Source organism: Ambystoma mexicanum, chromosome 3q, assembly GCF_040938575.1.
Source record: "Ambystoma mexicanum isolate Mex_15411 chromosome 3q, UKY_AmexF1_1, whole genome shotgun sequence".
NCBI lineage: Eukaryota > Metazoa > Chordata > Amphibia > Caudata > Ambystomatidae > Ambystoma > Ambystoma mexicanum.
In genome coordinates this window covers 134,268,389-134,412,567 of record NC_090926.1, presented here as the reverse complement: position 1 = coordinate 134,412,567, position 144,179 = coordinate 134,268,389, and positions in this window count along the sequence as shown.

Sequence of the window (144,179 nt, the reverse complement as noted above, 5' to 3'; positions counted from 1 at the left end):
AAGATGAGCATAAGAGAAAGAGCAAGGAGTGACAAGAACAGATGTATCAGGAGGAACAAGAGAAAAATCAAGACCGGGCAAAAGCACAAAGAAAGTATGAAAACAGGCAAAGAGCAATAGAAGATAGGGGAAAGAAGAGAAAGGAAGAGAGAAGAGGAGGAAGTGCAGAAATTAAGGGACAAAAGAATACAGAGACAAAGAGAAGAGGATGAAAGGAGTGCAGAAGCAAGGAGAGAAGAACGAAGGCAGGAGGAGGAGAGAATTAGAAGAGAGGTGAGAAAGCAAAGAGAATTAGATGAAGAGTTAGAACATAAGAGGAGACAATGGAAGCTTGATATTAACCTCTTTCAAAAGGAGCTAATGGAGCCAAGTCCAGCAATATGATGGGACAGAATGGAAGAGTTCTTCTGTTAAAGGGAGCAACATCAGGGGCATCTAGTGTAGCGCCTGATGAAAAGAACTTTGATATAGAGAGTAGTGGGGACAGGATCGATAAGGTCTATAAAAAATTTAAGGAAAGTAGCAAATCAGGAAGCCGAGGGAAGGGAGATCAATCACTAGTATTTCAATTATGAGGCGAAGAAGAACATCTGTTGAGCCTCGAACACAGAGCCGTATCCTTAAGTAGACTGAACTTAAATAAGGGTGAAGGGGACGAGAGTCACACTAGTTGGGGACTAGACATGTCAGACGAGGAGAGAGAATCCTTCTGTGGGGAAAAGGGAGGCAGCGCATGTGCACCCGAAGGAAGCCTGCAGGCGTACAAGGAAGTAAGGTGGTCTGATCTAGAGCAGCCTAAGGAAAGGACGGCAGATCCCATAAAATACCCAGAGCATCCTAGAAGATGATTGTATAGTGAGAAAGGAGAATCACTGCCATATGTGAGCAGGTTAAGGTCGCTAACAGCGAGGAGACAGTCAGGGACCATTGTCCCTAAGATGCATAGGCAGACGATGGGAGCTGATTGCGTGGCCACAGATTGATGAGGATAATTTTAGATGCTAAATCCCGAGTTTGACATCAGGTGCAGGAAAATGGATTTATGAATTTGAAAAAATGACAGGAGGAAATACGTTGGCCATTGGAGACTTTAAGGGTCTCTTGGCAGACATTCTTGGGGAAAGAGCTGATGACATATGGAGGAGAGCAGCCTATTCAAATGTGACAGCACAGAACACTGCGCACGATGGAGCGCTGTTTAATATTTGCAAAGCATGATTTGTTTTACTGACAAAGGGATAGTGTGTTCCACTCCTGGAATATATTATTTGAATGTGGGTGAATTTATACTGGCATTCACACAGCAAGTAGCTCTGCAAGGTGTACCAGAAGAGCCTGAGGTTTTTCTTTATGGGATGAGCATCCTATTGAAATGGCTACCTGGCTTAGTGGAAAGACTATGAGGATGCCTGATAATTTCTTGTTTAGACCACAGATACATATGAACGAAGAGGGAGGACAGACTATGGGCCTCATCACGAGTTGGGCAGTAACGCTGGCGCTATTAGCGCCGGTGTTAATAGCCCTACCGCCAAACCCCCTGGCGCTAATAGCGCGGGATCACGGGTTTGGCGGAACGGGCATTGCCCATTCCCCACTGAGCCCATTCGGGAATTCCCCATTCCCCATTGGGCTCAATGGGGAATTTTCGCGCTCTTACCGCCGATGGATTTCTCGCCGGCGGTAATAGTGCACATTTTCGGCAGATTTCCCCCCAGCTCAGAGCTGGGGAGAAATCCGCCAAAGCCCTGATTTGGTGGACCCTTAAATCCAGCGGTAATAGCGCTACCACCGGATTTAAGGGTTACAGCCAAACTCGTGATGAGGCCCTATATCGCTAGAATTAGAAGCAGCCATAGTACGAAGTGAAATGGCGATGCTTGAAGGAACGAATGATGAGGGTAGACCATGGAGAACAGTAATGACTCTCGAAGAAGGATGCCGGGTGACTGACATTACTGATGATGATATGTTTAGACAGGACCCAACAGACGATGAAGTAGTGTTCTTTAGGAGCATCACATACTGGATAAGAATAGAGAAAAGGGAAATCCCACAACAAATGGCAATAATGTGGCAGCGTCCAGCATTTTTTGACGAAGACTTGGAGAAGGTGCCAAGTGTCTTATGGACCACGGACCCTTAGCCAGGGGTGATTTTACCTCAAGCAAAACAGTACCCCATGTCTCGAGATGCCAATGAGGGTATATTCAAGACTATTTCAGCACTGATGATACAAGGTATTCTGGTGCCATAAGAATCACTGTGCAATACCACAGTGTATCCTGTGAAAAAATCAAAGGGAGGGTCCTGGAGATTCAAACAGGACACGAGACCGATTAACCAGATTATAGAGGCAGAGTTTCCTTTAGTTGCTAATATAGCGATGATACTATGCAGTATGCCAGTGGAAGCATGATATGTCACAGTGATTGATTTGAAAAATGCATTTTTCTCAATCCTGTTGCAAAAGGACTCACAAGACTTGACTTCATTTACATTCCACCAGACTCGCCTGAAACACACTTGTTTGCCCCAAGGGTACTGTGAGTCCCCATCGATCTTTAACAGGCTCCTACAGATAGACTTAGGCAATATTGATTTGAAAAGTTCTGTGATAGAGTACGTAGATTACATTTTAATTTGTAGCACTACAGAAGATGAGTGCAGACAGGACACGATTCAGTTGATGACTATTTTAGCAGACAGGGATACAGGGTAGACAAAGAGAAGCTACAGTGTTGTCAAGAAGAGGTGTTATACATAGGGCAATTGATTTCACATGAGGGCAAAAAAGTGACACCTCAAAGGGCTAAGGTGATTATGAAAACCACAAAATTACACACAGTGAAATAGATGCAACCATTTTTGGGACTGTGCAGTTATGTAAGAGCCTGGGTGTCCAATTACAGTTCATACACAAGACCCCTTTTTTTAGGCTTTAAAGAAACCACAGGTGAATGGTGTGACAATAGAATGGACTGAGGAAATCGAGGAAGGATTTGAGGAGTTGAAGAAAGCAATTTGCACAGTTCCTGTTGTGGGCACTCCCAATTATGCTGGGGATTTATTCCTGCACACGAATAGGACAGTCATGACAGACGTACTTGCACAGAGAACTACATTAGGGTACAAACCTCTAGCATATGACAGTGGGATTTTAGATCCAGTTATGAAGGGACACTTTCCGTGCGAACAGTCATTGGTAGCCGCCACGTTCGCAATTGAGAAGTCTATTGGGATTGTACTGGGTTGCTCTATTACGCTTTTTGTGGAACATGCTATGTTTGCAATTTTAGAGAAACCCATTGGTAAATTGACATCCCAGAGAGCTGCTGTTTATGAAGTAATAATATCGAATCCAATGATCAAAATGGTCAGATGTAAATTAGTGAATCGAGCCACATTTGTAGCTGAACCAGTGGCAGAGAGTGATCATGTGCATGACTGTGCAAAAACGGTTGAATTTCATGACGATATACCGCGCATAAAAGAGAACGCATTGTCAGGAGAAGAAATACTCTTTATTGATGGTTCTTTGAGAATTGATCAGTCAAGTGGAGAAAGATATTCTGGCGCAGCTGTAGTGAGGTATAAATCGAATGGGGAATTCGAGGCTGTAATGAGTATAAGGCTAGACCTCACTTTTCAGCACAAGCAGCAGAATTAGTGGCACTCAGTGTTGCGCTCGAGAAACACGAAGGGCAGGAAGTGACGGTGTACAGTGAATCCTCCTATATGATGTCAACCGTACATGCAGGGCTAGCATGTTGGAAAAGGAGGGGCTACCTCCGAGCGGACGGCACTCCAGTGCAGCACGCATCTTTATTGAACAGGTTTATTAAGGCACTTCAACTCCCAGTAGCCATAGCAATAGTTAAATGCGCAGCGCATACTAAGCAAACAGATTTTATCTCTTAAGGGAATGAAGTCACAGATGTAGAAGCCAAAATGGTTGCATGTTCTTCAGATATATCGAGTTTTGATGCTCCAAGTATAAGAAAGGGAGTAACCACGACTATGGTAATGAGAGATGGGTTTAATAATTTGCCAAAGACCCAATTAATAGAGATTCAGGGATGCGCACTGCAGGAAGAGCAGGAATAATCGAAACAAAGGGGGTGTTCTTTATCCCCCACAGAATCAGAATGGCAACAGGATAGCACTGGAAAGCCAGTAATGCCAGTAGAATTATTAAAGATTGCACTAGAACAACTTTATTACCTTGCGCATGTGGCTGGGAAGAGTCTTGCTGCAACAATTGCAGAAGACTGGTTTGTTCCAAATTTGTGAGAACACGTTGCAATCTATGTAGTGAATTGCGGCGTATGTCAGAAATGTACAGCTGGGCATAACCTAAGAACGATTATGGGAGTTATTCCTAGACCGAATGGGCCTTTTCCTCATTTACATATCGATTATGTATATATGCTGTAGGTGTGTAATGGATACAGGTATCTGATAGTGGTGGTGTGTCCCTTCTCTAGGTGGATTGAGGCAGGTCCGTGTGCACACCCTGATGCCACTTGCACAGCATGGTTTTTAGTACGCAAAGTCTTTCCAAGATTGGGTGTGTGTGAAGTGCTGCGATCTGAGAATAGGCCACATTTTGTCAATGAAGTGTTTGAACAGATAGGACTATTATTAAGCATTAAGCACACGTTTTCTTCTGCTTATTGCTCGTAAGCAAGTGGGATATGTGAGAGACTCAACTGACTCCTTAAAGAAAGGATTGCCAAGCTTAAGCTAATGTTGAAAAATGGATGGCTATATTGCTTGCGATTAGCTTTATATGCCCTAAGGAATCAGCCTGGCTTGGACCACCACCTCACACCCCATGAACTAGTAACAGGGAGGCGAATGAGAATGCCTCTCACATCTCCATCGAGGAGCCGAGATTTAATGGCCCCTTTTGAGTTGAATGTATCACTCCCTTAGCAGTAAAAGTCCTAGGCAGACGAGCTTGGATTCACTTAAACGACATGAAGCTATACACCAGCGAGACCACCCCTCTGACCCCCCCAGCTGTCGACTCATTTCTCACTGAGTTTCTATTTGGTTAAATGTATGCCAGACGGAGATGATCACAGACTTATTCTTGCTGTTTTTATATTTATCCTTCAAGTTTATCCTGCTCTTGTCAGAAGAGATGTTGTTTTTCACACTTTTTTACAGGATCCTAAGAATGGCCCTGTAATTAGAAGGCTGCTTGTAGCAATAGTAGAAGAAATACTGCAGTTTCCAGATTTATTGCAGTTGCCGGAGTAAAAGTGTTTTTTCCTTAACAATTGAAGTAAAAATGAGGAATGTTGAAGCTGGTAAAATTTTGGGGAATGAGTAAGCCCAACCAATTCCAGAATACCACAAGTGGTGGGGGTTAATATGTTGGTTTGTGATATACGTATGTGCAACTATACTCTGTGTCTTTCTGTTTCTCCTGTTTAACATTCCTCATTGTATTGATGCTCCTATTGAAATAGAGACGACCTTTATCCTCCCCACTCCAGGAATTATTGTTGATTTGCCCATTGCCGATGAGCCAAAACCCCTTGTGTTGTCTTCCCGTAGTAAAGCTGCTTTAGAATTGTTTCCATTGGCTGCAACCATTCTGTTAGGGAGACAAAAGAGAAATGTGGAGGAAGACAATGATGGGATAAACACTTATCTAGATAGTGCAGCACACCTGGGTAATAACATGTGGTACCAGAATATGAAAAAGGTGGGAGAGAGAACCTCTGAGGAGAGTTTGTACGTCTGCACTCGCATGCCCTATGCCAGGAACATTGCACAAAAATGTATCTCTAGAGAAATTTCAGAGCACGATGCCAGATGTCGCGTTCATCTTGCAACATGTATGACCAGAGGACAGTTTCAAGGAAGTTGGGCCACTCTGCGATGGGGAGCGAAATGGTCGTTTCCATTTCAGGATGATTACATTAAGACTTCACAGATGGAAAAAGAACCTGCATGGAAAAAGAAAATGCTTACGTATCCAGTGACAGGACAGGTAGAGGTAGTCGTTAAAGAAATGGAGAGACGGAATTGTCCTGACAAAACAGAAATACCTTTGATGCCTGGATATTGGGAACAATCTCAGCTGCTAGTCTATGAACAATTGAAATCCAAGAAGGGATGGGAAAAGGGCTGATGTCCTGTACAGCTCACTTACTGAAGAATGAATATATACGAGGAGACCAGAAAGTGAACGATGAATGTTTGAAGTCGCGGGCCAAGTATGCCAAACTACTAACGTGAGTTGAAGATGAATTAGGTCCGGTGGTTGTGATCCCATTGGCAAATGTGAGGTTATCCTTTAGAAGAGAAGGAAAGAATCATGTGGAAAATAACATATGCTGCAAAACTACAGTTGACGTAACTAAGATGGGAGCAGGGACAGTTGTTCTGATGCATCGATATTGGGCGTGTGGGTCCAGAGCCTATATGAATCTGCCCGAAGATTGGGGGAGAACCTGTTCCTTTATGCTTATCCATGTTCCAGCGTTAGTGATTCCACAGAGTGATCTGAACATTGGTGAATTTCCAAAAGCGAATGTCCATTTGAGAAGGAGAAGAGCACTCAAATTTCTCAATCGAACAAAGAGGGAGAACTATTTCTCAGCGAAATCAATAGAAGCTTTTGATGCTATTCCATATGAGCTCAGGTTGTTTAGCCAGACTGCTGCAGTACTCATGACTATCTTTATGCCAGGAATCCAGATGATGGTGAATGCTAAATGGTTACAAATAACCAGATGGGAGCTCCTGCAGACAATCAACACTACCATAAAGGGATTCAATGCGGTCAAAGAAGAATTGAGGGCCATACGACTGATGACCCATCAGAATAGGTATGTCCTTGACATGATCACGGCGATGGATGTAAGAGTTTGTGCCAAAATTGGGCCATCATGTTGCACGTTCATATCTTCGCACAACGGCGAGAATGGGACCTTGACAGAGGCAATAAAGTTGCTGACGAAACTGCACAATCAGATGGAAGATGAGACAGAGGCCATTTCAGATGACGGTTGGTTTGCGTCCATTTTCTCACGGGTTCTACAATGGATGGCGAACATCTTCAAGTTTCTTGGAGCAGTATTAGTGATGCTAATGTTTGAATTCTGTGTGATCAAGATAATTATTACACAGTGCAAGAAGACAGCAAAGAAGGCTGTAGGAATGAAGATCATGATCGATGTCCAATCAAGGTTTGGACCCAAGGAGTTGACAGATGAAGATATCAGAAAATATATAGAGGCCAGCATCGTAGCACCCGAGTTCCTGCATCCAAGGAATCACAAGAAGTATGTAGGATGATGGATATATTGCAATCTGAATGAACAGTGCTGCTACATGACCTGGAGTGTAGATGAACATGTAACATCAGCAGAATCCATGAAGGGAGTAGTAAAGATATGGACCCTGAAGAAGCACTTCTTCAAGAGAAGAAATCAGAATTGGGAGGTTAATGAAGGTGTGGCCAATAAATCAGCCAGAGGGGGGAGTGTGGAGGAGCAGCTGAATGCCTCTGCATGAAGTCACGCCCCCTACTGCCTATATGTTGTAAGTCAGAAAATGCACCATGCACGACACCAATGGTTATAACTATTCTGCAGAGAGTCTTTGAGAAAAGGTATCCACTAAGAAAACCTTATCTGATGTGTCCCCATAGAGAGGACAATCTCTTGGAAGAGGTCCCTGAAGCAAAATGAAGACGAAAGAAAGAGAAGTAGGTGACGTCACAAGAGATGAGCATGACGCACTGAGAAGAGTGGCTGAAGAAGAGGTTGTATAGACCTTAAAGAATCGAGTAAAATTTCATATACGAAGTGAAGATTGCACATGTGAAGAACACTGCAGAAAATGCAAGCCGTTTAATAACTGTACAGATGCAGCAACGCAAGTAGACTAAGTATTCTTAGAAGCTGGCTATATGTGGTGAATAGACTGCAGTCGGTGCCGCAATTCTATAGAATCTGGACTTCGTTGTCACAATTTTAGTAAGCTTAAGCCTATGGAGAAGACAGCTGAAAGTTGTGTCGCAGCAAGAAAGCAGCTGGAATCGAGGAAGGACCGAGAAAGGCTGTCTGGCCTGGTGTCAAAGACTGGAGCAGCCAAGAACTGGTTAACTGTCATTGAAGAACAGTGAATGTTGGAAGCTGAGTCATCCCTTGTTAAGGTGCAAGAAATAACACTATGAGTGACAGGTTTTATTCATTTAATATAATTGAAGCTATAAAATGAGCCGAATTGTGGTCTCCTGTCACGTGGGCTATGGATGTAAATAGAAGTTAGGCATGCAGCTCTAGACTTAAGATAGCGTGTGCTCACACTCCCATATATTCCTCGGAGCGAGAATACATTGCAAGGCCAAATTCAAAGGCAATCTCTGTGGCAGAAGGCATGGACCATGAGAGATGTTGGGCTAATTGGGTGGGGAGACATAGTCAACGTCCACCCACTGACACCTGGGGTACCAGTTTACATGCTAGTGAGTCGAATGTTCTGGAAGGTTATGAGTGTGCCAACCAATTATAGGAGGCCATGTAACGAAGAACCATATAGTTTAATAGCCAATGATGAGCTGTGTGTCAAATAACTGTTGAAGATGACTTGCACTAGGTGTGGGAATAAATTGTACACCTGACTGTAGAGACCCAATCACAACCCAATCCCTTATAGAAAGTATACTTAGATGTTTCCTTTGAGCCTTTTACAACTCCCCATAGGTTTTTCTTATTTTCCACGTGGTATTATATCGCATATGATGAGTTTTTACTATATAAATGTAATTTTTTATGAAATGCTTCGAGTGAGATTATGCTGTGCGAGGTCTGTTGATGTCCGTTGTAACTCCCTGTTTTAGACAATTGATAATAAAACAGTAAAACGACTTTGCCTTTTTCCTGAGTTGGTTTGATTATTGGTGTATGAGTTACTCTGCATCCTATCTTCTGCACAATATGTTACCTATTTAAGGGTCATATGTTCAGTCAATATCTGTGGACATGTCTTTTGGAGGTTTTGCATGGGGCTTGTCATTTGGCCTGCGTACATACACCCAGAGTGACAACTAATCCTGTGGCCTGTGGCCAAGCCAATTGGACACTTTGTCCCCAGTGCTGGTCTGCTAATTAATTAATTGATGTGTTTAATGCGCTTAATACCAGAGACATGTCTCTAAGTGTGGGGCTGGGACTCCAACGTGTGTTTCTCTGCGTTTTCTTGTTCCAAGACAGGCACTTTGCCCCTGAACTATCCTCCCAGCTAAACCAATGGCCAGTTTTGTTAGGCCTCACCATGTCGCCAAAACTGGCCACAAGTCTTCACCTGCGACTTTGCTCTGATAGTGGGTCCATGGGCACATACCATGTCTAGGGTACACCTGATTGGGGCATAGCCTTCAGCCATCCACTGTGCCTCACCATATAATCTGTTGTGGCCATTGGACATGACCTTTCACCCTGCCAGTGGATGAGCATCCACACGATTCTGGTGGGTACTTGAGCTACTACTACCCTCTGAACCCAATCTGCAGGTCTTAACCTGGTTTGCCGGGTCAAGTGAAACTCTGGCCAGGCCCCAGACCTGGCCTGCAGGCTTACCACTGGTCTCATAAACTGCCTTGCAGACCCACAGATTAGCCATAGGAAGACCATTTGGAAACATGTTCCGCCCCCAAAGCAATCAGTTTAGCAAATTTTGAAATACTCAGTGGTTGCCCTTTATAAAATGCCAATGAATTTTTAAAGGTCTCTGAGCATCTGGGGGGCATTCATGGTGTTGAAAGTGACACTGTGGGTCATCAAACAGTTTGCGTGAACCCAAAAGGCGATCACAGGTTTCTAGCCAATGTTGGCTGTATTTTAAACAAACCACTGGTTGGATTTATGCCAAAACACAAAAGGGATTGTGAGTCAGACCAGTTACACCATCTTCACCAAGTTTCTGGAGCAAAACCATACAGCAGTTTAGGCTACAAGTGAGAGCAAATGTTTGGGCAATGAGAAAAGTGTGAGTAACCTGAGCTTTGAGAATGACCCTATAGCATTGTCCCTCGTTGATGGTACCACACAAATGTTGTATATTTCTTTTGAAGGATTTGCCAAAGTTATAGACACCTCAAAAAGTGTTTTTCCTACAGGGAGTCAAACTTTACTATAACTACAGTGTTAGGGGCAGGCACAGTTGGTCCAGCTGAGCCACTCTGGTGTCCCGCAGGTGTGAGTCCGTGGAAGGCCTAACTCCTTCCCATTGCCCAATCAGGAACGTCAGGTCCACAAAGAGGCAAGGAATTTCTGTGGTTTATTGTGATAAACGCACCACAGGGATCACATACATGGAAGAACATCCACGCATCTCTCAATGGACCCTGGCTCGCAGGCTAGTTTTGTGGTTATCTGACGTCACAATTAGCGTCATCCCCGGGAACCGTCTCTAAAACCTATCCTAACTTGGGATAGGCTGTTGAGTAGTAGGTTCCATATGGAAACGTATAGAGGTACTAAGTTTTTGGCCCGTGTAGTGTCAGGTGGTAGGTTTAGCCATTCCCAAAAAGTTGTTACTTCAAAGTTGTTACAGTGAGTAAGCCCTGTGAATGGTTGGTGACCCCCACTGTCCACTCCGGGGGTCCTTGGCTATGATTCAATGAGCTGGCACTCCTGAGCCTGGGACTAACTCTGTTCCCAGCCGTGGAACACCTGTGAATAGTGCCTTGTGTAATTATGTATCAGCAATGTGCAGCTATGTGTCTGCATCATGACAGTGTGTAGCCCATAGCTGTAATGAGCATGCTCCGGTTCCCAACACAGTGCTGTAGTGCTGTAACTTGGCTGTAACAACTTTGTTGCAGCTGTTGGGCCTCATTACGACCCAGGCGGTAAGTTACCGCCTGGGTCGTACCTTTACCACCATGGCGTAAACTACGTTTACGCCATGGGGGTTGGCGGACTTACCGCCCCATTCCGAGGTTGGCGGGGCGGTAAGTCCCCAATCCCCATTTACCCTTCCCCATTCCCATTTTTGCCCCATAGGGCATAATGGGAGTGGGGAAGGCGTTAATTACGCCACCGTAAATTACGGTGGCGTAATTAACAACAAGGTCCCTTAGCGCCATGGATTTTAACACCTGCTAAAAGCAGGTGTTAAATCCTCCATGGCGCTAAGGGACCTCGGAATCAGGCGGTAAGGGTCGGCGCTGTTTACGCCGCCGTAAACCCCTTACCACCTGGGTCCTAATGAGGCCCGTTGTCTTGACGGCGCAACATGTTGTTCTTCTCAGGCCCCAATCTTGGCAGCCCCTCAGCTCGGCCAGATCACGTGCCTGGAGACCATGCCTGTAAGCCGGGGACCTGCGAATTGTTCTGTATTTTGTCGGAGAGCTTACCTCTCCGGCAGCCGGTGTTACTTAGGTTCAGAGTGAGGAATGTAATTTGCAACATTGCGACCTTGGTGGCAGATTTGCTCCTGCTACAGTAGTTCTGCTTGTGCATAATTCTGTGAGGCTTGGTGTCCCATTTCTAGACTTAACGCGGCCTGCTAGATTTCTTAAGCCATGGTCTAGCTTCTACTAAACACGTTTTCTAATAGTCTATAGGTAAGCGCGTTATGGCTGTCAGGTCCCTTGAGTGCTCCTGTCACACTATGGGGTTATTTGCACATGAGCGTCTGCAAGCATGTACACAAATTCTTCTTGCGTTACCACAGTGCTGTAGCAGGCCTAATGGCAAAATAATAAATGTGAAACCAGTATGTATATGTAACTGTCCTCTAACTATAGAGCTGTATACCTATGTTCTTCAGGTAGTTGAGTATGTGTGAGTGTCCAGGGTATGCGGATAGCACGTGTGCTTCATGTATAATGTAGCTGAGTCGTCATGGTGTCTCTACCGAGAAGGGGCTTGGTTTCTTGGTGCTTAGACGAGTCTGTACATGCAACCATCTCCTGCTCCGTCTAGCATCTCCTCATTCACTCTAGGTAAAATTTGCACTACTGCTGGATTGTAGGGTCTGCTGGGAGGGTATCTCTCGTGATAATCGTTCATCATGGGAGCAGTGGGAATGGGGGTGGGTTTGTTTGAATGATGGCCACTTTGTCGCAGATTGTTCTTCCTGTTGAAGGGTCTTCCGGGATAGAGGGCATGTTCTGATTCTCCCTCTTCAACAGGCAGACAGATTCACTCTGAAGCCTGTGTATGTACACACAGAGGCACATTGTGGGCTAGATTCTCAGATAATGCGCTTGTTTCATGTGCACTACCTTTAGAAATGCACAAGTCACCTTACTCTGAAAGGTGACCTGTGCAGGAGGGTCTGGACAGTGCCGCAAAGATGGGCTGTCCATACCCCTTGCATACATTAGTGTTGGAGCACGCTCCCAAATCTGATGTACGACAGGCTCCCAGCAAACACTTGGTTGATGGGAGTGCATAGGGTCCATCTGGGTGAAATGCTTGGAAAAGGTTTGTGGGATAGAAATGCTAGTGCGACCACTGCAATTTAAAACATGGCTGTCACACTTAAAAAAACATGACAGGGTTTGAAATGACCCTATCATGATTTGCACTTCCCCATGTGCCTGTTTCTACAGGCTCAGGGAAACAAAACAAAAATACAAAATACATTAAATTGGTTTCTTATATTGTGCCGTGCTGCTCAATGGAGCAGAGCTTTGCTCCAGCGCTATCCTTCCCGACATGATCCTCCTTTCTGTGCATTTAAAAGCGCATCCCATCCTTGAATTCAGGATGCGCTTTTAAATGCCCAGAAGCGCCACCTGATATTCGCAAATGCGCAAAGGGGCGAAAAGGGACATCTGAATGAGATGCGCATCTCTTCACTGGTGCCAAAGAATGTTTTGAGAATCTGGCCCTATTTTGCAGACATACAAGTGTCATAAGGAGGTGCAATTAATGCACACTCGCTATTCGGTTCCAAAAACAAAGGACACCATTTTGGAGCACTCTGGAAAGCGTTTTAAGAACACCTTCATTGAATCCTAAATGGAGACTGGTATATATAGCTGATAATGCTAACTGGTTTATTTACAATATATACAGCTTGATTTTTTAATGTACACCGAAAAAAGATGTTTGTGTGGCAACCACATATCAGCACCGGCTCAAGGGGCGTTCAGAGGGGGCGGTCGCACAAGGGCGCCCTTGCAGCGCAGCGCGCCTTGAATCCACCTGTGTCGTGTAAAGAGTGCCTATTTAAAAATCACGTCTTTAACTCTTTAATAGGCGCTGTTTGCATGACACTGAACTGGAGGCAAGGCGCCTTTTGAACACACTTTACAAGAACAGCAGGGGGCTCAGTTCTGTTGACCAGCTGATACTCAATATCAGCCAACAGCAAAACTGACCTCCCACCCCTGTTCTGCATTTGTGGTGGGTGGGACAGGGGGTGAGGGGGTGGGGCACACATATATCGCACACGGCGCTGGCAGACCTGGGGCCGAAATAGGCACATTAATTGCGGGTCCTTTGAAAATCAGCGTGTGCTGTGTGGATGCGCCAACCGCAGCAGGCCTTCATCAATGCAACCTTGAAGCAGCCACTGGGTGGCGCATGCAGACGGAGCCTGAGCAAAGCATTACTCTACAAGGCGCGTGCCACTATGGACGTAGCTTCTCCGAAACCAGTGTACGGGTATTCTGCCCACCTTTAAAATATGTATGAAGAATAGTGCATACTTGTAAACTATATTACATTAGTACGTCTACTCTCTCTTATAAAGAACTCAACGCGTCTTCTACCCACTTTTTAAAAGTTTGCTTTCAAAGAATTCTTCACAATTTTCCAAGCTACTGTTCAACTTTAACATGCATACTTTAAAAAGATAACATTTTAAAATAAAGCATTAAGGATCGTCTTCTTTAGCGTTCAACTGCGTGGTAGTTTTTAGTCAACAATCCTGCTGATTTTTAGCAGCACACCACCAACTATAAAGGACACGACACAACACCACCAACTATAAAGGACACGACACAACACAACACAACAGTACTTGTTTATACATTGACTGCAATAGTTCAAACCGTGCATCTGTCAAAGCACGATGGCTGCAGATGCGTCGAAGCGAGTGATTCTTTTGAGAATATAAAGCTGTACCATGTGAGTTTGCATGTACCTAGCACCTGTTCTTGCCCACGTGCAACATGTCCTATTTATTCGTCACAGAAGTTAAATTATCCATTCTTTAGCCAGACTGAGTAACCACCTTGTCCACAAGACGTCTCCGAGACTGTTAGGAACTTTTCATGCTTTATTCACAACACTACAATGACTACCTTGAAACACCACTGCCAGGGATGCCAGTTCACCAAAATGCCAGGGGTAGTGGAAGTGACATCACATAACGGATGACTGCACAGGAAGTGACATCATATGGCATTTGCTCCTGATGATATCACCGGAAGGGGTGTCATAGGCCTTGTGGCCTTGGTGAAATCCTAGCAAGTATCACCAAAGTAAAAAGAAAACGTGCAATAAGTGTGAGATTAATGAAGATTAACGAAATAACAAATAGTAGTAGAGCAGACAGACGGCTATTTCAGTTTTCAACAGTATGTTAACTATGGTGCTGCCTCTGTATGTAATGGGTGCAGCCATGATATGCCAAGGGCACACCCATCAGAACCATCAAAGGGCAGGAGCACTGCATCCTTATGCCAGCGCGCCCTGGTGTGGCCAGTTCCTGTCTCCTTAAATCTCGAGAAGAGTACGCAGACGCGCCATATTTAGATACAACGGCCACGCAAGCGCGACAGGCCATCTCACGCTTTCTGGGCTCGATGATGCTCTTCAATTGCTCCAGCTAGAGTCTCCACTCTGTGGCATAACTGGCTAGAATAAGGGCCTCCTGGTGCACATCAGGAGGGGGTAGAGTGATTGCAGGCACCAGGGGCTGAACTCTTCAACTTTTTCAGGTGGAGCTATCTCGGGCATCCTCTGGACCCCACAGGCAGGGTAGTGTACAGGTGGCCTGGCAGAATGTAGGAAGAACACACTCACACAGGCGCATCACAATGGAATCTGCAAGGGCGTCGCTCCTGCCCCACCATGATGATGCCCCTCATGCCAATAAATATCAAGGTGCCAGTAGCCCTGAAATGGGACACTCAGGTGAGGGCATCGCGGGTGGGGAGAGGGCGGCAGCTGCCCTGAAGCACCACCTCTCATGCGAACTCAGAACATTTTCATCAGCGAGCTAATGCCGGGTCTCCTGAACAGAAGATGTGGCCGGTTTTTTAATCTCAACTATCCTAGATTTGCACTCAAACAGGTGGTGCAGTATGAAGACCCAATGCCCAGCTTACCCTGTGCTGATTAACACAGGTGCACCAGTAAATGTGAAGAATTCTCCAAATCTTAGGGTTAGAACCCTTATTACAATAGTGCTGGGTGGGTGAGCAATTGATATCATCTTTGTCTAAATTCTAGTCAACAACCAAACACTGATAATTAAATTCAACAATCTTTAATTCTGTTCTCTTGTCAAAATGAATTTTTAGTGTCCAGTTGTTAACTAGAATTTAGATAACGATTAAATAAATGGCTTACTCAACCAGCGCTATTGTGATTTTAGCGGACATCTTTAGCCATGGGCACTCTGATCATCTGTCACATGGCGGAAGAATTGACTCAGATCCACTTTGCTTTCAGTGTCTCTTGTGATTGCATGGACGCTCTGCTGCAGGACTTTGGGGACCTTTTTGATGAAGAACCAGCAGGTGTGTCTTGACATTGATTTAACCATTCAGCCTGTGGCATTGAGGCACAGGTAACATCACTTAAATTCAGAAAGAGAGTGGTAGTTGAACTTGGCAAGCTAGAACGAGCAGACATAATTGAACAGGGGGCCGCGTGGACCCAATGGGTATCTCCCATCATGTTGAAAGTGAAACCTAAACAACAGGACTTTCAAGGATTCCAAGTCAGGCAAGTCACCCAAGAGGTGCACGAGAATCTGGACACTAACTATGCACTCCATTGACAGCTGTGCACAGATGATAAGGTGCGTGAGCAGCTGATGCCGCAGCCGCTGGTATTCTAAAGGATCCTGGTATATTCGTCTAGAAAACTCTAGAGCACGGACTGATGCATGATCTGATACAAGGCTTCAAAACAATAATCTCAACCCCAGTGTGAGAAAATGTTCTAAACCTGGTCTGAATGTTGTCTACCACCAGGCGCGGATACACCTTGACTCTGTACTTTACAACATCTTCACTTTGCATTAGTCTCTATCACTCCAAACAGCTGAGTTTTCAGTGATTGATGTGCTCCACCACATGAACAGAGGAGTCTTCGCAAGACTGCCTGCTGAGCTTAATGACACTGATGGCATACTTAGCAATGCCGCTTTCTGCACATCATGCCCATCTATTAGGGGTGCTGCGCAGACTCTGTGAACATGCGGACGTGCAACAAAGAAACGTGTGAATTCGTAGGGACCACATTGAAGTGTTTTGGCCATGTGTTCCAAGACATCTCAGCAGAATCCCAGAAAATGTCCGTCATCAAGTAATCATGCGCCCAAAAGTCAGAAGCTCCACACAGTGGTCAATTATTCACGCTACTTCATGTCTAATCAGGCCACACTAGCAGAAGCAGTGAAAGCATTAACCAAGAAAGATGCCACGTCAGTGTGCAATGATCAACAGGTGGCTTTTCAAGCTACGAAACATAACCTCACAGGTGAGACTGTTACTCCAGCTTCTTTCTTCACTTCTTTCAATCTGTTTCTCAGTCTCCTTGACTCATCAGGTATGGCTGTGGGCACTTTTATTCCTTTCCATTACTCTTTTTCTTCCCTCCCACCCTCTTCTATCCCTCCTTTCATGAGCATTTTGCACCTTTTGTAATGACTGTCCAACTACATTTCTCATCATCTATCGTCCCAACAAGCGCCTTATCCTCCTTCTGTGATGACGTTGACACTCTTCTTTCTTCTCTGCTTCCACTTCCTTTTGGATCTTTTCTTCTAAGAGATTTCAATCTTCATCTCTCTTCCACTCGTGCTTGCTGCTGTTTCCTTGCTCTGCTTCACTCTTATGCTATGCCCACTTTCTCCTCTCCCCAGGCCCACATCTAATCTCCCACTATTCTGCCCCGTCTTCCTCCATTCTTGCTACTCTTTTTCATTTGTCGGATCACGCCTGCCTTTCCTTCTCCTTCTGCTCCCTTCCACTTCCCATCCTTCGTATCCTTCTTCCAACTCCTTTCTGTACACGCATCGTGATCTTAAAAAGAAACATGGATGCTCCTTCCTTTAAATCTTCTGCTACCTCATTGCTACCCGTGTGCCTCTCTTCTCCTCTCTGGCTACCATTAAGGCCTTACCCCTTTTGAAATCTGCAATCACATCTACTTTGCACTCTTCCTTTGCTTTGTATGCCTTCATCCCTTCCTACACACCCTCTTGACCCTGGCTTTCCCCTTGATTTGACCCTCTCCAATCTTCTGTGCATCAATCCGACCGTCACTGGAGACAATCTCAGTCATCATCTGCTCTTTACTCATTATCTCCTCTTCACTCCTCATGTGACTCTGCTATTCGCTTGGCCACAAATCTGTACTTTTCTGACCTTATACAACTATGCTCCCCCCCTCGTTTGACTTTTCCATCTTGTTCTTTGCTCAATCTGTTCCCCTCTCTTGAGCCTGCTCTGGACCCTCCTTTCTCTTCACTAGATCTTGCTAATTACTTTTCATCTAAAGTCCAACAGTTGCATTCTATCTTTCATCCCCTTCACCTTCCCCTCCTATGCTTGTTCCTCCTCCCCCTTCTCTATCCCTTTCTTCTTTCTCACCTCTCACATACACTGACACCACTAACCTTCTCAGCAGAGCTCATCCTAGTGCCTCCCCTGATGGCCCTTTACTGCCGCCCCTTATTACTTAAGTCTTTCCTCTGATTGTTCCTTACCTAATGGCTTTTAGGAACTCTTCGCTTTCCTCATCTAACATTCCTTTTAATTTAAAACACACTATCATTCTTCCAATTCTAAAGAAACCTTCTCTCGAACCTTCTCTTCCATCTAACTATCACCCGGTCTCTCTTCTTCCCTTTGTTTCTAAATTAGTCAAGTGTGTGGTCCGCTCTCTAGTCTCTGTTTACGTCAACTAAAACTCTCTTCTTCTTCCTCTTCACCAATATGGTTTTTGCCCTATGAACTCTTTAGAGACTGCTCTGCTCTACATCACCAATTCCCTTTTTACTGCTCGTCATTCTAAACACTCATCAATGCTAATTCTTCTCCGCCTCTCGGTTACATTTGATGATGTACATCACCCCACTCTTCTCTCTACTTTTTCTTCCTTGTGTTCGTCTGACTCTGTTCTTTGCTGATTCTTGTCTTACCTTTCTAATTGTACTTCCTCTGTTTCTTGGGCTGGTTCTCGCTCTGCACTTTGGAGTCCCTCACGGCCTGGCCCTTGGATGTCTCCTCTTCTCTCTCTATACTACTTCTCTCTCCGAGATCATCACTTGATGATTTGCAAATCTTTGTGTCCTTCTCTAATTTCCCTGACAACCTTCACACCTCCCTTTCTGCCTGCTTAGTTGGCATCCAACAGTTGCTGAACTGGTTTCCTCCACCTGGACCCTTTGAAAACTGAAGTGCTCTTATTTCCATCTTCTTTAATGACCCATCTAATCCCCGTCCTTCTCTTTCATTCTCCCCGTTCTCGTACACTTCTCTGAAACTGCTCGCAATCTTGGTGTTCTTTTTGATTCCTCCCTCTCTTTTTCCTCTCATGCCAGCTCCATAGCTCGTAATTGCCACTTTCATCTTTTCAATATATGTAATATTCATCACCATCTTTCTTTTTTCGGCTGCTGCAACTCTCATCTCTTTCTTTCTTACACATTGGTCTGCCTGCCCAAGTAACTTTGTCCCTCTCACTCTGCCTGTCATCTTTCTATTCTCATTCTCTCTCTCCATGCTCGTTTTTTTATTTCTTTTTCTCTTCACTGTCACCTGGCTTTCCTTTGAAGCTCGTCCTATTTTCCACTTTCCCTGCATTGTCTTCATGGCCTGATTTCTCCATAACTAGCTCCTGGTGGTTCCTTCTATTCTTCTACTCATCCTCTCCACTCCCAAATCCTCTTCTTAACCGTGCCTGGGCCACTCTGTGCTCAATCTCGCTTTCCCTCATTTTCTCTTCTGGTGCCTAAACATTGGAATTCTCTTTCCCTACTAATTCGCTCATCCACTTCTCTGTCTTTATTCTATTCCAGACTTGAATCCTGCTGACTCTATTCCCCTTCGTAGAAATGCCTCCATTCAGCCATGGTTTCACATTATTGTACTCCTTTCATTTTGTTCAATGCTTAGGCGTCAGACCTTAACACAAATAACTGCCTTCAGTCTGTCTTTGCAGACTGAATTGATTGTGGATGCAAGCCTCTGGGGGTGCGGTGCAGCATTACTGCAAGTCATGGGGAATGCCAACACAGTCCCTATTGCATATGCCAGCAGAGCGCTGACAGCTACAGAACAATGTTATTCCCGGGACAGTAGGGAAGCAGAAGCTCTCATGGGCAGACCAATTTGAGGACTGATACTCTCTCTCCCATCTCGGCTTTTGCCGGGCATCAGTCTGTAAGCAATGTTGCATACTTTTCAAGCTTTCCAGCTATTGCCTCTTTTGTTTTGCGTAAATCACCCCGAGTGGGACAGGTATGCCCATATGTGGGTCCCATGCCTGCCGGGCCTAGAGACCCAAGGTACTCCTCACTGATGAGACCCAACAAGTTCGAAACATGTTTGGGGATGCTTGTGGTCTCGTGCAGATGAAATGTGACCAAGCAGTTTGTGCTGGACTGCCCCTTTTGGGGTGGGACCAAGCCTTATTTACGTATGGTCTTTCCCCTTTTGTAATGGCTTAGCAGGTGACGAACGATGGTCTGAAGGGGTGCCTAGAGCAATGCCAGATGTTAGGATTCATTCCAAACTTTCTAGCCATCACTCTTTTGTGTTGCATATGTGCCAAAATTATCTATTCCATTCGGGAGGCACTAGACCAGTTCTGGTTTTAACTTTGCATTTTGGGGCTTGTAGTCGTGTATTTAAAATGGGAAAATCCAGAACTACACGTCCCAGAATGGAAAGTTAAAACCAGGCCTGGACTAGCATCTCCCGAATAGAACAGATAATGTTAGCTTGTGTGATGTTGAGGTGAAAAGAAAATGGACATTTCAAACAGAAAATACAAAGTAACAGTCGGCCCAAGCCATGTCTGGTAGTGGAAAGGGTGCTGATCATAAGTCACTATCCAAGTTCGACCAGCACTTTCAGACTTGATTTTAAGCAGTGGTGGCTACAAAATGTATCACGATCAGTGACAGTGATGGTGCATTCTATGTCACTAGGAACGGAGGAAATTTCAAGATGTTGAAGAAAGACCACATTATACATGAGGACAAACTCTTGCCTGCATCAGCAGTGCTATGGAGCAACCCTCCTGAACCACAAACGGATGAAACGTAAGATGGCCTGCAGGGGGCAAGCCCATTGGTGAGAGAAACACCACTAAGGCCATCACCAAGATACTCTGTGCCACTGCACAAAACATTCTCAGATTTCTTTATGAATGAGTGAGTCAAGAACTGATCCTAAAGTTGACCGACCAGAAGATTGGGAGAAGAGTTTCTTATAATATTTTGGGCAGGGAGCATTTTTGTCACACACTGAACGGAGATCCACGGCTTAGTTTCCTCCAAACACACCTACATATGGATAGAAGCGCGTTGTAGTGAACAGCAACACCGTGGTGGAAAGTTTAAGATGGCCCACACCACGAGACCATCACAAAACCCATCTCCCACTATATGCTTGGCTGCATATTGAAGTAAAGGTGTAACATCGTAACAGGCGTACATGCCACCCCTGCACCTCCCTCCTTACTAAGTTCTTCCCACGTGCTGACGAACTGCGCATGCTTGAGTAAGCGTGGACATTGACCGAGTGACGAAAAGATACTCCATGCCTTCCCCGTGCATGCTGCGATTCTATTTGCATATGATTATATTATAAAGATTGATTCAAGTAAAGCCATAAATTCGATCCCACACATTGACGATGATCTGGAGTGATCCACTCATTATGCTCTACACACGGCACCCGCTCCTTCTGCTACTGCCGGCCTAGATCCTACATTGCTCAACACACCATTTTCTGTCATGCAGGGCGGGAGGGCAGGCCACAGTGCAAAGACAATGAAACCTATATTTTGGGCATGGATGGGCTGGAGATCGCCTCGGTCATCTGGGTGGCCTCCTTCGCTGCTCAGGCGCTGAAGGATAGCAGCTGCTTGGGCTTGCTCTGCCAGTGTCCACAATGATGGCACTGTGTATGAGGATGTTTTCAAAGAGGAAACACATATTTAGACTTGTTCCATGTACATGCGCTGGCATTTGCAAGATAACTGTTGTAGCATAAGAAAACTGATCACCATGTATATGTTTAAATGTCAATATTTATTCCATGGTCAATACTAACTATGCCGACATGTGTTTCGACCACATCAGTCTTTTTCAAGTCACAATATATGATCTGTGATCAAGATATTACATCAACATTGACAATTGTTCATATTGGTGTCAAATGAAACAAAGAATAAACAAAAGAAAAATACATTGCATAACCAAAAGTAAAATATGACCATGCTGCGTTCCAAATAGCCATCAGACGGTGGAAAAAGGGGTGGCCTAGAGTTCCATAGTCTGCAGCTGTCAACGGATTTGACACACTATTTCTCACTTAAGCTACAGCGCCCTTATACCTTGTTTCCCCAAACATACCTACCCCTGTTTTCAAAGAGGCCCTGGCACGCCTGGCCCAGTGCTTCGTGAAGCCGATCTCTATGATGAACAAAAGAAAATTCTTCAAAAGACTACAATTATCCCTGGAATCCATGAATGATTTTGTTACAGCACTCACAGAACTCCCGGCAGGTGTACTTTGGGCACCATGACTGACCAACGCATCAGAGACCAATTGTTACTCTATAGCTATGACACCAAGGTACAGGAAGCACTGTGGATGCATATGGAGCCCCCATTTGAAGAAGCGGTTACCACAGCCAAAACCATTGAGGATTCTCAAAGGAGCACGAGGGGGCGGGAAAACAGATGTGAAGAGTGACGCGTGCCCAGTTCATCATGGTGCTCCCTGGGACAAGTATGCTTGTTTGTTTGTTTGTTTATTTATTTATTGTGCGCGCCAGACCCAGGGGTATCAGGCGACGATGAGAAAAGGTTGCAGTCTCACCATCAGGATAGAGATGACTTTCACCCATCAAAAAGGCAAGTACATACTTATTTCTGAAGTAGCAACCTCACGCTGCGAATCACAGCACATACTCAGCTAGAAATGTTGAACGCCCCAAGTGCAACAAGATTGGACACTCTGCTAAAGTTTGCAGTTCCACACTGTCCAGAACAGTAACGACAGTTGATGATGAATGTGTCGACCAGGTGACTCAACTGCCACCTCTCCCTCCTTCCGCAAGAAGAAATCCTACAGCGAATTACAAATTGCTGAGAAGGCAGCAAAATTAAGTCTCTTGAACATCAAGTTGGATCCCTGCCTGATGGAGCAAGTCCTACTAGTGTCCCCACCCGATGACGACACCACGCTGATCATATATGCATCAGTCTCCAGTGAGCACCCTGGAACATTAAAATATGATGTGCACACAATAGTACTCAGGTACGCTGCCCATCCAACACAAATTGCGGCCAGTTCTCTTTACTGCAAAGTAAGAACAATCCAACCAGCTTAACGCATTGGTGGCAGACCGCCTAAATGAGTTGGTCGAGGGCACAGAATGGTTTAGTCCCATTGTTGTCTTTCTCAGTTTGAATAGTAAAGTGGTCACTGTCAATGTTTCCCTTCCACACAGCACTGGTCCTCCTTCTTCAAGTTGCAAATGTTTTCCCCAAACTTCATTTAAAAAGTCCATGACACAAATAACTTCTGCATCCAGACTCGAAAGCACTGACTGCATTTGTCAACCCGCATGGGGTGTTCCAGTACAAGAGTATGCCATTAAACTTCACCACCAGCGCTTCACTGATATTAATGATACATATGGTGATCCATTCTTGTATGAAATGTATATCACATCACAGTTATATCATAACCATATATTTCGTAGTGTACTTAGGAACAATGCTATGTGATGCCACTTCCTGTTTTGTCAAGAGGTGAAAGGTCATGTTCCAAAGCTTCCGTGATGTCACTTTGGGGTTGTGCTGCGTGGCCAAGGGTCGTGTTATGTCACTTTCGCTAACCCAGGCATTTTGGTGAAAGTATGTCCCTGTTTGAAATGCATTAGTTTGATGATCTAAGGACTTCATACCATCACCCCCGCCCCTTTGTGCGTCACTTCCTGTGGTGCGCTGCCTAACGTGCACCATCCACTGAGCAACTGTGCATATTGCTCACGGGCGCAGACATTAACACTGTGCGAACGACCAATGAAGACAAACAGAAGCGATTTACTGCGCCGCTGCGATTCCACTTACTCATAATAAAGATTATTTTCTGGAAACTCAATCCTAAAAGCATAATTTCAGTCACTAAAAAGGCGAGAGGAGCGGACTATCTTTTTTGCCATCTTTATTTGGTTTACATCAAGAAAACATTATATTAAACGTTAAAAAAGGCATGTGTACTAATGTATATGCCAATATCACATACATTGCGCCTTACACAGCAGTCCCATGTTTTTTAATCGATCTCGACTTTTTTGTCTTGATGACACGACAGTGAAATAGTGGCGATCTATTTGCAGTTATAGGCTGCTTTAATCGAAACTTCATTTCACAATGGTTTTCTCAGGGATTGTTGAAACCTTTGGAATATAAACAAGATTTCGATTTGACTGCTTATTCGAGCAGCGCCTCGAGTTCGAGCGGACCCTTTACGATACAGACAAGCTTTGACATTGTTTGCCACTGCCTATTACGTTTCCTTAGTGATTGTAAAACGTTTAGGATAAAGACAAGCTTTGACATTGCTTGCCCGCATGCGTATTACGTTTCCTCTGTGATTGTAAACGTTTAGGATAAAGGCAAGCTTCGACTATGTTTGTCAGCAGCGGCGTATTACGCTTTCTCTGGGATTTATAACACCATAGGATTTCCAGAGGCTGGTGTGCTGGCCTCAGGGACATTTTCTAGATTCCAATTCCGGCACCAGCATTTTTCTGGACCGGCAAAAAAGGTCCCTACCGGCAAAAAAATATCTTAATCACCGCCACCGGTATGGTGGCGGTGATTCTGGCAATCCCATCCCATGAAGTCGAATGAGAACTTAGCGGCGTCTCCGCCTCCTGTAGTATCCCAGCAATACCGGGATATCAGGCGGCCGAGATGGTAGGGCCAGTTTGCCGGTACCTCGACAGAATTACCGGCAAACTCCTAATGAGGGCCTATGTGTCGCTCAGTGGCGTACCGATGTACCGAGCCGGGGGTCGGGGGAAAGGGGAGAGAAGAAGCTTGTCCCTCCAGCATTTCTTTTAAGGCCGGGCTGCCTGCAAGAGGGTCTGCAGGATGCAGGACCCACCCTGTTGTTTCGGCCTTTCCAGGGCTCACACTTTTGTGTGAAAGTTCGAGCTCCGGCACCAGAGCCGCTCTCCCAGTGACCTGACACGTTTCTCTGTCTCTATTCTAAAGAAGCCTAGGAGCACTTCTATTATTCCTTAGTTTTTTGGAGTTTTAAAAATAAGTAGGGGAGGTGCAAAGGAGTTTAATCAACCTTGACACTAGGTGGTGTTCAAAGTCAAAAAGCAACTGATGTCCACCCACTTGTGGAACTCTCCCGTCCCTCGCACACCCAATATGTGTTGTATAACAACAACAAAAAAGTTTGATGTGTTATTCCTAATGTAAGAACAATACAAGGTTATTTCATGGTGTTCTTGTGTAATGATTCACATACGCATAATAGTACATCATATATTCAACACAAATTTCAGTTTGTTTGCATATATCAAAATTCATACAGATTTCTAATATACAAAAAGGAAAAAATCTGTTTATGCATGTATTGCTGTTTTTTCAACTCCAGAAAGAATGTAAACCACAGTAATGAGTCCAATACGTTCCCATCACATTCTACCCATTTGACTAAGATGATGAATTTGTGGTAACTATAGTATCCTATTATCTTGGATATCTGCTCAACGCGTTTCGGGAAATTTTTCCCTTCATCAGGTGCTCTTAGTTCAGTGTTATGCTATTCACTTTTCCTAATCTACAGATAATAATGTACAGTAGTCAACTATTTGTTTTCAACTTCATAATTTGTTAATTTCAATAATATTCTGTCACATGTCCTATTAATAATCACCTGGATGATGTTCTTAAATCATAAGTCTTTGCAAAAAGGATATCATAGATTTCCTAACTTCCTTATCTCTCAGTGTCCTTTACAGACCCCGCAACCTCCTGCAAGTAGGAGATGTGTAGTTACTTAAAAGTAAAAGAGGCTATATCTTATCAAATACTAAAATAGTGCAAATCTAGGCATCAAAATGGACCTTGTTATATCATATAATCAGAATGGTTAGAATAGCGTATACCTGTGCGTGCTTGTAGAGAGTGCACCGCTCTATGTTGGATCAAGTCAGCATAAGGGTTAACTCCTTCAGAACACACATCATTGGGTTTATTTCAGATCTCCTCTTGTGGATCTGGTAAGAAAAACGACTATTAGCCATATACTACATGCTTATTCCAATTAACATATTTATTTACCACTAAAGTGGACTCTTAACTATTCGATGTATAGTCACCACCGTCTATTTAGTTTTGGAGCTATGGAACTGGATCTGTGCCCTGTCGATACATATTCAGAACAAAGTCTTAGGGTACCGTTTAGACCCTTGGTAATTCAAAGATACAAAAAATAGTTTTCGACCATATGGTTCATATTAACTTAAGAATCCCTTGCTAAGAACAGTTGTAATGGATTCTTACCTAGTGGGTGCGCATTCATAAGGGTCTGTTGTGTGTTGGAGGTATCCTGATCTATGTCCTGTGAATATAGATCAAAAACCAAATGTAAGGGTACTACGTTGGGCCCTAATATATCAAATTCAGTCTTAGAGTGTCTGCAATCTATCATTATGTTTCAGGACTTACCGAGAGATTCAGGCCTGTGTATTTCACGTTCTTCCTGAGGAGTCGCGAGGAACGAGCTCCCAAACTGGCCGCCTTTTGTTTACATGCGTCATCACGGTGTAACGTGATGATGTCACATGCAGGGACGTCATTGCACCAAAATGCCAGTGGTAGCGGAAGTGACATCACACGACCCTTGACCCCCTAATGACATCACAGGAAGTGATGTCATTTGACCCCACCCTGAAGTGCTATCGCGGGAAGCGATGGAACACAACCTTTCACCCATTGACAAAACAGGAAGTATAGCATTGTACACTACGAAAAATATGGTTACGATATCACTATAATGTGATGTACATTTCATACAAGAATGGTTCGTCATATGTATCGTTAATATCAGAGTGTTTAGGCCCATATTACCAAATTACTGTGAATTCAAACAGACGTCCATTACCAAATGGTAATGACGCTTAAGCGCCTTAAGTAGAAAAAATATACACCCAATAGCATCCAACCTGTGTTGGTACTCATTTATCGACCTCAGAAGGATGAAAGGCTTTTAAGTGGAGGCATTTAAGAACAGAAATCAGGGACTCACCCCCTGAAGTGTGCCTGAAATAAACCTTTAATGAGTCTAGCAATTATTGTATAGAATTCCAGAAAGACACATTATTTGGTATTCCTATTCTTTCTTATTTAGGGTCAGTGCTGAAAGTGTTAGACTTGTGTCACTCCGGTTCTTATTTTTCTTATTTTTATTTAAGGGGCCTGAACAAGAAAGCCAGCCACTCCAGAACTAAAGGAGCTCGCATTACAAAAAAAAAAGAAAAAAAGATGTAATATTTTTTTTTAAGAGGTCGCAAGGGAGACCACAGAGGTCGCAAGGGTTGCGACCTCTGGCGACCCCTAAATGACGTCCCTGGTCACGCATCTTTTTACTTTTTGTAGATTCAGCAACGTTTTCTGGACGGATATCTGTAAACAGATTTCATCCTCATTCTAGGAAAGGTTTTAGGGTAAATATTATTAAGAGTCTGATCGAGCTCTGCTTGTGTATCTAGTGCAGATGGAAACTGCATAATGATTTAATTTGACGAACGTGTCTCAATTACTTCTCTTGGCAGTAGAAATAATCATGAATATTATGAATATTATTCCAAATGATCCCTAATAGTAATAGTGTGACTCAACTATATTTATCTGTCAAATGTAGTGGTAAACTCCATGATGATTTGGACATGTTCCTCAGGGACCCCTTTGGAGCGAGCACTGTGTCACCTCATGGGAAGGGGAACATACAAGGGAAGTGGAAGGTGCAGGACGCATGACAGGTTACAACCAGCAATGATGCAGAGACCAGCTCTGTGAGTTTCCTGTTAGCGGTAGGGACATTCTGGGACTAGGCATCAGCAGCACGCATGGGAAGGATAACCGGACACGTTGGATGACAAGCAGGAACGGCTTTATTCACGCGCGGTGAGTGCGCACATTAACTGTGGTCACATGACCTGTCTACAGGTTGGCGCGTCCCAGCCGGGCGACGACACACGACCCTACATCTCACCCCAAAATAAATACAGTCCTACCCATTTATTCAATTCATCTTTGAGGTCCTCTAACCCTGCGGTGTGGCCTTTTTTGTCGGGGCGACTCGTCATTTTCATCCGGACCTTCCTCTTCCTGGCTGCTCTCATCTCTGTTGGGTTCCTCTTCATCTTCAGAGTGCCCTGATCTTCCTTTTCTTTCTTCCTAGTCTTCTTCTTCATTCCATAGTCCATTTAGCTGCATTGCGTCCCCTCCTACTTTTCTGAAGAAGGAACTGATTCTCGTTATGGTCCAACCGTCTCTTTCCGCTGTGACCATAGACCGCTTTATGTGGGAGAATTTCAAGTGTCGTGGGTTGAACTGTGGCATGTCCTTGTGAGTTTGTGTTTGTCATACCAGTACTTGTTCTCCTACAGTCAGCTCTGCAGCTCGTGCACTTTTCCTTTTGTCTGTGTACTCTTTGATCTTCTCTTTCGCACAATGATCCTTTACCCTGGCCTCTGCCATTCTCCCGTTCTCTTCTGTTTCCTGGCCCCGCACCGTAATTCTCATCCTTACTGGACGTCTGAACATGAGTTCTGCCGGGCATGCTCCCATGGAGGCAAGCATGGTATTGCGGTAGTCCCTTAGGAGTTGGCAAAGCGCCTGTTCAATGGGCATGTCCTTGATTGTTGCAATGCGAACGGCCCTCTTGAAGTTGGCCATGAAACGTTCCACTATTCCGTTCACTTGAGGCCAGAGTGGTGTGACCGTGCAGTGATGGAAACCAAGGTAGTTGGAAAAGTCGCAAAAGTCTTTGCTGGTGAACGGTGGGCCATTGTCAGATTTGACCACCTTTGTCACCCCAAACGCTGAGAATATGCAGTCTAATGCTGGTATGAGTGTGGTGGCTTCCTTGGGGGGTAATAGTTCTAGCCCTGGGTAGCGTGAGTGCTCATCTAGTGATACCAGTACATATTCCCATGATTGTAGAGTTGCAAAAAAGTGTATTGCCACATTCTCCCAGACTCCTTTCGGGATGCTGGACATGTGTAGGGGTTCTGGTAACGTTGTGCTCTGTAGGCGTAGACAGATATGGCATGATTTCAGTGTCTCCTCTATTAGTTTGTCTGTGCCGGGGAACCATATCTTGCTTCTCAACATGCATTTAGTGGACTTGACCCCCCAGTGGCTTTCATGTGCTATCTCTATTATTCGTTGATGGGGTGCGGCTGGCATGATTATTTGGTCCCACTTTAATAGCAGGAACGATGGTGGGTGAGATTTACAGTTCATCTTTTGACCTTGCCAACGTCCTAAATAGTCTTTCGTCCAATGCTTGGTTTCCCCGGATTGCTTCTTCCGCCAATTTCCATCTTCCATTGTTGATGCAAGATGTTACCAGGGCGAGGGTGGCATCTTCAGCTGTATGTTTTACAATGTCCTTGATGGGAATGGCCAGTGGGATTGCCTCGTGTATTATGTAGTTTATATAGCCGTCTGCTCGGTCTTTTGATGTTATTGTTCCTGCGAGCGGATGTCTCAAAAAGACGTCACCAGAGTTTTCATCTTTCCCCGGTTTGTGCAGTATAGTGAATTTGTATTCTTGAAGGCGTAGCCCCCATCTTGCAATTCTTGGTGGCATTTGTGCTATAGGTTTGACATAGATTCTTACCAGTGCTTGATGGTCTGTTATTATTGTGAATGGTTTCCGGAACAAAAATAAATGAAAATGCTCTACTGCTCCTTCTTGGCCTGTGAATACCTCTGCTCTGTTTCTGTGAGACTTCTGCTGGAATATGAGACTATTTTCTGTTTAGCATGTTCACTTCCTGAATTCTGTGTGAGGCCTGCCCCCATTGGCGTCCACAATTAGTTCTGTCTGTAGATTTGGGTCAAAGTACAGTATGCACACTGCCATGGTCACGTCTCTCCAGATTGCGTCCAATATCCCTTGTTGCATTGGTACCCACTCAAACTTGGCATCTTGCTTTGTGAGCGCATGTAGGGATGAGCTTGTGGTAGCGAATTCTGGAAGGTATCGTGTGCAATAACTTGCCAGCCCCGGGAATGATCTTACTTGGGCCATGGTTTCAGTGTGTGGTGCCTCCGTCAGTGCTTTAGTTTTGTCGGGGTTGGGTTGAATCCCTTTCTGTGAGAAAATATGGCTGAAGAATTTTAGGGTGCTTTTGAACCCGTAGGTTCTTTAAAATGAGGTAACAGTATCTGGGATGGATGGGGATGCATATATTACTTATACATCAATAATCAGACCGAAAGTATGGCAAAATCACAGCTGTTTTATGAACAATTATCTAAAATAGGGACTACAACGGACATCAAAGGATGTTCGTTCAAGTCTCTCAACGATTTACATGAAAAAACACAACTTTATACTAAAAATGTGTCATACGTGACATCCTACTAGGTGGCAAAATAAGAAAACCTACCAGGGGATGTGATAGGGTTAAAGGGAGCATCTAAGTATACTTTTCCTTAGGGATGAGGATCGTGATTGGGTCTCCAAAGTCAGGTGGGCAACTAAGCCCACCCCACGTGCAAGTCATCTTCCGTATTAAACGAATGCACAATGTTCTATTGGCTTCTCAAGCTATAGGGCTCCTTGCTACGTGGCACTCTACAATTGGTTGGCACGTAAGCTGGTGCTGGGGGGTTGACCTGGTCATATCTCCTCACCCAATTAGCCCATCATCCATCATCACTCCTGCGGTCTGCCATTCATTTAATCTGTTTGATCTCGGTCTTGTGAATGCTCACTCTGCCTGAGAAAAAAAGGGAGTGAAGGCATGGCCTTGTCTTCTGGTCTCGGTGTAGCTCACCCAAAAGTCAGTTTTAATATGACCATGTGACTGGGGCCATATTTGAGCTCCTTTGTTGCATTTAAATCAAGAATACCTGGCACTTCTAGTGTTTTTCCATTGCACCTCAAACGGGAGCTCGGCTCACTTCTCACGTTCATTGTATCTTCTCGAGTAGATAACCAGGCTCTTGGTGGCCCAGACCCTTGACACTGGGCCAAGCAAGCCTTCTCGAATCTTCCTTGACCCTATTCTCCTGTGCCACACTTCCAGCCCTTTCATTCACGCGGTCCAAGTTTGCTAAAATGCGTTGTGGAACATCAGTCTACACATTCCTATATATAAATTGGTGGCACCGCCTGCAGTCTATTCCCTACGTAGCCAGCCTCATAATTACTTGCATTACTCCGTCTGGACATTTCTAAAATGGCTTTGCCTTTTTTTTAGTGCTTTTCCACATGTGCAATCTTCATTTCGCTCCCGAAATTTTGCTCACTTCTTTACTTCACCATCAGATTCTATAAGGTCTATATTCTTTCTTCATTGGCATCTCTTCTGGGTTTGTCATTTCTGCTTCATGTGACATCACCAGTCTTCTCTTTCATTCATCTTCACACTTCTTCCGGAATGTCATTTCTCTGTGGATACATATAGGGGTTTCTCAATGGATACCTTGTTTCAAGGACTCTTCGCCGTATAGGTACCAGTATTGGCTTTGCCCATGTCGCAATTTCCAGCTGCCAACATATAGGCAGAATGGGGGTGGGACTTCTGGTAGAGGTACTTGGTCCCTCCTCTAGAGTGGTTGATTTATCGACCACTCTCCCATCAGTCTTCACAACTAGACATCCTCATCTGAAGAAGTGCTTCTTTGAGTCCATATCTTTATTAATCCCTTCAGACATTGTAAATACTGGAGGGGGGTGTCTGTACTCTTGCTCTCTATATGGCAGAGTGGAAGCACAGGGCATCCCAGCCAAGATTCTCTACTCGGTAGCTGTGGGTGAGCAATCAAGGCTTAAGCTCTCAGGAGGCGAGACAGGCTGGTTCTTAACTACAGTGTAGTCCCCAAGCACCCACAAAGGAATGTCACACACTATGTTAGTGAAAACACTGCCTTTATATAAATAAGGCTTTGATTAGGTACACATATAACACACTTTGTGCTCTGACAATTCTAAAATGGTAAATATAGGCAGTCTCAATGTGGTACCACAATTACTCTTGATTCCATTAAAATGCATCAACTGTACTTAGTTCAAATGTCATACAAATCAGTTAATAAAGTGAACCAACAATAGACATATGAGGAAAGCAGGTGGGTTAAAACAATAGGCAGAATACTCAGCCCCTACCTCTAGGCACAGTTCTGTGTGAGGATACTCCCACCTGGGCAACCTGTGAATAAATATATAATACAAGCCCTGTCCATATATTGTTCAATATGAGTCATATATCCTTCTAAATAGTTCTACCACCCCAATGTACCTGGAATAGCAGAGTTCGACGTCGGGTCGTCAACGGATCCTTCTTGAGTGGCTTCCTTTAAGGCAGGAGCCATGGATCGTCGAGATCCCTCGAAGAAATGGTGAACAACGGCATACAGGCAGCAGCATCTGTCCTGGCAGTGCTCGTCGACGATCAGTCATGGATGTCCCGCAAAGATGAAGCGTGCGGTGCACCTCGACGATGATAGCTAGTTACTGCAAAGAGTCACTGAAGAACTTTGGGCCAGCAAGTGGGTCAAGTCATCAGCATCTCTGCGGTCTTCAGGTGGCGGGAAACCCACCAGCGGATGCTCCTTGGGGCGTCGGCGGCCTCAACTTTCTCCAGCGGGACAAAGCGGTTGGCGGTGCTGGCAAGCGCGTCATTGAATTGAAAGTGTCTTAATTGATGGAGCGTTGCGGCTCCGGTTGTCGGTGGCTCGGCGTCAAGTGATTCCTGCTTCTGGACAACACAGCTTCGATGGCCTCCAGCAGTTATAGCAAACCTGCAAACCCTGGTCGACGACAGTGGATGGCAGTCCGGTGCTTCTCTTCATTCTCCTCGGTGGTCCCCATCTCTGGTCGACAGTCTTTTGAATGCTGGCTTCCAGGGCGCTTTGGTGAAGGCTAGTGGTGCACGATGGTCCCTCGTAGCTCGGAGAGAGGTCTCCTAGCCAGGTCCTCTCTCGGATCAATCTCAACGTCACAGCGGCTTTCAGATTTTGGTGAAGGTAACAGCAGTCAACCTTTTTCTTAGGGCTCGGCGGTCGCGATCAAGCATCAGTTTCGACTTCAGCTTTTGAACGATTTCTAGCAGTGAGAGGCCCCCAGATATACTGTTCTGTCTCTCATTCACTCTGCTGGGTCACACTCAGGCAACCAATCACTCAGAAGGGCATTCAGGCAGCCAACCAGGCTCATAGTGCATTCAGGCCATTCTCCTCCCTCTCAGACACTCACAATAAGGAATGTGTATTGGGACAAGTACCCAGCCATAAAGCACTCCACACTGCATTCATACCAGTTTCGGGAAGGGCTGTCTCAGTCTTTATGTCACATATCAGAAACTAGACACCCATAACAAGAAGTGCATATTGGTCATACACTCTATTCACCCATTTCCCACCCCAAGGCTGTAACCACAGCATACAGTCACTGGGAAAGCTCCAGCCAGTTAATACCATATATGGAACTTCCACCCAACAGCCAGTCAGGGGGAAGGAACAGAGTCAGGACTTCCCAGGACTTTGGGGAAAACAAGGTAACAGGCAATAGAAAGCAAGAGGCCACAGGGGCCATCTTGTCTCCTATTGGGAATCAACTGATTCCAATGGAAGTGCCTGGGTATTCCAAAATGGAGGATACTCAGCACCTGTCAAATTCAGCATGGAGCTGCCACCAGCCCATACCCTGCTCTGTGGGCCACACCCAGGTGCCCAAAAACATACAATCGGGGTACAGGGTTGTACCCCCTCCCATGGGTGCCATAACGGTATCCCAAGGATCTGTACACCAAACCAAACAGAGGGAGAGCTGCACTGCCAGGAGTCCCACATGGACCTCGGGGCAGAAACCAATACAGAACACACATGAAAAAGGACTACAGAACAAAGACAGGGATACCCTGTCCCGCCCATGCATTTCCAGCATCACAGACATCCTGCTGAATTCACATGTTTATCAACAATCCAGGTCATAAGACTACATTGTCCATTCGGGCTGCGTAGATCCATTTTCCCACATACTTCTTGTGGTTTCTCGGACACAGGAACTTTGTTCCCTCACGTGCATGAATACTGGCCTTTACATAGTCTCTGATTTCTTCATCTGTCAGATCTTTGGGCCCAAACCCAGACTCGACATCAATCATGATCTTCATTCCTGTTTCTTTGCTGTCTTCTTGCACTGTGTGATTATTATTCTGATCACGCAGAATACAAACATGATCATCACTAACAAGGCTACAAGAAACTTGAAGATATTCGACATCCATTGTGGAACATGTGAGAAGATTGATGCAAACCAACTGTCATCAGCAATGTCTTCTACTTCATCTACCATCTTGACATGTAAGTTCGTGAGCATCGTTATGGCCTCTGTCAAGGTCCCATTCTCTTCATTGTGAGAATGTGCAACGCAATTCTCTGATTTTGGCACAAACACCAACATCTATAGCTATTTTTTTTATTTTTAAAACTGTTTTTATTGAGATTTGCATGTTACACCTTACAGTTCGCTCTTAATCATAGACATCATTACAATACAATCATGCAACATAATTTTAACAAGAAACAAAACAATAAACAATAACTGTCTTCTTCCTTCAAGATTAATCAACTTGTCCATTCAGTGTTTGTTGGGGTGTGGGTCCTAACAAGCTGCTTTTGGCGCTAGGGCAGCTACATCTAGTGGTTGGTGCCCTGCTCATACCTTTACACTAGCAAATATACATTCACTCATTTCCATGTGCTCAGGGGGGGCATGCAATTGGACGGAAGGAACATGTCTCTTATTATATCTTTCCACGCTTCAAATGTGACACTGGCTTCATCAACACATCCAGCAGTTCCCGCACCCCAAGCCTCTGTTTCAACCGCAGCCCACCTCTCCATTTCAGACTTCCACCTGTTGTATTGTGGGCCCGCTTTCGATTTCCATGCCATTGCTGTTGCCATTTTCGCTAGTATGCATACCATGCTCATAGTGTTCACCACATGCTTTATTTTACTGAGTTTGGAGTAGGTGCCAAAGAGGCACTCTTTCGGGGACCATTCATACCTGGTAATTCCAGCGTTTGTGCATGCCTGTTTAACTTTTGCCCAGAGGTTTGCAGCCTTCTTACATCTCCAGAACATGTGCATTAAGTCAGCGTCATCGCTTCCACACCAGGGACATGTCGGCGTGGTGTGCTTGTTAAAGCTTGTCACCCTTGTGTGGGTCATATATGTTCTATGCAAGACATTCATTTGTATCAGTCTGAACCTAGCATTCCTGGAGACGTCTTTTGGGTGCAATAGTGCCCTTTCCCATTCCTTATCTTTGATATCTGCCCCCAAGTCCTTTTCACATTTTGTGTTCAACGTGGCTGTGCGGGGGTTAGGCCTATCGTTTAGTTGGGTGTAAATTCTGGATACTGGCCGCCAGCTATCACTCAGGTTGTACAGCTGTCACCCAGGGGTTCTGCTCTGGTTCTTCTGGCCAATTGCCCCAGTTCGTTTAAGCCTCTTTTTTCAGCCTCAGGTACCATAGGAACTGCCCTTTTGGTAGCCCTTCTTTCTCAGATAATAATTTGGGTTCCCTGAATGCCCCATCTTCATAAATATCCCCCCAGGTGTACTGTGCCAGTCTCTTCCAGCATCTTATGATGTGGATGTCAGAGTGTGTTGCTCCTGACTCTGCCAGTAGTGGCATTTCAGGCGAGTAAGGATGTACTGTGTGTAGAACCTTTTTTGCCCTGTTCAACCTAGTGTCACCAGCATGGGGTCCGGGTCCTTGGGATTTTGCGGACACCATAATGTTTCTTTCAAGTATATTGGGGCACTCAGACCTCTCAGGAGCCTTGTTTTTGTGTTTGCATCATCAGACAGCCATTTGGTTGTACGGCTGAGTGGTGCCAAGTCCAGGAGTTGTATACCCCCTTCCCTGCAGGGCAGTCTTAGTGTAGTCTGTGCTAATTTGCGGCGTGTCGTTCCCCAGACGAAGTCCCTTATCATTGCTTCCAAGGTGTGGAAAAAAGGTGGTCTAATGTAGTAGCAGATGTTCTGGAAATAATACAGGAACCTAGGTAGTATGATAATTTTGGTGGTCGATGCCCTGCCCATCATTGAGAGCGGTAGCTTGGACCAAAACTTCATTGAGTTGCGCAGGCCCGGGATCACAGCCACGGTATTGGGTTTGTGTGTCAGTTCCAGTGTGTGCCAGATCCGCACCCCCAGGTACCTGAATGTGTCCAGCTGCCATTGTATTTCCACCTCTGGTAGTTCCCTGGTCCCCAAGTCTTTCAGGCCTGCAAGCGGAAACATACAGGACTTCTGTTTGCTGAAGGATATCCCGTAATAGCGTGCAAAATTGTCTAGTACTTCTAGTATTGTCGGGGCATTGTGTTGTGGGTCCCTCAAGTAGAGCAGGACATCATCAGCATAGAGGGATATGATGTGGTACACCCCGCCTATTTTTATCCCAGGGTCAAAGAAATGCTTTCTGATGTATATTGTTATAGGTTCCAAACCTAGGATGTACAGAATGGGTGACAGCGGGCACCCTTGCCTAGTTCCCCTATGGATGTCCCAGGCCTCAGAGATCGTCCTCCCTGTTTTGACTCTCACCACCCGGTCCCTGTATAGCACCTGAACCCACCTAACAAAGCTTTCCCCGAATCCGAATTTCCTCAGAACTTCAATTACCCATTCCCAGTATATGGAGTCAAAGGCCTTAATGGCATCAAGCGACATCACTGCAATGTGTTCTTCTTGTTGCATTTGCGCCATGATGTGTTGTAGTCTACGTAAGTTGGCAGTTGTGTTCCGACCCAGTAAGAAGCCACTCTGATCTTCATGTATTAGGCTCCCTATTACCCTATTCAGGGGTTTAGCCAGTATAGTGGTCATTATTTTGGCATCGTAATTCAACATAGCCAGAGGGCGGTACGAGTCACAGTCGTCCGCTGGTTTATTCGGTTTGGGTATCGGGAGGATCACTGTTTCCCTCATGCTTCTTGGTAGTGTGCCAACTACGTATGCCTCCCTGAACACCTTGTGAAGTATTGGAGTTAGTGTGGGTTCATAAGCCTTATAAAATTCTGGAGGCAGTCCGTTGCTGCCTGGGGTTTTACAAGTGGACAGTGATCTGATCGTGTCTGTTATGTCTTCCTTGGTGATATCCTCCTCTAGGGCTTCTCTTTGCGACTCGCCCTGTGTGGGGAGCCCGATTTCGTCTAGTGTATCACGTATGTCTGTCAGCGGCACAGGGGTATTGTGTGCATATAATTTAGTGTAGAAGGCAGTGAAAGTGTTGTTTAAGGACTGCTGTGTTTTGTGCAAGCTTCTGTTCTCATCCTTCAGTGTTGTCATTGGGTGTTTGGGGTGTTCTCGCCTGCACAGCCACGTCAGCAGTCTACCGGGCTTGTCCCCTTCCTTGTGTGATCTGGCAGTGCGTGTTATGTAATCAAACTTAGATAGTCTCCCCCCATGTTTCCAGACAGCCATTTCTTGCCTCTGCTAGCCTCGCCTCCTCTTCCCTAGTCCTCTGTGTGGTGGCTTCTGATTGTCTTATGCCCTCCTTGCGCTTCTCCAGCTCCTCTTTTAATAGCTTCCTAATACTGCCTGCGCCAGAGATCACCTCCCCCGCACAACCACTTTCAGGGCCTCCCATATTGTGCTCCAATGTGCCACACTGCCTTGATTTATCATGATGTACTCCTCAAGTTTGTCCCTGAGTTCTCCCCTAAAGGCCGGTCAGGGAGTGCCTTTGCAGGCATCCAGCACAATGGTATTGGTGGTCTGGGGTTCGTGATTGCCCATTGCATGTGTAGTGGGGAGTGGTCGGAGATTGATCTGCCCATGTACTGTATCAAATCCACGTATGCCAGGTGTGTCCTATAGATAAAGAAATAATCAATTTTTGTGTACTGGTTGAGTGGGGAGAAATAGTGTGAGAAAGCTCTCATATTGGGGTGGCGCTCTCTCCAGGCATCTACCAGGTCTAGTTGTTCTAGCATGGAGTTCAGTGCTATCGGGGCAGCCTCTGTTCGGTTTCGTGGTGGCATAGATCTATCCATGTCAATATCTTTCACACAGTTAAAGTCTCTGCCCCATATGTACAGGCCCATCCGGTGTTGGAGTATTTTGGCGTGTAGCATGTTTAGATGTGCAGGTATGCCAAAGTTGGGGAAGAGCAAGTTTACAATGCAGATCTCAGTTTGCTCAATTTCTCCCCATAGAACCAGGTATCTACCTTCCTTATCTGCTTCAACACCCAGCAACAGGAATGGCACCGCCGGGTTGACCCACGTGAACACCCCCTGGCATATTTGGAGTATGAAGCCCCGTGCCCCTGCCCCCCCCCAGCATTCTTTCAGTTTGACTGCGGCTTCAGCCGTGAGGTGGGTTTCTTGTAGTAATGCTATGTCCACCCTTTTTCTCTGCAAGTAGGATTTAATTCTATTCCTGCGTAGATAGATGCCCATCCCGCGCACATTCCACGTCAGTATTTTAAGTTGTGTTGTCGTGGCTAGCCCTTGATGGATCACACTTTTCGTACCCCTGCCCCCGCACACCCCCCTTGTTGGGTTACATAAGCTCGGACCACCTCCACCCACCATTTTTCATCATGAAGACATTTAAAGAACGTGATATAACAACAACAATTAACACAAACTAAACAGCTGCTCCCAGCAACTGCAGTGCGACTGCTGTGCTCAGGCACCCCCACGCTGTTGTGCCACTTCCATGGCATCCAGCGCGAGTGTTCGCGTGCCGAAAACTTGTCTGCACTGGTCGTTCCGTGTGGTAGGCTTCCTGGTGCGGATAGGCTAGTCAGGAGCACTGCCCAGCCATTCAAGTGAAAAATTCTTGAACAGTGTTCCCATGGAAATAGTTTGTCTCTTCAGGTCACGGTTTCCAAGGCTCATTCGTTTCTCAATAATGCCGCGCTTCTTGTGCCTATTCCTTTATCATCTGCCAAGTTATTGTGTTCTAACCACATGTTGGCCGCCGCTGGATTCTCCATGAATATGCCGCGCCCTTTGTGGATTATTTTCAGCCTGGAGGGGTATAGCAGCATGTATTTTAGGTTCAGCTGTCACAGTCTTGCCTTTATCAGGACGTAGGAGTTTCTCGCTCTTTGTACAGCTGGTGTGTAGTCGGGGTACATTGTTATCTTCGAGTCACCTCGCTCTATCACCCGCCTTCTCTGGAGTATTTGAGTATTACTTCCCTGTCTTGGAAGTTGAGTATCTTTGCGATCATCGTACGGGGGTAGGAACCAGGTGGGGGTTTCTTCTAGAGGGATCTGTGGGCTCTTTCCACAATGAAGCTCTGCGATAGCTTGCCTTCTCCCACCTCTTGCTGCGGTAGTGTCTCCACAAACCTGATCGGGTTTAGGCCCTCCATTCCCAAACGTTGCTGCATCGGGACCTCCCATCTGCATCTTCTGATCTTCCAGTGTGGTGACCTTTCTTTCTAGATCTGCTACCCTGGACTTCAGATCCATCACAGATTCTGTTGTTTCGAGCAGCCCAGCCTCAGCATTGGTCACCCTTTCCGTTAAGTTTCTGGCATCTTTTCTCATTAGTTGCATGTCTATTTTGACCTCATCAATTTTGGTGTCGATGAAGGTTCTTAGGGCTGCAATGGCCTCAAGGACTTGCCCATCTCGGTTTTTCTGATACCTACTCCTTGCCAGCTTCCAAAGGGGCTTTCCCTTCCTGATTTAAGGGACGTGCTTTTGCCGCCGCAAAGGAGTCCATGATGGTTGGCTTTTTCTTGTCCTTGTTGGAAGGCATATTGATCTGTGTGTTGTATTCCGCCCAGACTGGCTGTATCAGGCTCTGCAGCAGGGGCTGCACAACTGCAGCAGGTTCAGGGGTGTACAAGGGTGGTGACCCCTTTAGTGCCCATCACTGCACCTTGTTCGAGAGCGCTATTATGGCACTTGCGTTACTGTTGCGGTTTTAGCTCCAAGGTGCTATAGCTCGTCTCAGTTCTTTTCCAGTATTCTCACCCCAGTGCTCTGCTTACTCCATTTCCAGTGCTGTGACCAGGATTTGCCCGTGGGGCAACTGCTGCCTTGGGCCCCTACAGTCCAGTAGTTGGTTCCTTGCTTTGTGCTGCTCAGCCCCGAAGATTTGCAGCTGTGTTTGCAGTGTTTGTGCCAGCCTGTGTAGTCCTTTTGCTTCTCTGGTCGTTGCACCTAAGCGTGTGGGAGAGCACCATCCATAGCATTAATCATATCCAAAACACATCTGTTCTGAAGAGTCATAAGTCTTATGGCTCTCAACTCTTCCTTGATAGCATTGAATCCCTTTATGGTAGTGTTGATTGTCTGCAGGAGCTTTGTCTGGTTATCTGGTTATCAGTAACCATCTGGCATTTGCCATTGTCTGGATCCCTGGCATGAACAATGTCATGAATGTCTCTGAAGTCTGGCTGAACAACCTGTGTTCATATGGAATGCCACTGAAAGCTCATATCTTATTATCTGAGAAGTAGTTCTCCCTTCATGTTCGATTAAGAAATCCAACTGACCTCCTCTTACTCAAGTGAGCATCTGCCTGTGGAAATTCTCAAATGTTCAGGTTACTCTTCGGTATCACCAATGCTAGAACATGAACATGAAAAATCACCATAGAACATAGTCCTCCCCAATCTCTGGGCAGCTTCATGTATGCTTTGGATCAGCAGAACCAGCAGTGGTCCATTATCACTACTATTCCTTCCTTCATTCCCGGTACATCGAAGATTCGACTACACTGTTGATTCTCTCCAACTTTTCTTGTGCCATTATTTCTGAAGCATAACTCTGCACTAGCCAGAGGCACTATCTGCAATGGGCCTCCTTTGTCTTTGAACCATGTCAGCAACTTTGCAAGCTTCGGCTACAGAGGTTTGCATCCTCTTTCCACAATCCTCTTTCCACACAATCTATAACTGGTTTGTGATGTCCTGTTACTGCCACAGCTCTGCATATGACTATGCCTTCTCCTCATCCATCTGGAGAAAGTACTGTTCCCCAGATCTGCACCTGTCCTCTCTCCTTGCATCTTCATATTTCTTTATCAGTATTTCCTTGGCAATTGAGCTTCTTATTTATCTCCCATCTGATTCCTGCTCCTTTCATTCCAGGCTGCTCATATCTTATCACATGATCTCTGATGTGTGCTCTTGCTCTTGTCTTCAAATCTTGAACATAATCATCTTCTTCTGGAGCTGACCATTCCGTCACACATACCAAGGATGCTGTTCGACCCTGAAATTTACCTCTTGTATGGCAAAGTGCAAGGTGAGTCAGGCAATGAGCTGTTGGGATGTCTATTTCTATAGCTATGAATATCTTGGAATTCCCCATAGCATAAGGTAGGAGAGCACATACATAGAGATCCTCAGAGGTCCTCTTTCCCACCTCTTTCATGTGTTGATACCATATGTTGTTCCCCAAATTTGCTGTACTGTCTAGATAATTATTAAATTCATAATTATCTTCCCTTGCACTTCTCTTGGGTCTCATTCTTGCCAAAAGAATGCATGCATAATGCTCATGGAGTATATCAGTCATCATCCTTCCTATAGGGGGAATCAAAGGAACACTTGTCAGAGAAATAGGTGACCTTACATGTGTCACTGGTGTAGGGATAATCGCATATGGCCTCTCTCTTCTTGTAACATCTAACTCTGCATAGGCCACTGTCGTGGGAAGAATCAATGGGACTCCTATCTTTCTAGGACCAGCAAGGTAAGTATCATGTATTAGCAAAAACAGAAAAACAATGATAGATGCTGTACACACATATATTATGCACCAGTACATGAGACCCCACCACTGGTGTGTCTCCAAATGTTGTTGAGTCTGCCTACTTTCTGGAACTGCATTATTCTCACCGGACCACATTGTGCCTGTGCACTACTTTTAAGGAAGGAAACAACCTTTTTAATCAGGCAGCCTTATTAGATGCTCAGGTTGCTGCAGAATTTGCTCAATTATCACTGCAAGCAATCTTCTAATCGCAGAGCCATTCTTAGAATCCTGCACAAAAGTATGTGTGTCAGTGCTACGCCCAACAAGAGCAGTGTAAACTCGAAGTATAAAAACAAAGTCAACCAGAAGTAGTCTATGGATATCGACATCAGATGGGACCCTGAATCTAACCAAAGAGAAACTCAGTGAGGAACGAATGAGGGTCCTGCTCCCTTTCGTCGAATATTAAATCAAGATATGGCATTTTTTGCACACCAGCACTTTCTAAAAGTCCAAGTAAAAAGATTCCTATGGCTCAAGAACGTTGATTTTGCACTCCTGCTAAAATATCTATAAAGAGTGTCCGAGGCGAGCCACAGTCCAAATGCACACTTACATTTATTTAATCAGCAATTTTAGCATCCTTCTTCCTCATCATCGATCGAGTCTGCATGTGCTGAACTGCTTCTTCTTATCTTACTTCCAAATCAATGGGTGAGGGTGTATCGGTCTCACCAGCATACAACTAAAAAGGGGCTTGTGCCACTTCCTTGTGAAGTTGCATACTAAAACGGGGTCTCCAACAAATAACTTCAGTATAGATAATAGTTTCACACATCCGGTTGCTGAATGGTCTTCATCTGTTTCCTTCCTGAGACCGACACCCCTTACGCTTGAGTTGATCTGAAATAATAGAGATACTAGCGGTCATGCATGTTAAATAGGCACATAGCTCATTTCCTAACAATTCTCCAGTCATCTGGGCATCACTTCTACTCCTCGATGGAGGGGACAGGGAGTTCTCATTTGCCTTCCTGTCAATAACTCATGGGGTGTGAGATGGTGGACCGACCCAGACTGATTCCATAATGCATATAATGCAAGGTGCAGGCAATACAGTCATCCCTTCTTCAGGGTCAATTTGAGTTTAGCAGTTCTTTCTTTGAGAAGACCGTTGAGTCCCTCACATATTCCGCTCAATTGCGGGTGATACGCAGAAGAAAACGTATGTTTTATGCTAAGCAATAGGCTGATCTGTTTGAATACTTCATTAACAAAATGGGGCCCATTGTCGGATGTCAGCACCTCACATACTCTCCATCTAGGAAAGACTTCTCAGACTAAAAACCTTGCAGTGCAAGTGGCATCAGGGTGTGTACAAAGATCAGCTTTGATCCATCTAGAAAAGGGGGACACCACCACTATCATATACCTATATCCACTACAACATACTTGGAGCATGTCAACATAATCGATATGTAAATGCTGCGAAGGACTGTTCGGTCGAGGAATTACTCCTCTGATTGTTCGCAGTGTGTGCCCAGCAGTAAACCTTTGACATACGATGTAATTTACTACATAAAAGGCAACACGTTCTAATAGGTTTGGTACAAACCAGTCCTCTGCAATAGCTGCTGCAAAGCTTTCCCTAGTTACATGCGCCGGGTAGTGCAGCTGTTCAAGTGCTACCCTTAAAAAGGCTACAGTCATCACCAGTCTACCAGTACTGTCCTGCCACTACAATGCTTTAGAGGAGGATAAAGAACACCCCCTCTGTTACCACAATTCTTTCTTCTCCAGCGGAACACCACCTTGAACTTCCATCAACTGTGTTCTGGACAAATGATTAAACCCTTCATTTACAATCATAATCGTAACCACTTTTTCTTTTACATCTGGAGTATCAAAACTAGAAATATCTGGAGAATATGCAACCCTTTTGACCTCTTTGTCTGCGGCTTCGTTCCCGCATGAAATAAAATCAGTTCTCTTAGTATGTGCTGCGCATTTAACTATTGAGATGGCTACTGGGAGTTGTAGTGCTTTAATAAGCCTATCCAATAATGCAGCGTGTTGCACAGGAGTGCTGTCTGCTCGGAGGTAGCCTTTCCTTTTCCAACATGCTAGCCCTGCATGCACAGTTGACATCACATAGGCAAAGTCAGTGTACACTGTTATTTCCTGCCCTACGTGTTTCTTAAGCTCAACAATAAGCACCACCAATTCTGCACCCTGTGCTGAAAAGTGAGACGGTAGTCTTGCACTTGCTACTGCTTCAAATTCCCATTAGCTCTGTGCCTTACCACAGCTGAATCTGAATGCCTTTCCCCATCAGTTTGACCAATTTCTGAAGACCTGCCAATAAAGAGAACCTCCCCCCTGCTAGAGCATTCTCCTTCACTCTTAGGATCTCGTCATAGAACTCCTCATAGTTTGAGCAATCATGCACTTGCTCATCCGCTGCGACAGGTTCAGCTACACCTGACCATTTTGATCGCTGAATTCGATAACTATCTCATATGGAGAAGCCCTCTGAGATGCCAGTGTACCCTTACGTTTCTCCAGAACAGCAAACAAAGCATGCTCAACAAATTAAATCATGAAACACTCCATCACAATATGCAACCCTTTTGACCTCTTTGTCTGCGGCTTCGTTCCTGCATGAAATAAAATCAGTTCTCTTAGTATGTGCTGCGCATTTAACTATTGAGATGGCCACTGGGAGTTGTAGTGCTTTAATAAGCCTATCCAATAATGCAGCGTGTTTCACAGGAGTGCTATCTGCTCGGAGGTAGCCTCCACTTTTCCAACATGCTAGCCCTGCATGCACGGTTGACATCACATAGGCGAAGTCAGTGTACACTGTTATTTCCTGCCCTACGTGTTTCTTAAGTTCAACAATAAGCACCACCAATTCTGCACCCGGTGCTGAAAAGTGATATGGTAGTCTTGCACTTGCTACTACTTCAAATTCCCATTAGCTCTGTGCCTTACCACAGCTGAATCTGAATGCCTTTCCCCATCAGTATGATCAATTTCTGAAGACCTGCCAATAAAGAGAACCTCCCACCTGCTAGAGCATTCTCCTTCACTCTTAGGATCTCGTCATAGAACTCCTCATAGTTTGAGCAATCATGCACTTGCTCATCCGCCGCTACAGGTTCAGCTACACCTGACCATTTTGATCGCTGAATTCGATAACTATCTCATATGGAGAAGCCCTCTGAGATGCCAGTATACCCTTAAGTTTCTCCAAAACAGCAAACAAAGCATGCTCAACAAATTAAATCATGAAACACCCCATTGTATACATCTCAATGGCGAACACGGCTGCTTCCAGCAATTGTTCGCACGGAAAGTGTCCCCTCATAACTGGATCTAGAATCCCACTATAATATGCCAGAGGTGTGTACCCTAGTGTAGTCCTCTATGTACGCCCGCTGTCATAATTGTGGGAAACAGGAATAACTCCTCAGAATAATTGGGAATTCCTAAAACTGGAGCTGTACTAATAGCGTTTTTCAATTCTTCAAACCTTCCCTCCATTTCCTCAGTCCACTCTATTTTTCCCTTGTTCACTTGGGCTTTCTTTAAAGCCTGCACAAGAGGTCTCATGTATGAACTATAATCAAATACCCATGCTCTAACATAGTTGCACAATCCCAGAAACTGCTGCATTTTCTTTATCGTATGCAGTTTTGGTGTTTTCATAATCGCCTCAGCTCTTTCAGGTGTGACTTTCTTTCCCTCATGCGAGTTTAACTGGCCTATTTATAACACTTCTTCCTGGCAATATTGCAACTTCTCCTTGTCTACTTTATATCCTTTGTCTGCTAAAATAGTCATTAACTGAATCAAATCTTGTCTACACTCTTCTTCTGTTGTGCTACAAACTAAAATGTCATCTACGTATAAGTAGTGGGTCATTACGAGGTAGGAGGTAACCATGCCGCTATTAGCGGCATGGCTACCCCTTACCGGGTACCGGGTCCAGGTTCCTTGAATGAGGAATTACTGAGCCATTCTGACCTTGGAGGGCCCGGTAATGTCTCATTCAAGAAACCCAGACCCGGTACATCCCCATTCCCATTCGAGCCCCCGTAGGGATCAATGGAAATGGGGAGCATGCTAACAACGGGCCCGTTAATAACGGGCCCGTTGTTAGCATGCTGGGCTGCTCGCAGGACCCGCTAAGGCCGCCTGGTAAAACCAGGCATCCTTAGTGGGACCCGCGAGCAGAACTCGTAATGAGGTGGTAAGGGGTTGACGGCTCCGGCACCTTTACCAGTGCCGTTAACCCCTTACCACCAGGTTTTATGACCCCCATAGTCTTAAAAAACACCATCATTCGGTCTCGAGACATCGGGTACTGCCTTGCTCGAGGTAAAATTGCTCCTGGTTTAAGCTAAATCTTAACTTCTCCCACCCCCTTAATAGGCCTATGTCATAGAGACCTGTAGTCAATAAAGAGGTTGATACTTTTTCCATGTCCTCATCAAAAAAGTTTGGGTACTGCCGCACTATCACCATTCGTTGTGGGATTTCCCTCCTCTCTATTCTGATCCAATATGTAATACTCATTTCAGATACTACTTAATCAACTGATGGATCATCTCTAAACATATCTTCATCTGTGACATCAGTCAATCTATTCCCTTCCCAAATGGCAATCACTGTTCTCCATGGCCTGCCCTCATTATCGGTTCCTTCGAGCATGGCCAATTTCGCCCCACACTATGGCTGCCTGTAACCCTAGGGGAATAATCTGTCTCCCCTCTTCGTCCATAGGTACCTGTGGCCTTAACAAGAACTCATCAGGTATCCTCATAATGTTGCCCACTAAGCTGGGTAGCCATGTCAACAAAATGCGTACCCCATAAAGAAAGACTTCTGGCTCTGATGGCATCCCTCGCAGAGCTACTTGGCCTGTAAACGCCATTATGAATTCACCCACATTTAGATAATGTATCCCTGGAGTGGAACACACTGTGCCTTCATCAGTGAAGGAAATCATCTTATTTAGCCTTGTCATTAAATCTCTCCCCAAAATATTACTGGAGTCTGCCTTGAATACAATAATGGAACATACATAACACACTCTCCTATAGAGACTGGTAATTCATCATTAAAAGGAACTCTACTTGTAGCTCCAGAGAAGCCCTGAGCATTCATAGCATTTCCTGATAACGGATAATTTCCCTCTTGTATACATGAGGGAGTTGCCCGAGTGTCTACTAAAAAAGAAAAAGATTTGTCTCCTATGGTAACATCAACCCTTGGTTCCTCTTGGGGGTTTGGTGTCACTGTTAGTACTGAACACATGAAGTCACCCCGTGAGGTGTCCTATTGTGGGTACATGCTTATCCCCGTACCTGTGAAAGGACTTCCTCCCACAACAGTGACACCCCCTACTCTAGGTGTCAATAACTGTTCCGTATTTGTACTCTGCTGTATCTGCATGGGTGCATGCTGTGACTCTCCTTGCAGCAGATTCAGTGGTGCTTGCTGTGGTTGCAAAGCCTGTTGCATTTATGGCACTTGTACTTGATACACTGTCTGATCTTGGGAAAACCCATCCTTTTTTTGTGAGCTATATGCTGGAGGATAAGCTGTCACCCCTCTTGAGAATTGCCCAGTTTCTACATACCTCTGGCTCCCACATGTTCGCGCAATGTGCCCTGTCATGCCCCATTTCCAACCTATAGGAGGAGCTCTTCTGACTAGCCCCCCTTGATTAAAACCTCCTTTCACATTTTGGTTATCATTCTGCATATTCTGAAATCCACCTTGGTTATTTTGAAAACCACCCTGATTATTCAGGAAACCACCTCTTCCTCTGAAATCCATTCCTCTTCCTCGTGGCGTGAACCCATTCTCTCCTTGATCCGTCTGATGTTCTTTATTCACCAACAATGTAACCACTGCTTGCTGCGTTCCTAGCCCTTCTCTGCTTGTCAGTACCTCCCCTTCTATGGTGTACTTTGACAATTCTTTCGGAACTAGCTTAGCTTCCTCAAGGTTTCTAGCATCTTCCTTCCTCTTATTTTTCTCTTGTAGCAATCGGCAATGATGTGCGATAGTCAAGTGTATCCCCTCCCATGGCTTTGCTTCCATTCCCACTAGTTTCATGAGTTAAAGTATTGTTCGGGGTTTGTTCAGGGTTCAACTTCTTCTGTTAGCGACCATAATGTAACACCATTGGGGAGTGTTGCGTCGGTGTGGTGATTAGTGGAGGAACCAAAAACCCCTGCCTCCTTGGTTACCAAAAGAAAAAATGGTGGACCACACATTGACTGTGCCACACAAGATCCAATTTGAATTCAAAATGGTTTATCTGTTGTAAGCAATTCAAACAAAACAACTTTGCCCATTAATTGTTAACACGTGTTTCGGCCTCTCCAGGGCCCTTATAAAAAAAACTATTTGGGCAATTATATCATGTCCATGATCTGATCAAAGTTGCAAACATACATAAGAAAATATAACCACATGTAAAATAAATTTACCAACAGAGGAGATTATATAAGTTGATGATAGAAAAAATGCATAATAATAAAGTGTTCAACATTCAACAAAGGATAAACAAAATACACGAAAAAATGAAAAAGAGAAAAGAAAAATACATAAAGCTTAGTTAGAATATATGTTGCATGCCCTTTCATTTCATAGATAAAACACCCCATTTTTCAGTCAATTTGTATAGAATGTCTATCAATGCTGAAAATGTCTTTTATCAAGATCAATCTAGTGGTTTTAACTATTAACAATACTACTTAGCTATCTTATTTGCTTGGATGACACCTGGTGAACGTGCTGCAGCTGGTACAAATTGTCAAAATAATATGGACGTCTCCCATGGTAAATAATATATACCTAGATCACACCATTCCCCCCAGACAAAACACTATTTTTAAAATAATCAAAAGATGCACTTTACCACAATGGATTCAATAAAATTCCCAGGATAATCCCTAAAATGACAAAACACATTTGTCTGGAAGACGTTCAGGTTCATTTTCTGTGTGCTCCAGATACAGAATCAGATGTGCCATAGTTAAAGTAACATCCAAAATTGGTTTCTCAACCACCCCCCAGTTAATATACTATGCGTTCTGCTACGTAAGCTGATGTATCCGTCAACCATGTACTTTTTAAAGAGCTTTCCCATTCAATAAAAGAGTAACATATTCTAGGCTGTCTGTAGGCTGACAGCGCTTCGCATCATACTGGGTTTAACATATTCAAAAGGTCTCGGTCTCAACACGGGGTCGCGGACGTAAAATAATGTCCCCTCTTTCCCCCTCCCCCGCATCTTACCTTCTAAAACGGCACACAGTGTTCCTCGTGTCGGCAGTGCTGAAGGAAACAACGCCGCGCGAGTCCAGCTTCTTATGCCTGGTTATGCCGGGTTTCCCGGGCAACCAAAAAATTGTCCCATCTCACTTTCTGGGCCCTGCATAGTGGCAGCCATATTAGAATGGAGTCTTTGGTTCAACGATCTTCTCAGTGAATGTAAAAATGTGTGAATTGAATAATTTTAACTAACCCACTAAATCTAAAGATGATAATTAGCTAATAAATAAACATTGCCTGAGGTAAGCGTGCAATTTCAAAATGATATGAAATATTAATTCAATTGGCGCACGCTGTAAAATGGTCAAATACCCCACTGGTGATAATTAATGACAAATTATGTGTGGACTGCCCCCATGTGGAGCAATCTCCCTGTTTCCTATGGTGCACCTAATAGATGTTCAGTCCCCATTAATTGTCCATTCAAATTACATACTATTGCCAATGTTGCTTATATAGTACCAGTCTGTCTCTGTACCTGCTCCAGCAATCCCTGACACAAAATGTGGTAACATACTGTCACTGATTTCCCCCACAGTTCTTGTGTTTCCAAAGTCCAGCATTTCTCAATACTTTGAATGTCAGCAAGCGGATCTTCGTCATCTTTCATTTTACATGCCATAATTGCACCCATATCTGATGTATCAGGATAATGTACCCTGAGTGCTCTCCAAACGTCTGCTCTGAAATTATTAAATGGTGCTCCATTATGAGCTGTGTTCTGGCCGTGACACTTGAGTAACCTGCTCTTGTCCAAATGTCATCAGCCCTTTCCTCAATAATAGCTGCTAGGAGACCTTTAATGTCGCCTATTGCAAGAGTATTTCCCCCTGTCATCTTCTCTAGCTTTAAATCCATTTTCCTGAACCCGTCGTTAAACTAGGGAGTTTACATCTTACATTATCCTTGTCCATCTGAGGCCAAGGGATATACTGCGGTCTGGCCCCTCCTTTCTCCAATAAGGGGAACTGTGTGAACCCAAATCTGCAATCGACTCGCATCGGCTGCGTATCCAGAGTGGGGCCAATGGTTCCTGATTGCCTTCTACCTGGCAACGTCCTCAGATTTTTCACATATGGTGGCGATTCCCCCCTTCTCACTATGCGATCGTGCTTTAGGTCACTCTGGGTACGCCATGGGGTCTGGCGTCCTATCTTTAGGTTGCTCTAAATCCAACCATCTCACTTCCTTGTCTGCCAGCAAACATCCCTTGGAACCGCATGCACTTTCTCCCTCCTCCCCACGCAAGGTTTCTCTGTCTTCGTCTGACATATCCAGTCCCCAACTAGTATGGCTTTCATCCTTCTCAACCCTATTTAAAGTCAGCCTGTCTGAAGACAAGGCTCTATGCTCGAGACTAAGCGGGCTTCCTTCTCTGCCTTGTGACTGGGCAACTATAGAGCGATCTTTTCCTCTGCTTTCCGATTCACCTTTTGTCCTCATCTCCTGACAAGCTTTATCAAGCCTATCTTTGATGGTTCCTATCTTGAAGTTACCCATCTAGGTTTACTCTCGATGGTCCTGACATTACTTTTTACGACTGGAGAAACTCGTCTATTCTGCCCCATGATATTACTGTACTCAGTTCCATCAGCTCTTTCTCAATGCGATAAGTATCGCATGCCCCATGTCTCCTTTTTTGCTCAATTTCTTCATCTAATTCCCTTAGTTTCTTCACTTTCCATCTAACCCTTCTTGCCTTTTCTCTTCCCTTCTTTCGTTTGCTCTGCGCACTTCCGCTTCCCTTTGTTTTTGCATTCTTTTATCCCATAATCTCTGAGCCTCTGCCTCTTCTCTCTTCGTTTCTAACCTGTTTCGTTCTTCGATTGCCCTCTGCCTGTTGTCATACTTCCTTTGCTCCTCTGCTCTTTATTCCTTTCTTAGCTGCTCCTCCTGATACATCTGCTCTCGTCTTTGCCTACTCTTCATTTTATGCTCATCCTCTTTCACTCGTTTCTCTCATTCCCTGTCTTTTTTATCCTGTTTGTGTTGATCTTCCCCTTGCCTTACTTCCTCAATACTCTTCCCATTGAGCTTGAGCAATATCTGTCCACCCATCCATTCGTTCTGTACGAGCTCTATCTTTTTCTCCTTTCCATCTCTTAATCTCCCGTTCTATATTTAGGGTATATCTAGGATCACATTTGGTCATTCACTTTCTCCTCCTTGTCTTGTAAGACCTTAAAGGTCTTCTCTTTTCCTTAAGCCTTTTCTGAGTTATCATCACTGCTGTAAGCAGGCGGTTCATGTATCGGATTACTATATCCTGTCGCCGCTTTTAATTCCCTTAATGGATACAATCCTTCATCTTTTGTACTATCGCCATTTACTTCGGGCAAGGTAAAGGGAGCAGAAGGCTCAGCACCTTCCTCCCTACACTGATTAAGCATCCAGTTATCAGGTAGGCAGCTCTTCTCGTTCCTCCTGGTACATTTTCCAGAGCTCTAAGCTACCTGGACCTTTTTTCCAATTTCTTCCCTGTGTACGCAGCGTGCAAGTATGTGGTCATGTGTTGTAACTGGATCTCTCAGCGTATCGTCAAAGAGCGCAGCTCCAGGGACCTAATGCCCCTAGAACTCACACGGACATCTTCCCCTCCGAGGGGCAAGATATCTGCTCTTTACAAACTCTTGGAAAAGCCTAACCCAGAGACGAAAGAAAAATACATGTTGAACTGGGAGAGGGACCTGGGGCACCCCCTGGAGCCAGAGGCATGGAGCAGAATATGGTCCAGGCTTCACAAAAGCACCCAGTGGGCCTCATTACGACCCAGGCGGTAAGTTACCGCCTGGGTCGTACCCTTACCACCATGGTGTAAACTAGGTTTACACCATGGTGGATGGCGGATTTACCGCCCCATTCCAAGGTGAGTGGGGCGGTAAATCCCCATTTCCCATTTTACCCTTCCCCATTCCCATTTTTGCCCCATAGGGCATAATGGGAGTGGGGAAGGCGCTAATTACGCCACCGTAAATTACGGTGGCGTAATTAGCACCAAGGCGGTTTAGCGCCATGGATTTTAACGGCTGCTAGAAGCAGCCGATAAAATTGGAATCAGGCGTTAAGGGTTAACGACGGCGTTAACCCTTAACGCCTGAGTTGTAATGAGGCCTAGTGTGTTACCAACAGGGAAGGTGGATATAAGGTGTGCTACAGGTATTACATTATGCCAACCCAGCTGTTCAAATCTGGCGTAAGCTTATCACTGAATAGCTGGAGAGGCTGCCCGCAAGAGGGATCGCTATTCCATCTTCTATGGGACTGCCCTAAAGCAGCACACTACTGGAAAGGGGTGCTGAACCACGTCCAGGCAATCATGGGCCTCACCATTCCGTGGGAACCCGGAATCATCCTGCTGGGGGACACGGGGGATGGGGATTTGCCGCTATCAGGGAACGTGGCCCTCTTGTGCACACAGTTGTTAACAGCAGACAAGATAGCCCTCACCCAACTTTGGAAGCACCCTGAGGACCCCTCTATTCCACTATGGTGGACCAAGTGTTGGGACATTGTCATAGTGGAAAAGATTACAGCACTTCGCTCTGGCAACCTCAATCCCTTCCGAAACACCTGGGCCCCATTCATGGCCTACACAGAACGCTATCCAGCTCTCACGCAAAAGCCCCCAAACGCCCGTTGGCTAGAATTAACTATAAACTGGCGCACCTTCCCCAAACAGAGGTTTTCACCGCTGGTTTCCCGGTTCCACGGCCTAATAACGCAAAGAAAGAGCTATGTGATAATTTATGATTTTCTTAACACTGCTATGAACTGTGCCATTCTGAGCTTTTGCCAATACTGATGTCTACTGTCTAATTGTTGTTTCTTTTGTTGATAATAAATAAAATATCCATGTAGAAAAAAAACACATTTGACAGCGATCCCCATTGCGGCCATGGCATGAACATTTTATCTGCGGTACCCTTGGCCCATTCTGCAATATACTGTTTGAGCTTGGGTGCGTGTTTTGGCAGTTGCTTGCAAAGGTGCTTCAGTGGAGTAACATCCCCCATTGCGACAAGTCTCAATTGACTGCTGCTACTTACCGTTGCTTTATACAAAATACCTTTCAGAAATATAACAAATATGAGCGTGCACCACCATCGCCGCTCAAAGCCTCTATTTCTCAATTTGTTGCTCTTCGACACTTCACTTTTCAATACACAAAATACACAAGCAGACATATATCTTGTCATGACACTCCTTTTCTCTCAGCCCCTAAGATACTCTGACTGGAGTTTGAATCATTTCCTCTTATAGACCTGTCTATGTGCTGCCTAAGTACCCTTTGGGTTTTGAAATGACTCCTTCTAAAAGCTCCTTGAGCTTAGGACTCAGGACTCCTTTTCTGACGCTCCCGTCAAATATCTCTGATGCTCCTTGTGATATATTGACCAACCCCCCTGTTACCTCATACTTTTACCACAATCCCCATTCCCTTATTTTGCCAGCCCCCTCAATCTACTCACCATTCGCCTTTCAGCTCCTGACACTCGGGATCGTGTCCTCCTCCAACCAGCCACTGTCGCCTTCAGTCCGCTCAGCACCTATGGAAACCAGGAGGGATTTTGTGAAAGAGGGACCCGTCCCATCTGTATAATTTTTTTCTTGCAAGAGTTATATATAGGCTGCTCTCCACAGGAAGCCCCGCAATCCTCCAGATAAATGGCAGGGGACACCCGATGTTATGAAATTCTGGGTCGATGGGTCTTTAACCATCCTCTGCTACCAAGTGAACCCGTAGGTCCTTTAAGACGAGGTAACAGTATCTGAGATAGATGGGGATGCAGATCTTACTCATACATCAATAATCAGATGGACTCAGGACTTTTGGCAAAATCATAGCTGTTTTATTAACAATTAACTCAAACAGGGAGTACAACGGACATCAATGGACGTTCGCTCAAGTCTCTTAACGATTTACATGATAAAACACCACTTTATACTAATAATTTATCATAAGTGACGTCATACTACATGGCAAAATAAGAAACCCTACTAGGGGATGTGATAGGCTTAAAGGGAACATCTAAGTATACTTTCTGTAGGGACGAGGATCGTGATTGGGTCTCTAAAGTCAGGTGGACAACTAAACCCAACCCAAGTGCAAGACATCCTCTGTGTTAAACTGATACATGATGTTCTATTGGCTTCTTAAACTATAGGGCACATTGCCACGTCGCCCTCTATAATTGGTTCTGGAATATTTCACTCGCTAGCAGCATGTAAGCTGGTACCCCAGGTGCTCGAGCGGTGGCTGGTCATGCCTCCCCACCCAATTAGCCCAACAGCCATCATCACTCCTGCGGTCTGCCATTCAATTAATGCGTTTGAACTCGGCCTTGTGGAGGCTCACTGAGCCTGAGAAAAAAGGGAGTGAAGGCATGGTTTTATCGTCTGGTCCCATTGTAGCTCGCCCCAAAGTCTATTTTCATCTGACCATGTGACTAGAGACCATGTTTTGAGCTCCTTCATTGCATTTAATACTATTAAATGAAGAAAACCAGGACTTCTAGTGTATTTCCATTACACCTCAAAGAGGAGATCAGCTCCCTTCTCACGTACATTGTATCTTCTAGAGTAGATAACCAGGCTCTTGGTGGCCCAAATCCTGACACTGGGCAAGGCAAGCCTTCTAGAATCTTCCTTCGCCTTCATCTTGTTTTATTCTGCTGTGCCACACTTCCAGCCCTTTCATTAACGTGGTGCAAGTTTGCTAAAATGTGTTGTGCAACATCCAGATTCTATACATTCCTATATGTATAGTGGCGGCACCGGCTGCAGTTTATTCACTATACCGCCAGCCACATGATTGCTTCGTCTACTTGCGTTACTGTGTCTGTACATTTGTAAAATGGCTTTGCATTTTCTTCAGTGCTTCTCTGCAAGTGTAATCTTCATTTCGCTCCTGAAATGTTGCTCAATTTACTTCGCCATCAGATTCTATATAAGGTCTATAGTCTTTCTTCATTGGCATCTCTTCTGGGTGAGTCATTTCTGCTTCGTGTGACGTCACCAGTGTTCTATTTCAATCATCTTCACATTTCTTCCAGCACTTCCTTCAGAAGAACGTTATTTCTCGGCGGATACATATAGGGTTTTCTCAATGGATACCTTGTTTCAAGGACTCTTCGAGGTATAGGTACCATCATTGGCTTTGCGCATGTCACATTTTCCGGCTGCCAACATATAGGCAGAATAGGGGTGGGACTTCTGGTAGAGGTACTTGGATCCTCCTCTACACTTTTGTTGAAGTCACACTTGTCTTTGTTCAGGGTAAGGTTTGCTTCGCTGAGGGCTGCACATACTTTCATCAATGTGGCGTCGTGAGTTTCTTGTGATTTGCCCAATTTGAGAATGTCATCGCTGTAATTGATGCAGTGAGGTACGTGATGAATGATCTTTCTTATTTCCTGTTGGAAAATTTCAGCTGCTGACGAGATTCCGAAGCTTAAACGCTTATACCTGAACAACCCTAGGTGCGTGGTGAAGGTTGTTATGTAGCACAATTCCTCGCTGAGTTCAATCTGGTGGTATCTGGTGGTATCCCTTGTTCAGATCAAGGTGAGAAAACACTGTCGCAGATGCATCATATGCATGATGCGGGGCAATTGATGGTGTTCTCATAAGATTGCTTTATTCATGACCCTACATAGTCTAATTTGGCCTTCGGCACTCCTTTTGGGTATTGGGGTGAGGAGCGATATCCACAGTGTGGGCACCGAAGCGGGCTCTATGATATCTCCTTCCAACAGTGATAGTAGCTTTTTTTCAACTTGTTGCTGGATGTTGAACGGTATCCCTCTGAAATGTTGCGCGATGGGTTTTACCGCTTGGTCAATGTATAGATGTATTTGTGACTCCTCAGTTTTCCTATGCCTTTGAAGAGAATCGGGAACTGTGCTGCCACCTTGGCTGTTGGGTACATGTATTTGCCTGCCATGAGTTGATATAGGATGTGGATTAGTCCAATTTGGACCGCCGACTTGAAGCTCAGACGGCTTCTGTCATTAGGACATGCATGGTCAAATGATCTTTCTTGTCTTTGTGGCGGCCTGATTTTCTGAATGCCCCTAGGCACGGAAGGGGTTCTTTGGCTCTGTATGCTTATATGTCTACCTCTGCTTTGCATTTGAGTTTCAGGTACACCGACTTTGCGTTAATGATGGCTCTGGAGTCTACTAAAAAGTCAAATTCCTGATCTTGCAGTGTTAGGCACAGAGTGGGGCTGTGCTCGGAGGTGGTTGGATTTCTTAGAGCGTATAGATAACCCTTTTTTCGTCTGTTGGTGCTGGAGTGGGATTCCGACTCCCTGGTGGATGGTGTTGACGTGTCTAGTCTGTGTATTCTCTTTCGTCCCTTTCATCATCCTTCTGGGGACTGCAAGTGTTTGCTTCTGGTGTGTCGTCTCTCTTTGTAGTATCTCATTTCGCCCTGTCTTCCCTGGGGTACCTGGCCGGCGTCTTCTGTTGGTGCATTCCTCAGTTCGTGGAAGTGACTCTCATCGATTTAAGATTGAGATAGTGGACCTCGCCTCCGCATGCAAAGCATATCTGTCTGATGGTGGGGCATGAGCCATCATGTGGAAGATCGTGTCACACCGGAAGCATTGGTGCCTTTCTTGCTTGGTGTCTTGTGGCGCGAAGGTTTGGGACGCCATCTTGTTTATACACTCCTCTTTGATGGCTGGTGTTGTGATATATGTCTCGGTCAGTGTAGATATCTGTAAGTCCAGGGCGGACGATGTTCTAGCCAGCATGAGTATCTCCATGAAGGAGTGAGGCGCTTGCAGTAACTTCTTTTTGAGCGCCAGTGATTCACAGCCTGCGATCACCTGCGATTTTATGGCCTCTTTGTTGTTGTAGAGGTGGAACTCACAGTGCTTCACCCGTGCTCTCAGGTGCATGACAAATGTGTCCATGCTTTCCCCTTGGATCTGTTTGGTGGTATGAAACATGTGCCTCTCATAGTCAACATTACCATGTGTTGCAAAATGTTCCTTCAAGACTTTCTTTAGGTCCTCGTATTTGTATTCTACATCCTCGGGCAATTCAAAGATGATATCTCATACCCCTAGGCCTGCCATGACCTTGAGTAGGCCAACTATCCGCTTATCCTCTTGTAAGCCCACTGCGTCGAGGTATGCGTCAAATTCTTTCATCCATCTAGCCCATCGAGGACCCAGACTGGCGGTGTCCATTGTGTCAAACGGCAAAATTAAGGGTACAGGGAACGCATCTCTCCATTTTTGGCCTTGTGCATGGGTTGGCGCTGCAGGGCCTGGCTCCTGTTGTGACATGATCTCACAGGCGTGACCTGTGCCATGCCTGCCGTGGTCACCCAGGCTCTCCTGCTAGGTGGCTGTAGCCCTTCAGACTGGGTGTCTGTGTGGGTTCCCTCAAAAACTCTTTCTTTTGTCTTTGGTTGGGAAGAGAGAAAAAATGTTTTTTATCTCTTCAAACTGGGGGCTTTTGTGTGCCCCCCGCACGCCTGTGCACTCTGGGAGTTCTGGTGATTCTTTTTGGCCATGTGACTTGGTGCTTCCTGCACTCCCTGTTGAGGCCGCCAGGCCTTGCCGGTCACTTCTCCTCTCTGCAGCACGTCCGTGTGCTACTCGTGATACACATGTTGTTACAGCATGTGTGGGGAAGAGCTCCATTCCCCGGAGCATGTGTTCATCCCACTTCATTGCCAGTGTGAGCTCTGCTGAGAAGGAGCCTTTCATTTTGGAGACACAGAAGTCTGCATCCAGTTACCAGCTGCATCCAGCTATATTGGAACTGTTGTGCAGTGCGAGCCGGCAGAAACTCTCACCTACGAGCCGTTTGCTTCCTGGAGGAGTCAGCGATCACGTGACTGCTCACTTGACCCAACGGCAGTACTTAGAGACTGCCTAACCACCCTTGCGGCCTACGCCCTGGTGGCAGAAGGGCTGGTGCTGTTAGGCTGTTTGGCGGATTGGCAAGGAATATAACGCTGTTGTACTGATAATACAGCTTTACGTGTAAGAGTCTGCACCAAACATCATAAAGTGGAGACTGCGGGCCACGGGCCTTTGATCCACACATTCCACGTTATCGGGTGTGGAACTGAAAGGATTCTGCTAGCTATATTCCTGCACATTTGCATTTAATACCCAGAGAGGAGCTGCACGACAATGGGCCGTCTCAAAAGTGACACCTCGGACATGGTGGCGGCAGAAAGAATGAAAACCAGACATCAGGTAAGACAGCGCACAGCCTCCTATCCGGCTCTTGCCGAGGACCTGTCACCAGCCAGGGGAGGCTCTAACAAAGGCTTACTGCCTTTGAAACAAAGCCGCCTTGCCTTCTTGTTAAAAACCCAGGAAAAGGGATCACTCTCAGTATCTATGACAGATGTGGAAGAAAGTCCATCCACAGACCCACCAGGCAGGTGGGATGACCCAGAAGTAACATTCATACAGGTCTCATCTGGTCCAGAAAAAAACATATCAGTGGCTGCCACGACCCAGGGAGATACAAGCCCGCATACCCCACAGACAGAGGGAAGCCTGAACACGGCTGAGCCTCCTAGTCTGCTAAGTTTGGTAAGTGAGGCAAGCAAATGCCTCTCACTGGAGCTACACTTGGAGACTCCGAATATTGAATCTCCAACTAAAGAGGCCCCGTCAGTCTAGGATCCACTCGTGGTCTTTGAAATGGCGAGTGACCCAGCATGGTCAGATGAATCCCACATACAAGCAAAGGGAACGAGGGATAATCGCAATATTGACACTATTCAGAAGGGCTTGGTAAAAGAAGCATCAACCATAGTGAAAGCCCCCCAAGATAAATCCATCAGCCCGGCAGGACACCTGAATCCACAAGTGGGGCTGAAGAAGCCGGAGGAAAATCATGTTGGGAGCTTTACACCGGTACCGGGGGCCCGGCTGAGCTATTCAGGCACTCCCGACATCTTTAATAATATGGAGCTATATGGGGCCTACAGTAGGGAGAGGGGGAGCCGGTCCCAGCTGGACGCTGGCCCTCAAATCGGCGTCAGTGACAAGGCGTATGAAACTCCCAGCAACTCAAGCCTTGCCTCCAAACTAATTCAGGACATCTTAAACCTTACTGGAAAAATAGTTAGGGAAAAAAGGAGAAGTTTCTCTTTTATTAAGGAGAAATTGGCTGCGCTTGATGACGAGGATGACCCAATGGACGAACTGAAATTAATCCCCTCACGATTATGGGGCAACGGATACCAAAACCCTGGCCTGAGACAGATGGATCAAGGAGATCAACTCCCCCAGATGCCCCCCCCCACAAGACCAAGACAGTGGAGATCGATGACATCTCCCTGGGTAAAATAAGTGAGATGTGCTGTAAGGGGAAGATGGACGATCTTACACACACTCAGAGTGTGGTGATGGCAGCATTAAATATCACACTTGCCCCATTCCTGAAACTTTACGAATCCATGAATGAAACTTTGCAGTCACTCCATACCCAAATCTTGAAAACTGAGCAGGGAATGTGTGAAATAGTGTGTTTCACAAAACATTTGGACGAGAGACTTCAGAAGGAGTCAGATTTATCACATCAATGGCAAAATCGCCTATGTGACCTGGCGCGTCAAGAAACACATGACAAGCAACTTCTGATGGAAGCTATCCTGGAGGATCATAAATGGATAAGAAAGCTGAATCAGCAAGCCTCCCGGACGATCGATCTAAAACAACATCCCATAAGAGGACAAGAGGAGGATGACCGGAGAAGAAATCTCAGACTGTCTACTGATTGAGGACGAAGATGACATAAAAGCGAGCTACCCGATTTTTAAGGAAGTAGCACAGCAGCAGGAAAAAAAGAACGTCATCCCAGAAATCCCCCACAAAAAGAATCTAAAGGGCTAAACCATAAGAAAACCAAAAAACAGGCATCCAAGCGGAAAGCAAACGTCTCGAGAGCGTTTCTAAGAAATATCAATCTGCCTACAGAGGTGGGTGAAGAACCTTGGCCTAAGAAACCGAGGAGCGAATTAAACCTGGCAAGTGCATTAAAAGAGAATGCCATCCAAACCGAGGACCAGGACAAACAGAATGAAAATGGCATGGATACAAGTGGCTGCCTGAGTGACCTTATTGAAATCGCTGAAGAAAACAAAGAGGATGAACGATGGGACAACATTAGCTTATCTGAGTGGCAAGCAATAGACAAGCAGTTAGATTGTGCTCCAATAGTGAAAAAAAGAAGCACAGAGGAAGGCCGATATAAAAAAGAACTTGAGGAAAAACCAGTGGAAAATGAAGCGAGTACACTGGGAAAAGACCGCTCACGTCATCCGAAAAAAGATCAACGCGAGAATGATAAAAGGAGCGGAGGGGATAGGCACCGAGAAAACACACCCTAAAGGAGATCTACATCGGGAGACGCCCCGCAAAAAGATCTTAGAATGAAAAAGAACACTGCCAAGAACCAAGACCCTCGACCAACCTCTACAGAGGACAGAAGGAACACTCAAAGGAGTCGAGGAGATTACCATCGAGGAATTATACCCAAAGGGAGATCAAAATCACGAGACTACTTGTCAAGAGAGGATTGGAAAAAACAAACAGATGATAAGAAATCAAAGTATCGAACAACTTCCACGGATGATAGAAGAAGATCTATTAGTCCTACGAAGTCCCGTGATTTCCTAAGACAGATAGAAGCCAGACAAAGACTAAGAACCCAGAAGAGTGGTGGTAATCCACCGAACCCGAAAGGGCGAGAGAACTCAAGACAAAGGAACCCAGGAAAAAAACAGCAAGTGAGAAGCAGGGATGACAAGGGTCTCGCCGGCTCCCACCATATACTAAAAATGGAACGGATATGGAGGGATAAACGAAGGATGGTCTTGAATAGGAACAACCTGATGGCAATCTTTAATGACCTACCACATTCCTCAAAAATCATCAGTGATGTTGTAGTGATTGTAGAATTCACTGATGAACAAAAGCCCGACGTAATTGTATTACATCTAAGGACAAGTAAACTTAAAGAAAGATTGTGGGGTGCAAGAAGCAAATTGGAGGCATGGGGATACAGACTTACTGATCCCGAGAGCAAAAGGGACTGGCGAGATGCAAAGGCACCAAGATCAGTAGAAGAGAGGGCAGAATTAACAAGGGAAAAAACAGTAAGGAAACCCACTAAGACCCGGCTGGATGAAAGGCCAAACCAAAAGTCAAAAACTGAACAAAATCAAGAGGACACAGAAGATCGCAGCTTGGGGCAAGTAAACAAACCAAAAAGTGATTGGCGAATGACAGACACTGAGTTAACAAAGATGAGATACACGATTGACAACTCAAGTAAGAAGTCAAAAGGGGATGGAGGCAGGGAGAAAACACAGAAAAAAGAGGAAAAGTGACCACGCATCCCAAGTATGAGATTGGAAAAAAAGAGACAATAGATCGCCCCTTGCAGAGAGGGGAACAAACCTCCACTGGCCTCATGGAATACTCGGGGGATTGGCCATCTTTATGCAGGATGGAGTAACTTTCTAGGAAAATATGAACTAATATGCCTACAGGAGACCTGGATTAGAACAACAAGAAGGATACCAGGTCTATATAAATCCGGCCGAGAAAGGACCTCTAGGAAGACCACGTGCGGGGCATATAACACTGGTAAAAGACTCCCAATTTCAAGTCCTAAAAAATCGGACACCAAATCCTCTTGTACAGATCACAACAATAGTGAAAAACAGAGGACGGCATGAAAAGAGACTCCTTCTAATTAATACATACTGGAATACCCCCGAGTTAGAAACAGGAAAATACTTAGCAGATATCATGTTGGCCATTGATGCCTCAATGGTAGAGGATGAGGCACAATTAATCATTATATGTGGCGATCTGAACATTAAATTGTTGGATAAAAATGGCCTCTTGAAAAGGAGAGCTACTCTTGCATCGAACGAAAAGCGTTGGCTTGATGAAATGGTCCCCAGAGAGATGTCGATGCTGAATGGCTAAACAAAAGGTGACCTCCCAGGGGCCGATTCCTGGTCTGTGAATCTAGCAAGTGCCTGTCTGGTTTATTGCTTCGTTGCCAGAAATACCCTGCCATGGATCAATTCCTTGAAAGTAATCCCTCAGAGAGCTAGTGACCATGCACTATTAGAAATAGAACTCCTCTGGAAGACGGATGAGTTGACCTATCGTAATATACCTGAAATGGAAGTAACAGGGGGAAGGAACAGATTAAGATTAAAATCACGAGACATCCCCGAACTGGCAGAGCGACTCACCCATAAAATCAAAGACAATCATGAAACTGCAGAATATGGCTGGCTACTGAAGGAGTTCGAAGTCAAGAATGGAATAAAAAAGAATAAAGACCTGGTAAGGAAACACGCATACAATAAATCTTTGGTGGAAAGACGAAGGGAATATCGCACAGCACTTAGACGACTTCAGAAAGGCACCAACCCTAACAAAGAGGAACGTATAAGACACTGTAAACAGTCCTATAAGAACTGGCTAAAATCCTCAAGGGTATGGAGAGCACAGGGAGATGCGGAAAAAATGATGGCAGCAATAAGCACTTCCAACACAAGGTCTCTATGGGAGATAATTAACAATGGTGAAGATCTTCAGACAGCCTTAACATCAAGCAACGTATCAAAGGAGCACTGAGTAAAATTCTATCTGGTCCTCTTCCAAGAGAAAGAAGCAATGAACAGTAAAAATCTGGAATAGAGTGGTCGATCAATATTGATAGAGAAGACATACTATCGAGGATACAAAAGCTGAGCTCATCAAGAGCCGCCGGCCCGGACAGCATCTCGAATAGTATGTTGAAGGAAAATAAGGAAGAGTGGGCAGATTTTATTCTGGTATTATTCCAGCAGATGCTAAGAACAAGAACTAACCCACAGTCCTGGAAAGAGATCCTAATCGTGCCAGTATACAAAAAAAGAGACCGTAACAACCCGAGGAATTATAGACCTATTGCTCTCCTCGACTCCATAGGAAAACTGTTTTGCTCAATCTTGTTGAGAGACCTAAAGAAGTGGGCAATAAGATCGGGAATCCTAAATAAGCAACAAACAGCCTTCATGAGTGGTGTAGGAACATCTCTGAATCTATTCATCCTGAACATGCTAAAACTGCGGGCATTGAAGCAAAAAAGGAATATATACCTGGGTTTCATCGATCTCGAACAGGCCTTTGATGGGATCTGTCGTGATCAACTGTGGACCAAACTGAAAAAATGGAACTGCCCGGAAGATCTGCTTGAGGCCATCCAAGAACTATACACCAACATCTAGGTCCAAATATTGGTCTCTAAAGGTGGCGATCTGACAGAAAAAATCTTGATGTCAAAAGGCATAAAGCAAGGCTGTGCCCTGGCTCCTTTTCTGTTCATTCTGTATTTAGCAGATATGAAGGAATCCCAGGATCAAATAGGAGCATTCCCTCCAGCATTTCAGGATGAGGAACTCTCATGGATCTTGTATGCTGACGATGTTGTGTTTGTTGATCAAACTCCTATAGGACTCTATTAAGAACTAAGAACTATTTAGGCAAAAACCATCTTATCAACTTGAAAAAATCTATGGTCCTAATAATGCAGTCGGCTCGAGGTCCTAAATCAATATCAAAAAAAGGATTCACCTGGTCACTGGACAATCAACCGCTGGAAATAGTGGAGTCAACAGTCTACTTAGGAGTCCTAATCAACAAAAATATCAATGAGATGGCACAACAGAATTTTATTAAAGAAAAGTTAATAAAACTATCGAATCAAGCCCACGCCTTACATCGACGCTACAGAGCCTTTTCTATGATGCCACTGATTCTACTTTACAAGCAAAAGGTTGTGGCGAACTTGACCTATGGGGCTGAATCTCTGCTAAATCTTCATTGGAAGACCTGGGGCTTGCTTGAGGCACTCTTCTGGAGAAGGGTACTTAGGCTCCCTAATTGTCTCCCAGTGTCTACAATCAGGCACGAACTGAGACTACAATCGATGGAGTCGATAGTGTTGTGGAAGACACTCTCGTTATTTCGGAAGTGCATTCTAGATAAACCTCCTATCCAGTTTGAACTATTGGCAAATAAAGAGGCAAGGAATCCAGATCCTAACCTTATTACTTGGAAACAGAATTTGCTATAAATCATGGAGTTTCACAATATCAACCCTGATATGCTGAAAGAAAACCCGGACAAAGCAAAGAAAAGACTACGGGAAAAGGATTGGGAACTAACGGACAATCTAAAGAGGCAGAATACAAACTGTCATAATATCATTTGGGAACGAAAGGCACTGAATGACCCCCCGCCATATTTGCGAAGGTTCCCCTCTTTGAAATATAGGGATCTTTTGATGAGATGTAGGCTAAACATCCTGCCTTCTAGGGAGATCCAATACCTAAGGAAACAAATACCAGTGGAAGAGGCCAGTTGTCGATTCTGTAATGATGCAGAGAAGATGGAATCAATAAAACATTGGACGCTAGCCTGTCCCGTTCTGAACACCCAAAGGAACTCTTATTTAGGAGAATGGGTGGTCAATATAAGCACGTCAATGGACGATGAATATTGACGGTGCAAAAAATTGGCCCCACCCTGGAAGCCCTAAGATTTATAGAATCGATATTAAATGGACTAAAATAGGGCTCAGATGAACTCCGTGGGAGGGGTGAAGATACAGAAGGAGGGAGGGAAATGGGAAATGAAACTGACTGATTTGATATGTTAAAGGTTGATAATTATTTAACCAATAAAACGAAAAAAAAAAAGTGTGAGGTTACGGTAGCGGGAGGGACACGCTGTGCCTAGACTAGGGTGACCAGATTTTTAAAAAAAGAAACCCGGACGGGCCACCGAAATAGAAGTAGGACTAAGATAAATACACATACAACTTTAGTCCTACTTCTATGTCGGTGGCCTGTTGCGGGGGGCGCGGCGGGAGTGTGCTAACATGCACACTCCTCTCATTGGAGGAGAGCGCCAGGGAGGGGAAAGGGGAGGAGAAAGGGGAGGAAATGGGGGCGTGAAAAGCATTTCATGCACCGGGACCCGATTTCGCGATTTCGGAATCGCGTCCCGGCAAAAAAGTGACCATATCCAAAACCCCGGACAGGGTTTATAGAAGTAAAAAACTCCCGGTACCCCCAGACGTCGGGTGATTTCCTCGGACTGTCCCGGGAAAACCCGGACGTCTGGTCACCCTAGCCTAGACATCAGCAGCACGCATAGAAAGGATGACCGGACACGTTGGATGACAAGCTGGAACAGTTTTATTTGTGCGCTGTGCGCCTGCAGACATTAACTGTAGTCACATGACCAGTCTGCAGGTTGGCGCGTCCCAGCAGGGCAACGTCACGCGACCCTACAAGCCCTATGCATGCCTTTGAACCTTATGCCATGGAGTAAAAAGAACAATGAAATAGCACTTAGTGCTTATAACAATTCATCCTTGTCTCCGTTTAACGTCGTGTGACTGCAAGACGAGACTGACTTGAAAGATGTTCAGTATAAAAGCAAGGTTTGGCTGTGTAAGGCAGCAGTATGTTACGTTTTCATAGGGGTTATTGACACCTTTAGAAAAAAGGCTCAACTTAACTGCATATGACAGCAGCAGGTGTTGTTGAAAGCTTTAAAATAAAATTAAAGATACAGATGTGTGGTCCTGCAGACGAAAAGACTCAGAACAGTCGCTAGGCCCCACTTCTCATCGCCCAAGTTGTCACTCCCCAGTTTAATACAGTAGATGCCAGAGCCTAGAAAAAGCGCAGTCACAAGCATGAAACGTGTGGGGAAAATGGCAAGACTCGCCGTAAGAAACCTGTGTCAGCGGTCGAGGAAAATGTACAATCTACCGGCATTCATGAAATGAGGAAGTAAAAACGAGCACTTGAAAAATCAAATAGTGTGAGTCATACTTTTGTGACTCTTTTGTGATTCCGTCTGATGAAACCACAGAGGAAAATACCCAGTCACTCAACTCAATTCGCCATGCACAATATTATTTAGATGACCCCTTCGCCCCCACAAAAGGAGCATATTACTTTTTCTTAGGGATAGTGAAACCTTTAGAATGAAAATAACATTCGACTTTGTTAGCCAGTGTTAGGAAAGATTTCTCTTTGCTGCACCTTTCCTTCCATTTCTATGGAGCTCCAAAAATGTTTGTTTTATTTTTGTATCTGACCTGCTCTTTTTACAGTGCAGTGAAGCCTTGAGCTTCACTACAGTCTTTTGCTCATCTGTTGTGGGGAAACTGACATGTCCTTCAGGCTCTCAGTCCTGGGAAACATTGTTTCCTTTAGCCTTGATACTGTTATTACTACTTTGGTAACTTTGGTTTCACTTTTGTAACCGTTATCATAGTACAATGCATCTTGCAATGCAGTACAATGGGGTACACGTTTCGGAGGATTTTTGGTCACTCTAGGTGTGCTAAATGGCTAAGCTGGTGGCAGCAGTGACTTTTTACAATTTTTTTGTGCTTTTCATTTTAGCCTTACTGCGTTTACTGCGTTTGGCTACTAACTGTGGTTAGTGACCAAACATGGCCATGCCACAAGGTTTTTCATTTGTCCTTTGGCCATGTTGTCTTTTAGCCTTTTTCCTGGCCTATAAGGCCAGGAAAATCCTTATTTTGACTTCCAGTGCCTGGGAAAGCAGAGGATTTTGGCGGGCTACTGGAGAGCTATAAGTGTTTGCTGGCAGGATGTGGACTGGGACTGTCTGGTCCCAATCCACAAACTGGTTTCAGTGTGCCTGAGTGATATGCATGAGTGTTCCTGCCAGTGGTCCTGATTGGGCCATCTCTGGGGTGTGTGGGGGGGGGGTAGTTCTACTATTGGCTAGTGGGAGTTCCTGCTCTTATCTGGCTTTTGGCATAGGAAGGGGACCCCTGCATCCACTCTGGATATATCCTGGAGAAACCTGCAGGAGCCAAGACTTCTGTCCAGCTGTGAGACCCATGAGGAGACTGGTGATCCGTCTGAAGGAGGCCTGGCGACCACCTTCTGCTGCTGTCCTGGATGGGCCCTGTCTTGCTGTCGATCTCCAGCAGTCCTGGGAGGGAGCTGCAGCCCTTGGAGTGGAGGGAACATCCATTCCTGACGTCTGCTTGGTACCCTGCAAAGAAGAGCCTTTGGAAGTGCCCTGGGACCGCCATGTGCCTGACCAGCTGAGTTTGGGCTACCGTGCTGCTGACGTCGCTGTTCCGAGTTGAGGCCTGGAACTTGGGGATCCTCAGCTGGTTCTACAAGACTTACCTCAGCTATTTATTTTGTTTATTGAGTGCTTTTGTTACACGCTCAACCCCAAGGGTATCACATTGTTAGTTACTTAGAAATATTCACTGGTTGAAATCATTGAGAAAAGGTTACATACATACATAGGTTTCAACTTAATAAAGTCAATAGACGTATAGAGAATACTTAGATAATTACAATCAAAGGCACTGCTTACATACATACCTTGGGTATCAACATGATAATGAAATTAAGCAGTTTTAGAATTGGGCTACTTACAGTACATTCAGATTCAGTAAATTAGAGAGCTCGACAAGCTTGATTAGGATTAGTCAAATTTGTCGAAGAGCCAGGTTTTGATCCTTTTTTTTAAACGCTGGTGGGTCTGCTCATTTCTAATGTGGGCCGGCAACGTATTCCACAGTGATGGTGCAACTACTGTGAAGCTGGGGCCTCCCACTCTTTTGCTCTTGTAGCGGGGGACATTCAGGGCAATGCTGGTGCTTGATCTTAGGGAACGGGTGGATACCTTTTGGGTTACACTGTTATTCAGGGCGATGAGAGCATCATTAAGGATACATTTATAGGCTGTAATGAGGGCCTTAAAGAGGATTATTGCTTTGACAGGGAGCCAACAAGCTTCTTTTCTGATGTGGGACATGTGGTCATTCTGTTCTAAGCCAAGGGATGCACCTGGTGCTTTATTTTGAAGCAGTTGTAGTTTGGCAATGTTAGTGGTTGTGGTACCCAGTAACAGTTTGTTACAGTAGTCTAGTGTTGAGAGGATGAGGGCTCGAGCTAGGGTAAGGCAGTTCTGAGGAGTGAGGAATTGTCGGCAAAGTGAGATGAGTTTTGTGGTATAGGCAGTGGGTGAGTATAGGGCGTAATGTGCTTGGTCATGGTCAGGTTAGCATCTAGGTATACACCATTTCAGAGTCCTAACATCAAGGGGACCCGAGATAGGAGGGAAAGTCTGACTGCGACAAGTGTGTCACTTTGTGTGGCTGTGCTGCAGTGACCGCTGTCTGAAACAGCTCACCTGAGTCCAATCCAGTCCTGAGAGGGGTCCTGTATCGTATTTTGCTGAATTCTTCCTCCGAGGGTCCTTGCACCAGCCAAAGACATCAACCGGAGACATGGATCCTGCGACCCCCTCGAATCAGGAGCAGAGGCTGATGGTAGGAAAAGTGACATTAGTTTCCATTGACCTGCCAAGTCCTGAGAAGAATCAGAGTATGGAGGGTGAGTTACAGTGGTTCTTATCTGCCCCCTAAACTCCCTTTAAAAGTTTTGCTAACTTCTACAAACTTTTATACTACTTTGGCTTTGCCATTGCTTGCTTGCGCAAGCCTTCTGAAAGTTGGGGACACTTTGGTTTATCAGAATAACTTATCCCTTAACCCTTGGAATCTTTCACTGGACCCCAGAGACCCTACCTTCATTTTTCCCTAGTTCAAAATTGTGTCAGAACTTTTCCTGAATTTAGGGAAGGACATTTGAAGCTAGGGCTAATTCTCTGTAGACCTGTAGTCCATACTCTAATCTGTACTTTCCTTTACAGGGGTTTGATCTGTATTATGCCATATTATAGTGGCTGTATATATGTATTCTTTTATTAGTGTTGTGTGATACTTCTACCTGTTAGTAGTCATTTTTCAAAGTGTTGTTTGGCCATAAATAAATAACTGTATGTTCATACATATTGTCTAAGTGTAATTTGTGACTTCCATTGTGTACCCTTTACAAGCTCACCATCTCTTGAGACTTAGCCTAGACCACACGTCACTGCTACCTTGAACTGGTTTTGCTACAGCTCGCAGAGTTGTCCCTGTCACAATATAGGTTGGCCTTGTATACATCTGTCACCCAGGCCAGAGTATAGAAATGCAGTCCTAACAGCCAGCAGCATATGCCATTTGCTCAGGGGTTGTGAAACCATTAGGCTAAGGACAAGATGTTACGGGGTATACCAGCAGCGTATACCAGCAACGTGCCATGCTTTCCAGGGGTTAGTAACACTTTAGCAGCCATGTAGGGTTTTGCATGCATGTGTCGAGTTTCAGCCAAGAATTCTGGGTCGCTGTGATGTTGTTTGTTCCATCTTGTTCACCCATGTTATGTTTTGTATACTGTCCTTTTTATTGGGTGGGTGAATGCATCTCAGGTTATTCATTATAGAGGTGTGAGTTGTTGGGAAGTTAGACTTTGTACAAGGCTCTGGGTTGGTTGTGTGTTAGGTGTTGAATGTACCGATCAAATGAAGGGTACGTGGTTCAGTTGTGGGCGATTCTGTGTGTTGTTGATTGCATATCTCTCAACTCACCAGCATTTGGAAGGTGTCAACTGCCTTAGACATATTTTGGCCCTCCCAAAAAAAAAAACCACTTACGTCCATAGACTAGATGGTCTTTCCCACCCATCACTGTTTTTACCAACGTTCAAAATTGCATTAGTTCCCATTAACTTCAAGGGGACCACCCACCACCCGCCCGCCAAGCACATCTGATTTCACCCGCCTTGGAGGGTCAATAGGTTGAGAAGTATGCGCGTGCATTTTCTGTGAGCTTCTTTGGAGTTCTGATCCTTCCTGCATGCACTGGTCAAAGAGCTCAGAATGCTGATTGCATATTAAGCTCTCCCTAGAAAGAGGCCTTGTTCTGCATGGCTGTATGATGTGCAGGCTCGTGCATTCTCTGTGTTAGGATATAAGGTGTGGGAAATTGAATCCGGGAGGGGAGAAGTGGGAGATTGGCTAGCTACGTAACATGCGTTAGCTTCTGCACCCCCACAATGTTCTTGATGGGAAGAGCTTTCACTGTGAGAAGCACGTTGGACTCCCTAAGGTGCCCTGTGGCTCTGCTCGTGGTAATACAGGCGTTGCTGCAAAAGCCTTAACACCGTCAGAAGTGAGTGGGTGTGCAGAAGCCAACTGGCACTATTGGCTATGAAAAATAACTCATGGTGAAGGCAGGAGAACTTACAATAATGACAAAACTGCATTCACTAAATAGCTATACCTACGCATACAAATTAAAAGGTAAGTGACAAAGTGATGGATGCAAATAGTCTCTACACTGTTTTTTTGCAAAAGAAAGGAGGCACAGCACTTCAAATGTCGCCAGGCCTAGTATGACAGTCGCTTGTTTTTTTCCTCCCCTACCTTTCTGCACCCCTCTCTCTCACCTTTTGTTTTCTCCGGCTCTACCAGATGTCGTCAGGTCTAGTATGGTAGTCGCCTGTCTGTTTCCATTTCCTTCCCACTCTCCCCCTTCCTTCCTTTTCTATGTCTTAGCTCTTGCACTATCTGAAATGTCATCAGGACGAGTACGATAGTTAATTTCACATCCTTACTGTTCATGGCCTGTAAGAATGTCATTGTATTTCCCCTTGTTCCCTCCCTTGCCTTGAAGCGCTTTGAAACACATTGTGTATAGGCACTATATAAATAAGCTATCATATCATATCAAACCTCTCCCTTCCGAGGGCATAGGTTTTTATTGCCAAACTTTCAGTCATTGAGTCCTTCAAGGCTCAAATATCCTGTCAATATCTGAACCTCGTCCAGGCGATATCACAAGCTGAAGTCTTTGGGGACACACACAAACTATGCATCTGTAAATGTCATGTGACCCCGTTTAGGTGCATTTCATTAAATATAGGTCTATTTGATACCATTTTGAAACTTTAAAAAATTATTCTTTTACTGTAATGTCTGTCATTCTTAAGATGTAAATGTTCATCCTAACAGAAGGGATTTAGACTATATGCCTGTTCAGAATATCCCAGCTGCTCGCCTTGGTCCATAACTTGTTGGTGGGTCATTATGGCAGGAGAAAACGCCCCCTTCTGAGGTCTATGCGGCTACTAGCCCAGTGTGGTGCAGGCAAACCATGGTTTGGATATTTGGCGGTGAAGTAAAACACGTTAGTTTAATAAAGACAATGCAAATCTACAAACTCAGTAAATTAAATGTGGTTTTATTTGGTAGTATGTAAATAACATGGCTGCTTCATAGGTTTAGTATTTCAATTGCGAACTTGGTTAAGCTGGAGAGGGTGTAACATGAGCAGGCATTGGGAGGTCACGTAAAATTAATCCGATTCTCTATAAGAAAGCGAAAGCATTTCCCTGTTTTAGCTTTCTCTTTGGGAGTATGTTAAATAGGAGGTTGCAGTGAAAAAAGAAGTTCCCCCAAACGAGGAAGTGCATTGTTGTAAGACATCTTTCCTAGAATTGCATTGTTGTTTCCGTGTCTGCTTCTGAAGGCAGAATGCTCAGAATGCAGTAAATACCTGTAATTATTGACTACACTCTGCACATTCTGATTGGCTGAAGAGGTCGCTAAGAATCACCATGTGCTCATCTTAATTAATGTCCTATTTAGACAGGGACATCATTGTCTAACTTAATTCCATTCTTCACAATGTGGCTGCGCCTCAAAATCCACTTCAATTTCGCATATCCTCAGACCTGTGTACGCCCCCTCTCTCTGGTGAGGTGATTTGCTTTAGAATTCCATCCAATTGGGTGCTTCCCCAAAATGCACAGAGATTGCATATGTGATCATCACTTTTATGTGCTCGGTGAGTCTCTTGTTGTGGGGTCAACTTGTACTTGCAGCGGACAATGCATTGGGCAGACACATTACAATGCATGCGGTGCCTGCTGAAGTGATGCTAAAAGGGACCTCATTCAGAATGTGTACTTTGTCCCTTTGCTGTCAGGGCGTTTGCCTTCAAATGCACACGAACGCCTTCTGCAGACTCCACATTCCGTCTGTGGGGCTGATCTACAAAGCGTTTTTCAAAGGGAGTCCTATTGAACAACGCTTTGTAAATCAGGGCCCATGTGATTTTCCTGGTAACTATGTGCCTGATTACTTTTCATTTTAAATAAAGCCTGACATGTCATTTAGAGTGGAGGACTCTTTTCAGATGTATTTATGGTATATTATCGTGTTTTAAAGTCTTCCCTAAATATGTGGCAATTTTAATACATTACCCCCCCTGCTAGCTCTGTGTGCCTGCGTACATTCCTTAAGAATGTGTAATTCTTATTACTTCAGTGTCTTTCTATCGGACTTAAGTAACATATTGCGGTTCATATGTGTATCGCAGCATCTAATAATATGTTTTACAATACATGCAGGGCAATGAGGGGAGTGATTTCTTAAATGACCCCTCCTCTTTGCAGCTCATTTTTCATCCAGAGTTTAAACACGTCAGACATTTCTTGGGGGCCCGGCCACCTCATTATCCCAGTGGGTCAACAGTAATGCCCCATAGCTGCACCTCCAGTGCCAATGGCAGGGATTTTGTTCGCTGTTGGGGAGGTCCTCTCTACCCACTGTCTAATTCCGCCATGGCGATGGTTTGAGGGGTGCAGGGGCCATGTTCCTCTCTTGGCTTAAGGCTGCAGTTCCAGCTACCAGGGCTCCGATGTTGGGCTTTGTAGCACTTTGTGGCAGTCTCTGGCTACCAATTGATGGTCAATCACTGCACTAGTGATAGGAGTGTGGCATGGTACACAATCTTAAGTCTAGCAAGAAACGCTGGAAGTCTTATCATGGGCTCTCCTCCAATGATGGGATGCGTAGGTACTGGCACAGCTGCCATTCATGCTGGTTTGGGGCTACGCAGCTGATTCCCTAATTAGCCTCTCTAGCCAAATGTGTCTCTTTCCAAGCCTTGTGTATACTCTCTGTTACTGTAGGGCTGGTATCTAGTTTCTCCCTTATGACATGGTTTCATGTCACCAAATTCCCAAGGCCAATTTCCCTTTGTATAGTAAAGCACTACGTTGAGCCTTCCTAGAAAAAGGGTTCTCCTGCTGCTGCCTCCATTTCCTTCAAAGGAGACTTGCAGCCTTGACTGCAGGGCACCACCCTGAGATGGGGCAGAGAATCATTAGCCAGATGGTGGATACGATGTAGGCCACCCCCCTCCTTTCCAAGGGTCAAGGTTCACATCAGTTTGGAGGGGCATGGAGACAAAGGTGGGGACGAGAGGGTCTTGTGGAAGGTGTCGGAACCTGAACCTCTTCTCACAGGCAATTTCCAAAGGCATTCCATCGGGCAAAGGACAATACATGTCTGCTTCTCAGAACAGACATATATGTCTTGCTGTCACTTTTTGGTAGGGCTGTGAGCTTTTGATATGAGGGATTGCATGTAAACTACATGCTTAGCATGCCAGTCAGCAATTTGCTATGCTGCATACTCTCCCCATACCTATGAAAGTAGAGTGGGGAAAGGTGGCAGCATGGCTACAGGCCCTGGGTGTAGGAAACATTCATCTACGTGGCACAGGGCGGTTCCATTCGTGGGACTTTGCACAAGGCACTCTCTGCCATGGTGAGACAACCAGGCAGGTCGGAATCACATTCCCGTGCAGTCGGCAAGCCGGTGGGCAGCAAGATGCTTTGCAAAACTAGTGCACAAGCAGGCATAGTGAGTCAAGCAGACGGGCCAGTGCACTCAGCTGAGGTCCAGATGAAGCAAACAAAATACCCCTTGGGGCAGCCTGGGGCAGATGGAATTATTGCATAAGGTATCTGTGCACTATTACGGATACCTGTGCTGAAAATGTGAAGCTCTTCTGGAGCCGTTGTATTGGATTTGGTAGGCCTTGTGGATGAAGTCTTGAGAATGCGTGTTTTGAGTTTAGTCAATGGTCTGATCTTTTCTGGTGTGTTAATGGCTCTGTGTTAATGTCGTTGGTTATCCTTTGAGATGTTACAAGGCCTGTGCTGTGGGATTCAGGAGCACACATTCTGGTTTGGGAGCTTCATGTATTTTTGATTGGCCACTAAGCGTCCCTAGCATTAGCCAGTTACAGGCGCTTCTTATTTTTTTTTCTTATTTTGTCCATGGTCTATGTCCCACTTTGTTCACACCATCAGAAACCTGGCTCGCAGGGAATGCAGCCACCATCTGAAATGTACAGCCCTGTTCTTCAACTAAACCCAGGAGAGCTAGGTTATTGTGAAGTGTAATGCTCTCGTGCCGATTCGTGGAACTAGTGAACGGGTTGTGGACATAACCGAGGATGTAAGAGATTGGATCCCTCAATGAATATACCACATTAAACGTCCACAGATTGACTACCCTGAAAGAGCGCATCATTGACATGTGTCACTTGCTTCCTTTCTTCCTCCTCCAACCCCTGCTACAGGCGTAGGTGTCGGTGTCTCCGCTCATCAGTAAACATCTAAGTCAATGTGCCACTTTTCTTCCCCCAATCACTCGCATAAGCAGCCCCCTTCCAGCACATGTTGGGTTGCACGTGGGCAGGGAAGGCCTTGCGGTGTGCCGGCTTTCACCCCACAGGAGACATGGCAGCCAGCTGCAATCAACGACCCCAGGCTCCCGGTGCCCGTAGGCCATCCGAGGACCACGGGGACTCCCCTTCCGAGCCCCTCGCCTAACTGGGGCCTTGCCTTTCCCCGGTCTGTGGCTTCTTCCCCGGCTCCAGTTTCATCGTGGTCTTCTCCAAACAAACACGCGAGACGCTGCTCTCGCCTCCAGAGAGCAGCGCCACCTCACGCTCTGCCAGTAGAAAATGTCAACAACTGGAAACACAAACCCTCAAATCACAACCATCTGCCAGGGCTCCAGTGCAGATCGGATCTTTTTTATTTTTTAACAGCTTTTCCCTGCTTGTTCTCTCTTTTGCCTTCATCTTTATCCGTCTGAACTGTGTTACATAAGCAACGCTATGAATGGGACAAATCACAGCAAACAGAGGGACTCGGGGTGGTGTGCCTACACAACCAATTGCGAAGAGTCTAATATACACAGACACAGCCAACAGTGAAGAGGGTGTGATATACGCACACTGCCAGTTGTGAAGAGAACAGAGTGTGATGTGTAATAAATAGCATACCTCTCAACGTATGGACTCTCCAAAGTGGGTGAAATCAAATGAGTTTGTCAGGTGTGTGGCGGGCGACTACTTTACCGTCAATGGTAACCAATGCATGTTTGAATGTATTTGAAAGCTTTCCTGGGCAGGTGAGCTCTTTGAAGTCTATGCCAGTGATAAGTTGGGTGGGTGAAAACATGTCCAAGGCAGGTGACACTCTCCAAATGCGGGAGAGGTGGGAGGAATGCGGGCATTGAAAAACAAGGTGAAACACACAAGCTGAACGTGTCCAAAATCTCCCCCAGGAGGGCAGGAGCCCACTCCCCCACCACCCAGGCAGCTTCAGGAGAAGCAGGCCTCTCCAAGAACGACATCAACGAGATCGCCGTGTTCTGGTAATCAACACACATCCAACTGTGTGTGTCCCTGCAGCTCCCCTGCTTACCATTTACATCTGCTATATGTGCAAAACCATCCGATGCGCCTAAGAATCCGACTAGCAGCAGCCGAATTCCACGGGTTCAGCTCTTAAGCAACCCAAAAGAGTCTTGGGTCCTACCCTTGCTAAAAAACAAACACTGGACCCTTCCATCCCTACTAGTTATAGGCCCATCACAACAGTACCCTTCGTTCTCAAGATAATAGATAAAATATCATACCTGCAAATACAGAAATACCTCAAAAATAACCACCTCCTAGGCTCATGCCAATCTGGCTTTAGACCTCAACACGGTACGGAAATGGCCCTTATCGATTTAAAAACACAAATTGATGAGCTCAAGGAAAAAGGGCAAACTGCCATGCTATTGCTCCTCGACCTGTCAACTGCCTTCGACCTGGCTGACCACGAAGTTTTGTGCAAACACCTGGCGTTGGCTGCCCACTTCTCGAAGGACGCAATAGCTTGGATCCAATCGTTCTTAAACAACAGAACCATGAGAGTGTTTTCCCCATCAGCATCTGCAGACCCTATCCAGACCACATGCAGAGTTCCACAAGGATCTTGCGTATCGCCCACTATGTATAATATATTTACCAAGCCTCTGTTCGACAAATTGGACAGGCTGGGTGTCACCTACACTAACTATGCAGATGACACCCAGCTCCTCATACCCCTTTCGTGCAATTATTGTGAAGACACGGCTTTGGTAATTAAAATCTACCTTATCATTTAGGCCTGGATGGCAGCCCATGCCCTATGCCTGAATGATGACAAAACAGAGCTCCTAATTCTTGGAACAGCGGGCAACCTAAAAAAATGGAACCCTAACAATTCGGCCTTTAACATCGACGGAAACACAATTAAGGTAGTCAAAGAAATGAAAACCTTAGATTTTTACCTCGACTCTACCTTAACCCTAAACAAACAGGTAAACTCTATGGCATATGCCTTAGCCTACACATGTAAGCTAATCAGGGCCTGTAGGCCATTCCTATCTATTACCAGTTGTATCACCCTCGCCAATGCCCTGATACTATCAAAATTGGATTATTGTAATGCACTATACTTAGGCGCCAATAAATCCATCCTGGACAAAATCCAAATCTTACAGAATAACGCGCTAAGAACTGCTCTAAATATACCAATAGAGAACATGCATCACAACTTAGAAGCGAACACTATTGGCTGAAGATAAGTGACAGAATCCTGCTTAAAACAGTTTCCCTTACCTTAAAGTGGTTCAACAACGCAGCACCCCCATACTTATCTGAGAGAATAGTCCGAAAATCTTTCACTCACCCCTCTAGAGCAGCCAACTCCTTCAGCCTGAACATACCAAGATTCAAGCTAAAACAATCAGGTGGCAACAGCTTCCCAGTCAAAGCCGCTCAGTCTTGGAACGCACTACCACTGTCACTCAGAGAGGATCAATCCTTCCTCAGCTTTAGGCGCAATACCTTGAACTGGCTGCGTTCCAATGACATTTGATATTTTCTGTACACAATGTCCTGCGCATGTTTTACTTCCTGCTCTGTGTCACCTAGTGTATAATCTACGTATACTTTTGTGTATAACTCTGTGGCACTTATTGTATAAGCTATGTATACTTTTGTGTATAACTATGCTGCCTAACTGTCCTACTATGTAACCTAAGCTAAAAGTTTTCTTGTACTTGTTGTGCTCAGTTACCTCAGGGTTCGGTGCGCCTTATAAATTAATAAACAAACAAACAAACACACACACACACACACATGTGAAGGCTGTCCACGCCACTGGCAGCTCCCAAAAATGTGAAGAGGAATGTGAAGAGGGGCAGCAGAAAGGTCTGGGGTAAAATAAGTAGGGAAGTTACCTGCATCTTTTGGGGCCAGGATTAAATTGTGCCACATTCCTAATTTTAGTGGCTTATCGTCAATACATTGTCAATACATTTTTCAAACACATTTATAGTACCATGATGATTCCTGTAGAATTTCTCACGTTTGATTTTATTCAATTTTATTGAGATTGTATAACTGCGGGGGTATGGGGAGACCAACATCTGCTTCATGCCACCTCAGGGGGAAACAGATGCGTGACGGAACATGAGTATGGTGAGATTGCATGGGGAGGAAGGGAACCAGAAGATGAGACTCTCGCAAGCTAAGCTATTGTATGCCAAAGGCCTGACTGTAGAAGTGAGATTTACATTTTAGAGAAGTTGAGGTGAGAGAAGTTTATGAGATGTGGAATATTTCTCTAAATGGCCAGAAGTCACATTTGTGAGCTTCCTGGAGTATGTGTTTAATCGAGGAGGGTATCTGTGTGAAATCTTGAGTGACAATGGCTCTTGTAATGAGATGGCGGAGCATGCTAGGAAAAGAGGAATCAAATGGAAGTTTACATCAAATTACCATCCACAGGCCAACGGTCTTGTGGAGCGGTTCAACAGAGTCCTCGTAGGGGCAGTTGACAAGCTGTGAAGAACAGTAGCAGAGGCACCTTTTGATGCCAGGGGAGGCAGATAATAGGGAACCAGTGGAAGGCTGGGCGCACACTGGGCACCAGGTGGAAGGAAGGGGGTGGGGAGGCTGCCCCCACCCTGGTTCCACCACAGGTGAGGAATGGTATGGACAGAAGGGATATGTTAAAGAAATTATTGTGGAATACTAGAGTGGTGCCCAGTGTAGTTACAGGATGTTCCCCTTTTCCTTTTCAATTGATGAGCGGGAGAGAAGTGAACACCAGTCTTATTCCTAACGGGGTAAATAAAATGCTCCCAAAGAAGAGGGACCAACAGGCAATGGTGAGGAGTCATGAAACCCAGAGTTTCAAGAGACCAAGTAAAAGAATGATTGTTAGGCACTCAAATTAAATATAATTAGGGCTATCACAAAAGATTGGGGAAGGCAAATATGACAAAGGTGAAGTTGTTTCCAGGATCATGGATGAGGATTAAAAAGGGCATTAATGTTATGAAGGGAAGAGCAAAGTTTTCTGTAACCAAAGCATATGCTGAACAGACATGCAGAAAAGCATCAGAAAAAATAGGAATCGTCAGCTCTACTCCAAGAGAACCAGACTGAGGAATTAAATAAATAACCTCATTACAGAGCTGTGAGAGCAGATACATGTTCCATCATCCCAACTTGACTATGAGCTGAAAAAGAATGATAAAAAAGTGCTTTATTAATTTGTAAAAACAGGAAACTCCTCGATCTACAAGGTATGGTGCAAAGTCCTTTTTGTGGACAGGGAAGGTTCCAAGCACCCCCAAAAAGAGTACTCCACACTCCGAACAGAAGCAACACTGACAACCCAATGAGTGATCCTACCACCAATCAACTATCAGTTATCAACCTCTCCAGGCACAAACGTACACATGCGGAAGAAACTGTACTTTCCAAGGGACTGAAATTCCGCCCTAACCAGGAACTTGGTCAAATTCAACTTTGTGGGAAAATCGAAGACTACATACAGAGCTTATGTCTCAAGGAATATTTCCATGGGCAGAACAATGACCAAAGAGCTGGCCCTGATTATGATGGCACAAAGAAATTCTCAAATTGGTCACCTCCATATGGCTGCAGCACGAAACCTGAGGCATACATTGACTCTCTCAGAAAATGTGTAAGATCTGACATGCTTGAAAAACAAGATATAACTAAACAGCACCTTACTTCCTGAGAAAGAAGGACAATTAGACCACTCCAAACAAACAAGGAAATCATAATAAAACCTGCAGACAAGGGCAGAGCTGTTGTAGTTATGGATATCCAGAAATATAAAGCAGAGGCATACAGACAACCTCTTGACCTGGAGCATTACCAGGAACTGGGTGATGACCCAACCATGGAGTACAAAACATCTCTGGGACAAATCATGAAGTCCATGCCAAGCAGTGTGGAAGAACACCTCCAACACCTAATACCAAACAATTCAATTCCAGGGGCATTCTATATGCTCCCTGTGATCCATAAACCAGGAAATCTAGGCCGTTCAATCATCCCTGGGGTCAATACACTAACAGAAACCATATCTGGATACATTGATTCAATCCTAAAACCTCTGGTGATGGGCACAGACAGCTTTGTACAGGACACAACACATTTCCTCAGGAAGATTCAAGAGGTAGAACTTGTACCACCTTATGGGCCATTGGCCATGTTGGATGTTACCTCAATTTATTCCAACATTTCACATGAAGATGGAATAGCTGCATGCCAGAGTTTCCTCCAACATACAGCCCCTACGACAGACACCCCAATTGGAGCCATAACGGATATCAGGAGGTTCATACTTACACACAACTATCTCTTCTTCAATGGAAGACATTAAATTCAAAAGACTGGAACTGCCATGGGCACTTGAATAGCGCCCCAGTATGTTAACCTTTTCATGGCAGACCCTGAGCAGCGGTTTTTACAACAACAATTCCAGAAACCACTAACAGACATGCAGTGATGATATGTTCTTGATTTGGACTGAAGGCAAAGATTCCCTGAAACAATTCTACAGATCCCTATATAGCTTCCACCACTGCATTAAGTTAACCATGGAATACTCCAAAGTGAGCATACACTTCCTGGACACTACCAATTCTGTTGGAAGCAACAGCCTCCTAGAAATAGTGTTATAAAACCGCACCCCAAAGTGACATCACGGGAAACGATAGAACACAACGTTTCACCCCTTGACAAAACAGGAAGTTGCATCACATAGCATTGTTCCTAAGTACACTATGAAAAATATGGTTACGATTTCACTTTAATGTGATATACATTTCATACAAGAATGGATCACCATATGAATCGGTAATATCAGTGTGTATAGGCCCATATTACCAAATTACTGTGAATGCAACTAGACGTCCAAGGTAAAATGATAATTATGTGTTATTATATAGCACTTATGTCTTAGTGCTTTATATAGAAGAAAATATATATACAATATCACCCAACCTGTGTTGGTACTCATTTATCGACCTCAGAAGGATGTAAGGCTGAGTTGAGGTGTTTAAGAACAGACTAAATCAGTGACTCACCCCCTGAAGTGTGCCTGAAATTAACTTTTAATGAGTCTAGCAATTAGTGTATATAATTCCAGAAAGACACATTATTTGTTACTCCTATTCTTTCTTATTTAGGGTCACTGCTCAAAGTGTTACACTTGTGCACCCCCTGTTTTTTTTTAAGAAGCCTGAACAAGAAAGCCAGCCACTCCAGAAACAAAGAGCCACATGGCGCTGGCCACAGCCAAAGATTTAGGGGTAGCAAGGGAGACCACAGGAGTAGTAAGGGAGACCTCAGGGGTCGCAGCTCTGACCCCTCGCAACCCCCAAATCATGTCCCTGATTTCATGGAACATTTTCAGAAGAGATTCTTCTCCAAACCATGGGATTTACATATGAACATATAAGATATTCCAACAGTTCAGATGCCAGGTGTGGCAGTGAAGTGGCTGAGAAGAGCAAAGAGAAAGGAAAGCAATTCTGGTATGGCCCACTGTCAATGATGTCTGGATTAAAATACCACAGGGGCACTGACGCCAAAGAGTAGAAGATGTGTCTTTCTGTAAGGGTGCTACTAGTACTCACGCACGGCATTGAATTTTACTGGTACGGCACCACTTGACTTGATAAATGAACCTAACAATGAGCTTGGTGCCTCACGGCTCATCATTCAACTTCCAAATAAACCTTCCTCAGATGGAAATCTCTTGCTACTAAGCAATATCACAGTATCATTCAGACTACAGTTCCTGAAAACGACTTAAAAGTTAAATAGTCTCATCTCCAGCAAAGTTTACAAAATGTGCACGTATCTCAGAAACAGTCATTCAACCCACCGAGCTGTAATGGTATCCAGTCATTATGTCGAATGCAATAATTTCGAAAGACAAAATGTCGAAAATATTTAGTCGAAAACAAAAATGTCGAAAAACAAAAATGTCGACTTTTTTTCGACTTTTTTCGATTTTATATGTTAATAATAAATATTTTATTAAACTTTTTTTTTAAAAAATAATTAAAGGTATTTCCGTGGGGGGTGGGGGTGATGGGGAGGATGGGGGGGGGTTGGGGATAGGGGTCTGGGATGGTTTTTTTAATAATTAATTAATTATTTAATATTATATTAAAGATGTTTTTAAAACAATTAAAGGTATATCTATGGGGGGTGGGGGGGATGGGCAGGAGGGGGGGGGGTTGGGGTAGGGGTTTGGGATGGGGGGGTTGGGGGGGACCCCCCCCCATAATAAATGTTACTATCTGGGTAAAAAAAAAAAAAAAAAAGTGTTTTGGGTTTTCGAATTTTTTTTCGACATTTTTTTTTCGAAATTATGACTTTTCCTATTATATGTATGTATTTTCGACTTTTTTACATTCGACATTTTTTTTTCGACATTTTTGTATTTCGATATTATTTTTTCGACATTATGACTATGAACCGCTGTAATGATATACAGACTACCATTAACATGGGGAGTTCATTCTCCCCCCCAGTTTTTATTTATTCATTTTACTTATTTATTGGATATTTGTAAGGCGCCTATACAACAAATGGTGTTTCAAGGCGCTACATGACAAAAAAGGAGGGGTAACAAGGGAGAAGATAACAATAACAGTCCTTTTAGGCCTTGTGACATTCACAGAGTGCAAATGCAGTAACAAGAAGTGTGTGTGGGGGAGAGCAAGACAGCGCGAAATGTGAAATGTGAAGTGCTAGGGTGGGAAGGGAAGTGCAGGGTAAAAAGGAAGGAGTGCAAATGAAGGAGGGGAGCAAGAGTGGGGGTAACAGAGGCTAGGCGTGTGCTAAGGGAAGGCCAGGAGGGCAAGTGCCAGGGATTGCAGGGATGAGGGTCCTCATGCTAAGTGCGAGGAGTGGGAGTGGACCGGGTGGGGGTGGTATGGTGCCTTGTAGAACTCAGAGGGAATCAGGCAGCAAGTTACTGCAGCAGACGAGGTGACAAGCAGGGTAGGGAGAGAGGGAAGGAAGAAGAGTAAAGGAGGTTCTTGAGGAGCTTCCAGAACTTAAGGAGATCCGGCTCAAGCTTGAGAGGGGCAGGGAGATCATTTCAGAGGGAGGCTCCAGCAGAGGAGAAAGATCTACCCCCACTCTTTGCTTAGAGAAGTGTCTGATCTGCAGAGAGTTGGAGCTAGAATATTGAATGGATCTAGCAGGGAGGTGTTTAAGGAGAGGTTGGATGTAGCGGGGTATTAGGCACCAGAAAGCCCTGTGCATGATGCCGAGGGTATTGAACTGGGGGGTATAGGGCTGGAGAGATGCGATCCCTGGGCTTAAGGCCAAAGATAAGTCTTGCAGTCCTAGTCTGCATTAATTGAAGTGGGTGAAGGGAGGATAAAGGACGATTGAGGAAGAGGCTGTTGAAGTAGTCTAGTCTATAGAGGACCAGAGCTCTGGAGACATTGGGTCTCATTACGAGAATGGAGGTAATGAAAAAAGGAAGGCGGAATGATAATACCATCATCGTTAACGGGTCCGGGGCATTATGACCCGACAACCCACCAATACCGCCACTGCCTGTACATCGCCCCTTCATACCGGCACGCGCGCGTACATGCGCCCCTTCGCGGAGTAAATATCGGGATGCCGGTAATAGGAGGACATCACAACTCACGCGGGCATGTAATTACCGGCATCCCAAAGGCGGTAATTAGGGCCTGCACGATGGTGGCCATACAGGCATCGCGGACCACCCGTAAACAGCAATCTGCAATCAAGGCAACTGCCACAGGTGCACACAATCACCACAGGTGGAGTCAATGTAGCCTGTACCAGTATAAAAGGAGTACAACCACACCCCTTCCTACACCAAAATGATACCACTAGCTGTTGCAATCATGGGGCTGGAGGACATGCCTATACTGCTACAACTACAGCAACAACAGCAACTACAACAAGAGCCACAACAACAGCCAGCACAGAGGAGACGCAGGAGGAGAAGGAGGTTGAGACAGGGCCAGCAATTACCACCACTGCAGCCAGTAGTACCTCGTAGGCAGCCACCAATCCCTCGCATCAGACCCAGTCCATTCAATCTAACCCCTGAGCAGATCCACACCCTGTACCGGTTGGAACGGGACACCATCACCACCATAGTGGACATGATACACAACGACATCGTCAGCCTCATAGAAATACGCACTGCCATCACCCCGCTACTAAAGGTGGTGTCTGTGCTCCACTTCCTGGCCACAGGTACCTACCAGCACACAGTGGGCCAGCTGCATGGCATTTCACAACCACTATTTTCACGCATACGGACCCAAGTGCTGGATGCCCTCCTGAAGCACTTTAGCATCCACATATCCCTACCACGGACTGCCCAGGAGATAGCCGACACCAAAGTAGGCTTCCATGAACTGGCAGGCATGCCCAATTGTGTTGGTGCCCTCGACTGCACCTATGTAGAATTGGTAGTCCACCATGCCCTCGAGATGGTGTACCACAATCGCAAGCAATACCACTCCATCAATGTGCAGATGGTATGTGACTCCAGCAAGATCATCACACATTCCTGCGCCCGATATCCTGGATTGACACATGATGCCATGGTGCTGTGTAACTCCACGCTACCCCGTCACATGGAGCGACATGCTGGACCACATGGCTGGCTGCTTGGTGAGTTACCTGACAGGCCCATGGCAGTGCTTCAGCGTTGTGATGTGTTGGGTGTGAATGGGGGGGTGCATACTCCACCTGGATGTGAATGGGGAGGATGCGTACTCCACCTGGGTGTGAATGGGGGGGATGCATACTTCACCTGGGTGTGAATGGGGGGGTGCATACTCCACCTGGGTGTGAATGGGGGATGCATACTCCACCTGGGCGTGAATGGGGGGATGCATACTCCACCTGGGTGGGAATGAGGGGGATGCATACTCCACCTGGGTGTGAATGGGGGGGATGCATACTCCAGCTGGGTGGGAATGGGCGGTGAGTGGAGAATGCACACAGAGCTAAACACTCCTGACCTGAACCTCCCAACCCGAACATGACACATCACTGGCACACATTGGACCAATGCCGTATATCAATGACAACATGTAAGACACACAACCTGGCCACCATGGGTATGTCAAGCAATGCATGACTAAACATGATTGCAACTGTGCCAATGTGGCTAGTGTGACCATGCACAGTGTAGTATACACAGCAAATATGTGAGGCAAAACATTGGCCTGCAACCACAGTACATCAGCAACAGCATGCAAGAATTCACCCTGCATCATCTGTACAACACCATCCAGACTACCACACCATATTGCAGTATAGAATGCATCTAAATAATATTTGTGCATACGTACAGGGACATGTGCATGTCGACAGCAAATAGCTGCGGCCATGGCTGTGAATCCTGAAGGTGGCAGCTGAGAGTGACTCACATAGACCTATTCGTATTAACTTGCAGGTGATGGAGGATATCCCTTGAAGCCGTGGCTACTTACCCCTGTGCGGAACCTGCAGAACAGCCATGACGAAGAGTACAATGGGGTACATACCCGTACCCGTGTTGTGATTGAGCAGACCTTTGGCCTGTTGAAGGCGCGGTTCCGCTGCCTAAGCAGGTCTGCTGGAGCACTTATTAATAGGCCTGAGAAGGTGGCAAAGATCACCATGGCCTGTGTCATGCTGCACAACATGTGCGTCTGGAGAAATGTACCACTGCCACCTGACATTGCAATGGGTGAGGATGATGAAGATGAAGACGGAAGAGAAGCAGCACCCCTGCCAGTATGTGATGCACAAGATGGCCGTGCAGTATGCCAATCACTGATTGATGAATACTTCTGACCCACAGGGACGTCGATAGATATGTGTCAGTGACACATTGTACACTGGGTCCATGTGGACATTCACACAGGGAATGTGGGGAGTTGGGCACTGTGCACTGTAATAGATTCAATGGATACACACGAAATGAACAATGTCCAGGCATTGAATGATTTTTCACACAATGGGTGTATTGATATCAACTACAGAAATGTGCAACTCCCCACCCCCAACAACACCAAAACTCCCCATACCCCCCCAATGAAATCCCCATGCCCCCCAATGAACTCTCAAAACCCCCAATGAACTCCCAAACCCCCCAATGAAATACCCATGCCCCCAATGAACTCCCAAAACCCCCAATGAACTCCCAAAACCCTCAATGAAATCCCCATGCCCCCAATGAACTCCCAAAACCCCCCAATGAAATCCCCATACCCACCAATGAACTCCCAAAACCCCCCAATGAAATCCCCCTAATACATCCATACACCACCAACACTATCTGACCCACTCCCATTGTTGTCCCCCACTATTTCCTGTATTTCTTGTTGTCCGGGGGCAGCATTTCTGAGTGCCTCGCACTCCGTCTTGTTGGACGCACAGGGCTGGAGGGTGCAGAGGAAGTGGGTGCAGAGGAAGCGAGTGTGGTGGATGGGGTGGAAGCCGTGGTGATTTGCACGGCTGGTGCGGGTTGTGGCTGCTGCATGTGCAGCAGGATAGAGGTGAGGACCTGCGTGATGGCCCCCAGACTGTCTTGCATCATCAATGCAGAGGCATTGACGGCGGCTGTGTTCGCTGTTATGGCGGCTGTGTTCGCCGCTATGGCCTGGGCAATCTCACGCCTCATGTCTTCCCCATCCGCAACATATTGACAGAGAAGGTCCAACATAGAGTCCTGTCAGGCCTCCACCCTCGCTAGCCATGCCTCAAGGTTGGTGGTGGGAGCAGCAGTTGTAGAGGGTGCTGCGACTGGGCCTGCATTGGCAGTGCTGTCCTCGGGGATGCTGCTGAGGTCAGAATCGTGTAGCAGAGGATCCGCGCTGCTGGTGGGTGAGGGCTGAGTGTGGGGTTGGGGGGTGGACACAGGGCTTGGGGAGTGTGGACATGCCACATGGGTGAGTCCATCCTCGTCCACATACTCCTCCACTGCACTTTCTATGTTGCTCAGTGGGGCACTGGCCTCGCCTTCCACTGGTATTGCCATCTCCGTGCTCCCAGTGTCAGGCGTTGATGTGGGGCCCTCATGTGCGCCCATGGCCTGGCCACTCGCCCTGGCCTTCGGTGTGGCCTGCGAGGCTGCCCCAGAGGTGGTCTTGCCTGTGTGAGTGGTCTTGTGCCGGGACGTGGATGCCCTTGTGGCTGTCTCCTAACTGGCATCCCCTCCATCGGTGCCTGGGGGGTTAGAAGAGATGCAGGGCATCAGTGATGGTGTTACATGCAAGATGCATCATATGGTGCTGTGGAGAATTTCATTATTCATGCATTCATATCTTATAGGTGTGTCACACAGGGTAGTATGAAGGGGCCATTTTGGCATGTGCCGTGACGTCTCAGTGCAGGGATGCTGCAAGGCAGGTGACATGCCGTTGTATTGGGCTTTGTGTGATGTATTACATGGTCACGGTCCATGTGTGTTGGCTGTGTGTTGGTAATGGGATTGGCACTCAGCATGCATTTCAGTGTGGCAGGGTTTGGGCCTCCATCTGGACAAGGATATGTTGATGTGTGTGTTGGGACATGCATTGCCTTGCCTAGACTCTCTTCCACATCACTTGTGCTACATCATGGTTTCCCCTACAGGGATCTGCAGGGTCACTAACCTCCATCTGCAGATGTTGCGGCACCTGTCTCCATCTCCCCAAATCCCTCGATGGACTCCATCTGTATGAAGCTACTGCAAGTCTCCTCCCAGCGTGTAAGTTTTGTGGGTGAGTGGGGACCCCCGCCTGTGGCCATGGCCTCCCTCCTATTGCTGGCCAGGATGTTCCGTACCCTGAGGCGGAGGTCATCCCACCTTTTTTTACAGTTCTTGACTGTCCGTGGGATGGTGCCAACTGCCAAGATCTTGCGGGCTACCTCCTCCCAGATCTCCTTTTTGCACTGCTGCACCTCCCTTTTCAGGTTTTGCTGGTTGATCTCCTCAGCATGGGCAGCCAGGGTGTTCGCCAGCATGGTCAGTTCTTCGCCTGTTCAGGCGGGGGGTTGATTTCCTGGTAGCCTTAGACATGTTTAAGGGATTGGCACTGGTCTCTGCTGAACACAACTGGTGGTTTGGGAGGATTGCAATGGATTGTGTTTTTAAAGATGGCCACCGGCGCATTTCCCGTTACGACGTGATGACGTTTCTTCCGGGTCCGGTATTACGAGCCCGGTATTAGCATGTTGTTATTACTGGGTCGGTATTAAGGGGTGCCTCCTAGGCGGAGGCGCAATCGGCAGGTCCCGTGATGGCGCTATCGGGGGGTTGGAGGGCCTTTAGCGCCATGGTGGTATGGCCATTACCGGCATGGGGGTTCGTGCGTGCTCGCGCACTCGTAATCACCCGCTATTAGCTGCGCCATACGAGCACAGACCCGCTAGTTCCTCCATGCCGGTAATGACCCCGTTTTTACCGCACTCCTCGTAATGAGCCCCATTGAGTTTCTGGGGGAAGGTGAGTAAAGGGAGAATGCCTATAAGGAGGTGCAGCTGATAGTGGGCCTTCTTGTCAAGGCCTGAGATGAGAGGAGAGAAGGAGAAAGAGGAGTCAAAGATGACACCAGGGTTTTTTGCCTCATAAGAGGGTGAAGGGACCCATAGAGTGCGGCCAGAGGGTAGGAGGGAAGGAGAGAGCTGGGGTCCCAATAAGAAGGATCTCAGTCTTACTGGTATAAGGCAGAGATCATTGGTGGCACAACATGCCTGAATATCAGTCAGACAGTCAGGGATGAGAGAGGAGGAAGAGGAGGCAGAAGTGGGAAGCTTGAAGGAGAGCTGCGTGTCGTCTGCATAACACTGGAAGTGAGGAGAGAAAGAGAAGATTAGGTGGGCCAAAGGGGAAAAGTAGATGTTGAAGAGTCACGGGAAGAGGAAAGAGCCTTGAGGGATGCCACAGGTGGAGAGTGTGATAGGAGAGAGAAAAGGGTCCAGTTGAACCCGGGTGGGTCAGTCGGAGAGGAATGAGATCAACCAGTCCAATGGTTGATCTCAACCAGTTAAAGTGCCACACAGTATGTTATTTGTCTGATTCAGTCTAGCCCTGTCTATGACTCATAGAAAGTCACACAGATCCCTTCCCTTGTGCCACCAATAAGCCAAGAACCAGGCGGGGCTACAGAAAGAATATGTATGTATTCAATAAAAGATTCAATGAATATTTGACCAAATTATTACACCCACCACCATCTCTTTGGCACAAAACAAAGCTTCAAAACAAAACTTACTTTTTGGGACTTCACTTTCTGGTTTCATGTACATGAAACACGGGCCAAATAAACAGTTCAACCCTCCTGTCACAGAAAAACCCCTGAATGTCAAAATTAAACCATAGCTTGGAACATTAGAAGCTTGTGAGGATTAGCATTCCTTGATCAGATTTAGATTAAAGCCAACTGCAACCTTTATCTATTTTCAAAAGCAATTTTAAACATGCAGTGCTTTGTATATTTAATTTCCCTGTGCACTTGAAAATGCTAGCAGTTTTGAAAGCACAGCAGATTTTGATAACATTTTGGATTGTTAGAACCCTTCTTCCTTCTTCACCCTGAATCAATACAATCTTCTGTCAGGGTCACTTTCTCACCCTCAGGGGAGAGTGTTCATTTTTCGATTAGGAGCTATACTTTGTTTCATTTAGCACTTCTATACCCAGCACCAGAAATCCAGACATTCAGTTACATTCAGCACCCCTATGCTTAAAGGCCAGGTCTGAGGAATGTTGACAGTTAGACATTTCATTTTGAGTCAAGGATACCCTTTTCCTTTAGGGAATTCTGGGATTGACAAGGAAAATAGGTGCACACGATTACATTAAAACACTATAATTTCTATTCACACTTGGAGTGAGTTTTGTTAATTTTTAATGTTAACAAAATCACCCCGTGTTCTTTAGCTAGCGGGGAATTAATTGAATTATTATTTATAATATGGTAAGGACCTGCTTCCATACCCCCACCCATTAAGTAAGGGGAAGGTATTAAATCAAACAAATCCACACACTTGGTTCTGTTGGGCAAACTCCTTACATTGGATTTCTGGGTACGGTGCTCAGGAAAGACAGCGTTTCAGGATCCTCTCTTGGGGAAGCAAAGGGATCTGGTCAGGCACTTTAGTCATGGATAGCCACCAAAATTCATCCCTCTGTGTTTCTCTCCTTGCAAATATGACAGCCTCTTTAGTCTTTCCAAATTGTTGCCTCCCAGGCAATGTTAGGTTTGCAGCATTTATTTCAATAGTTGGACCCAGACGATTTTTAGGCAGCTCCACAGCAAGTTTAAATTAAAGTTCTCTATCTCCGATCTTGTTTAACATATATATCTGGGCCCTGATTTGTCTCATCCGTTCTTATGGGCTTAATTGCTACTCATATGCGGATGACACACAAATCCTAATTCGCTTGGATCAAGATCAATCTGAGGCTGCTGCTTGCCTCCATGACTGTCTTGGAGCAGTCGGGATATGGATGGATCAGAACTGGTTAAAGCTAAATGGGGACAAGACGGAGGTATTGGTGGTAGGACATCCTCCTACTCCCCTACTATGGACCCCTGCTTTCTGGCCATGCTCGCTCGGCCCTTTACCTAGCCCAGTTAGTAAGGTGAAGAATCTAGGGGTTATCCTCTCCGCTTCCTTATCTATGGCTAACCAGGTGGCGGCCGTCTGTCAGTCCACCCACCATCAGATCCGGGTACTTAAAAGGGTCATGCCTTTGATCCCTGAAGCCCTTCGTCCTCCCGTGGTGGCTGCGTTAGTGCTCTCACGGCTGGACTACTGTAATTCGCTATACCTGGCACAACCGATTGGCCTCATCCATCGTCTCTTGCGAATGCAGAACCTTGCAGCCAGGCTAGCCACTGGCTCCCCTTATGGGGCCCACATTACGCCAGTTCTACGCCAACTTCACTGGCTGCCGGTGAAGCAGCGAATCCATTTCAAGTCTCTGTGCATCGTTCACCGGGCTGTTCATGCCCAGGGTGCCGAATTTCTACAGGCTAAATTTACCAGATACTCACCAGGTCGGGAGCTCTGCTCCGCGAGCTCTAACCATCTGACCGTTCCGAGAGCTAATTGCGAAAGGCTCGGCAGCAGAGCATTCTCTATTGCCGCTTCTAAACTGTGGAACAGCCTCCACGTGCCACTGAAAGCCACCGCTGACCATCTTGGTTTTAGAAGAGCTCTGAAAACCTACCTGTTTTAATCCCTGGTCTTCCATCGGTTTATTCCTCGGCTGAGTAGCCCCTTTCTTTAGCGCCATGATGCCTCTGGGCGACCGTGCGCTTTACAAATTACAATACAATACAAATTGTGCAACCCCCTTTCAGTATTCGCCCAGATGATTGTAGGGAGTGCCCCCTAGCCCTGGCTTGTGCAACCACTTTTTCACCTCAAAGTCACACTGCTGAAATATTAAACTTAGGAGAGGTTCGCTTATTATCCCTAAATGATGGGAGGGATGAATCCACCCACTGGGGCTTTTATTTTACAATTGTCAATTTTTCACCTCAAAAGTCACTACATCATGGCAACGTTCTTAATTTTACACAACGTTTATATTTTATATTTTTTGCTTCCTTTAATCATGCCACCCGTAATTAACTAACTCCAATGTCGTCAGATTACAGGTGCGAACAGCAATTTTTCGATGTTTATACAAAAATTATAATAGTTAGGAATGTGAAATGATCTACCCAGATATTTTATTTATTAAATTATCACATCCCAAAATCTCTGCTTTGTGACATTTTTTGGGAGTCAAAAACACATTTTAGGTTGTAACTCTCGTCTCCAATGTTGACTTTTGATGGACGTTATGGCAACAGAACGGCCCTGGGATAATCTTTACAATGATAGTTGAGTTATTTTCTGCAGCTTACGCTTCCTGAGAAAACCAACAAAATATGATTCTTAATACAACTCTTTGGCAAAATAATCACATGCATATTTAAATTTTCACATTACATCTCTTCAAGCCTTAATAAGCGGTCTGGCCACCAACTTACTTTGTTAGTGTTGCTGCCATAAAGTCAATTGGCATTCTTTTAAGGTCAAAAATCAGGCCATGGTTCTGTTTATCTTGAAGAGCTTAGCAAATGGCCCCACATCCATGCTCAGGCAATATTCCCCTAGGAACAAGCCTGTGATCAGTATCTCTGAGCTGGCCACAAATCGGATTTAAATACATATATTTTTACGAGTTAAACCCAATTAATTTCAGTCTTTCTGTTGACCCAGCAAACCAATAAATTGCTCTGTCATGCATGACTACTGCTATTTTCTCTGGCCTTACACTTCAAAGCAATTGTCTTTCAGGTAGAGAGCCTGAGCAGAGCATGTTATGGGGGAAGGTCAATGTTTTTTTTAACTTTCTGGGGAAAAGTCTTTACACTGACACAAGCCTTCTCTGTTCTGAATAACAGAAATACTTGCTTTCTAATCTGCTGCATCTACTCTTCAAGTGAGGCCTTTTAATATCTTGCATCATGCTGACACTTGTTCATTTTCTCATCATAATATGTTTCTTTTGGCAAGGGAAATTTTAACTCCATCTTTTTATTATTTCAGCTGCAAAATGCACCAACTTCCATTGCCGCAATGTGTGTGTTTGCAGATGCTATGCTTTTCATGTAGAATAAGCCCTTAATGTTTCTTGTCTTTATCAATCACATGCAAGGCCCAATCATTAAGTGGATTTCTCTTTATTTGAAACAACATTATGAAATTTGGCAGATGCAAATGAAATACTGCCTTTTCAGTTTGGCATTCATATCAGCATGTTTTCAATGACCTGCAAGGTTTAGGCCCAATGTGGCTATGTGTAGTTTCCTTCTTTTTGTGGAAAATCTATCCAAAAGAGCTACCTTTTCAGCTTTGTGCCTCATGACTTATCATTGGACTTTGAAAGAATTAGGGATGTTAAAAGATGCAGGGCTGTATTATTTTAGACAAGAAGGAGCTGATGCTATATATAGCGTTTTGTGTTTTTTAGCAATGTGGTTTTGAAAGAGAGGGGGCTCTCAATGTCATATTCAATTGACTTGGCAGGGAGTGTGCAGGAGGGGGAGAATCCCTGCAGCGTTATGTTGAAAAGTCAGCATACGTGTGTGTCGTGATGCCTTGGTTAGCTGTGACTTCTCCATGGTGGATGCTACATGACACAGATTGCAGTGGTCATGGAGGATTCTATTGGGCTAAACTTAGGAATTCCATCTATGTGTGGCACATGCTAACATTTACAATTCTATCTAGATGCGACGCAGGCTAGGTTGAGTATTCCAAGTGTAGGACATGCTAGCATTCACAATTCTATCCAGATGCGATGCAATCAGGAAAATACCATATGCAATACAAAACCCTTAGTCCGGTTCACCCAGCAGTGTATTAACTACTGAGCAGACCAGGCTGTGGGGAAAGGGGAAGTGGATAAAATAATAAAAGTTCAGGTCGCCTTCTACTCCAGAACTCTCGGTTTTCTGGAAACCTGCAATAGATAAATCTAATGGTTAAACATCTTCAAATACAGTAATACTTCCCTTAATTTAATTCCTTCTTCCCAAGATTACCTAACTACCTCTGCCCCAAGCCTGGAGGCACTTCATGGATGATGAATGTACATTATTTTGACTCTGCTTGCTGCTACAGTTCTTATTCTTTGTTTCCTTACTTGTGTTTCTGAAAACACCTTGGTCACTTTACTTTAAACATGTGTCCTTATTCAATTGACTATTACTCTCACTGTTCTCCTTAGAGTTGGTAGAGGTCTTTTACATTAACTCATTCTCCTTTAGTCTCTTAATTTAAATGTTTAGTTCCTCAGATCATTTTCGTTGTATTTCTTGCATTCGCGAAAGAACATGGAAACCCTTAATGGTGCTGCTTCGATTTCTCGCCGCGCGTTAGGCAGCAAGCGTGAATATACTTTCACACTTGAAAATTCCCAGACACATATTCGTCCACCTCAGTATTCCCTGCTGCACAGCTTGCAATGGTAAAGCAGAACCTATGACGTGGCTCTTCTCTCAAATCTTTGAGGAAAGGCCCTAAAGACGTGTCAAACGCACGATCAACAAAATCTGTGCGCATGGAAAAATATATTTGTCAAAAGGTATTTATTTACATTAGCCAGCGGATAGCATGCGCATGGCTTTCACAACATGAACACATCTTTCAACCGCTGCTGGATGCGTGCTTGTTCAGTCTTGCGTTTCCTTATGCAAATGATGTTTTTCAATACAAGTTCAACTAGAATATATTAACTTAAACATTTAACTGTTTAAAGATTCTTAAATTCATTTACTGTCAGTCAGTTCCACAAGAAAAACAGTGCTTTTCGTTTTGTATTACTTGTAATTCCAAACATTACATTTTCTTTCCTATCTCGACAGTCAGATATCTGAGTTTTTCTCTCACTGGATCTCTCTGACAGTTGATTTCTTGAAACCAGTTACTGGGCCTCATTACGAGTTTGGCGGCAGCCATGGAGCCATTAGCTCCATGGCTGCTGCCAAACCGGGCTCCTTTACCGGGTTCCCAGAATGGGGAATTACCGGGCCATTCCGAGTTTGGAGGGCCCGGTAATTCCTCCCTCTGGGAACCTGGGCCCGGACCTTCCCCATTCCCATTGAGCCCCCATAGGGCTCAATGGGAATGGGAGAGGGAGCTAACAATGGGCCAATTACGACCGGCCCGTTGTAAGCTCCCTCTTCCCCTCACGGGACCCAGTAACGACACCTGATTTTACCAGGCGTCCTTACCGGGTCCCGCGAGGGGACCTCGTAATGAGGCAGAATGGTGTTAATGGGGCCGCCACCATTAGCGGAGCCCGTTAACCCATTCTGCTTCACTTGTAATGAGGCCCACTGACTTCTGCCAACTTCAGTTTTCTCAATATTTTCTCTGGAGCTTCATGTATCTGTGACCTTTCTTGGGCTTGAATTGAATGAAAGGCAATTTAGAACCTTTCCAGGGGTTCCAATCACCATCTTGTATTGGGACAAATCCTGCTGGTCGACAGTATTGTTAAGGAACATAACAGATTACTGCCAACACAACCCTACAAGAAATATAACTATGAACTTACATCTACCTTGATATGATAAGGCATTTGTAACGCGCCTATACACAAGTGTTTCAAGGCGCGACAACCTTGAGCCACAACACTTGTCCCATGCCCTTAGTCTTCTCTTAACTGAGATATGCAATGCGAACCTAACAGTATGTTATGTGTCACTTGTATAGTGCCTACTGCCATTGGTATGGCCTTGAAGTGCTGTGGGGTTGATCCCCCTCGGAAGACTATAGTTGGAGATGTAAGAGGCGAGGAAAGGAATTCAAAAATGTGTGCATTTTTAGCAGTCACAAAGGTGGGTAGGGGTGGCTAGGTCCCTTGCAGCAGCCCCTAATTATACAGTGAGAGAATGGGTGCAGTGACAAAATGCCAGGGGGGTGGTATAGTCAGAAGGGTTGGATTATGGGAAGGGTTGGTCTGATTTTTGTGTGGGTCTCAGCTGTAGTCTATAGGATGAGATGATGCGTGTTTTGGGTGTGTGCAATCAAGTAGAGTTTGATAGGTATGCGGTTGAGTGGGCCGGCCCATGTGGATATGGATATATCTATTGTGGAGGTGTGCTTTCCTTTTTTTGACGAATCAAGGGAATTCATCCATTCTCCCCAAGGGAGAACCCCACCTGTGAGGCTAGGGAGGTGGGCCTGCATCGCAACACCCTCTGTATGGGTTGAGGCAAGTCAGACCTACCTGGAGAGGCTCCCCCTTACGAGACAAGGAATCTTGTTCCTGTGAGGTACTCCCGAAACCATTTCTTATAATGGCACACATGGGACTCTATGAGTTCCGAGACTTGGCTGAAGAAAAGCAATTTATACCATTATCTAGAAGAAAGAGAACATGTCCCTTTTTAAATGCAAGTCTCTGATCAACTGAGACAAGTACATTGAATAGTTAGTACATGCTGAACAACGGGGGAACGAGAGGAACACATACATAGGCAAGGGAAGCCCCCTTCCTGCATAACACCTGAAGGAGGCGGAGCAGAAAGCTGCAACATTCAAGCTTGCGCTGAATTGAAAGGGGAGAAGCCAGAGACACAGCATATCCCAGATGCAAGAAGCAGAGCAGGCTGGAGCCCGAAACGAGGTGGTGGCATGACTATGAAGGATACATGGTGTGCGCGCAGCCTACAAATAAACGCTGATACCAACACGAGAATGAAGCAGCAACCTGTTCGGTTACCTGAAAGAACACTGGGACACCACAGGAGAGAATCCCAGAAAGAGGACGAGGCAACAGTGAGCCAACAGCAATGAGGAGTGAGAGAGAAGCTCCCCGACAGGCACAGAGCCTGGAAACGTTCCCCCACATTGTTGAAGGTAATGGGGAGAACGGAAAGACCGTGAGGCTGAAAAGGAATTGATATACAGTTCACATTTCTTTGTACTATTACTTGTACTGGGAACAGTTTCTTGAAAACAAAACGCATGAACTAAAGCGCTTTCATATAAGAAAGAGAATCATTGAACTCCTCGAGAGGGAGAGAAAGCCACCTTGGATTTAACTACCCTTGGAAAAGGGTAAAGTACCCAAAACCTTCAACCTTCAACCTTCAACACAGAACCAAGGGAACACAAGAAAAAGAATATTAGGAATGGAAATAAATAGAAACCTTTAGGAGTAATATTAAGGTCAGTAAGAAGCTCATAGAAATCCCTCAGAGGGAGAACACGAGAAGTTGGATATCCATATCCTGTTAAGGCTATTCAAATCAGGAAGAGAGGAGCCAAACAGAAAGCGGGTCTTATAAATTGAAGCTATGAGTTCCCAATTGTCTAAAAAACAAGAAGCCAGAACTACAGAAGAAATTAAACAACCGTTCTGAGTCCCCCAAAAAGGATCAAAGAAGGTATTAAAGTTCAAGGAAAGATATTCTTTAGGAGGAGGGAAAAGCTAACAACCTCATGAAACAACCGCATGAACGGATAGACCAGTAACTAGAGACTATATAAGATCACCTATTAACTAGAAATCCAAAGGCAGATACAAGAAGTATCTTCAGGAGAAGGGAGATGTTCTCCTGACCTTAGTTTATTTACAATAGTGGTAGGGCAGTTAGATTTGTTTTGGACAGCGGATCTATTCATCTGGACATTAATAGATGACTGATGAGCACCCTAGTTAGATATATATGTAGGAAATATCCCATTGCAATAGGGAAAGTTAAGCCTTATTCTTATTCTTCAATAAAAACATTTGCAACATGTTCTCAGATTGTCTGCCTCTTCCTGACCCTCCACAATGTCTTTATAGGAGAGACTGATACCTGTTTGGAGAAGGTCATGTTAAGCTTATCCTCATGGCTTGACTGTGGTCCCTTCTGGGGGGTTGCTGATTGGTGTCCCCTTTTTGACTCCTTAAGTGCCACCGCATTCTTTCAAGGGGTGAGAAACCACAAGATGTGCTGAGTTTGTCAGGCTGTTGACAGGAAGAGCCAGGTTTTGAGAGCCTTCCTATAGGCGAGGTGATCTATGCGACGGATGGTTAAAGGATCAACTTCCAGATGGTTGGTGCTAGGACTGAGAAGATGAACCCCCTATTCTTGTTAATTGCTTCACTGGTATGACGAGGGAAAGTGCTACGTCTGATCTCAGGTTTTTGTTGGGCCTGTATTGTGCAAGTTTGTGCTGCAAGTATTCCGGGCCTGTGTTGTGGAGTGCCCGTTGGGTGATAGACATTGCCTTGTAGCCCGATTGGCAGCCATTGAAGGATGCAGGGTTCGGGTGAGATGTGTTCTTTAGGGCCTAGGGTTAGGAGGATCCTGGCCGGAATGTTTGGTGCCCATTGGAGTTTTCTTAGCTATGATCTCGGGAAGATAGCTCAGGGGCAACGCACATGCCTTGGATGCAAGACAATGCAGAGCAACACAGGTTCGATCCCGTGGTCCGCGCTTTGAAACCTCTCGGTATTAAGGACGTTATAAATAACCAATTATTATTATGATGCTGTGGCTCCCAGGTGTAGGGCATTGGCATAGTCTAAGCCTGAAAGGCTAACAGCCATAACAGCTGAGACTCTATGAGGGAAGGTGAGGGAGGGAAAATGTACTTCTCTATGCTGCTAGAAAAAATGCCTATTCTGTTGCTTAGTGTTGTTATAAATGAATGTGTGCTGCCACAGGCTTTGATGTAAACCCGCCTGGGTTTTGAAAGGGTTTGTGAAGAATGTACCTTCCTAGGTATTGCACATTCTTCATGTATGCTGCTGCTGACGAAGTAACCAGCTCTGGGAATCAGCTTTGGAGGACATTAATGTGTGTTTTAACAGGTTTTAATGAAATCACACCAGCTTGAAGTAATACATTTGCAAAAGATTGAGAACCCTCATTTTGTGTTATAGGCCCACCTTCTTCTGTCTGAGTGAGTAACCAACCCGATAACAGACACATCCCCTTTGGAATTCCACATATTTCCATCCTTTTATTTTATTTGTATTGTATCTTCCAAATTTAATTTGTATGACCGGAGGCCATTTTTCACTTTTAAGGGAGTTTCGCTCATTATTTGATTTATCTACATATATATTTACTTATCCTCCACTCCCACACCTTACATTTTGGGGCATCGCAGTGGGTTAGTTGTCTGAACGCGTTTGATGCATCATATTGTGTCATGCTATGTTATTAAATGTTTTGTTCTGTCATATTCACAATGCAATGCCACTTTGTACAATGTGGTGTCAAATAGCACTCAGCAGTCTGCTAAATAATTAAATAAAACACATTCCCAGCACTCGGTTGGGGAAAAGGGTCACATCACCCAGTGTATACATGCAAATGCAAACTCTACAACCCTTCGCAACCAAAGATTACTCTGCTGCCCTCTAGTAACACGATGAGGTAATTGCAGCTCAGATTGGGAAGCACTGGCAAGTCTGGGTTATGCGGATGAGCTCCTACGAGAGCCCAGCCTCACACCAAAAGTAATACAATCTCCCACACCACCATTACCATCTCTATAGAGCTTCTAGCAAGCCTAAAAAACGTCCAGGTAGCCCGGCCCAGCATCTTGCCCCCAGTGGAGTCAACCAAACTAAAAGCTACGCTCATTTAAGAGTGCCACTAGTTGCTCTCTGCTTTCTTGCTTATGAAACCTGGCCGTTATTGGCCTAGGGAGAAAATAGTGTGCACTCTCTGTAATTGCAATGCCTTAACTACCATGTAACTGCCATTTGAACTCTGATACAATGTAACCACTATCTTGCTATCATACCTGTAACTTTATGTTCTGCTAACCCTGTACTCTTGCACATTTGGGCATTGCTTGACTACATCTAGAGCTCAAAGCGCATGTGCTTAGGGTGCCAGACAGCCACTGCATACGCGTTCTGATGGACAGTTGCCCTCCAAGAGCGCTGTCCTTAAGGTTGATTGCCTCCTTTGACATGGCTGGCCTGCAATGCAGCATTCTACAACCTTACTTCTCATTTTCTCTCATATTGTGTTCCAGTGGCTTGTTTACCAGTTCACTGCATACAAGGGCAACACGTGTTCCCTCTTCTCCACCCGAAGCCAATTTGGTAAGGCTCAGGGTAGGGGTGATCTTTTCGTCAAAATCTTCTTATATGACTACCAGTACTCTCTCTGCACAGAGCTAATTTCTAGATCTGATACCTCAAACAGCAGGATCAGCCTTACCCGACCCTCCTCGGCTATTACTAGCAGTGAATTCAATATGGTTTTCTGTCAAATAGACCTCAAACTGCTAGGAACACTTGAGCACACCTCAAGGCCATCACCAAACTAGTAATGGCCTCCATGACAGCTCTGCGTGTCAATAAGGGAAGCGCTGGTCTCTTCTTTTGATTGCATTTTCTTCTGGTCAAAACACTGAAAATCATACGTTCATCCCAACAACCATTAAGCATAGCATATCTGAAATGTTCTCATTGTGAGTGGTAATTTCTTCCGAAAATGTACATTCAATAGTCACATTCACAGCACTTAGAAGCAAGAGATCCCCTGATATGAAGCACAGCACCTGAGCATGGTTTTATTGCATTGTTTTGCATATGTCAAATTGCATGCATGTGGGGTTAATGCCATTCATCATCCCTTTGAAAGTTATATAGGTCTAGCCTTTCTCAAATATGGTATGACAAGTGTACATGCATTGAGTGTACCTTTATCATATCTGACAAATTTGCATGTCATTTGCATACGATTACATGTTAGGCCTCATTATAAGTTGGCTGCCGCGGTAATAATGTGCCAGTATTAATGTATACCGGCATGTTACCCCACCGGCCAATTACGAGTTTGCCGGTGAGGTGGCTGGATTGAACTCCAACTAACAGCTAAAAGCTGAAGGACTTTCCACCGTATTACCGGCAGAAATCGCTGGTGTTACAGACACTGGTCATTCCGGCGCCTGTGATACTGGCAAACTCCCCCATGGAGTCCAATCGTACTCAATGAAATGGAGAGTTACACTACCAGCACTCGTAATCTGGTAGACATTCCACTGGGTCGAGTGCCGGTAACAGTAATGCAGTTTGCCGGCATTCTGGCGGATTTACAGTCAGAATGCCGGCAAACTTATAATGAGTTTGTGTATGTGCTCTGCATATAAAGTGTAGCAGAGCCCTCACCTGTAGGCAATTGCTAACAGCCTGATTTATCCTACACCCTTTTCACATTCAGTGCTTTGCTCCATAGAATGCGACTGAATTACACAAACAATTGGGCCCAGTTGCCGCATAGTCACTGACATAGCAATCTATGCTGTGCCTGAACACACTTCATACTATGTGTTTCATAATGTCACTGCACTAGTCATCTCTGCTAATAACTGAACAGTTGCTTGAAATTCAAAATACATTGTGCATGCACTGTAATACACTTCTTATTTCATGTCCGTTCAGACTTTGGTCTGCTGAAAAGTAATTCATCCCACAGCACTTCAAAGCCATGACAACATCAGCAAACAAATATAAAGTAACATAACGTAACACAATGTAATGTAAAATAATGTAATCCACTGGCACTTGTCCTCATGGTGCACTGGTGATCTGCTCCTTGCACGTGATGCAATGCTGGCAGACAGCTCCACACACTACTCTAGGCCTCTCTGTTCCTCAACAGTGGTAGAATACCAGCCCTGTTCAGGAGGGAAGTGAATCAGAGCAGGGTGCTTCCCTTCACCCCTCTCTTACCCTAATTATGCCTAGGCTGGGGGTCAGTAATCTCAATTCACTTCAGCCTGCTTGAAGGACAGACTAGGAGGAGGGATCAAGACCTTGCTTTGGCTCGCTGCTGCTTCAGTTTTAGCACCACTATGTTACCATTTGCCCCATGCATGGGACACACCTGTACTGCACATGTAAACAGTGGATGGCATGAAAAGCCATCCCCATGTTGCATCCACAGTACTACGGAGAGTCAATGTCCATGAGGGGGGAGGCTGTACTAGGCCTCATGTCACCCATGGACAGTCTCTCTTGGGCTGTGCAGTGGTGGTTGGAAGGCGGTTAGATGCCGCCCTCTCCTCCCTAATGAGCCAGCTATCCTGAGGGTGTAATAAGCAGTAACTGAGACAATATTCCTTTTGGCTAAGAGATAATCTAGTGTTTTGGTCAGATGTTTTGTCTTGGGACTTCTAAACCTGAGATTACTTGTCTGATACGGTTTCCTAAAGCATCAGTCACCACTGTAGATGGGACTTTAAAACTATCCCATTAGAATGAATAGTGCATCCTTTGCCTTGTACTAATTGGTTTTGAAGGATTTGGAAATTAAAGGTTCTAAAGGAGGTCTGTTCAACGCAGAAAGGTCGGATCAGAGAAGATTCCAGGATCTGTGTTGATTAACTGCAGGCTGATTTCATCGAATCCCGTTTGATCGGGTCAGAAAACAGATCTGATGAGAATCTTTATTCCATTGCGGCACCCCCTGCCCTAGAGTGTCCTAATGCAGGAGACACCCCAACAACCCGTGTTCCCTCCTCGCCACTCCTGCCCCATTCCCCAATGTCTATCTGGCAGGGACAATCCCGCCACGCCCAACCCCCGTTTGGGCACTATCCTGACACACCCCCATTCGTGAACACATACACGCAGAAACATACACACCACACACACACAACTCCCACCCCTTCCCAAACCACCTCCTTACCTCACACTGCGCCACTTCGGAGACCCCTTCTTCCTGATTACGATACGCATAGTAAATGTATTTGCAGTCCCACATAGGCCGCTGTTCGAGGTAATCGGCCTGTCTGGGAATTCTTTTCGATTAAATCGGTCCCTTCGAGATTCCATACCCAAGAAAAGCATAGAAGTCTGAGAAGAGCTCAGGCTCAAATATATGCCTGATAAAACTGGCATTGAATGGGGTTTTAAATATGGGTATTTAATTGCCTTGGCCAATACTATATTTGAAGGTCTTGTCTGGTGAAGAGACCCTCTCTCGTTTATGTCAGCATCATGTAAGTATTTTGGACTAGGCTATGGAACTGGTACTGAATGCGGTGCATTATATGGAGTCGAGAGGGAAACACAGGAACGGCATTCTGAGGAAGGGGTCGCTTGTTTAGAAACATAAAATGGTGTCTCAATCTGATGAGCTAGCAGATTATGACCAATATAAGAGATTCTGGATTGCCTGACTGCAAATATATTGTATCATTATCCATGGAAGAAACCAGCTCAGATGAACATGGTGCAGGTTCTTCTATCAAGGTCATTGTAGCTGTGGGTGACCTAACATTTGGTCAATCAAAATGGCAATACCACTAGAAGGTGTCAAACATTTAGATTGTTAACTTGTATTCACTCCGTTTGTTTTTTTGTTTTCTTGTACCTAGCGACAAAATCATTAATAGGTACAACACTGTGCCTGGTTACAACATCACTGTCCGTTTCCATTGTGCACATCATTAATCATTTACAGAGGTTTACCCTAGAGTGTTCCCATGCAGCGAGGAGCTCGTTTTTCAGATTTAAGAGAAGAGAAGTACCCTGTAGGAGGGCATAACTTAGATTTCAATATCTGCGGCAGCTGCTAACGCCACAGGCTGATATTTCAATGCTGGTGGATCGACATTATTAGTAACAAAGAAGGGAGCTTGGGGAAAAGGAAACGCAAAGTTCAACAAAAACTCAGAAGAGATTTTCTTAAAAGAAGGAAGTGATAATGATGTTGAATCTGATGTAGAATTGAATGCCGCAGACTGAAAGTCCAAAGCAGAAGGATATGAAAATGGAGCAACATAACCATCAGTCCAATCCATAAGAAATGAATGGCGATTGCGCAATAGGGTGGAGGTATTGGAAGCGTTCAACAAATCCAAAAGGTTACAAGACCTATGGGTAGCCAAAGGTACAAGTTGGTGAAGATTTAAGGTGACAAGTGTGGATGCCAGAGGATGCGGTAAAGAGACCATGGAATCACCCAGAAAGATATTGCTGGAGTCATGAGATCGGAGCGAAGTCAATAGTAGAGCTGGTTACAGGAGGAGGAACATGAAACAAGTGACAATAGCCTAGCGAGCAGTGCACTTGGAAAGAAATGATAGGAGGCAAAGCCAGCTTCACATAGTTGGCAGCGCCAAAAGAATTTGTTTCAAACAAATTTGCATTTTGAGAAAGTATATTTTATATGCCCTTTTGTGAGACACGTGTTTCGGCAACTTCTTTGCCTTTTTCAATCAGGGCTTAAATAAATAGATAATGAAATACTTAGTTAAATAACCATTAAATAAACAATGGCGTAAGGTAACAACATAAATAATCAAGTACAAACCATATGCAAATCAGGTAGTGCGTCAAAAACATATCATGTATACATTTTATATGAACTATGTGAAGCTGGCTTTGCCTCCTATCATTTGAGTATTTGAAACGGACCCAGGGGTAGTCTCCGTACCTTCACACGGCAGACGACAACTAGATAGGAGGCGCAGGGCACTCAATGTTGATATCCCAAGACCCCATTTGTTTACTTCACTTGGAAAGAAAGATAGACACTTAAAAGAGGAGAAAATAAGGGAACTTCCCAGCAAATGTGATACTTATTTTTGAAAATTCCAGCAAGCCCTGCACCAGGACATAAAAACAATCCGAATGGATGATCAAATAATTGGAGGGTATTAACAGGACAAAAGCAGGGTCGAAGGAGGGGTTTATCCAGCATTTGGACAATCATGAGCTATGAAAAGGTTGCAACTAGTAAGAGCATGAGAAACAGCAGAGCCAACGTTCAACAGTAAAGAGTTTAATGTGAACCATCAATTTCTGCGGTAATAAAAGTTATAGGGAAATATGGGGAACAATACTACTTGTCTGAACAGGAATTTGTGGGCCAAAGCAACGCTTATATGGTAGGCAAGAGGACACATGCACAACCTTTGGAAACTGACAACTAACCCCCAGTTGCCATTAGATCTAGTTAGTACATCGTGACAGGCTTCACTTTACCTACCTAGCACATGACTGCTCGTTTAGTTAATGCCCAGCCACTTTGCACATAACTTTCCATTTCTATGACGCCCCAGATCATGTCACGTTGCCATTATTCTCTCAGCCGGTCGGTTGGAACTTTTTCTGATAGAAAGGATGCAGGCTGATGCTCCACGGGTAGTGTAGGTCATGGATGGCTACTAGCACTTGACAGAGCACTAAAGACTGGGCCCTACAGGAAGTGTCTTGCTCCTGCTTTGCAGGTTCACTGGACAGAACTGCCCTAGTTATTCTTCAATCAGATTGGTCTAGGTGGCACGTTTAACAGTGCACCCCTCTGGGACATTACTCAGCGTATCACTGGGGCAAGCGCCCGCTTTGCATTGATCTTAATGCTAGAGCAGGCACTGTGTTTGTGCTACTTATGGTGTCAGTGAAATTACTGAATATGGGGATTTGTATTGTTGGAAGCCCTAGGAAACGCCATCACAATTACTGTTTTCCGCGACTGCTGAGCCAGCACAAATTGTGCCATTGCAAGTGCTTTTTAGCCCCAGCACAAAGAGCAAATATGGCTGCTTTAGTCCAGGTGCAATGACAACATATCCACCACCCGTACCACTGGAACTAAAACCAGAGCAAATGTGGTCATTGGGCCACCCCAAAAACTCGTCCACACTTTCTTATTGGACCAGTGCTAAGGCCAGAGTAATTCTGTTCATTATTCTGTCCCTACCACTAGCAATTCATAGCTGCCATAAACGTAGTTGTAGGTGCAAAATCCCGAACAAACTACTAACCTAGGCAAGACAGATCATCATACCTCATGATCTTTCCTGCTGTTATATGTCATGATATGTTGTTGTTATGAGTTTGCATATTGCACGAGTAACACCAAAATGGTCTAACAGTATCGAGGCTTGTGTCTCCAGATGGCATGATATGTTGTCATGTCATGATATGTGATATTATGGCATGATGTCATGATAAGGTATTAGCCATAACTTGATGTGACCCATTATATATGTCATGATGTGGTCAATCAAATGATGTTGCCATGATATATCACATGATGTCAGGATATGTCATGATACATATAATCATATGTCATATCCTGGCATATTATGGTATTTCATGATAACATGATATGATATATGGCATTTATAACACACCTAAGTGTTTCAAGGCATGATATGTTGTGAAATATAATGTCATGATATGCCATGACATGATGCCATGTTGTGGTATGTTATGCCATTTTATGTTACACACCATATCATGATATTGCATGATATGTATATGGCTTGTCTTCATATACCATGTAATGTCATGCTGTGTCATGATATGCCGTGATATAGCATGAGATTTATCATGTCACACAATCACTTATCATGGCATAACTGTAACCATGAGCAAAGTAATCTTCCTGTAACTAAGACACTCTCTTGCAACAGCGCCTCAATGCCCATGGGCTTTTAGTGCGCTTTACAAATCCCAAAAAATAAAATAAATAACAAATTAGGGCATGACATCATGTGAAAATGAAGGCTCCTGGTGCTATCACGTTTATTTTTTCAGCATTTTTGTGTGTATATATCCATTTTCATTTTGTTTATTTCCATGGTATTTATACACATTTGCTTTATCTTATGTGAAAAAATAAGTTGCAAACAGTATGTGGGTGTGTGAAGCGAGACGTACACAGAGACCGGCCCCTGCAAATCATAGCAAGTTTTTACCCTGAAAACACACGGGGGACTTATTACCTTAAGAAGCACGTGGGACGGGTGTGGCTGAGGCCGGCAAATCAAGGAGGACTTGATGGACATCTTTAATGCCAACAGCAGGTTTCACAGAGATGGCATTACTGTTTCTGTTTGAATCTCCATACAGGGCACACATGATCAACTACATTCCAAAGGCTTGCCCTTCAACACCCACATAGATGTATTTGTTGACATCACACACACAAACTCACAGATGGGCATATATGGGTCATGTCGGACGGGCTTCCTGCACATTAAGCCAAGTTCATTTATCAACTGTAAAATAAGTCTGCACGTGATCGATGATGACCTGAGTCCTAGCACATAATCAAATCAAACAACCTTAACAGGAAATGGCCGACATCTTGCATATATGCCATGCTGCCTGTCCTGGCAGCCAGAGGCCTCCAAAGCATGACTGCCAGAATGGGGAGTACATAGCCAGACCCACATTTCCGTTTGCTGATTGGTTTTTACAAATAAATAAAGACAGGAAACTGATTGATGTCAGTCTTATATATGTATTTTAAAAAAAAGAGTAAAAACGGAAACCCGGAAGCCCTAGTCATAATATATCATGTTGTGGTATTTTATGTCATAATAAGTCATGTCATGGTACGCCAAGATATATTTCATGTGTCATGCCCTAGCATGCCATTTCATATGTCATGATGGTATATGGCATGCTTTGTCACGATAAATCCCACGATAATGAATGCAATGTTACGTCATGAAGGATCATAACATAATTCAATATATTATGTCTGACATAAATTCAGAGTAGGCTTCTATTTTGACATTCCCAAAAAGCTGGACATCCCCCTCATTCTCCCAGTAGCAAGAAGCTTCAAGTTTGGCATTTGCAGTAGGCCCGACATTCCCAGTTAACTCCCAGTTTAACAATCCAAGTAGGACTGAAATTCAAGCTACTAAATTGACTTTCCGATTGATCTACCAATTTTGCATTCTGAGTAGACTTGACATTCCCAGTATGCCACTGGTTTGACATTCCCAGTAAGCATTCAGTTTGACCTTCCTAAACTGTTTGACATTCACAGTAAACTTGCCATTCCTTGCAAGCTCCTGCATTGACCTTCCCAGAAAGCTCCCAATTTGTCTCAGTATACTTGACTTTCCAAGCTAGCTCACAGTTTGACATTTTTACTAAGCACCTTGTTTGATTTTCCCAGTAAGTTTGCAGTTTGACATTCCAAGTGTTTAAAATTCGCATTAATCTCCCACTAAGCTTCATATTGCCAGTAAATTTGACATTCCAAGTAACTTCTCAATTTCACATTCCTATTAAGTATGACATTTCCAGTGAGCTTCCAGTGTAACATTCCCTGAATACTTGACATTCCCAGTAAACTCTTACGGCCTGATTCATGGAAGTGTTTTATAATGGCACAATCCCATAGGAAAAGGTTCCATGAATCAGGCCCTAGGTCTGGCTATCCCAGTAAGCTATGTAGACCGTTTATCTTATTATAGTTTCTCCCATCATTAAATGCGAATTTGCATTCATTTCATTAAACCATCAGGTGTTAAATTAACCCAGACAACATGTCTTGGGCATCATCTCAGTATAGTTGGCAGTCCTTTTCTATGTTTATTATGCTACTGAATATAGGTGATCATTACCAGTTTAGCAGTAAATATGGCAGTAATTCTTCCATACGGAATTACCATTACCGCCATTGAGCCCAATGGAATTACCGCCATGTTAAGAGCCCATGGTCATGTAACAATCCGCGTAGCAGACACAGTAATTCTGCCTGGAGGATTTACCACCAAAATCCACTATCGCAAGCTAATTCTGACAATATTTAAAGGAATTACTGTTACTGCAATTAGTAACTGGAGGAATTACCAAACAGGAATTCTGCCAAAAATGTCCATAATTAGCACCAGGAGGAAATTGCGTCACTATGAAAATGCGAAGCTTCATGGCGCCCATCTTTACAAATCCAATATCACATTTTCTAGAAGCCATCCAAGAGAGACAGAAAGTGCAAGCATGCCCGGAGATAAACCAAGGAGAATTTGCCAGGAAGGAGTCTGCACAAGCCTAAATTCATAGAGACGGAGCTCACCGTACTTGCCGAAGCGGTTGTGGCTCACAATGACCAGCTTTTTTGGGGCGGGTAGCTGCAGGGGCTGAGCGCAGCATTGTCCTTTTAGCTTCCAGCTCGTGGAAGGGATGCATCCATCCTGTACGGTAAGCCCCCTTGCTTTCGTTTGTCTGTGCCCATCAGGACATTCTATGGCCTTTTCTCCCTTACCCCGTTCTCCCAAGTCCCCTCCCAGACCCTCTACCCAGCCTGCTCTATTCCCTGCCGGATTGGTTAGTGCTCAGAGCATGTGTCTGGTAGTTGTTGCAGAGGCCCAGCACAGCGTTGTCAAGGAGCCCTTTTAGTTTCCGGCTTGTGGAAGGGGAGCATCCACCCTGTGCTGTAATCCCCTTACTTTTTTATTTATGCCTGTGACCCTCGGGACTTTCTATGACCTTGTTCTCCCTTTCCCCATTCTCCCACGCCCCCTTCCAGAGCCTTCCCCCAGACTGCTCTCTCCCCTGTCGGATTTGTTAGTGCTGAAAACCCCACAGGGCAGCCTGCCCGGGCAGCCGACAAAGGGCTAGAGGCAAAGGGCAACTACCTTCTTGACAGCTCCCTCCCTGTTGCCCCTGCTCGCCCATGGATGCTTAACAAAGCACCCTACAGCAACAACTAAGGTAAGGTGGCACAGGAGGTGAGCACAGCCATCACTGTGCTCAATTTAAACTCTGTCACTTCTTCATTACTACCATGAAATCAGAGCATTGTGCTTATTACCTGCTGCGCTCCTTAGACAGCCTGATAGGTGTATTTTGGGGGCAGGCAATGTGTTGCACTTAGATGTATGGTGTTGGCAGGAAGCGTGTTGCAATAGACAGAATTATGAAGATTAGCCATGCGCCACATTTAGATAGTACTGTGAAGATTAGTCATGCGTCACACCTAGAAAGAATTGTGAAGACTACCCATGCGTCACATTCAGAAAGAATTGTGAAGATTAGCCATGCATAACACCTATGCAGAATTGTGAAGACTACCCATGCATCACATTTAGAAAGAAGTGTGAAGACTAGCCATGCATCACATTTAGAAAGAATTGTAAAGATTAGCCATGCGTCAGATTAGCTGCTTAATCTTGTTGCACTCAGAAGCACACTATGGTAACTCTTGCTACGCACAGAGGTGCGTGTGTGAGTAGCCAATGTATTTCACTTAGAGGATACCATTGAGTTGCAGCTGTATGGGCTCTGAGGACATACTTGGAAGAACTTTGAGAGTAGCCAATGCACTAACCACTGTGATCCTGCTTCCCTCCAACATACCTCCCAAGTACCATATATGCCCTATTGGCCAGCCAAACTACACACAAACACACATCCAACATAACAAACACCTGTATTAAACAAAAAACCCAGACACCGGGCCTTACCCTCACGGATACAACAAGCCAGTACCTGTAATGAACTCACCAGCAAGCCAACACACACGGATGCCAGTTTCTCCTGGTTCTGAATCTATCCTATCACTCTTGCCTGGATCGGGGGTTGAAAGCCAAGATGGAAATGTTCAAGGGAGAAAAGACCGAAGATTATTTTTCTGAAATAACCTTTGGTGTTTTCTCCCGTGATTATTTCTGACTTGGACCCTGCCGCCACCCACATCCCCAACCGCCTACTTACTTTGCTGCCGACTCAGTGTGTCCCTGCAACGCCTGTTCCCTTTCACTTCCGTGATCGGTAACCGGTGCCGCTGGGTCCTTTCCTTTTTGTTTTTTTTCAGGACCAGGACCGGCTGTGGAGGACACCCTTGCAAACCCCACTCACAACATAGTGAGCGAGGGTGCGGGGAACACCCCTGCAGCCCAGGGACATCTCTATGGGGGGGCAAACGAGGCACGTGCCCTGGGCCCCCCATCCTGGTGGCCCTGGAGGGGGCCCCCAGAAGCAAGTTGAGTTGTGTGTGTGTTTATTTTTGCAGCCCGCAAGTTGAGTTGTGTGTGTATTTTATTTTCACCCCGGCCCCTGTTCCTGGCTGAATCTTGACTCTGATCTGTGACTGTGAAGCAGGCCACAGGCCCGCGCCAGGCCGTGGTTTTGATTCCCATGACCTGATTCAATCTTTCTGAACAACAACAACAGTGGGGAGGGGGAGGAGAACGACGCAGGACCATGAGCAAGAGTTGTTGACAACAACTGTTGCTTGTGCGTTGTGTTCCCCTCCCCCATCCCCAGGAGAATACGGCACGTGCCAGCCCACTGGGCTGGAGAGCGCAGTGCACTGTTGCGAAGCTTGCAGCCTCCTCATCACCTTCAGAACAAGCCAGCCCAGCAGCAGCAGGCAGTGCGTGCTGTAGGCTTCCGGCTCAGGACGACGGTGAGTGAGAGTATGAGTATCGTGCTGAAAGAGAGTCCTTTATTGCAGACTAAAATGCTGCTGTTTTTTGTGCTTTTGGGAAAACGCTATTCTCCTGCTTACTGCTCAAGCTATCCCTCCTGGGTGGCCCCCAAACGCTGCTTGTGTTATGGACCGGCTGGTGGATCCGATGGGCGCTCCAAACAGTCACGGGTCCATGCACGATGCAAAGTCACTACCAGGAAGATGTCACTCTCAACACCTCATCCACCATATACACAATGCAATGTTACTATCAGCCAGATACCAGAACGGCTCACCCACCATGCACGATGCACCGTCACTAAGATGCCTCAATGCCTCATCCACCATACACAATGCACCGTCACTATTAGCGAGCTACTTGAATGCCTCATTCACCATGAAAGACACACTCTCACTACAAGCGAGATACCTGAACGCATAGGAACTGCTGACACTCGGCAGTCGCTCTGCTTTGCTCTAGTTATATACCCCCAGATTCTCAAACACCCCAGGCCAGTCACCCTTATTTGCTTGAATGTTGGTGAGAAATGTGAATCCAATCCTGAAACCTGGAAGCAGAATGCTACGTGCACACGTGCTGCACTTCCCACTGGAACTTTTAAAGTGACCGTCATTGCGGCACAGGGCCTTGCAAGCAGACTGGATGTTAACTCTCACGTGCCATGTGCAGGCTAATACTTCCCAAAGGGGGGGTACACATCCCTATCAGCCCTCGGGTCTGCTCCCCAGTAATTATTGCTAACTTTTTCTTAAGTTCTTCCACACCTTCTCCTGTCAACATCACAGCAAAGAGGGTAAAATAGCAATTCTGATGCTTGAAAGTCAGACCATTGTAGAGGAGGTCCCGGATATAGCCTGCACCCCATCCCTTCAGCTCGAGGTACCAGGAGCATACTCGCCAAGGTATGTGACGTTTGAGGAGCAAATGAACCAACAAAGAGCTGCCCTGGGACTCTGCCCAGTATACATCAGAAGATCCATACCTGTTGAAGCGCCCATAACCAGACAACCCTGGGCAGCACGGTACCCCATCAGACAGCCGTACCAGCCGCTGATACGAAATGAAGATTACCTACAGACGGTCCATGAAGAGACCCAAAGAGCCCTAATGGAAGGCCAGTGGAAATGAACAAGGGCCTGAACAGACTCGTGAATGAACAAAAGCGGCTATTGAAGAAAAGCACGTCAGTGCGAGTAACTACGAAATTACATGTAATGGACACAGAGAAGACACAATGTTAAAACGTGAGGAAATGGTGCTACGTGACTAGATGGAAGCAACCAACCTGTTAAACGTGTGTAAATAGGCTTGAAACAAAAGATGTGTTATAACTTTATACTAACAAAGTACTTGAAGCAAATTATCTCTCGGCAAATGAGAATGACACCTACCTCCGTGATGGTCAGCTCTCTTTGAACTAGAAGCAGGAGGGAATTACCTGAAAACTCCTCTCAAACCCAGCCCAAGGCTAGATTGAAGTGAAGTCTCCAGGGGAAACCCAAAGGGAAAAAACCCCGTGAGGTGCTGCTGGGGAGCGTAGATTCCTGCAGCGGCTGGTGGAGGGTCACACTGGTTGGGCTGTGAACCGGAATCTTGTCAGGGAGGATTCTGATAGAAACAGAATAGAATTTCAGATAAGTAAAGATACCGAATCTAATATAGTAGAGTGGTAGGAATAAGAAAGGAAGCTTACCCTGACAAGCCTATTCCCTTCTAAGCTTTTCTTTTTCAATCGGATGTGAAAAGTTGGCAATGTGCCTATATGATGTTAAATAGGTTAGGATATGTCAAAAAGTAAAGACACAAAGATGCAAAGAATGTTGTAGGAATTGGAGTCTTACCAACAGGTGATAGCCCAAGGGAGGAATTGTAAAGAGCAGGATGGAGGGCTTGAGCTTGAGGGAACTGAAGACTGAATAGGGCTGAAGTTGAAATCTAATGTTGACGTAATAGATAAGCAAGATTAGAGGGAGAAACCCTGTGAGAGCCACAGAAACACAAATAGCTAGACAGAACAAAAACACTACCAGAGAGAACCGACGGGAACACAGGGAGGTGACTTCCTGTTGATCTGCTGGGCTCGGAAGGAAATCGAGATCTCTAAGTTTCAGGAAATGGAAAGGTAAGGAGAAAAGGGATTGAAGCTACAAGGAAACGATCCACTGAAAAGCAGCAGAGGAATAACTTCAGATAAGAAGGTAGCGAACTTACGATGCACAGCGCGACTCTGAATAGAGAAGCAATGCGTAGTGCTGAGGTTCCTATTGCCAGAAATACCATTCCGGAAGTTGGGGGCAGAGCTAATCCCTCGGTCCGAGGAGCGGGAACAACTAGAGCGTGGCTTACAGTCTCTGGATCCTCCACATTGAGAGTTCCGATTCCGGGTTTAACCGTGGATGTCACGGGTATCGATTCCTGAAAGTGTGCAGCAGTGCGATTCCACAGGACAGTTGTAACAGTATGCCCCCTCTTAAAGTCGTTACCCCCTGGTTTACCAGGGTGTCTCTTGTGAAACCTTTTAATTAGCCGCCGAGCATGGATACTGGATTCTGATTCCCAAGTCCGATCAGAAGGGGCGTAGCCCTTCCAGTCCACCAAATACTGAAGTCTTCCACCGTGAATACGTGAGTCACATAACTCTGAGACTTCGTACTCCGCATCAGTATGATGTAGAATAGGTAGTGGACGAGAAGAAACCATAGGATGGAAAGTACTTCGAATGTCTTGTTTCAGCTGAGAAACATGAAAAACCGGATGTATCCGAGCCCATGTCTTGGGTAACTTCAGTTTGAAGGCTGCTGCCCCTATGGCCGAAATCACCCGAAAAGGGCCCATGAATTTAGGAGAAAATTTGGAAGGCCTAAGGTGTCTAGGTAGCAAACGGGAAGATAACCAAACCAGATCTCCAGGTCGTATTATAGGAGCTTTAGATCGGAGGCAATCTGCCATCTTCTTTGTTCTTTCCTGGGTAGATTTAAGAGCCTGAGAGGCTACGTGTTGACCCCGATGTATCTTTTCCAGGAGAGACTTCACGTCTGTACATTTGTCATCCAAAGATCTCTTGTCAGGGAAAGAAGCAGGATGGAATCCATAGGAACAAAAGAAAGGAGAGGTCTTAATCGCTGAATGATACGCATTGTTATAAGCGTATTCAGCAATTGGTAGTAAACTTAGCCAGTTACCTTGAGCTGTTGAGATGTAGCTCTGTAGGTATCCTTCCAGGGTCTGATTTAATCTTTCAGTCTGACCGTTGGTTTGTGGGTGATACCCGGAGCTCAAAGCCCGGGTGATACCCAAAATATGACAGACCTGTTTCCAATATTTTGATGTGTATTGAGAGCCTCTATCGGAGATGATAGTCTCAGGTAGACCATGAAGAGAAAAAATTCGGGAAATGAAAGTTCGTGCCATTTGAGCCGCCGAAGGGAGACCAGAGAAGGGGAGAAAGTGAGCCAGTTTGGTAAATGAATCAATTACAACCATTATAGTCGAACATCCTTTGGAAATTGGAAGATCCACAATAAAGTCTGTCGAAATAATCTCCCAAGGTCGAGTGGGTATTGGCATTCTGACCAGAGTTCTGAAGGGAGAATGTCTAGGACTCTTATTTTGCAGGCAGACAGGGCAAGACTTGACGTATGTTAAAATGTAATTTCGCATTAAAGGCCACCAAAAATATCGGGAGGCCAATTCACGGGTGTTGACATTACCTCTATGTCCTGCAGATTTAGAGTTGTGGCACATATTTAGAACTTCCTTCTGTAAGGATTTGGTGGGTACAAAAACCTGTTTCCCATGGAAATAACACCCTACCTTTTTGGACAAGAGGCTCAACTCTTTCCTAGTTAACCTCTTCAAAATGGAGGGCACAGAGCTTTGTTCCAGACGTTTGAGAAAATCCGTAGATTTGTAATTCCTTTTGATGTTCAGAACACAACGGGGAAAAATCGGTTCTGGTTTGACCGATAATTGATGAGTGATCTCTTCACGTGATAAGGCATCAGCTTGTAAATTACATCTCCCAGGTATGAATGAAAATATGATGCTGAAAGGGGAGAAAAAATGAGCCCATCTAGCCTGTCGGCTGTTGCATGTCTGAGCGTATTGAAGGATCCTTAAGTTTTGATGGTCAGTACGGACCTCCACAGGAAACTGAGCTCTCAATAGCAAGTGTCTCCACTCCTCAAAAGCCCTCTTAATCGCCAATAGCTCTTTCTCAAGAACGGTGTAGTTTAATTCTGCCGGAGAGAGAGTCTTGGATAAGTATGCGATGGGGCGTTCCAAACCTTGGTCATCCTCTTGAAGGAGAACAGCACCCAAGGCATATTGGGAGGCATCTGTTTCGAGAATGACACGGCGAGATTGATCTGGAGTCATGAGAATGGGCGCTGAAGTGAACCTCTTCTTCAAAGTATCGAAAGCTTTTTTGCGTCGCCTCATTCCAGACATATGGAACTCCTTTTTTTAAAAGGTTGGTTAAAGGCTGAGTAAGAGCCGAGAAGTTGGGGATAAACCGACGATAAAAATTAGAGAATCCAACAAAATGTTGAATTTCTTTGATTGATCGAGGGTTAGCCCAGTTCTGAACCGCCATAACCTTGTCTGGATCCATTGCGATACCTTGTGCCGAAAGAATATAACCCAGGTAGGTCACCTGGGGCTGATGAAAGAAACATTTCTCCAGATTGCAAAATAAATGATTGTTCTGGAGTCTATGTAATACCTCTCTGACCTGGGATTGATGTTCAGAAATGTCCTTTGAAAAGATCAGAATATCGTCTAGATAAACGATAACAGAATGTAATAGTAAATCCGAAAATAGATGATCCATGAATCGCTGGAAAATGGCCGGGGCATTGGACAACCCAAATGGCATGACTTGGCATTGAAATTGGCCAAAAGGTGTGCGGAAGGCCGTTTTCCATTCATCTCCCTTTTTGATCCTGATAAGGTGGTAAGCACCCTTTAAGTCCAGTTTTGTATAAATGAGGGCTCCCTTGACAGCCTCTAAAATATCTGGAATCAAAGGCACCGGGTATCAGTCTGGAATGGTGATCTTGTTCAACCCTCTGAAGTCTATGCAGGGTCGAAGTTCCGAAGAATTCTTCTTGGGCACGAAGAATAGTGAGGCTGCCGCTGGAGATGTAGATTCGGTAATAAGTCCATTCCTTAGATTGAGATCTAGGTATTCCCTTAGGGCGACCTTCTCAGATGAAGAGAGGATGTACATCCTTCCGAAGGGTAACGGCTGGTCTGGAATAAGATCGATTACACAATCATCTCTGCGATGAGGGGGAAGCAGTGAGTATTCCGAGGAGGAAAAAACATCAGCAAACTCACGGTACTCAGCAGGAAGGCCGATGACAGACCCAACAATTGTGACTTGTCTGTTCTCCTCTGGTCTTGGATGAAAAACCCTGCTAGTTTTCCCCAAACAATTATTGAGGCAAAACTCTGATCCCAGGAAGAGTGAACCTGCCGCCCAATTTATGTAGGGATTATGCATTCATAGCCAAGGTAGTCCTAAAATGACAGGGTAATGAGCAGTTCGTATAATATCCAAGGTAATGACTTCCTCGTGTGTAAGAATAGACATGATTAATGGACTGGTTTGATTAATAATAGGTCCTGATGTTAAAGGGCTACCATCTACACTCTCAACAGGGATGGCTTCACCTTTAGAAAACAAAGGTAGATGATGTTGTTTAGCCCAAATTTCATCAATGAAATTTCCGGCGGCGCCACTGTCCACTAGTGCCGGAATCTCGGTACTCTTCTGATTATCAGATGTGAGGGTGATATGTAATACAAACATTAGAGTGTGAGAATGCTGGTTTCCTTGTGAGGCCGGCATATTTAAAGAGGAACCTAAAGACACTTTAGAATCCCGGAATGCGGTTCCTCCTACGACCGGGAGCTGGCGTTTCCCGATCGCCTCGGGGGAGTGATGGGGCACTCTTGGACAGTGTGAGTATTTGAACCACAATACATGCACAATCCCTGAGTCCTTCTGTGTGATCTCTCCTCAGGGGATAAAGCCCTCGACTAGCTGATCCTAACTGCATAGGTTCCTCATTTGAATTACCTCTGTGTGTTACAGGAGTAGTGGAATATGTACGAGTAGTGAGTTTCCCTTTGCGCCTTTCACTGTTCCTTTCTTTTATCCTATAGTCTACTTGCATGACTAAAGCGATAAATTCTGTCAATGACGTGGGACCCTAGATACTTCATCTTTAAGATCCTCAGACAGGCCTCTCCGCAATAGAGTAACCTGTGCATCATCTGACCAAGTAGATTCACTGGCAATCTGTTTGAATCTAGTAATATAGGTCAGGATGTCTTGATTGCCCTGTCTAAGGTCTAGTAGTTGTTCCTGGGCCGCTATCCGAATCTCCTGCCTACCGAACATTGATCTAACGCTATTGCAGAAGGCAGAATGGGAATGTAATATAGCATTATTGGTTGTGACCAAGGGAGTAGCCCAAGCTAGGGCAGGTCCCACCATCTGTGAAATCATATACCCTACATTGTCACGATCAGTGTGGAAGAAGGCTGCCTTAAAGGTGAATTGTACTGAGCAAGCATCAAGGAATTCCTTTATCTTATGTGGATTACCATCGAACTGACCCCCTGGTAAGGGACCAGGAGGAACTTCTGAGCAATGCGGAACCCTGCTAGCTGCTGCCTGTTGGGAAGCCAACTGGGCAGTTTGTTGCTGAGACTGATGCTGAGCCTGTCGAAGATTAGCATTTTCTTGTTTCAGACTCTGCATCTCTGAAGTCAGAGATTGTACCGCAGCTATGAGCTGCTGAATCTGTTGATCCATCACAGAAGTCGTCCTTCACAAATGCCGAAGATAAGAGAATTCTCTAGGTCAACCGGGCGTTGCTTACTGTTATAACTTTATACTAACAAAGTACTTGAAGCAAATTATCTCTCGGCAAATGAGAATGACACCTACCTCCGTGATGGTCAGCTCTCTTTTAACTAGAAGCAGGAGGGAATTACCTGAAAACTCCTCTCAAACCCAGCCCAAGGCTAGATTGAAGTGAAGTCTCCAGGGGAAACCCCGAAGGGAAAAAACCCTGTGAGGTGCTGCTGGGGAGCGTAGATTCCTGCAGCGGCTGGTGGAGGGTCACACTGGTTGGGCTGTGAACCGGAATCTTGTTAGGGAGGATTCTGATAGAAACAGAATAGAATTTCAGATAAGTAAAGATACCGAATCTAATATAGTAGAGTGGTAGGAATAAGAAAGGAAGCTTACCCTGACAAGCCTATTCCCTTCTAAGCTTTTCTTTTTCAATCGGATGTGAAGAGTTGGCAATGTGCCTATATGATGTTAAAGAGGTTAGGATATGTCAAAAAGTAAAGACACGAAGATGCAAAGAATGTTGTAGGAATTGGAGTCTTACCAACAGGTGATAGCCCAGGGGAGGAATTGTAAAGAGCAGGATGGAGGGCTTGAGCTCGAGGGAACTGAAGACTGAATAGGGCTGAAGTTGAAATCTAATGTTGACGTAATAGATAAGCAAGATTAGAGGGAGAAACCCTGTGAGAGCCACGGAAACACAAATATCTAGACAGAACAAAAACACTACCAGAGAGAACCGACGGGAACACAAGGAGGTGACTTCCTGTTGATCCGCTGGGCTCGGAAGGAAATCGAGATCTCTAAGTTTCAGGAAACGGAAAGGTAAGGAGAAAAGGGATTGAAGCTACAAGGAAACGATCCACTGAAAAGCAGCAGAGGAATAACTTCAGATAAGAAGGTAGCGAACTTACGATGCTCAGCGCAACTCTGAATAGAGAAGCAATGCGTAGTGCTGAGGTTCCTGTTGCAGGAAATACCATTCCGGAAGTTGGGGGCGGAGCTAATCCCGCGGTCCGAGGAGCGGGAACAACTACAGCGCGGCTTACAGTCTCTGGATCCTCCACATTGAGAGTTCCGATTCCGGGTTTAACCGTGGATGTCACGAGTATCGATTCCTGAAAGTGTGCAGCAGTGCGATTCCACAGGACAGTTGTAACAAGATGCTAAGAAATCGATACTGCATGCAATGCTTAGTAGAAGATAGAGCGGCAAGCGCCAACCATATAGCTACCTCAATAAGGCACATTATACAAGTGTGACTCCATTTTGTAAAAGCAGAAATGTGCCCAGGTGGCCTGACAGGCCAAGTTTCGTAACCCAGCCAAGGCAAGAGAAGCAGCGGAATCGAAACTCAACAAAGAGCGGCTCATGCCTAGGAAATCGAGTTCACCCAGAGAAAGGGAGGAGAGCGTCAGCTAACAAGACTCAAACTTCAGAGCATACCAGCCTGCCTCATGAAGGTCAAGATAAGGGGGGCCCGTGCAAGTGGCGAGGCTGAAACAGAATTAAATGCACTAAAAGTTGGAAACTGAAGCAGATTCATGGTGAACTAACACGTGACCCGTCAGGCGCGAAGAAGTACCATCGCTTGATGTCATCCAGGACGCGAAGATGCCATAACTTTTCCCGATAAGAGACTACAGTTTCGAGGGCATCCTTAGCCAACTAATTAACACATCGCCCTAAAACACTGATTGATGGAAGGGAGGCAGGGTGAAACTTGCGACACCAGGCACAGGGGTGTCCATTCTGCATGCTGCTAATTAAAAGTGGAAATTTATGTCTAGGGGTGTAGCCTGCCCAATCACAATGGACCAAGTTATCTGGAGTCCTATAGATACTGTAACCAAAAGGACGTCGTACTTGTAGTGATGTCAATCATGTGTGAAGTAAAGGGATGGGCTTAGACGCTCACCCGATAAGAGTTATCCAATCCGCATGCCCTATTATCATATACAGATATAACACCTATACTTAAGTTACCTTTCCTAACCAATTATATTGGATGATGATTTTTTATAGAATTAGACGTCAGTGATGACAATTTATGCCTATAAGAATTGCTTTCGACTGAAGTTCGAGGAAGTCGGAGCGAGACAGGTGATCGCAAGGCTGCTGATTTCCATTGTTTTCTCTGTTTGATGTACTTGTCTTTAAACGGACCTCCCTTTGCCAATTTACTAAGTCCTCATTATTGAGTCGTGTTGGAGTGAGTGAATCCTGCACCCCCCTTCCTCACATGGTGCAGCTATCTTGTCTTAAAAGTTCTAGAGGGTGAGCGCTGACCTATGGGCCCGTCAGTGATTTCCTCTCCTCCTGAACACTTGGTAGCAGAGGATGGTTTCGGCCATTAAGCATTGATTATATAATAATAAGACATCTTAGACCGACGGCACGAACTAACTCTAGGCCTTCGGTAAGATCATGAGTCCTTTCGCCATTCCGGCTGAGTAGACTGAGAAGCTCCCCGTGGACAATGATAGAGTAAAAGTTCAAAAATCTGCAGTGGGTCTGAAGGAACCCGCCTTTCCAAGCATAACCCTTCTCATTCCCACGGGCAGCCAATCGGACGAAAACCTTAAAGGTGGGAAGAGGAAGGGGCGGTGATCCCGAAGTTCCAGAGAGGAAAAGATGCGATCGGTGAGTGAAACAATAAACTCGTTACTTTGGCAAATGTCTTGTAGGCATTAAAGCAAGCAGGGGAAAGGTAACGGAGGGCGGCGGAGAAAAAATAAAGTAGTTAGAAGTAGAGAAGACTGTATATATATATATAGGGGATAATGACTCGAGCATAAGAAATAAAGAGTGGATACATGGGGCACCTGAGATAAAACTTAAGGAGTACCAGGGGGGCACCTGAGATAAAATGTGAGGATTACCAGCGGGGCACCTGAGATAAAAACGTAAGGATTCGGCTTATTCCTGCGCTTTAAAGAGTGGTCAGAAGAAACGTGAACCCATAGCCCACAGTGGGGGGACAATTTATGCTACGGTGACGATTAAAGACGGCATTAAAGGGGTTCGTTTACACCCCATGACGGGGTATTGAGTAGAAGGCAGGTGTACGTGTGTCCAGCTGGTGTTCGTCTAGTCTGTCGAGTGTCTGTCATATGTGTCTTGTTGTATATCAAATGTAAAATAATGGTATTAATGATTGGTTGAAATTCATTTTGGCTTTACGCGATTCTGTAACTAAGAGGGAATCGCCATTGAATTGGTGGATTTTCAGTAAATTGTTGGTATACATTTTGGCGGGAAAAGATTGGGTTGGAGCTTGCGTATGTGGTGCTCGCTCATACTATTGGAGGGTTAAAGAACTGTGTAAATACTGTTAGCGACGAAATTAAAAATGGAGGAAGTTACCCAGCTTGTGCATTTCCGCAAGCAGCTATCCAAGCATGCACCAAAACTGAAGAAATACAGCACGGAGTGGGTTAAGGGTACCACCAATAAGATGTTTATGCCGTGGCCCCAGAACGGGTCACTCTCTAACGCTGTTTTACAGCACATGACTACCTTCCTACACGCCACATATTCGGGCAAGAAGTTAGAGAAACGTCTTGCTGTTCTAGAATTGTGGAAAATGTTTGAAGAAACGAAGGTGGAAGAACCACCCACAGACTGGATACTAAATGTATGTATGGAGGGGGGTGCGATGCCTACCGGGCCACCAGCCCCGCCTGAGCCAGTCAGTCATTGAAGGAAGTAAGTCAGAGGGTCTTTACCAAATAAGAGAATTTAAGGCAGCCACGGGGTATAGCAACTCCGCATATGAGTCGCTTAAGTACAGTAGTGACGATAATAAGGGAAAAGAACAGGAAAACAATATCGCCTCCGCGGTCTCAAGGGACAAAGAGAGATGCGAAGATGAAGGGAAAGATTGGGCACGGAGTTGTGCACCTCCAGATAAGGAGAAAGAGGGAAATAATTGTAAAGGAAATGAAGGTAGAGGTGACGAGATAGCATTCACGAAAGACGAATGGATGGGAGGTCAAATATTACTGAAGTTGGATGGAAAAGGAAGTGATGATTTGAGGCCAAGGGAGTGGTCTGATGAGATGCAAAGGAGAGAGAGAGAGAAAGGGATGGAAGAAAGGGATGAAAGGACAAGAAAGAAAGATAGGCTAAGGCGAGAACAACTATATCGCGAAGAGCAAGGAATACCGCTCAGTTGCACACAATACGCAGCCTGTGAAAAGTACAGGCAGAACATGTTAAGGTTAGAGGAAGAAAGGAGAGTGCACAAAAGGAAAATAAAAAAGTGGGAAGATGAGGAAAATAGAAGGGCAAAGGAACATAGAAATGAACGGATGAGGGAAGTAGATAAGGCTAGAGAAGAAGCAAAGAAGCGAAAAGAAATAGATGAGGAAGTAGAGCATAAGCACGGACAGAGGGCATGGGATCCTGAATATTTGGAGTGGGAAGTGATTAAACCCAATCCTGCAGTAGAAAGGGAAGACATAGAAGAATTCTTTTCTGCAAGCAATGCAGTACCAGGTACAAGCGGGACAAATATTGAAGATGACTTCGACACCAGAAGCATCGGGGAAACGATCGATAAAATATACGACGAGATGGGGCTAGAGCAGATATCCGATGGGGGAAGGGAAGATGAGCGCTTAGAGAGCACTCAGCTATATGACACTGAGGATGTCACACAAAGTAGTGGGAGCAGGGGACGGTCCCTAGACAGGCTGGAGATTGGGCAGAACGAAGAAGAAGCAAGGAGTTGTTTAAACTGGGAGTATTCAGGATCTGACTCCGGTGGGGAAACGGAGGATGTGGCACATGAAGAAGGGAGACGGTGCGAAAAACGTCTCCCAGGGGACCGAGGGGTACGATGGTCAGACGCTAGCGAGTCCACAAGTAGGACACCGAGGTCTGCCGCGCAGTCTGGCCGACATGAAGGAACACCCCACGGTCAGAGGGGGGCGTCAGCACCAGCCTATGCAGACAGACTAAGGGCATTGCCAGGTAGACGGCAAGGCGGGAATGCCACCCCGGCGATAGACCGGAGAGCTATGGGGAAAGAGAAGGAAGACTGTGCATTCCAATTCCCGTTGCTAGAAAAGGGAGGAGCAAGACCACAATATATTCCATGGCCACACATGGACTGAGAGAACCTTAAAAATAAGCTTCCAATGTTGACGTCGGGAGCTGGAAAGTGGATATACGAGTTAGAGAAAATGACGGGGGGTGTCACCTTAGCTATAGGGGACATAAAGGGTCTCCTAATTGCCATACTTGGTGAAAGAGCAGATGATGTATGGAAACGGGCAGGCTATCCTAGGGTAACCCTAACACCTCCCATGACGGAGCGCCATTTAATAACTGTAGGGCAGCAGTGTGGAAAGCGGTGCGAACGCTATATCCAGACACTTCTGATATGGGGGCTATAGTGACTTGGAAAATGAAAGATTCAGAGGATCTGTTGATTTATATCCAGAATTTTCAAGACGCGTGGGTGCTCGAAACGCATGAGTCTTGGACGAAATCTATCCCTGTATTTTACCACATATTATGCCAGGGGTTACCTGAACCAGTGCAGAAGATGCTCAAGAAATTGGTAGGAATAGAAGCTAAACCGTGGGCCACAATACAGTTGACAATTGCACATTACTGTAGATTGTTGCAAGAAAAGAATTGGAAAAAGGACGCAACTCGTAAGGGCGAGGAGGCGAAGCTGGTACAAAAGAAGCTCTCGAAGTATGCTCTCGAGGGAGCCATGCTCACCAGCCCAGCCGAACCAAGCGCACAACAAGCGACCAACCCATTGCAGAATAACAAGAGGAAGGGGTTTTGGAAGAAGAGGATGGCAGAGTAATCAAGGAGGGTTTCAAGGTAACCAGGGAGGATTTCAGAATAATCAAATTGGCTTCCAGAACACGCAGATGGGCGGTCCAGCTATGCTAGATGGACAGGTGGCCCGACCACCGCCAGTGTGTTGGCTGTGTGGAATGACAGGACATGTGGCGCGTATGTGCAGAAGCTAAGGCATGTGGCAAAACAGCCAAGGGATGGGGGCAGGCATGGTGAATCAGCCTGCCGTCCCGCAACAGGGCAATGCACAAAATTACACAGTGCAGCCGCAGGCGTCAGGCGTGCAGCAAGGTGCACAGCAAGTGGTTCAACCACCGAACATGGGGAACTTGCCGCAGGGACAATCCCAGCAGGCACCACCGTAAATGTCACAGGGCACTAACTCCGGAGGGGGAGTTAACCCTGGGGCTGAGGGAAATCAACAAGTATACTGTGGGCCGAACTTATATATGAAATAGGACAGCTCACGGGGAACTCTGATGTGCTCTATCCTGTCAGTGACACCAGACCCTAACAGGGAACCAAGGGTGAATGTCACCATAGGGGGTAAAGAATATTCCTTCTTAGTTGACACGGGTGCAACACGCTCGTGCAACACGCTCGTGCATACGAGAGGGCAAATTTTCCTTGTCCGGCGAGGCTATAGATACTCAGAGTTTCACTGGAGCTCATAGTAGGGTTCCCTTTACAGACGCACTCCCAGTCTCAGTGGGAGAACACAAAATGAATGTACCCCTATTATATTCACGCCAGACCCCAGTAAATATTCTGAGCGGAGACCTGATGACTAAATTAAACATGACCATTTTGTTTACCGATAATGGTATAGTGTACTCCACTCTAGGAATGCATTATTCAAACGTGTGCGAAATGATCAGAGCATACTCAGGACATATAGCCATGAGAGCTGTACCGTTGGAGCTAGAAGTCTTTGCATATGGCATGCGGGTGCTTATGGTGTGACTGCCAGGCCTCGCAGATAGAACTATGAGGACACCTGATGAGTTTCTGTTCAGGCCAAGAATACCCATGCACGAAGAGGAGGGCCAAGTATTTCCCTTAATGATACAATCCGCCGCAGTGCGAGGGAAAGTGGTATTGGTCGAAGGATATGATGACGAAGGCAGACAATGGTGTGCGATTATCGCCATCGGAAGGGTATCGAGTGACTGACGTCACCGATGACGATCTGTTTGAAGAACACCCTGACCTAGAGGAGACGAGAGTAGAAGTAAGTCTCGAATTTTGGGTCGAAATGATCAGACGGGAGGTTGCACAGAGAATGATGTTGGCGCTGGTACGTCCAGAATACTTTGATGACGACATGGTCCAAGTGCCTGCCGCAGTATGGACTACAGGGCCCTATGACATAGGTCTCCTGAAGGGGGCAGGTGAAGTGAAAATTAAACTGAAACCAGGAGCAATTTTACCACGAGCGCAACAATATCCCATGTCCAGAGAGGCAGATGAAGGGATCGCGAAGACAATTTCCGCCATGATGGAGCAGGGCATCCTAGAAACGTCAGAATTACCCTGCAATACGGTGATTTACCCTGCCAAAAAATCAAAGGGAGGGTCCTGGTGTTTAATCCAAGATTTACGCGCATTAAACGATATAGTTGAAGCTGAGTTCCCTCTAGTCCCCAATCCATCCACAATACTGTGTAACATACCCACTGAGGCAAAATATTTCATGGTGATCGATTTGAAAAATGCGTTTTTCTCAATCCCGTTGCACCATGACTCTCAAGACCTGACTTCATTCACTTTCAGACAAATGCGCCTGAAAAGTACAAGGTTGCCACAGGGGTATTGTGAGTTCCTGTCTATTTTCAACTGAGTCCTGCAAATGGACCTAGGCAATATTGCGGTGGACAGTGTTGTTTTGCAGTACGTAGATGACATTCTGATCTGCAGCACCACTGAAGAGCAATGCAGGCGCGACTCTGTCCAGCTATTGACTATACTGGCTGAAAAGGGATACAAAGTTGATAAGGAAAAGTTGCAGTACTGTCAACAGGAGGTGTTGTACATAGGGCAACTGATCTCTTATGAGGGGAAAAAGGTAACCCCAGAAAGGGCTGAAGCCATCATGAACACGGCCAAGCCGCGCACGATAAAACAAATTCAGAGCTTTTTAGGCCTGTGCAATTATGTCAGAGCATGGGTCTTTGACTACAGCTCGTATACCAAGCCCTTGCTTCAGGCTTTAAGGAAAGCCCAGGCAACAAAAAGAGAAATTGAATAGACTGAGGAAATGGAGAAAGGGTTTACAGAACTCAAGGGGGCAATTTGTATGGCCCCAGTTCTCGGGATTCCTAATTATGTAGAGGAATTCTACCTGTTCTCACACTCTGATGGTAATTTTATGGCAGCAGTGCTCGCGCAGCAAACCTCACTGGGGTACAAGCCCCTAGCATATTACAGCGGGAGTCTGGACCCAGTTATGAAGGGCCACTTCCCATGCAAACAGAATCTAGCTGCTGCCGCATTCGCTATCGAAAAGGCATCATCCATTGTGATGGGGTGCTCCATGACATTCTATGCTGAACATTCACTGTTCACCATATCAGAGAAGCCAAAGGGCACACTGACATCCCAGAGAGCATCCGCCTATGAGGTGATTATCTCTAACCCATTGATCAAAATAGTGCGATGTAAAACTGTAAACCCTGCTACGTTCATAACTGAGCCAGTCACAGAAGGAGAACCTATACATGACTGTGCGAATTATGAGGAATTCTATGATGAGATCCCCAGGGTAAAGGAAAACACCCTGGCAAGTGGAGAGATCGTCTTTATTGACGGTTCTTCGAGAATCGACCAAGAAGACAGACAAAGTTATACAGGCATGGCCGTGGTAAAACACCTAGCGAATGGAGAGTTTTGAGTACTCATCAGTGCGTGAATACCCTCTCACTATTCTGCGCAAGCTGCAGAACTGCTGGCACTGATACTCGCCATTGAGAATCATGCAGACCAAGAAGTAACTGTATACAGTGACTCAGCCTATGTGACGTCCACAGTACATGCAGCTCTAGCGCACTGGAAAAGGAGGGGCTACCTCCGAGGAGACGGCATGCCAGTGCAACATGCAGCCTTATTGGACAGGCTGAAAAAAGCACTACAGCTACCAGTGGGCATAGCGGTCGTGAAATGCGCTGCCCACACCAAGGGGACAGATTTGGTGTCACGTGGAAATCATGAAGCAGACACAGAAGCCAAGCGCATGGCATCCAAGAATGAAACAATCATGGACGTGGAGGTGGCACGTACCCATGAGCGGATGATGGTAGCGCGAGCCACACCAGAAGCCTATAGCAATATGGGGCAGACTAAGCTAATGGAGATATAGGGGGAGGCACCGCAGGAGGAGAACATTTTGTGGAAGCGTCGAGGGTGTTCTTTAAACTCCTCTGACAGGTTGCAGAGACAAGACAGCACTGGTAAACCAGTAATGCCTGTCGCCCTTCTAAAGGTAGCATTAGAACAACTACACTACCCCATCCATATGACAAATGAAAATCTTGCTGCAACGCTTGCAGAAGACTGGTCCACACCGAATTTAGCAGAGCATGTTGCATTTTTCATGGTGAACTGCATAATCTGCCAGCAATTCACTGCTGGCACACATTAAAAGTAGTGAGAGGGATCATCCCCAGACCAAATGGACCATTCCAGCACTTGCATATCAACTACGTAGACATTCAAGTGTGAAACGGGTATAGGTATTTAATTGTGGTGGTGTGTCCATTCTCTAGATGGATAGAAGCAGGTCCCTGTACACACCCAATGCTACCTGTGCTGCCAAGTTCCTAGTGAGGGAGGTGTTCCCTAGATGGGGGTGTGTGAAGTAATGAGATCAGATAACAGGGCTCACTTTGTAAATTCAGTTTTCGAACAGATTAGCTTGTTGCTTGGTATAAAGCACAAGTTCTAGTCAGTGTATCATCCTGAGGGTAATGGGATATGTGAACGGATCAACGGCTTGCTTAAGGAGAGGATAGCCAAGTTGAAGCTCACATTAAAGAAGGGATGGCTACACTGTCTACCATTGGAATTGTATGCACTTCGGAACCAACCCGGCTCCGACCATCATCTCACGCCACACAAGATAGTTACAGGCAGAAGAATGAGGACCCCTCCTACTCCCCCAAGATAGAGCTAGTTGTGATGCCCAGCCGACTAGGGAAGTTCTGGGAACAGAGAGGCAGAAGTACCTTAACTGTATGACGTTCAGCGCCACTGTCATTACAGGCCAACTGCAGCGATGGCGGAAAGGGGACGGCGCAGCACGAAACACAGCAGGAAGGGCTGAAGCAGACACCGAGCAAGGTGTACATGCGCCCCTCGTCTTTCCTGGTGACAGCGTGCTGTTGAAGAACTTTACCAGGAAGAGGTGGGACGAGCCAAGATTTAATGGCCCGTTCATCGTACAGGACTGCACCCCCTATGCCGTCAAGCTCCAGGGCAGAAGGGCATGGATCTTCCTAAATGACATTAAACCCTATATAGCAGAGAGCCCTCCTGCTGCATCCAACTGCAAAGAAACCACAGACAACGGGGAAGCACCTCAGCACGTGCAGACAAGATCCATGGCGAGGAAGAAGCATGCATGAGCAGAAAACCAAGACAAAGAACCCGGATGCAAGTTGTGGCATAAAACTGGACAGATTCCCCAAGCAAAGGGGGATAAGGACATAACGAACAGTCTGTACATCCCAGTTGCGGGGTAAAGAGAAGCACATCCAAAGCCACAACAACATTGATAAAATGAACTTTTGAAAGCACGACATGCCCAAAGTGATACAAAGAATCAAGACTCTGATAGACTGTAAACAAAATATTCTCCGAGAGTGTATCAGTATCCTGAAGCATCCAGTATCAAGACTTTGTGCACAGAACTTATGGTACATGCCAGCAGAAGTCTCAAGTGGGATGTGCTAACCTATTTTCAACTCGTGGTGTTATCATACCCATCACTCATAGGGAGAGAAACCAGTGTCACAGACTTTATTCAAGATCCAGCTAGCAAAAAAGTAATCAGGCGGCTGCTGACTGTCATCACAGAAGCCTTCATTGTACTGCCCGAGTACGGTGATGAGGGTACAGATGCTTCCACCACAAGTGATCATTGATGAGCTGACATACATGCTTTTCTTTTGCATCATAGAGGAATGCCCATGACTCGTCGGGAGAACCACAGATACCTTATCCTTTATCAGAGATCCAAGAAACAATGAATTCCTAAACCGAGTGTGGTACAAACTGAATTACGTGGTCGCAATCCACGCAGCAGGAAAGTGTAAAAACTGTTCACGTCACAAAAAAGGCCTATGATCTAGAGACTAGAAAATCAGAACGAATGTCGTTGTCAGCAGAAGACAGCAGATATGCATACCATGTCTTCTTTCACCTCATTGAGAACTTTCCAGAACTAGTGGGTAGACCAAATAATGTTGACGTATCCGCATTCCTCAGAGGCACAGTAAAGAACGCACAATTAAACAAGCTCCTGAGAGCCATCATAGCGCAACTGAGAAGTAATTATGTCCATCAACTGCTGAGGAGAGCCGTTGTGAAGAGGAGATCCCAATAAACCTTCCACTGAGGACAGATCAAGAAGAGCAGAAACGAGGATTACGACATCATTGATCACAGCTATTTTTATTTTTATTCTATTTTTCTTATTATCCTTTTTGTCATCCTTCCACCGTGGAGCAGATCGAGGAGTTAGACACTGTTCTTCAACTTGTCGCCGAGAGACCAAGTGAAAGGAGCGAACACAAGAACTTCACCATCTTATTTTCATTTTTCTGCATTTTACTCATTTGTTCCTATTTTTTCATATGTTCACTTTTATTTTTATTTTTACAACATTTTATTTTTGTGTGATTTTTAGCAGTTCCATCTCTTCATTCCTTCGCATTGAGCAAGTTCCAGCATGTCCTCAGGACCAAAGCAAATTCGAGGAGTGCACTGGGACCTCACCTATTATAGATATGCATAATGAATGTGATGTACCAAAGTTGTAGCCTAACCCTTTTCCATAGTCTAGCACAGGAACTGTACTGAGTACCCAGAGACTACCGTCGGCATTCACATGAGGGGGGACATTTGGAGAAGCACTTGTCACTTCAATAGTAATGAACTCTCGAACTACGAGACCAGAGCAAGAGAAGGAATAAATAACTGACTATGAACTCATTCGAAATGGGGGCCCAGAACAGTAACTTGGTTTTACCCCCAACAGAAGGGCGCCCCCAAGTCCCTGGAAGAAAATGCTGCAAATTGTCGTTCTGAACGATTATGTGTATATGTACAGTTATTATTATTGTTTTTCTGTCATTAACAATCAGAACTGCTTTCTTTATCGGTGCACGAAGTGTCCCAATCTCAGTGCACCCACCAGATAATGAACGTCTCAGGCCTACGAAAGCACCCAGACCTTATATAGTCATTCCAGTCCCAAGAAAACCTGATGATAAAAGTAACAAACTAAAATTAAATGTAATTAGCAGCAATTTAGAACATTTGAGGTCACAAATGAAGAGAAAAGCTGGAGACAGGGTCAGCACGGAATGAATGAAAGCGCTGCACTGACCACTGCACATACCCACACACAGGATACACACAGACAAGGGCAAGTGTCAATGGCTACAGGGCCTCCAACGAAGGCAGGAGAGAAGGGGAGATTGCCTACTGAACAATCTGTTCCAGAAAACATTGGAAGTACCCAAGAGGAGCCAAGTGAAACACTGGAGAGATAGGGCATAGCAAAATCCCTCAAAAGAACAGAAGTAGCCACAAAAGACTTCACAGAGAAAACACCAATGCTGCTAGACTATTTGTTCCCCTTCATAGTCAGAGCAAAGAAACTGCACGAGGAGCTGGAACATAGAACTGGAAAGACTGTAACGACAAAAACACCAGCTCGAGCACTGCAAACAAACACCAGATCTATGACTCAGCCTCACGTTGAGGAGATGGTGAGCAAATAGCGGCCAGAGAACCGCAATGAAAAACAACAAGAGGGGAGGAAGAGAAACACAAAACCTTCTCCTATCACATTGATGCAGTTGAGGCAGCCTGCTCCACCGAGACACCCAGAAAGGAAAAGCATCACAGACGCATTTAGAGATGTAGTAATAGCCAACTGCAGAAGAATGCTGAGAATCAAGAGAAGCCAACACGAATATAACAATGAACTTAATGATTACCTGGACAGCACAGCCCATCTCAGAAACAACATATGGTACCAGCCCATGAAGGAAGTAGGACGAAGACAGTCGGAAGGAGAATGCTTTGTCTGTGCTCTCCTACCATACAGCATGGGAAAATCTAAGATCTTCGTGGCCGTAGAAATTGATGTCCCTACAGCACACTGTATGTCACATGTAGCAATGATTAACACCAGAGGACAATTCATGGGAAAAGACACCTCGTTGATATGGGCCAACGAAAAAGATTACCCGGATGAAGATGGCTACGTCCAGGACATTAAAACAAGAAACCGAGCGCACACCAGAAATCATCTGAACAGGTACAAAAACCCTGGCATTAAAGGATCAGGGATAACATGGGAAGTCAACCCGAGACTGAACGTTCAAGGGAAGACTGCAGAAGATGCTCAAATCTTGAAGAACAGAGGCCAAATGCAGATCTGGGGGTCAGTGGTCTCCCCAGATGGATGGGAGGACGGAGTAGTAATCTGCCGAGCGTGAATGGTCCTTGGAGCCTGCAAGGAAGCAATAGAGAATTCGCAGAGGTTATGCAAACCTCTGTGGCCAAAACTGGTAAAACTGCTAACATGGGTCGAAGATAGAGGAGGACCCCTGCAGATAGTGCCACTGGAGAGCCTGAAACTATGTTTCAGAAACAATGGCACAAGGAAGATGGGAGAGAAACAAAACTGCAGACGAATCTTTGAAGCTCCAGGATTGACACAAGGAACCGCAGTTATTATGGGCCATTACTGGGCGTGTGGCTAAGGCATACATAAGGCTGCCGAAAAACTGGGGAGGCATATGCACACTAGTGAACGTCCACGTTCCCGCACTGGTGATCCCTAAGAATGACCTGAAGTTGGACAGTTTCCCGAAAGCAGATGCTCTCCTAAGAAGAAGCAGATCTGTCGAACTGGTATCCAGAATGAAGAGAGAAAATTAATTTTCTACCAAATCAGAAGAAGCATTCCATGCAATCCCATATGAACACAGGCTGTTCAGCCTCACATCAACAGTATTCACCACGTTGCTCTTGCTACACATCCAAATTGGAGTGAATGCTAAATGGTTGCAGAAAACCAGATGGGAGTCATTGCAGACCATCAATACCACTATAAAAGGATTCAACGCGATCAAAGAAGAGCTGAGAGCAATCAGACTGATGACCCTCCAAAACAGATATGTGCTTGACACAATCACTGTAATGGATGGAGGTGTTTGTGCAAAAATCGGAGAATCATGTTGCACATTCGTACCATCACACGATGAAGAAAACAGAACCCTAACAGAGGCCATAAGCATGTTGACAAGCCTGAAAAACCAGATGATCGATGAAAGTGATGACGTGGACGATGACAGCTGGTTTGGAGACCTATTCCCGTGCGTCCCACAATGGATGGCAGATATATTCAAGTTCCTGGGAGCCCTAGTAGCAATGGTGTTGCTAGGATCCTGTTTTATCAAGATAATCATCACACAATGCCAGAAAACAGCAAAGAAAGCCATAGGGATGAAAATAATGGTTGATGTCGAGCCAGGGTGGAAGCCCAGAAACCTGACTGATGAAGAATTAAGAGACTTTGTGAAAGCCAGCAAATTTGCACCAGAGGGAACAAAAGTTCACATACCCTAAGAAACGAAGAAGGTATGAAGGAAAATGGATCTACTGCAGCCCAAATGGACAATGTCAGCTAATGACATGGAACAAAGACAAACATGTGAAAACAGCAGGAAGTTTGAAGGGAGTGATAAAAATATGGACTCCAAAGGCTCACACATTCACACCATCATGTACAAACCCTGATGACGATGAACATGACACTGAAGAACCAAAGGAAATAAGTGCAAAAGAGATCGCAGAAGTGGTCGAGTAACCGACCAGAGGGGGGAGTGTAGCGGAGGTCCCAGATATGGCATGCACCCCATCCCCTCAGCTCGAGGTACCAGGAGCATACTTGCCTAGGTATGTGACGTATGAGGAGCAAATGAATCAACAAAGAGCTGCACTGGGACTCTGCCCAGTATACATCAGAAGATCCATACCTGTTGAAGCGCCCATAACCAGACAACCCTGGGCAGCACGGTACCCCATCAGACAGCCGTACCAGCCGCTGATACGAAACGAAGAGTACCTACAGATGGTCCATGAAGAGACCCAAAGAGCCCTAATGGAAGGCCAGTGGAAATGACACAAGGGCCTGAACAGACTCGTGAATGAACAAAAGCGGCTATAGAAGACAAGCACGCCAGTGCGAGTAACTACGAAATTAAATGTAATGGACACAGAGAAGAGACAATGTTAAAACGCGAGAAAACAGTGTTACGTGACAAGATGGAAACAACCGACCTGTTAAACGTGTGTAAATAGGCTTGAAACGCAAGATGCTAAGAAATCGATACTGCTTGCAATGCTTAGTAGAAGATAGAGTGGCAAGCGCCAACCATATATCTACCTCAATAAGGCACATTATACAAGTGTGACTCCATTTTGTAAAAGCAGAAATGTACCCAGGCGGCCAGAGTCCTGACAGGCCAAGTTTCGTAACCCAGCCAAGGCAAGAGAAGGAGCGGAATCGAAACTTAACAAAGAGCGGCTCATGCCTAGGAAATCAAGGTCAACCAGAGAAAGGGAGGAGAGCGTCAGCTAACAAGACTCAAACTTCAGAACATACCAGCCTGCCTCGTGAAGGTCAAGGTAAGGGGGGCCCATGCAGGTGGCGAGGCTGGAACAGAATTAAATGCACTAAAGGTTGGAAACTGAAGCAGATTCATGGTGAACTAACATGTGACCCACCAGGCGCGAAGAAGTACCATCGCCTGATGTCATCCAGGACCCGAGGATGCCATAACTTTTCCCGATAAGAGACTAGAGTTTCGAGGCAATCCTTAGCCAACTAATTGACACATCGCCCTAAAACACTGATTGATGGAAGGGAGGCAGGGTGAAACTTGGGACACCAGGCACAGGGGTGTCCATTCTATATGCTTCTAATTAAAAGTGGAAATTTATGTCTAGGGGTGTAGCCTGACCAATCACAATGGACCAAGTTATCTGGAGTCCTATAGATACTGTAACCAATAAGACGTCGTACTTGTAGTGACGTCAATCATGTGTGAAGTAGAGGGATGGGCCTAGATGCCCACCCGATAAGAGTTATCCAATCCGCATGCCCTATAATCATATACAGATATAACACCTATACTTAAGTTACCTTTCCTAACCAATTATATTGCATGATGATTTTTTTATAGAATTAGACGTCAGTGATGATGATTTTTGCCTATAAGAACTGCTGTTCGACTGAAGTTTGAGGAAGTCGGAGCGAGACAGGTGATCGCAACGCTGCTGATTTCCATTTTTTCTCTGTTTGATGTACTTGTCATTAAACTGACTTCCCTTTGCCAACTTACTGAGTCCTCCTTATTGAGTCGTGTTGGAGTAAGTGAATCCTGCACCCCCCTTCCTCACATGGTGCAGCTATCTTGTCTTACAAGTTCTAGAGGGTGAGCGCTGACCTATGGGCACGTCAGTGATTTCCTCTCCTCCAGAACAGAGTGCTTAATCTGGGAGCGTGTGGGGGGGGGGAGTGCCATTGCAAGGGCTGAGCTTTGGAACTTATTTCTGAGCAGCGGCACAAATTGTCTTAGACTCAGTTTGAGTATAATGTATTGTTTTGGCAACTGTGTTATTTGAACTGTGAGCTAAACAATAGCCACACAACAAGTAACAAGAGTGTGCATGGACCCCGTGCTCCTGAACACTGACCGGATCCTGGGTGGTCACTCACACAAATAACACGAGTGTGCATGCACCACGTGCGCCGAGTCCTGAACACTGACCGGAACCTGGGTGGCCACTCACACAAGCAACACGAGTGTGCATGGACCACGTGCTTCTGAACAATGACCGGAACCTGGGTGGCAGTGCTATGTGTGCATTTCTCTCTCTATCATTCTGCAGAGCCATTCTCCCATTTGCCGCTCTGGACTTTTGAGAGCCCAAACATTCCATTAGGGAGCCGGCCCCACCCTGAGAGCTGGGGGTGTGTTAATTAGTTTTGGCCATTAGACTGTAATCTGGCTGAATATTGGGTAACGGCCCAGGTACTTGCGGGAGTGGTGTGGCCCGCTGCGCTGCCCCTTGAGGCGTAGGAGTGGAAGGTGTTCTATTGTTATTGATAATGTTTGGCGCAGTGGGGGAGTGAACAATAACAATGCCCCCCATGAACAAGTCTGGAAATGGGCCAGAAACCTGATCTGCAGCTTTCCTTTCCGTCAGCACAGAAGTGCCTTGCAGTGGGCCATCTGTGGTGTCCCAGAAACCCGGAGACTCGACGCTCTTCCCTGGAGACCCGGAGAAGAGCGTAAAAACCCACTGTGTCTGGGAATCCGGAGACTAGGCAGGTACACTCAACAGCTACCCTGATATCCTGCCATTTCTGGATCCAGTGAATCCGGGCAGGGCCGTCACGAGGGAGGTGCAGGGGGAGCAAACTGCCCCGGGCCTTGCGCTTGCGGGGGGCCTAGCGGCCCCCTCTCCTAAGGAGAAGGCAGCACAGTCTCCCGTGTACTTTATTCACACAGGGGACTGTGCTGTCTGCTCTCTGCCCCTGCAATGATTTAGCTGTTTGTTGCAAAGCCGTTTGGCTCTGCAACAAACAGCAAAATAATGGGAGACAGCAGGGCTCAGAAGTGAGCTCTGGTGCCTCCCGTCATTCAGTTGACAACGTGGACATGCTGAATGACTCCTCTCCTGTCAGTCAGTGTGTTCATGTTGCTCAGCATGACCACGCTGACTGATAGGAGAGGCGTTCTCACCTGTCAGGCAGCATGTCTACGTGTCGGCTGCGTGGATGCTTTTGAAGGGTGCATGGAGGTAAGGTAAGTGTTTTTTATTTTAAATTAAATGTGTATATATGTGTATTTAAATCAAATTGGTATCTATATGTGTATGTATGTGTGAATGCCTGTGTACATGTTGGTGTTTGTGTCAATGCTGTGTTTGGTTTTATGTATGCATGCATGGAGTTGTGTAACTGGTGGATGAATGCTTGGGTGAAAGTGTTTTATGTGAATGTGTGTTCAGCCTCACTCCTAAATCTAGGCGCCCTGGGAGCCACTTCATTAAGGGGTGCTCAGTGGTGGAAATGGAAAAAAAATGTTGGGGGATCCCACAAGGGCCGGGGTGGGAGCAGCGTTTGGTGGGCGGTGCCCAAGGAGGCGGGGTTAACGTGGCAGAGATGGCAGTTGACCTCTGATAAGAGGAAATGTCAAAAATAATAGTTTAAAACGGCCCAATTTCTTTCATGTTGCTTCTTTTCCAAACTATATATCAATTCCATTTTAAACCACTTCCATGGCACGGGTGATGAGTTACTTCACTATGCGGATAATAGTTTTGACCAGTGTTGCTGAGTAAATATTCTTTAAAATGCCCAATTTGCTTCCCATTTTATTAAAAAAAACTTCCCCTTGGGTACTATTCAAACAGGGTGATTTCTGTTCGCCATAAGCAAAATTTTCTTTTACTTGAACCCCATCTGGCACAACTCCAGTGCCGGCTGCTATGATAGGGCGGCTGGGCGCCGCCCCCCCCACCAAAAACAGAGAGAAGCTAAAAGAGATTCAGTTAGAGAACTTCTCTGATTGAATCTCCTTTAGTTTTAGTACTGCTGCAGTTCCTTTGCCAACAGCGTGGGGGCGCTGTGGCAAGGAAACAATAGTGTGTATAGGTCGGCCTGGCGCCGGGGCGCGTCCCAATTTAGTATATTTTTTTTCTATAGCAGAGTGCGTGGAGCTCCAAGCTCCACGCACTCTACATAGCCCCTTTCATTAGAAGCCTGGCGGGGCACTTCAGGGGTGGCCCCGCCAGTATTGAAATGTGCGCAAACAGCGCACTGCACATATTCCCTCCCTCCCCTGCCATGGATACAGTAATGTCATTGGCTGGCAAACAGCCAATGACATTACTGTATCTATGGCGCACTGTCTGTGCGTGCGCCTGCGCCGCCTTCACACCCTGCCTGTTGACTGTTTTTCTCTTTCTTTCCAGCCCGACCCTTGACGAGTAAACATCAACACAGGATTGTCTGTGGCACAGACCAGCGGCGCCGCAGTAAGTACCCCATTGTTTTCTTCTCTGGGCCCGGGGACTGGGAGTGTTCCTTAGACTCCCCTCCCCGAGCCCAAACTATGTGGTCCACCGTCCACGGCCCGGGGCCAGGTCAACACTGAACGACGTGTAGGCCAAGGCCTACACGTCGTTCAGTGTTGCTGCCGAGCTGACTGCCGTCAACTTGGGGCGAGCCTTGGTGGTAGCGGGCCGCCTGCTACCACCAAGGCTCACCCCAAGTTGACGGCAGTCAGCTCAGCGGGGGCCGCCTGGGCCTAGCCTTGTTTTGTTTACCTCTGGTCCGTGCGTGGCCCAAGGGCCTTGCCTTGGGCCACACCGGACCAGTACGCAAGGCCCAGGGCAGGCAGGCGTGCGCTGCTGCTGCAGCTGCATCCCGCCGCGACCACTCCCGCATCTGCTAATAGTGCCGTTTTATATTTTCGGCATTTTTCGACAAAAAATTCCGAAAATATAAAACGGCCGGGAAACGGCACAAGTCACCAGGGAGAGCCCTGGCAGGGAGAGGGCCTCTCCCTGCCAGCCAGGCTCTCCCTGATGACTTGTGCCATTTTATATTTTCGGCATTTTTTGTCGAAAAATGCCTAAAATTTAAAACGGCACAATTAGCAGATGCGCCGGGAGTGGTCGCGGGCTGCAGCTGCGCATCTTCTGCCATTTTTGAGCCTGTTATCGCGACACAACGAAAGTCTGTAAAGGGGTGTGTGTCTTCCATTGTACGAGTCTGTGTGCCTGTTTTACTGCTGCTACTAATGCATCCTTTACTGCACAATTGCCGCAACGCTGGGAAGCAAATTTAAAGCAGCACCTCACATGGTGTCTTGTCAGTAACTACAGTTCCAATTATAGGCTTCTTCTAATTTCATTAGCAAGTGGATTAAGGACACTATTTTTTTGGTATACGCACTTACTGGTTCTCCTCTGCCAGAGAGGGTGGTGATCTTTTTTTTTAAGGTTTGCGCCTTGGTTTCCTAAGCGTGTCTCTTCCCAGTAGGCGGTGGGTGTGCACAGTCCAGTGTCAATGTTGTTGATTCCTGCACCATATGCTACAGCCGTGTGTTTAGCGCTCGCCAGACCTGGCCTCGCACTGGAAGAATCTCTTGGCAGGAGCTCTACGTTTTTGTGGGGTCGCCATAGCTGTGCTGGATCTACCACAGCATGCACATCTCAGTTTAGAAATTGTAATCAGACTGTGAGGCAATTTGTTATCTGATTGGCTGGCGTGTCTGTGGTGCAGGACTGGTGTGGCTGGAGGTGGACAGTCTGAATAGTACCAACAGGGAGAGTCCATTCACATTTAGAGATCCCTGGAGGACTAATGCTGGGGTTCACAGGGCTTGTGTCAATATGCAGATGAGGTGCCACTAAGAGTTGGGCATTACTTCTCAGGCTGACCCATGCCTATTTCTTGGGAGGACAGTGAGTGCCATTTTATCAAGAGTAGCATCGGTTTACCCAGGGTTTCCCTAGGATATGTAAGTTGCCTTGTTGGGATTTCTGGTGGCTTTAACCTGGACTTAGCGTGTGTGTTTATTCTCGTTGAGTCTGCCCAGAGTGGGTCTTGTATTGCATCACCACAGAACCTATAAGAGTTTTTTTTATGGCAGGAAACTAGTAATGCTCCCCCGATTCCTGGTAGTGCAAATGGGTTTGTTGGTGTGTTCCTCTCAAGACACTGGGCCTCATTACGACCCTGGCGGAGTGGGTTTACGCCAGCGTTATTCGCGGCGGACCCGTCCGCCCTACTACGAGTTCCCATAGCGCCATGGAGCCGTTTTCCGCCTGGTTTTTCCGGGCGGAGAAATCCATGGCGCTACGGGACCTTAATGTTAATTACGCCACCGTATTTTACGGTGGCGTAATTAACGCCTTCCCCACTCCCATTATACCCTATGGGGCAAAAATGGGAATGGGGAAGGGTAAAATGGGGGATGGGGATTTACCGCCCCGCCAAGGTCGGAATGGGGCGGAAAATCCGCCAACCCCCATGGCGCTATCGGCAGCTTTCCGCCGTGCTCCATGGTGCATTTTGCACCGCGATTTCCGCCAGGGTCGTAATGAGGCCCACTGTATCTAACCCCAAGCCTTTTTGAGAAGGGTTCGGAGCTGCGTATTTATGGCTTGTATGTGGAAAGGTGGCAGCAGCGTGGTGTTGGCACAGAACCTCTGAGATGGGTTTTGGAGGAATGGCGCTGTAATGTAATACTAGCCGTGTTCCGAATCCCATGAGTGAACGAGTGCTTTCCCATATTGTGAAAGTCATGTTTTAATGTCGGAACAGTGGAAACTGGTACTGTTGAATAATTTTTGTTTTGCCTTCATCCAGATCTGGCGGCCTCAGTTGTTAATCAGGTTACCCAAGTTTATCTCTTTATTAGGAGAAAAATGTTCACCATACAAATTAAAAAATACAATATTAGTATTAGTAAACGTTGAGCAATTATAGTAATAACAACTTTATATTGTGTTTAGACGATCAGAAAACGTGGAATGTAGGCTGTAACCACAAGTAGACACCTCCATTCCATGCTTTGCTTTTGTTCTTTTCACTGTTTCCAGCTTTCTAGCCAATAATCGTGCTTGGAATGCAGGCTCTAACTGCCTGTAAAAGGCCACATTCCAAGATTCACTTTGTGATTTGTACACACTGGGCCCCAGTTAAGAGGAAATGGACCAACTGCATTGCAGGAAGCCCCAGGTCAGGATTCCTATTTTCCTCCTTCAGAACAACCAACTGCAACATGCGGTGATGGGAATGCAGTCAAATGTAATAGTGACTGGATGCAAACTTAATTGTAGGCCAGCACGCGACCCTGCTGAGGTGTTTGTCTCCACGGTCTTACATTGAATGGGACAGTAGCATTAATCCCGCGCTGGCATAAGGAGTGGTGTAGCCTCAACTTGTAGAGTGAGACGTGCGCAATACAATCCAACGCATGGATGGCCTGGCACACTCATAAACTGGTAGACACAGTGACCGTATCCTTACAGACTCAGGCACGCCGAGTCAGGCATGTATCTTTAAGTGCTTGAGAAATTGACCAGTTTGGGATATGATTTCATTTATATCAATTATTTAAAACATGTCACTTGTTTCTTTGTCAGTCATGTATATATTCCATTATTACCCACTTGCAATGCAACACTTGTTTTTACTCTTCTAAGTGCGTATAACTAACACCCCAAAAAAGTATGTGGCAAGTAATAGTACCATTCAAAACAATACTGCCTACTGTTTGTTTCATTCATGAACAACACAGAACAGGGAAACCTGGTAAGCACTATGAGAACTGGGTAAACCTCGCATGGGGTATTCTGGTCGCTGCACCAGTCATTATCCGCGTGATGTCATCTATGTTCATTCCATAATCACTAAAGATGTTATGTTTAAAAACGAAAGACCCCCGAAAAACGGTCTTACTAGAAGCTTGCTGGTGTCTTGTGCTCGTTAGCTTGACGCGCGGCAGCCTGGCTGCTGCAAGGCTTCCTCATGCAGCGGCAGCCATTAGCTGCGCAGTGCATGGCAGTGAACTTGCACAGCCATTTCATTAAAAACAGCCCGGAGGTGTATGTTTAATAGATTTAGCCAGTTCGGAAACCATCTGAAGAGTTTATATCTCATGATGGCACACTATTAATCCTTAAAGTTCTCAAGCCTTTTAAAATCCCAAGTCCTCAGGCGGAAGCCCGGGTGGGAGCCGCAGTGAGGAGCTGCGGTAGCATCAAAAGCAGGGACGGCGTCAGGGCATTTCGAACCTTTCAAATGAAAGGGGCCTTGAGCCTCAGAGGGGCCCCCAGCAACTGCCCCCATGTTGGCAGTCTGCAGTCTTCACAAATAGCAACATATTCTTTTCATTCCTGGGTTTAAATGTGCATGTGTATTTAACTGTCAGCCTGTGCTTCTTCTTCTTGCTGTTTACCCACCTTCCCCTTTGACCTCGGCTCACTGCCTTGTGTTGTGCTTGCTTGATCTGTCTACCTTCACCCCTTCATCCCTTGTTGTGGCCATGCACAGCTGTAGCACAGCTACACTTGCCAGGCACAGTGCCACTTGCCAGGCACAGCTGTAGCAGAATTAACTACCCGTTGTTGTAGAAGCAGAAACATGGTGCAAGTTCTTGGGCATCATGATCTAATAGCAGTGCCTGGCAGAAGCTTACACCGTATGCACAAGGCCAAAATGTTGGCTTTGTCAATGCTTGTGTTTGAACAGGATCTCAGTGGCTTTGCCAATGCTGTTTTTAACAGGACTTCAGCGAAGGACACGTAGAGTGCTTATAAATCGGGTGCCTGAAGGGCTGCAGCAAATTAATTTTGTAATGTGAGCTCCGCAAAGCGCACTTTTAAAGCCCCAGAACGAAAACATTACAAAAATGTATATATTGCAGCATTATACAACTGATGACTGGCACATGGTGGTAGTTACTAGTACTTCCTTCACACATTGTACTAATGATTATTCTGGTGCAGCTTCAATGTTACAAGCAGTTAACTCTCTCTCCTTCATGTGTGAAAACCATTTTAATACTGTTCTGAGCCTATGTTGCCCTTTCTCAGATCAGTCTCTCACTTTCTCTTTACAGACAATCAGCAACACCTTACATGAACAAATCCAACCAGTCCAGGGCAATTGTGCAACTAAAAACATCGGACTTCAACCTCCACAGTGCACCTTCCGGGATTTGGATTTCCCATAGCCTGCGAAGGAGTTCATTGCAGTGACCATTCTCCAGAACGAGGTGAGCTAGCATGAGTCTTTTGTAGGGTTTGGTGCTCAGGGCACTCCAACTCTGTTTGTGTTCATCTGTAGTAAAGAAGGCACAAAGCTATCTTGTTTACATTTTTTTTTAAAAGAAGCCCATGTTTGTGGGGATCAATGAGGTGGGGGAAAATGTGATGAACAGTACAGACTACAGATACAGAATGGCATCTATGACTAGCTGAGAGGGTGGCATGTGAAAATGGAAAGTCTTACATATAATGCAAAAAGGCCTGCTTATGGTTCAACGGAAGCAAACCTGTCCATTTGGAAACTGTTTTTCGAAGGATAGGATTGGGTGGTGGTTCCCACTTACCTCATGATGTCCTTGTATCTTCCAGTTTAATGGTATACAGTAATTTGTTTACTGCTGTAAAATCCCACAGTCTTTCAAACATCAGAATACCTTCTTTCTAATCTTCACCATTGCTCCCACAGTGCTTTGGAGGGGTTGGGGTTGTGTCATGCATTCAGAAAAATGTCCCTACATTCTAAACAATGTGTTTTTTAGAACAGTATTAACAGAACAAACTTGCCTCATTTCTTCCATAAGTACTCATTTGCCAAACAAGCTGCAATACGTACTGTGTGGCTGGTGTCACATTTGCTAATGGGCATGTGTGCTAACGCATGCATAGATAACATCGGCAATTATACTCAACTGTACTGGTCGATGATAAGTACAGCAGAGTTGTGTATAATTGCAGACGCTATCTGTGTCTAGTACCGACTAATTATACTTATGTATTATTGAAGAGCATACCTAACATTGGGCCTCATTACGACCCAGGCGGTAAGTTACCGCCTGGGCCGTGACTTTACCACCATGGCGTAAACTACGTTTACGCCATGGTGGTTGGCGGACTTACCGCCCCATTCCGAGTTTGGAGGGGCGGTAAGTCCCCAATCCCCATTTACCCTTCCCCATTCCCATTTTTGCCCCATAGGGCATAATGGGAGTGGGGAAGGCGTTAATTACGCCACCGTAAATTACGGTGGCGTAATTAACTCCATGGTCCCTTAGCGCCATTGATTTTAACACCTTCTAAAAGCAGGTGTTAAGTCCGCCATGGCGCTAAGGGACCTCGTACTCAGGCGGTAAGGGTCGGCGCTGTTTACGCCGCCGTAAAACCCTTACCGCCTGAGTCGTAATGAGGCCCATTGACTACATGATCCCATCTACATATACAAGCACATTATCATTTTGCTTATTAACAGGTGTCACTGTTGCCGAAAATGAATTCAGTGGACCAATTACTCTCAAAACCATTTTCCGGACTCGCACACAGTGAAAAACTGGAGGTGAAAAGACTAGGGCCTGATTGGCCAGATGTAAAAATTGAACAGTCCGCAAAAGATAGGGCAAAGGCTTATACACGCACATTTTCCATGGTGTGGTATGAAAAGAAGACATGGCTCACTGGTAGCATTGCTTCCCTTGCCTGCTGTTTGGAGGTGAAACGGCCTGGACAAAAACCGGAGTCACTGACTTAAAGCATTTGTCAGAAAAAAGCAAGAGACATGAATCGTGCAAATCTCATATTGAGAATATATTACAGCTGCGCATGTTGGGGAGTGCAAACATTGCAACACAGTTGGATGATGCCTATCGCCGGAGCGTGATGAAGCATAATGAGGATGTGGATAAAAACCGATACATCTTGTCAAAGTTAATAGACTGTGTGCATTTTTGTGGTGCGTTTGAATTGGCTTTACGTGGCCATGATGAAACTGAAGACTCTTTAAATCCTGGTGTATTTAGAGGCCTGGTGGATTTGATATCCAGCTTAGACAGTGCAATGGAACTACACTTAAAAAATGCAACAGTATTCAAGGGCACTTCAAAAACAATTCAGAATGAACTGCTGGACTGCATGCTCACGGTCACCAGAGAGATCATTGTAGAGCAGTTGAAATGCACTGATTATGTGGCTATTCAGGCAGACGATACAACTGATATTTCCACTAAGACTCACTCTGTGCTAGTCTATCGCTACATTGATGGACGATACAGAATTGTTGAAAGGTTTTATGGATTCTCTGATATGAAAGACTCTAGTGCGCAGACCTTTGCTACTGCCATAATGGAAAAATTGGACAAAGTATTCCCTGAAGATTGCCACAAAAAAAAAGTAATTGCGCAAACATATGATGGTGCGAGTGTAATGAGGGGGGTGTCTGGTGGAGTCCAAAAGAAAGTAGATGAAGTGTATCCAAATGCACATTATGTACATTGCTATGCACACTAGCTTAACCTCATCATTGAACATGCTGTTTCAAATATCTCACAAGCTCGAGTTTTCTTTTTTGATATCTCTGGCTTCTGTACATTTTTTTCTCGTTCTCCAAAAAGAACCGCAGTTCTAGTTGAGATATCAGATCACAGACTTCCAAAACCATCTTCCACTCGTTGGAGCTACCATATTTGGGTAGTGGAAGCCATATATCAGCACAGGGAAGCACTCCGTACATGCTTTGAGAGAATTATTTAAAGACGGACTGATTTTGAGGGGGTTACTGTGCATGAGGCCCAGGTATTCATTCGAACTCTGAAAGAGAAGGAGTTCCTTTTTTTCCTTTTTTTGTTCAATGACATAATGCCCCATGCCGACATTCTATATAACCAGCTTCAGAAGCGAGACATTGACTCTGTGTATGTGCAGAAAGCTACTGCAACTTTTATGAAGTGCATTGGCAGAGTACGTGAAAGCACTGACAATCTGGAAGCTAAACTTCCATCAGAGGCAACCTTTTCAGGTCGCAATGCAAATATGAACACTTTGAATCATTTGGCTAAAGAAGTATGTGATATTATAGTTACACAAGCCCAAGAACGCTTTGCATTTACTAACCACTTGGAGGGGGCCAAATTGTTGCAGAGTGACCTACTTCAAACACATGGACAGTCTTTTCCCAATGATGCACTGAATGCAACTGTCCAGGTGTACCCCATGTTAAGCAAGGAAAGACTGCGCACTGAGCTTTCAATTGTTTATGAGAGACCAGAATTCTGTAGTTCAAGTGGGGCAATTTTTTTATTAAAATTGTTCGTTGAAAACAATCTCGAAGAAGCATTTAGTGAGACAATGCAGTTATTAAAAAATCTAATTACTACACCCATAACAACAGCTGAGTCTGAACGCTGTTTCTCCACCCTGAAGCGAATTAAAACATTCTTGAGAAACACAATGACTGAGGATCGTCTGAATGCTTTGGCCATGCTGTCTATGGAAAAACAACTAATTCAAGAGATCCCTGACTTCAATACACAAACTATTGATAAATTTGTCTCTCTGAAAAATAGACGTGCACAATTTGTGTACAAACTTTCAAAATGATTGACCAGTGAATGTTTTGTTCAAACAAGCTATTTGCAGTTATTTTGTGGGTTACCTGAATTCTTTGTTTCAATGGCCTTATATA